Source organism: Vombatus ursinus, unplaced genomic scaffold (genome assembly GCF_900497805.2).
Source record: "Vombatus ursinus unplaced genomic scaffold, bare-nosed wombat genome assembly UNPS02009824.1, whole genome shotgun sequence".
NCBI classification, from domain to species: domain Eukaryota; kingdom Metazoa; phylum Chordata; class Mammalia; order Diprotodontia; family Vombatidae; genus Vombatus; species Vombatus ursinus.
Window position 1 is genome coordinate 10,428,889 of NW_020949602.1, and position 144,179 is coordinate 10,573,067.

Genomic DNA, 144,179 nt, shown 5'->3' on the forward strand with positions numbered 1-144,179 from the left:
TCAGCTATTCCCCCATGGATGGGCACCCAGTTTGCTTCCAGTTTTTTGCTAGTACAAAAAATGCAGCTTCAAACACTATGAACATTTGGGAACTTTCCCTCTGTCCTTGACCTTTGGCAATATGGCTCCTAGTGGGCATTATTGGGTCAAAGGGTATGTATAATTTAGTGAATTTTCTAGCATAGTTCTATATTGTTTTCCAAAATAGCTGGACCAATTACCAGGTCTCCCAATAGTGAACTGGGGTATCTGTCTTCTCTCAATCCCCTTCACTATTTAAGCTTGGATAATTCTTCAGTCTATTATTATTTATTGCTAGTACCATTATGTCCTGCTAAGTATTAATCAGTAAGTCCATCAACAAGCATTTATTAAGCACTTACTGTGGGTAGGTACAATTCTAGGTGTTTCATGTATAGGAAAAGTTAGAAAAAAATTCTCAAGGCTGACTTATAGTCTTCAAATCTTTACATAGGGCAACAGATGGAGAACTGAAAGAATCTGAAGAAAAGTAATGAGTTCCCCATTTCTAAATGTGTTCAAACATAGGATAGTTAATGTAGGAGACATCGTTAGGGGGATTCGTGTATAACACTTATTATGGAGGCTTCAAATTGGGCAGCAGGTCATTTCTGTACCAATGAGTCCCAGAAGCACAGAACTGAATAGCTAAGGGATCAGGGGAGGGTGGCCTAAAGGGCATTTATAAGGAACTCACTAGGTCCAGAACTCTGGTGGGGTCTTTAAAAGAGCGGAGAGGGGTATGGCAGTACATGACTGTAATCCCTGCTATTGAAGAGACTGAGTGAGGCTTGTGGATCATTTGTGTTCTTGAGTTCTAAGCTGCTGCTCTAGGGTTAAAGCCAATTGGGTGTCTTCACTAAGCCCCCAGGAGTGGGGGGCCACTGGGCCCCCTAGGGAAAGACAAAAAGACATAGATCAGAAGAAACAAAATAGGTCTAATCTTCCCTTCTGATCAATACTGGGATTTGGTCTACTACACTTCCGTCCTGGATGAGATTGGGAGGCTCAATCTCAAAAATAAAATAAAACAAAAAAATAAAAGTTGAGGAAATGCTTTGCTTCACTCTGCATTGCTTGGTCTTTAAGAATTCAACTTTGTGACAATGATTCTTAGCTTATTTTCTCTTCCTGATTGTCTAACTCCCAGTGCATGGCTGCAGCTCTGGAAGAAGAGTAGGCATCTGATCACAAGAGCAGCCTGGAGTGGAAAGTTCTTACCGGGTCAAGGAAAAGCCCACCAAGTGACTGACTTATCCTGGGCTGTGTTGAGCATAAGTGGGGAGAAGATGTGGAGAAAGGAGCTAACCTTTGATGGGTTGAGTCTGTGAACTCCTGGGGTCCCAGCCAGCTGACCTATCAGGGGGTAGATTCACTTATCCAGAGGTTAAGAGCTGAATGTTTTTTCTATGAGATAGGGGCAAGCTGGAGCACAGGGGGACAGTTTCCCTGTTCCTTGGTGAATTTGATATGTGGCAGGAGGCTTGAAGGAACTTCCCTGAAAAGGTCTGCGGGTTGTCAGTTTATCTCTTACCTGTGAGAACTAAGAGGCACAACCTGGAATAGGGTGAGGAACATTGAAAATTCAGATTTACAAGAAGCAGCTGGGGCCATTCCCACCACTGAGTGCTCATACTTTATATTTTACTTTAGTTTTCAATGTAGTCAAATAGGTTTTAATCTAAATAACAACTGAGTGAATTCTTTGGGCTCATATTGAGGCAGGGAGAGCAAGACCAGTGAATTAAGTGTGAATGGGGATAATGACCTAAGTAAGTTATGAATTATTACTAGGATATCCATATCCCCAGATTGGAACCTCGGAGCACAAGGGCATAGATGAAGTTTTGGACATCTGGTGCTATCTGTGCATGTGAGCTGGTAGCTAAAGGCTAGGGACTGCCAGGTGCATTCAGACATGCCCATTTGAATAAGCTGGTGCAGCTTGAGCTTGGAGCACCACCTGGTGGCTCACCCAGGTAGGGCACTCTGAACAGGGGCTCCAAGACAGATCCCCTAATAATACCATATGTGTGAAGGCAAGAGTTTCATATACACTTGATAGAAGGTTGGATTAGAGGAATTCTAAATTACCTTCTTATTCTAGAATTCCACAACTCTTTGAAATGTTTAATTAGAGCTGGGATGAGCTGGGTCTCCTAATCAAGGTGATCTCCTAGGCTTTAAGCTTTGCTTCTCCCTTGGAGAGAGTCTCAGTAAACCAACTCAATAAACATTTATTAAGCCCCTGATATGTGCTGGTCACTAGGGATACAAAAATAAAAATAAAACAGTCGCTGCCCTCAAAGAGCTTCAAAATAGGACAGAGAATAAAGTCTGCAAACTGGTGGCCAATGAACTTGACTTCAGTTCTGTTATCAACATATATTGATGAACATATAAATAAAGCAACAGTTACAAAAAGCCAATGAGGCTTTACCAAAAATGAGTCATGCCAAACCAACTCCATTCCCTTTTTTGAAAGGATGATGAAATTGAGAGATAAGATGCTGTAGCAAATCGTAGCAAAGTGTTTGATCAAATATCTCATATTCTTCTTGTAGAGAAGAGAGATGTGGAGCAGAAGAGAATAAAATCAGATGGATTCAGAGTTGGTTGGAACATATGTTCAAAAAGTAATTGTTAATAGTTGTTGATATTAACAAATCTACAGTGGCGAGCCCCAGGGATCTGTGTTGTTTAACCTTTTTGTTAAATATTTTCAGATTACACAAAGGTGAGAGTTACAGCTAAAACAGCAGATGACAGAATTAGGATCCAATATTATCCTAAAAAGTTAGAACACTGAGCTAAAGCTAATAGGATGAAATTTAGTGGAGGTAAATGTAGTCACATTTAGGAACAAAAAGTCAACTTCACAAGTACAGGACGGGGAAGGTATAGTTAGACAGCAGCTGTTCTGAATAAGATCTGGGGGTTTTAGTGGACCACAAGCTCAATCACAGTCAGCAGTGTGATGTGGCAGCCAAAAAAACTAATGCAATCTTGAGCTTCATTGAAACAGGAATAGCTTCCAGGAATGAAGAAATGATAGTCCTACTGTACTCTTCTTCCCTTGTCAGACTTCATCTGGAATATTATGTTTGGTTCTGGGCACCCTGATTTAAGAAGGACATACTTACTGAATATGTTAAGTAAGGATTTTATTTACCTATGTCTTGGATGGAATGGCTGCTGGGGTTATTTCCACCTCTTAAATTCTGTGGAATGATATTCCTATAAACCAGGTACTTGGTGGAATTTAATATTTTAATTTTTTTGGCATTAGAGAACACAGATGTATTCTCACATGATTGCATGGTGATTAGGGATAAACACTAATTTTTCAAGTTCTGTTCATCAATACGCTTTTCCCGAGTCTGCACACACAGCTCTGCATATGTTTTATATTCCGTTGCATATTTATTCCCATTTGAGGTCTTTGAAGGCTCTACTTTCTATGAAATGACTCCCATGACTCCTCTCATCCATCCTTTCACCTAGGCTCATTTTTCTTGCCTTTTGCTTCTCCCCTTTATGTTCTTTTCCCTTCTTCTGCGCCTTCCTGGATCTAACACAGAGTATGGCACCTGAAGGTGGTGAAGGCCAGAGTGGAGGGGGGATAATGGAGGATGGAAGTGGAAAATTATTCATCCAGATTCCCTTTTCTTCACAGATCAAGATTTGGGTCTTTGCACAGAACATAGACATTTGGAAAGGCAGTAGCATTGGGGAGTGGATAAAGAGCTGGCCCTGGATTATAATCCTACCTCTGACTCATACGAGCTGTGCCACCCTACAAAAACCACCTGATCTCTTAGTGCCCTCTGGAAACTCTTTAAAACTATAAGTTGCAGAATGTGCAGACTTGCACTGGTAGAAAGAAGGAAGGGAATAAACAATTACTAAACATTTACTATGTGCCAGGCACTATGCTAAGCTTGTTACTAATTGTATCCTCAAAAAAACACCATGAAGCAGGTACTCTTATTCCCATTTTACAGCTGAGGAAACTGAGGCAGAGAAGTTAAGTGACTTGCCAGGGTCACACAGCTAATAAGTGTCTGAGGCTGGATTTGAACTCAGGTCTTCCTGACTTCAAGTCTAGCTTTCTCTCCCTGTAAAACAGCTACCTAACTTATGGATCATGGACTCATTCAAAGTGTAATGGTTCTTTGAGCTCATCAGTGGGTTCAGATCACAACCCATCCACACCTTCTCACTCAATGAGCTTATCTGTGTTCTACAAATCCTCCAAAGAGGAGGTCTGGCTCTAAGCCTTTTTTTTTTTTTTTGCATTTTGTGGGTTCCAGTGAAGCCCTGAGGCTGCCTATCCACTGGCCATACTTCTTTATCCACTAAAGACTATTCAGATGTCTTACCATGGCATTAGGAGTGTCAAAATTGAAACCATGAAAGTTCTAGCAAACTGAAATGACTTTGAATACACTTGGATGACACACTGCACATAGGTACATTCAGAGAAGCTCATTATGAAAGAGTGGGCAAAAAAAATTTTTTTTTAACTATAGCTACTCATGAAACAAATGTGGAGGAATTTTGATCTACATTGTAGTTAAAATTGATTGGTGCCAAATGAAAATCAAGGAACCATAAGGTATTGAAGAAAAAAGCCCCGTGTGCATTTGTGGTATTGTCATAAAAAGTAAACATTTATTGAGGCCCTTGAGATGCTTAAAATGAAGTGGTTATACTTTTAAAAATGGGTTTTGTATAGATTAAACTAAATGAAGACTAGAGTGTCCTTGATACATCTATAATGCTATTCATCAACTTTTAAAACATACAGTGTAGATGTTTTTACTGATCATGCCATTCATCGAGAGCATAGGATTGCATGAAGTCTCTTGATGGCACAAAAGAGAGTATTGAGAACTGGCCTCTTAACTGTTCTGTATCACAGTCTCTAATTGGTTGGTCCATTCAGCAGTTATCTTTTGGTTTCCCACTACCATTTCCCAAGTATAATAAAAACAAAACCCCAAAAAATATTAAGTAAAAAAGTGCATGTCTAAGTAGAAGCATCTCATGAAGGAAGCCGTTGGTTAAAATTGCAAAGAGATTGAGAAGTAAAACTTCTATTTTCATCTGGCATAGCCCATCCAACCAAAGCAGCCTCAGTGGAGAGCCTATGATCCTGATAGCAAGTTGAGCTGATACAACAATGACATTTTAACTCATCTTGGGTCCTGTATTGGTGTAACTCAGACCTTATTTTCTGAAAGACTTTTTTGATTTTTGGCTTTTTTTTCCAAATCTGGTCACCCATTGTGCACATGTGTTAATGGAGCAAAAGATAGATGGCATCTCGTAAATATGAACATTATATTTTTCTTAAGGGACAACACCTATTCTGGAGACTTTTATTGAGTTACATTTTACTAGTCCTAAAACATTTAGCATTATGTACTTAAAAGATACAGAGCATAGGTATTACACCCACAGAAAGTATTTTAGTCAGTGAATGTTCAATGTAGCAGGTAGAGATGAACTTAGCACGTCTCCTAGACTGAACTGGGAACAGACTCTTCAGCCATAAAATGCACTTAACAGTCTATTTAATAGTGGTGAGGTCCTTGAAAATGCAATATCCATGCTAATCTCGCCTTTTTCTAAATCACAGATGAAAAATAGGTCAGTAACATAGCGCCTTCCCTTTCTATTGGAAGTGTAACATTTAATCTAGTTAAACAACTACCAAAACTTTATTAATTCAATGTGAAGAATGAACTCGGAGGGAGTGGAGAACTTTATTAAGAACACAAACCTTTCCAAAATCTGAGCTGGACAACCTGGATCTCAAGTCTCTGTAAAAGTTCTTGGGATTTCGGCCAAATGGAGAAAAAGGCCCAGAGCGAAGCGGTCCAGAAAGCAATTAAGTCCCACCACAAGGAAAGGCTAAAGGAAATGAGATTTGTACTGAAGAGATGAGCGGGGAAAGATTTGCTGGAAGCTAGCGTTCTACTTCAAGATGCCTTCAGGGGACATTCAGATGAGCAGCGGACATCCTGGCCCTTCTCTGCTTTGTCTAAAACGTCCTGCTGAGAACGAACCCCCAACTGGAGCTGAAGTCTCTTCCCAGCTCTTAGGGCATTTTGGCCAAATCACAATAAATAAGTACCTACTTGAAAGAAATGTCAGAAGTCTGTTAAGTGAATAAATACAATTAAAGAAAAAAGATTGCTTTAGCATTTTCACTTTCTCTTATTTTAAAAGAACTTAATGTTTCCTGATTCTATCTTTCTTTTAAGGATTTCCTAACTTGGGGTCTCTGGGGGTCTGTGAACTTGGACGGGTAAAAATTATATCTATATTTTTACTCTAACTGAAATTTAGCATTTTCTTCTATGATTTAAAAACATGATTCTGAGAAGGGGTCCAGAGGCTTCACCAGACTGCCCAAGGGATCCAGGACACACACAAAAAGGTTATGTCCCTCTGGTATAATGCATAATCAGGTTAGTATAGAGGTGCTTTCTCTGCCCTCAAAAGAGACACCGTGATATGGAGTTAAAAAAAGGACCAGATCATGTTAGACTCAGAGGACCCTGGTTCTTACCTTGCTCTGCTGCCCCTCACTACCTGAGTGACCTTGAGCCAATCATTTTCTTTTTCTAGGCCTCAGTTTCCTTATCAATGAAGAAATCCATGATCCTAAAGAATAGAAAATCATGTAATGGCTGAAAAGCAAATGCAACCTGTTGGTTTTGTTGTTATTCAGTCATTTTTCATTTGTGTCCAACTCCATTTGGAGTTATCTTGGCAAAGATACTGGAGTGGTTTACCATTTCCTTCTCATTTTAAGGATGAGGAAACTGAGGCAGACAGGGTGAAGTGACTTGCCCAGAGTCCCATAGCTAGTAAGTGTCTGAGGCTAGATTTGAACTCAGGAAGATGAATCTTCCTGACTTCAGGCCCAGTACTCTATCCACTGTGCCACCTAGCTGCCCGATCTATCTGCACTATGGCTAAAAGATCTTTTGAATATTTCACTCATTTTCTGTTCTTTATGTCCCTCTTCTCATTCTCAGCACTTTTACTGGTTTCAGTAACTCATCCTTGTGATTATTTTTTTTGTATGTACATGAATGAAGTGACTGAATTAAAAACAACGCTTCCCCACTCCCTCCGCCCTTCCCCTCACCAAAAGGGAAGGATCTCTACTTGAAGAGAATCAGTTACTTTGGGGTTATTTCTCTTATTTACCTGTGCCTCCTGCTAAAATCTGATCTAGAAATGAGCGGCCTCTTCACCCCCACACTCTGCTCTGATGTTCTTTTTCCATTTCAGGAGATTTTTTTCTGTAGTTAGGGGTTTTGTATCATTGGGTATATATTAGTTGCAGGCTTCTAATGGCTAACTTAATTTGGATGTAAAAAAAAAAGATTTGTGAGACTATAGTTCATTCCCCTTTATTATCTGGTCTGCTCCTTCATAGTTAAAAATAAAAGAAAATCATATCTCTCCAATGTGTGCCCCACTGCTTTCCTTAATCAAAGCCCTTTACAATGGGCTGAAAAGAAAAAGAAGAATTCCCACTCTAGGTAATATAATCAGGTATTCAAACTGATTTCCTTGTGAGTGAGGAAAGATTCTGAAATCTATCTATGTGAATTCTGGGAAGTATCATCCCAGAAAGACAGTGTTGTTTCCTCCTTAGCATCTCACCAAGGGAGAAAAATCCTTGTGGGAGTCCGTCTACAGAGAGATTGTAATAACAATCTAATTGATTAGATTGCAAGCTCCTTGTGGGCAGGGGCTATCTTTTGCCACTTTTTATAGTCCCAGAGCTTTAACCGGGTGCTTTGCTCTTAATAAATGTTTGTTGATTGATTGAAATACATAGGTTAGAAGGAGGAAGAGTCAGATCGAATCAGAAGCATGAAGGGCAGTTCGAGTTTGAGCCTGGAGTGGAGGGAGAAGCAGTAATGGTAGCTGGTGAGAGAGAAAGAAGGTCCTGCAGTCATGTGAAGTAAATTTAGAAACTAGAGTCTGCACATTACAGGCTTTGCTCCAGAAGCCAAGACTTCCACTCATTAGAAAACCCACTCCGTTGCGCTTGGGCAGAATGGATTAAGGGTGCTGGTTATTGTTCCTTTTGGAGGTCAATGAAAGGACAGTCACAGTTCAAGTCCTTTCACTCCTTTTTTTCTTGCATTAAGCAGATACTTTTAAAACATTTTTTCCCTTTAAGATGTTTTTAATTTATAATTTGTCTCATATAAAACTATGATTGATCATAATATCTTTGTGATTCATGTCTATTAATTTTGCACAGGGGGATTATGATGGAGGAAGTCAGGGAATAGTTTGTATAGAAATAAAGAGGCATAGAGGACAGATCTTCTCTATCTCACTGTTGGGGGTGGCTGAAAAGGGATTTTCCCTCTCATCCTCTTCTTTAGAGGCTGGGCCAAAGGAAAATTTGTTAATTTATTAATTTTTGGTTAATAAACCAAATTTATTAACTTGATGTGAAGTATGAACTCTGAATGAGTGGGGAACTTTATTAAGAACATAAACCATTCCAAAATCTGAAATAGACACCTTGTATCTCAAGACTCAGTAAAACCTCTTCTTGGGATTTTGGCCAAATGGAGTAAAAAAGGCCAGATCAAAGCAGTCCAGAAAGCAGTTAAGTCCCACAATATGAAAAGATTGGTTCTCTAGGCTAGCCTTTTGGTTCTATATGCTACGCTTATAATCTCTCCGATAGTAGAGACAGACATACCACATGATTAGAACCATTAACTTGGATTTAATGTTTTAGAGTCAGGGATATTTCTGTGAAGTTTTCAGCTTCCAAAGTGAAGGGGAGAGTATAAGATTTGGACCAAGATAAGGTCACCCCTTGGGAGAAGGAAAGTGTGGTCTGGGAGGAATGGTCTCTAGCTAGAATGTAGGACAAGCCTGAAGGCTATCAAGAGAGCTGGGGGATGGAGGATGGGGAGGAAAGGAGGAGTTCCCTAAGTCAACGTCCAAACCTTGCTAGATAGCGCCACCTGCTAGTTACCATAGAAACAAGAGGAAAGACTAGGTCTTTTGTGGGGCTTTGCACTGTGGTCTCTAAAGCTGATTTTCCTCTTTAGCTATAAATAACATGGATCTTGAATACTCAGATGGGTCTGTGATGTTATTGACTCAGGAGTTCCCCCAATGCATATTACAACCTATCCATCCTCCCAGTCTTGCTTGACTCTTGTCCAGGAGGATGCTGAAGTTGGTTTGCTTGAGTGATTGTTAAATTTTCAGTGTGGACATTTACAACTCAGAAATCAGCAAACAAATTAAGACTGCAGGGCTTGAGTGATTGTTTTGTTGATTGTCTAGACTTCAGAAAGTAGTGGAGAAAATGTTGATGTAGCGAAGGTTATCCCCCTTCTGTAGCCTGGGAGTGTCTTGTGGCTCCGAGGGAGGAAGAGTAAGTATTTCCAGCTTCTTGTCTCCCCCCCCAACTTCTCCAAGGAAGACTTTACTTACTGCTGAAAGGGGAAGCAGGAGATTGGGGCCAGAAGCTTGAAGCTGATGGCTCTGCTCAACTCATGGGAGAAACTGGGAAGGGTGCCGAGCTAGAGTTATATCTACCTGATCCCTTAAATATTATTAGTCTGGGGGATGTGATTTTTCAAGTTCAAGCTAAACTCTTGATCACCACTCATTAATGGGAAAATGAGGACTCCAAGCTTTATATCTAATGCTTGACTCCTTTCCCACAAAATAGCATTTCCACAAGGAATACACACATAGCAGGGAACCACGAAACCCATTTATCCAAGTTAGTAGCAAAACAGAAATCAGAGAAAATATACATAGGAGAATGTATACCAGACAATACACAGTGAAGGAACTCTCACATTGGGAGTGAGATAATTTAATGAGAAGGAGAGAGAGAGAGAGACAGAGAGAGACAGAGAGACAGAGAGACAGAGACAGAGAGAGAGAGACAGAGAGAGAGAGAGAGAGACAGAGAGAGACAGAGAGAGACAGAGAGAGAGAGAGAGAGACAGAGAGAGAGAGAGAGAGACAGAGAGAGACAGAGAGAGACAGAGAGAGAGAGAGAGTCCCAGATCTCTCACGCAAAGGGAAGCTCCTCAATGTCTCTAGAGTAGCAAGCTGAGCACAGGAACACGAGGAAGACTGCTAACTCCTCTCATGTTGGCTTCTTCCCAGGCTCTTATTTTCTCCTCAGCAACCTGAAAGGAGGTTGACATCATCCAAATGCCTCCTCAAGCGGGAAGCCAGAAGCACTCGAAGCCTACAAAGGCTCCCAAGAGACTTGAAGAGATTCCCAAGAGAGACAGGAGTTCTCCTGGAGCTCTCAACTCCATCTTGCCCCTCTTGAAGATGCAGGGCACTGATCTCCACCAATGAGGAGAGAGCCCCATACCAATAGTCTGTGGAAGTTGGGTTACATTAATAATGCCGATTAAATTAGAAAGTGTTGGGTACTTCAGAGAGCATTTACCAGTACATCCCCACTCTTGTCCATGTTCTCTCCAAAATTCATTATAGGGAGACCACCCAGTATTCTGAAGGCTTCCTTACTTTCTCCCAACATTGGGATTGTAAAGAGCAGAGCACTCTGGTTATTCACTTGGCATCTTGCATTGTGCCTTGTCCAGCTTCTCCTCCTGTTATACAATTCCTTGATGACATCCCAGTGACAAAAGGGTGTCATCGATGTAGTTAATGGTAAATAACAACCTATATAATCCATAATCTAATAAAATTCTATTTTTATAAAATTAAAATGTAGTTTCCTAGAACAGGAACTGTCCATTGATATAAGAATTCCATAAACATTACGGGGGCCTTTTATATACCAGGAGACAAACCACAGAGTATAGCAGATGGCATGGCAGCCTTTGAGGAAGCAAGATAGCCTTCCAAGTCCTGATAATGATCCACACTCTTTAGGTAACTATGGGCAAGCCCCAATCTTTCAGTAACTTTTTAAACTCTTTAAGAAAAATAACAAATGAGTTGTCAACCTGAATCAGCAGAGGGATTTTGCACATTGGGAGATCCTCACAAAAGCCAAACCAAAACTGAAATGTATAAGGCACAGAGCAAATTACTGCCTCACCCTCAGTCCTAATTCTGTACAAACAATACACAAATGATATTGAATATAGAACCTTTTTTCTGGGTGCTCTGTGAGAGACAGAGAGAGAGAGAGAGTGTGTGTGTTAAATGGAGTTTTGGTCATTTCCTTTGGGAAAAGATTTTGACCACAGAATTGCTCTTATTAGCAGGGTGTTTCCTTTATATTTAAACCAAATACTCATTTTCAAAGACCATTTTCGACAAGTACAGTAATATCACTAAGCCAAAGGATCTGCATGACACAAAATGGAGTGTGACAATCCACTCAATTGTGAAAGACACAGGAGATAAAGTAGGGAAGGCAGCATTTGTGGCATCACATTGATTTTAAGGCTCTTTAGGAAGGAAAGCTGACCTAACAATGCAAACTCTTTGTAAATTACATGTTTAGAAAATTCCCAAACATGCTGTATTAGCTTACAGTAGAAATGACCTATTTAACTTAAAACTCAAAATCTTAAATGGAGAGATATGGATTCGTGGCACTCCCTGAAGGTTTTAAAAGGTCCATGAACCTATGAATAGATTATATTGCTACATTAAAGTAGTCTTTTTTCCCTCTAAAGACATAAGTACCATTCTATATTTTAAATAACTTCGAAAAATATAGCATTAAAGTCTTAGAATTTTATAAGGAACTTGATTCCTTTATCTCACTAAATCTATTGGGTTTTATTAGGGCAACTTTTGGCCTTGTTTATATCTTTCTGAAAATCATTAAAAAGAAAGATGAATACAGTGTGTCAGACCATATTCCAGACTGGGGATTGCTTATTGATGTTGCTAAAATAACAATATTGTAGCATTTCATGGCAGGAACATGTAGTAGTTGGTTTATGGTCCACACCAATGTAATTGTGTGTGTGTGTGTGTGTGTGTTTATTAAGATAGGGATAGTGACCGGACCTGTGATTTAGTTGGTATAGAGAACTCTTAGAACAGGAAAGTCCTTCTACTGGTGAAGATCAGGACTTTTGTTCCTGTAATCTAAAGTCTTGGACAGTTTCATCAAGAGGCTAAGGGTCTTTCAACTAGAATGTGGAGAAAGTGTGATTTAAACCCAGGTCTTTCTGGTTTCACATTCTGTCTTTCAATGAATTGTTTTAAATTTATATTTGGATTAGAAAATATTATCAGAAGAGAAGTATATAACATTAAGAACACTAACACATCACCTCTAGAAGGGCTAGTATCTCAAAATGCTACATAAATAAACTTGGATTAATTGTATTTAACCACAGGAAAATTAAAATACCCTGGTAATTTCCTATAACACTATGGATAGTAGAGAGAAATCAGTATAAGGTGGATTTAATTTGTTTCTCATAGGGGTAGGAGCATATTACTTATTGTAGTTGCAAAAGGGACTTCTCATATTCATAAGGCAAGATCACAGACCCCCTACGCAAAGTCATAGAAATTCCAGTGAACAAAAGAATGATTGTATTGCAAGAGAGAGAATAAGTTTTAACTCAGGACCCCTGCTTCAAGTCTTCTGATCTGAATGTGCAGAGCTCTTACCAGAAAGACTCCATGTTTAATATTTGGTGAAATCAACAAGATAGTTCAGCTAACTTTTTTTTTTTTTTTTTGCTTTTTTTGGTAAGGCAACCGGGTTAAGTGACTTGCCCAGAGTTACACAGCTAGTAAGTGTCATGTGTCTAAGGTCGGATTTGAACTCAGGTTCTCCTGACTCCAAGGCTGGAGCTCTATCCACTGCACCGCCTAGCTGCCCCAAAACTTGGATTTCTTGTTGTTCATCCTTCGTTTTCTTTTTTTTCTTTTTTTTTGGGGGGGGGGAGGTTGGGCAATGGGGTTAAGTGACTTGCTCAGGGTCATACAGCTAGTGTTATGTGTCTGAGGCCGGATTTGAACTCAGTTCCTCCTGAATTCAGGGCCGGTGCTCTATCCACTGCACAACCTAGCTGCCCTCAGTTCAGCTTACTTTTGAAAATGAGTTTGAAAGACAGGTTCTGACACTTACCAGCTGTGAGCCTGGACATGTCCAACCCTATCCATTACTTTCATCTTTTAATACAAAGATGATTTTAGAATTTCTCTACCTTCCTTATAGGCTGCTGTGAGGAACAAACGAAGGTTATTATTGCTCAAGTTCATGGGCTCTTAACCAGAAATCCACAAAGAGGTCTGTGGATGGATTTCATTGGGTCCATGAGCTTGGATAGGAATAAATACATTTTTATTTTCACTAACCTCTAACTGAAATTGAGCATTTTTTTAATTATCCAAAAACATGATTCTGATAAAGTTTCACTAGGTTTTCATCCATCACACACAAAAAGGTTAAGAACTCTCAATTTCTTAACTTGTACAGCTTAGATTCTCCTAGATTGTAAGCTCTTTGAGGCCAGGAATGTGTCTTGTGTTGTTCGCCTCATTCCTTCCCCTTCCCCACCCGTGCCTAGCTCTTAGTGCGGTACATTGCCTGGCTTGGGAGTTCAAAAAATAAATGGTTGAGTGAGAGGAGAATGTAACAACACTAACTTCCAACGAATGCATGTAGAAATGTGCTCTGAGATCACCCCTGAATGTCCCACCATGGATAAAAGCAATCCCAAGCTTTTGAGCCTGGACTGTCCTGATTTTCAGTAAAAGGACTCATTCTGCTCTCACTGAGTGTGGGTAGAAGGCTGGTAAATGTTTAACAACTGGCTCTCTGAGGAAAAATATTCTGAATGACACAAAGACTTTTAATCTGCATCATTAATACTTTCTTAAGTCTAGACAATCCACAAAACAATGGATTGAGCCCCGATTTGTAAAATTTGCCTAAGTCAGAGGTGCAAATCCTCCCATTAACAATTGAAAAATTGGCTCAGTTTGAGCTGGCTTCAGCACACCCCTGGCAAAAGCCAAGGTGCCTGAGGCCTTGAGAGACTAGAGCCCCTGGATCTCCACTTCAACTCCTTCCAAAATCTGCTTATTACTTGTTTTTCGTGAAGCCTTTCCTTCCTCGCTCCACATAGATGTACTCACTCCATTCATCCTAGCCCCACTATCCATCTCTGTAATGCCCTTTTAATATGTCTCCATACATAGCTCTTCTGGAAGCTGGAAGGCACCCTAGAGGTCGATTAGTCTAACAGCCCCTCCCCCCCTTCCATTTTACAGATATTCTTAATAGAGGGGAAAGAGCACCAGATTGGAAGTAAGGAGATCTGGGTTTGAATCTTAGCTTTGCCACTACTTGGTATGGCCTTGGGTAAGTCCCTCCATTTATGTTTTCTCTATTGCTGATCTCACCTGCTTCCATTGGTTCAACTGGCATCTCTATATAGATGATTTCAGTCTATTCTCTCTCCTGAGCTTTAGTCACATATCAGCATCTGCTTCTCGGACATCTCCAAACGGATGTCCCATAGGCAGCCCAAGCTTAGCATGTTCGAAAGAGAGCCCGTTGTCCTTTCCGGCAAACCTTCTCCGCTTCTGAATGGCATCATAATCCTTCCAGTCACTCATGTTTGCAATCTCTACACTTTCTTCTTCTTCATATCTCACATCCAATCAGTTACGAGGTCTTGTTGATTCTACCTCCATAATATGACTCCAATCCACATTTCTTTTTCTCTATTCACACGGCCACCAGCCAAATGCAGGCACTCTTAGCATCTATTACTTGGACTATTATAATAACCACTTAAATGGTCTCCTTGCATCCAGTTTCTCTCATTTCCAATCCATCTCCTCAGAGCTGTCAAATTGGTATTTCTAAAGCACAGTCTGACGATGTCACCTCCCTGCACAAGGAGATACATTGGCCTCTTCTTGCCTCTACAATAAAAAACACATAGTCCTCTATCTTTTAAAGCTCTTCAGTGATGAAGATTTCAAAAGATTTTGTCAGAAATAATAATAACTAGAATTTATAAAGAGCATTAAGGTTTGCAAAGCAATTTACTAATATTATCTTTTTATCCTCAAAACAATCCTACAAGGTTGATGTAATTATTTTCTCCTTTTTACAGATGAGGAAACTGAGGGAGACAGAGATTAAGTGACTTGCCAATGTCACACAGCTGGTAAGTGTCGGAGGCAGGATCACAAGTCTTCCTGGGTATCCCCTGCACCAGCAGCTCCTTGATTCTATGAACATGGAGAGGAGAGCCTCGGGGACTAGGCTTCCATGTGTTAAACCATTAAAAGAAAAAAGTCTATCATTTCCACTTCATTAGAATGCTCTCATAATTTGATACCTTTCTTTAACTTCCAAAGTTCAATATTAACAGAATCTCCAAAGCACAAAATCTGAAAAAAGTGACAGAAGCAATCAGTCCATAATGGTTGTCTGTAACATAAATCTGACTTGTTTGTGAAGGTCATTAAGAGATTGATGGACATGTGATTATATAATTTGAAAGAAGTATCAAGTTTACACTACTGGTCCAGAAGTCTGTAATCAATTAAAAATGTATTGACTATTAATTCCATATTCTGAACTAGCTTGGATGTGTGAGAACAGAGGCAGAAAATGTAGAAGGTGGTAGAAGTCGAAGTACACATATGAGAAGACATCCTAGTGGATGTCTTCAGGCCTTTACAGATAAAACAGTCTTTTTCGGGAGAAGATTTACACATATGAAACAACCAACAAACAGTCAGTGCCAGAATATTAGCTGTTGCTAAAATGTAAAATATGAGAAGTAAGGGCAGTCGGGAAGATATGGATGAATACACACATCTGTATGAGCTGAAAGTATCAGGCAAAGATTTACAGAGGTGCTAGAGGACTCCACAGTGTACAGAGAGTTGACTTGGAGTCAGGAAGACCTGAGTTCAAATCTGGCCCTAGAAACTTACTAGCTGTGTGACCCTGGGCAAGTCACTTAACCCATTTGCCTCAGTCTCCTCATCTGTAAAATGGGGGTCATAACAGCACCTACCTTCCATGGTTGTTATGAGGATCAAATAAGACCATAATTCTAAACTGCTTAGTCCAGTGCATACAGTAGGTTCTTAATAAATGCTTATTCTTTTCCTTCCTATACAGGAGGTGATATTTGAGTTGGGTTGGAATTGAATAGGCATTTTCTGGTTCAGGAAAGACAACAAAAGTGGAAAGGACATTCCAGTGAGGAGAAATAGGCTAAATATAGGGTTGGAGGAGGACTTGTAGGTAAGATATTCATAGAGCAGATAGGGAAGAGATCAGCCTATTTGGAACTGAATATTATAGATGGGAAATGGTGGAATAATTTTATCTTAGATAAGGTTATAGGAAACACCGAAAGCCAGTCTAAAGTTAGGATCTTATCTTATAGCCATTTGTGGACCAGGGGGATGAAATGATTTGGCATAATGAACACAAGACTAGAGTTCTGGGATCCAGGATTTATATGGCCTTATTCTGAGTCCTTTCTTGTATAACTTTAACCAAGTCATCTCATTTCTGTGGGCCTTGATTCAAAGAAGGAATTATGAAAGTGACCTCTCAGAAAAGATAATCTGCCAGGAACATGGAGAATGGCTTAGAATCAGAGAGATGAAACTGTAAAGAATGCTTTGAATAAGAGAAATCAAAGTCAAAGCTACCCTGAGGTTTCACCTCCCACCCAGAGAGTTGGTGAAGATGACAAAACAATAAAAGAGTCAACGTTGGAGGGGCTGCAGAACAGCTGGCACACTAATGCTGGCGGAGATGTGAATGGGCACAACCATTCTGGAAATTATGCAAATGAAGTGATCAAAATGACTTTTGACCCGGAGCTTCCACAGTGAGGCATATGTCCTGGAGTGTGCTGGAGTCAGCTTAAACCAGCTCTTGAGAAGTGATTCTGAGACTATCGACGTGAGCATGGACACCTCAGAAATCAGCAAACCCTACAAGTCAGGGTTTAATTTATTGTTTTGCTGCTCGTTAGACTTAAGAAAATGATGGAGAAAATGTTAATAAGGACCTTAATGTTCCTTAAAACTTAAATTGTCATGCACACAATTTGGCTTTTGTTGTTGTTCTGGAGAGCCCGTTTGAAGCATTAACCAGCATTCTGGTTGTTCAGTCATTTCCACTTGTGTCCAATTCTCTGTGATCCCATCCGGGGTTTTCTTGGCAAAGACACTGGAATGGTTTGCCATTTCCTCCTCTAACATTAACCAGCATACCTCAGCATATATCCCAATAGGGTTATTAACGAAAAGAAAGATTCTATATACACCAAAATATTGATGGCAACACTTTATGTGGTAGGAAGAACTAGAAACAAAGTAGATGCCCATGAGAAAGGGCTAAACAATCTGTGGTACGTGAATGTAAGAGACAGAATATTACTGGGATGTAAGAAACAAACATAAAGAGTCCAGAGACATATGGAAAAATTTACATGAAGTGATTCAAAGGTAAGTAAAAAGGGCCAGAAAGACAACATGCACATTGACTACAACACAAATGGAAAACACAAGCACGAAACAATAGAAAATGAATGTTGCAAGATTATCAAGAACTGGCATGTCCCCAAAGAAAAGATAGGAGAAGGCATCTCCCTCCACTTCTCAGCAGAGGTGTGTGTCTGTTGAGGGGGTGCCTCGAGGGGTCCACAGGTGTGGAGCACTGCACATATTTCTTAAATGTATTGATCAGTTTTACTAATTTTTTCTTCTTCCTTTTTTTCCTTTTTAAAATTATTTGTTATAAGGGGTGATTCTCTGGGAGGGGGAGGACACAGGAGGAAAAATAAACAATGTAAAAAAATAAACAATGTAAAAAAATCAATAAAAATAAGTCTTAGATAAAATAAACACAACATCCCTGCCCGGCTGGGTTTGGTGGTTCTCTGCTCTATGACCTTATGTACATGCAGGGAGACATGACTCCTAATTGGCTGAGAGACTGCTGAGTCCATGACTTTCCATATGGTGTATGGGGGGTGGGGTGGGGGAGAGACATAGGAGAGATGGTGAGAGAGCAGATTTCAAGGGAGATAGGACAAGAGAGAGGGTGCAAATTTTTGAATGTCTCATGGGAGTCCTTAGAGCCATGGGCATGTGGAGAAAGAGGGTCCCCTGATTTCCAGTGACTGCACTCCAGAGATTGCTGGAGAAGTCTAAGCATGGAGTTTTCTTTATTTTTTAAAAAAAATTATTTATTTATTTTTAGTTTTCAACATTCACTTCCATAAGATTTTGAGTTGTAAATTTTCTTCCCCTCCCTCTACTCCCCACTTCCCAAGATGGCATGTAATCTGATATAGGCTCTACTTATACATTCATATTAAGCCTATTTTCACATTAGTCATGATATGAAGAAGATAGTAAAGCGTGGAGTTTTCTAGTGAGACTGATGAGATCATTTTTTCTCTCCCCCTTTCCTTGCTTAAGTTGAGCTGGGTGGTGCAGTGGATACAGTGACAGGTCTGCAGTCTGGGAAGACTCATCTTTCTGAGTTCAAATCCAGCCTCAGACACTTAATAGCTGTGTGATCCTGGGCAAGTCACTTAATCACGCTTGCCTCAGTTTTCTCATTTATAAAATGAGCTGGAGAAGGAAATGGCAAATCACTCCTATCTCTGCCAAGGAAATTCCAAATGGGGTCATAAAGAGTTAGACACAACCGAACAACAACAATTCTATCTTCTACCCCAAGCTATATAACTCCCTCAATTTGTTTTCTTCTTATTTGGATAAGTATATTTGCTCACTATCTTCAACTATCTTTGGTTAAACAAGCATTTATTTGGTGGAAGGGAGCTAAGCTTGCTGAGAGTAACCTGCTACCCTCTCATTTAAAGTGACTAGGAAAATTGTTTTTTATCTTGAACCCCTAAAAAGCATCATATCCTGTAGATTGCAAGTATCTAATATGTAATCTACATGTATATATGTAGATTATGTATGTTGTATGTGTAATAATAGTATATATACACAGTCATACATATGTATACATATATGTAATTCTATCCCAATGCTTCTCTTGAAGATGCTATTGTTTTCCTTCATTCTCAAAGAGGGTCATGACATCAAGGAGGCGATGCCACGACATGCAAGTGAATTGGATTTAACCGAGGGAGGCCTGTGCAAGGTCATCAGCCTCGCTTTCTCCTCCAGATGGCGACATGTACACCTTCTGTTCCCCGCCCAGGTCTGCGATGGATGAGTGGAGGAACATGCACAACAACCCTCCTCCTATTCTACTCCAAAGTGGAAATAGCAGCCTCTCTGGGGGATGTGGAATGGAGATGTTCTAGAACTTACCTCTCTAGATCTAGCCCGCCACCCTGGGCCACCCTGGGCCCCTGAGGCACACTTGAAACTACTACAAAGCTACTCAGGAGCTCCAGGCATCCTCTTTAGCAGCCTTCTTCCCTACTGTCCTTCCCCATGGTCATCTTAAACACTATTTCCAGATCAAAATCATAGAACGTCAAGCAGGAAGGAGTCTGAGAAAGTGCCTATGTGCAATCCCTTGAGTATTTTCTTGATAAATATTCTGCATAGGCCAGGGAGGGGACCCTCTGTTCTTCAAGTCTGAGACAGAGAAGTGGTAGCTTTCGCAGGTCCCACCCACTGGAAAGGCTCCAAGGACACGACGGGTGACTGAGCATATGTCTGCCCAAGGAGTAGCCCAGAAAAGCCTGAAGGGGGCCATCATCAAAAAGCTTTTAGGTTCAGCAACTCAAGAAAACCAGGAGATGGTGACTACACTTGACAATTTACGAAGGGGGTACCCGCCCTGGGAAAATCATAGATCTCTTAAAGAAGTACAGATAGTTCTCTTACGTAAGTTCACATTGTGCAAATTCAACTTTATGTACAGAATTCTGAAAGAAATTCGCATTCCAAAAAACCACCTACGTTAACTTTGCTGCACAGTCTATGCTCTCCCTCTCTCTTGCTCTCCACCAAGGCCTCCCCCTCTAAAAAAACCTAAAAATACCTGGCCCTCCCCCCATACCCCTAGCCAGACCCCTCCCTCCATGGTCATGGCCCACTTCCTGCTCTTCTCTCTTTCCCAGAGCTGCTGGTAAATTCCCATTACCTAAAAATCCACTTCCCTTAGGGATCTGCAAAATGGGCCACTCCTGTAAAGTGAGAAGGTCTGTATCAGTATTTATGGAGCAAGATCATCCAGGGTGCACCATTTCTTTTCAGTTTTCATTCAGGACTCATAATCTGTAACCTGGGGCCCAAACAAACTAGCATCAAATAGAACTTGAAACTAGAGATGTTCCCTGGGCTTATTTAGCACTTTCACGCCCTCTTGTCTTGTAAAATGTTTCCTAGTTTTCTCATTCTTCCCAAGGCCTGTCAACTTTCCCTTGGAAAAGTCCATCCTGTTGGTCCCTCTCTCCTGGCTTTCGTTGCCAGAGCCGAGCTCGGGGCCTCCACCGGCCCAAGCCTAGACCATCGCACTAGTTGGTTACCTGACCTCTCCCCCTCTGATGTCTCCATGATGCCATCCATCCTGCATCCTGCTGCCAAACTGCCTTCCTCCACACAGCATGGGCCACCCTGGGACCCTGTGGCCCTTCTCTGGTCACCCCCCGCCCATTATAAATCAACCACGGCTCCCCACTGCCTACTGAGGGAAGCCTAACTTCCTTAGCCTGGCCTGTTCCAATCTGGTCCAAGCCAACCTTTTCAGCTTTATCTTCCACTAGTTCTCTAAAAGAGTCCCACGCTCCACCCAACTGGATTAATTGCTCTTCTACGTAGGAAGCTTGCCCTTTACTAATTTAATATTTTTTTATAAAACCACATCTGCACAGCTGGGTGGTGCAGTGGGTAGGGCCCCAGATCTGGAGTCAGGAAGGCCTGAGTTCAAATACAGCCTCAGATACTTCCTAGCTGTGTGACTCTGGACAAGTCCCTTCACTCTGTTTGCCTCAGTTTCCTTATCTGTAAAATGGTCTGGAGAAGGAAATGGCAAACCACTCTGGTATCTTTGTCAAGAAAACTTTAAATGGGGTCACAAAGAATCTGACACCTGGAATGACTCAACAACAAAAAAATCCTGGAGAGGAAAAGGAAATGCTCCAGGATATTTGCTCAGGTGGGAATGCTGGGCCTAGAATTCAAGACTCTAGATCAGGAGTGGAGAAACTGGGGCCTCGAGGCCACATGTGGCCTTCTAGGTCCTCAAGAGCAGCCCTTTGACTGAATCTAAACTTCACAGAACAAATCCCTACCCCTACTCTAGGCTCTGCTTACTAAACTTTCCATTCTATCATGCTTGAAGCCTGGAAGCTCACTCCAGCCCACTTCCCCCTTCAGAAGGAGCCTCTCCTCCTGATTTAAGGAGGCTGCCCAGGCCAGCCATCTCTTAATTTCCCACAAGGCTGTGCTCCTCCTGACTTCTCCATCATGCCCCCAAGACATTCTCTCCCCACAAAGAAGGCTCCAGCTTCTTGAATATTTTTCCTGTTCCCCCCAAGAGATCCATGCCTCGGCCCCTACAGAAAATGTAATCTATGCCACCGCTTACTTGGCACCTAGAATGTGCTACCTTCTAGTTTTTACCATCTATTTACGTATGCCTGGATTCCTATGAACCAGCAGAGTGGTTTTCAAACAGTAGAACCGTAGGATGTTACACTGAAATTTGACTCTCGCATTTTATAGATGAGGAAACTGAAATCCAGAAAAACTAAGTGGTTTTGTCCAAAGTGCATACTTCATAGGAGCATAGCTGTAGGGCTAAAAAGGACCTTGTTGTTCAACCCATTTGCAGTTTTCTTGGCAAAGATACGGGAGTGGTTTGCCATTTCTTCCTCCAGCCCATTTTACAGATGAGGAAAACAGAGTTAAGTGACTTGCCCAGAGTCACACAGGAAGGAAGAGTCCGAGAGTGGATTTGAACTCAGGTCTTCCTAACTCCAGGCTTTGCGAGCTATCCCCTGAGCTACCTCCCTGTCTCAAGAAAGGCCCTTAGACATCATCTCGTCCAAACTCCTCATTTTATGGAGGAGGAACTGAGGCCCAGATAGTAAAGAAGTTGCTCCCACCACACTACACACTCCTAGACTGCAGGGACTGTGCTTTGCCTCTCTTTGTATCTGTAACGCTCAGCCCAGGGCCTTGATCAACGTTGATTGACTGACTCTCCCAAGGTTGCTACGATTCAAACCCAAGACCTCTGATGCCAAATCTAGGTCTCCTGACTCTTCATTACAGTAAGGGTCTGACGGTATTTGTTAGCATTTAACGTGGAATACAAGAGTCAGAGTTTTAGAACCGGGAAGGCCTTAGAGATCACCTTGCCCGATCCCATCATTTTACAGACCAGGAAACTGAGGCCTAGAGAAGGTGATGCGACTTTTCCGAAGGCCACAGAGCCAGCGAGTGGCAGAGGCAGCATCTGAACCCAGGTCTCTGGACTCCTGATTCAGAGTTCTTTCCAGTCCAGGAGGCTGACCCGGAAGGAGTAAGGAACAAGGTGGTGGCCTCAAGAATGCTGCGGAGACGCCCGCTCTTAGTCTGTACACGATACAGTGTCTACAAGATGTTTGTAGATACAAAATAACCCGCTGCGCACCTCGAGGCCAGGGACGCGCGGCAGCAGTGCCTGCCCTCCGGAGGCGGACAGTTTAGCCCTGGGAGGTGCGCAGAGGGAGTCTCTAGGCATTGAAGGCCGCGTTCAGCGGCGGGTTCCAGGCCCGCACGGTCGGGCAGCGGCCGCCCTCGGGGCCAGGGGATTCCCGGGTCGCTGCTGGCCAGCCCGGCGCAGGAATGCTAAGCGGCTCCTCAGGCCCTGGCCCGACTCCTAGGAAAGCTGAGCCGGGGGATTTCCACCTGCCCCTGGGCTCACCCCTCCGCCTCCTAGGCCCCGCCCCTCAGCGCGCAGGCCCCGCCCCCCGACCCAAGCTCCGCTCCCCCTCGGCTTCTCTCCTCGCCCCCGCCCGCTCCTGCTCGCTCCTGCGCGTGCGCGCGCTGGGGGCGGGGCCGAGTCCTCGCAGGGCCGGCGCGCAGGCGCACTGGAGGAAGGCGGCGCGGGCGGGAAGCCCGAGGGTCGGCGGGGTCCTTGAGCAGCAGGGTAAGAGTCCGTTCTGGGGAGGAGGGAGGCTGGCCCGTGAGGCCGGCCTGGCCCCTGGCGTCCAAGAAGGGGGAGAAGAGCCGGGGAGCCGGCCTCCTCCGTCTGGCCAGGCACATAGGGCTGTCGTGGCCTCCAGCGCGGCGGGGGCGGGGGAGGCGGGGCCGGTCAGAGCGCATGCGCGGCGCGCATCTTCCCACCTCCGCGCCTCTACTGAGGCGCCCTCCGCACCTTCTGTTCCCCGCCCCGGTCTGCGACCTTCCAGCAGCAGGGGGTCCGACCTGGGAGACCCCGTCCAGAGGAGGACACTGAGGCTCTCCTTTGGGAATGTTACAAACATCCAGCAACGCGAGCATTTCGCTGTGGGAGGAGCTGAAGAGAGGCTAGATCCAGGGAAGGAAGGGGCGTCTTACAGATGAGGAAACTGAGGCCCAGACAACCATCCATGGCCTTTAGTAGCGAGCATTGATAGAGCCACGGTATCCACAACCCTGGGCGGGGGAAGTGCTGTTATTATCCCCATTTTACGTAGAGGGAAACTGAGGCCCTCAGAGATTAAGCGACCTGTTCCCAAGTGACCAGGGGCACACCTGTCATTCATTCCATAAACACTTATTAAGAGCCTACTGTGTGCCAGGTACTGTGCTAGAGGCAATTTGGGAAGTGTTGGAAGCAGGATTTGAACTCAGATCTTCCCCCGTGCCCCTAAATCCTTTTAAATGGCAGCAAGAGCACTGTGGTGCACATGTCACCATCAGTGAGCATGTAGGAGGTGCTCTGTATGCGAAATACGCACAGGGATGCAAAGTCAAAGTGAACCTAGGTTCTGCCCTCAAGGAGCTTACCTTCTGATGGGAGAGGCTGTGGTGTGGAGAGGACAGGCCTTGGCATTAGCACGACCTGGGTTCAACTCCTGCTTCAAAATCATACTGTGTTCCCCTGAGCAAGTCACTTAACCTTGGCCTGAGTTTCTTCATCTGTAAAATGGGTATGATAGTAAGAGGGCCTGCGTCTATCTGAGCATCGAAGGAGGGAGTATACCTAAAGCACCTGAAGGTGCCTTGTGATTATAACGGGACAGCTAGCATTTATAACACTCTCCTTGGGGTCCTTGCTGTCAGTGCTGGCCTGACATTCACGTTGATGGATACAAGACGCACAGACTGTCTGCACGAGGCGTTACAGGAGGAGACACCGGCCGCTCCTGGGAATGGCCCTGGATTCCAAGAGGTGGCGGTGAGAGGGGTCAGCATTCCAGGCGTGGGGCACAGCCCGTGCAAAGGCCGGGGCGCAGGCCGTGGAGCCTTAGATGGAGTCGGCAGCAGCAGGGCTGAACTGTAGTGTGTGTGAAGGGGAGTAGTGGAGGAGTGAAGACCATTCCGTGTCCAGGAACTTCATATTTAGTCCTGGCTGGCTTGGGGAGGGCTGACGGGTCAGACCTGAGCTCTGGGAAGGTCACTGGCAGCCGAGCGGAGGGTGGTCTAAGGTGAGGAGAAACCCGAGGCAGGGAGACACGGGAGGAAGCTGTTTTAGGAAGTGAGAGGCAAGGGCCTGAACTAGGGTGGGGCTCGTGGGGGGAGTGCAGCGAAAGGGATAGAAGGGGCACGGATCCTGTATTTACCGGGGGACAGGTTATATAACATCAGCTCGAGGGCATGCATCCATGGTCTCTTACCTCTTTACCAGAGGAGGGAAGGATGTGCCAGAAATTTATTGTTTTCTTTTTTTAATTTAAAAATTTTTTCAACCCCTCTCCACCTCCAAATCCACCTAAATGAAAAAGGAAAAATATAGGCCCAGTAACAAATAGGTCTAGGCAAGCGGAACAAACGGACACATTCTCCACGTTTCATTCCACGGCTTGGTTTCACCACGTTGTCAGGAGAGGGACAGCGTGGAGCCTTCTGCAGTCCTGGTCGGTAATGGTTCGATCAGAGTTCTTGAGCCTTTCAAAGTTGCTTCTCTCTCCGGTGGTGGTGTTACCGTGTCTGTTGTGCTCCGTGTTCTATCACTTCTGTCTCCATTAGCCCATAGAAGTCATCCTTTTTTTCCTTTATGACACAGTATTTCATTACATTCATATACTACATTTTGTTCAGCCGGTCCCTAATTGATTGGCATCACCTTTGTTTCCATTTCTTTGTTACCACAAAAAGAATGGTTACAAATAGTTTTGGTATATGTGAATGTCTTTCTTTGCTCTTTTTGGGATATAGACCTAATGGTGGAATTAGAGTTTGTTTTCCTTCTAACTTATCCTTCCTTACTTCTACCCTCCCTCTTAAACTCTTCTTCCCTCTCCCTGATCTCATCTGTTTCCCTGTTGAGTTTGATATTTTTCCACACCAGACTTTGTGTATGTGTGTATTCAGCCCTTCTTTCTTCAGTTCAGGGGAAAGTGGGTTCGTGTGACACTTCCTTCATCTCTTCATGTTATGTAGTTTTTTCCTCTTGCACCCCAATTACACGAAAACTTAAGTACTTTCCACTTCCTCCTTTCTTTCCTAGTTTTTCCTTTTCCCTTTGCTTTTCTGTATTTGTTTAAAATCATCAAAACAGAACAAAACCACCCTTAAATTCTTTCTGACCCTAGAAGACACTAGGGTTCTGAAGGGACGCATTTCTTCTTCCTTATTACACCATAGACCTTTCCCCATTCTATGTAGAGCAGTGAGGTGGCTCAGTGGATAAAGTGGCTGGCCTGGAGTCAGGAAGACTCATTTTACTGTGTTCAAATCTGGCCTTAGACACTAGCGGTATGACCCTGGGCAAGTTACTTAACCTTCTCAGTTTCTTATCTGTAAAATTATTTGGAGAAGGAAATGGCAAACCACTCTTGTATGTTTGCCAAGAAACCTCAGATGGGATCATGAAGAGTTGGATATGGTTGAATGACTAAACAGCAAACATTCTTTCAGTGTTGTCCCTTCTATTTGCTCCAATGTATTTACCTTTCTAGGTTTCAGTTGACTCCTTATTTGCATTTCAGAGATTCTGTTCAGCTCTAAGCATTTGTGAAGAATGCTTAGAATTTTTTAAATTTCATTAAAGATCCATTTCTCTCCCATGGGATTATATTCAGTTTTGCCAGGCAAGTTATTCTTGGTTTTAAGCTTTTTTATCTTTTGCCTTTTGGAAGCTCGTATTCCAGGTTCTCCTATTGTTTATTTTGGTAGCTGCCAAGTCTTGTGGGATCCTGACTTTGGCTCTTTAGTTTTTGAACTTTCTTTCTCTTGGCTTGTTGGCTTTTTGTTTAGTTTTGTTTTTTAACCTGGAAACTTTGGATTTAACAGTGACATTCCTGAGAGTTTTCATTTAGAGTTTCTTTCAGGAGATAAGTGATGGATTCTTTCTATTTTCACCTTGCCCTCTGCTTCTAATATGTCTGGGCAGTTTTCAATTATGATTTGTTTTATTATGGCATTGAGGCTTTTTAAAAAAAAAAGTTTTCTGGTAGTGTTAATGATTTTTAGATTATCTCTCCTTCATCCATTTTCTAGATCATTTGTTTTCAACAGGAGATAATTTAACTTTTTTTTTCAGTATTTCAATTTTGTTTTAATATTTCTTGTTACATGGAGTCATATATTTTGTTTGTCCATTATGATTTTCAGGAAGTTGTTTACTTGTGTAAGATTTTACACATTCTATGCCAAACTATTTTTTTAAGTTCTTTTCCCTCAGAATGCTCATTTCATTTATAATATCGTTTTTTATCTCTTCCAGAAATTTTAGTAGGCGTATAATGTCATTCTTTTCCTCTAGGCTTGTGTACTGGACGTCCTTGGATGCGTGACATTTCTTTATCATCAGTGTCTTTTGTTCATCCATATTTCAAGCTTTTCTTCCAGAATTGGGGCTTTTTATTGGGGCCATCAGGCTCCGCCAGCCCCGCTTTGGTCTCTGTTGTCTTGTTGCTGGCCCCCTGGTGTCTGCTCATAGGTGCCGGGCTCGTGGCCATGCTCCTGGTGCACAGTATTGAGCTCTTTGAGGCTGGCAGGGCTGTAGGGCCTGCTGACCGATAAATGTCTTCCCTGTAACAGGTTTGCCACCTTCCCTCCTAGTCTGCCCTGCCTGCGGCCTTATTTGCTCTTGGGTTTACTTAATGGGGCCTCCCTGTCTGGCCACTCCTAGGCTGAGGGAGCTAGAAGGCTGGGCCCCTGCTTAGTGCCTGCAGGCTTAGGGGTATCTCCTTTTGGTGATTTAGGCTGAGTGGAGGTGCTCCCTTTCTTTGCTAATCACTAATTGGTCTGGTCCTCTTTTGTTTTATCTTTTCTGGAGGACCTATGTGGGAACTGGGCTGTTCTGCTGCCATACCCCTGCCATCTTAGCCAGCAAATGTGTTATATCTTAACAGACAGAGGAAAGCTGGTGGCTGATCTGGCAGTTAGGTCAGATCCAGCCATCTACGTACAGTGGAAGATGACCACTGGATAAATAGATGAATGCCGCTTCCCATCTTGGACCAGACATACCTTCAAGGCCCTGTCCAGCTCAGAATCTATGATCCTCCAATGCAAAGCTAAAAATTCTTGTCAAACCAGAAGGAAGGATGAAGATGAGAAGACTGGGAACAGTTTTAACGGCTTTGACCTGACCTGACCTCACTTTTTGACATTCACTTTACTTAGATCAAAGTTTCTCCCATGACTAATGTGTGCGCTGTTTGGCCCTAGCGGGTGAACCTTTCCTTTTGTTCATTTCCTTCCCAAACCCCATTTTGGAGAAGGACTGATGAAGTGGCTTGTCAGCGATGGGTGATATTTCACTGCTCACCCTGGGCTTTCATGACATGGGTTTTTTCTCCCTGGTTGTGGCTCTGTGTTGTTGAAGCATCCTGGGGATGTTTTCTGAGCTGCAGGCTGGACCTTGTCAGCATGAAATAGTGTGAGCCAGCAGACAGAGAAAACCCAAAGTAAAGAAATTACATTTCTGAGGATTTCTCCAAGGAATTTCATAGCTGCAAATCTTCATTTCTTTTTAGTACCAAGGTGTCCTCACCCAGAAGCGAGGCTTTTCCAGCACTGGGGGTTTTAATTCTGCTTGTGTAAAGAAATATCTTTTGTTGCAATTAATGTGCTTTGTTGTTTAGTCGTTTTAATCATGTCTGACTCTTTGTGATGTCATTTGGGGTTTTCTCAGCAAAGATACTGGAGTAGTTTGCCATTTCTTTCTCAGCTTATTTAACTGATGAAGAAACTGAGGCAGACGAGTCTTCCTGACTCCAGGCCCAGCACTCTGTGCTGCCACCTAGCTGCCCTAGTTAATGTTCTTTAGCCTGGATTAATTATCTTTTTATCTACATATTCTCTGATTCTGCTATCAGACATATACCTGGATCGTTCATACTCTTTAACTGCTGGCGTATTCTTGCTCAGTCAGCCATCTCTTCTCTGTTTTGGTTGAAATTCAAGAAGGGAATTGTACTTACAGTTCATATTTATAAATGAGGAAACTGAGGCCCACGTAAGTTAGATGGCTTGCCCGAGGTCACATGGATAATAATTAGTAGAGCTAGGATATCTAAATACTGCACTTTGCACAGTTCCTTTCTCCCACCCCCATTTTTTAAGTCGGTGACTAATCTCATGTTTTAACTCTTGTTACTCAAAACAAATCTTAAAATCTTTGATATTAACAATCATTGGATTTACTTTTTCTTTTTTCTTCTTAGAGTCTTTCTTGCATTGATGTGACAGACAACCGCTTTCTGATTCCACACTTAGAAGCTGCCGTTCCTTGAAATTGGCTGAAATTCCCAGCTGCAGAGAAGTGATAACACCTTGAATATTGACGGTTTTCTCTGATCAGGGAAGGAGTTTGGAGGTGAAGGAAGTGTACCTCTTTGAAAGTACGGAGTAGACATTTTTGAAAGTGGCTGGGGCCTGTTCTTCCCTTGTGGCCCAAGTGAGGAAGAACTATGAAAGAATGGCATTCGATGACCATTGCGGTCCTCGTCGGACTAACAGTCCGCTGGGCTGTCTCTCTGAATTCTTACTCAGGTAAGGTGTGTTTATGACTTTAAAGATGTAAAAATGCTTTCTCCTTAATTTGTTTGGTAACAGTTTGCAATTGTATAATTCAGAAAATGGAGCAAAAAAAAAATTTGGGTGTCACTGATAAAGTAAAAAATAACTTCTAAATTTGCTCAAGATGCACTGTTGAACGGCTTTATTCTTTTCAGTTGAGTAACTGATTGGGTGTAAAGCAGGTCCATGTCGCATGGTGCCCTGGGAGGCGTGGTGGTCTGTGGTGGCGAAGGAGGGACGACCAGATCCTGGCCCTTTGAAGGGTTGATGCGTGAGTGCAGGACGTGGCATCTGAGGACAGGGGGCCATCTATCACCGTGTCACTCGCTGCTCTGGGACTTGGTCTCCTCCTCTGTAACAGGAAATAGCAAACCACTTCAGTATCTTTGCCAAGAAAATTCCAAATGGGGTCACCAAGCGTTGGATGTGACTGAAAGAGCTGAATGACAACACTAATAGGCTGTGTTGAATGTATTTTTTTGACAACTAGGTGGCCCAGTGGATACCGTGCTGGTCCTGGAGTGCGAAAAACTCATTTTCCTGAGTTCAAATCTGGTCTCAGACACGTCCTAGCTGTGTGACCCTGGGCGAGTCACTTAACCCTGTTTGCTTCAATTTCTTCATCTGTAAAATGAGCTGGAGAGAGAACTGGCAAACCCCTCCAGTATCTTTGCTGAGAAAACCCCAGATGGGGTCAGGGACAGTTGGACGTGACGGAAAAGTAACTGAACAACAGATTCCCCTCCTCCATCTGCTTTGTCACTTTTGGTGACACAGCTGTGTTCCGGGCTCTTCTTCCATAGCAAACGAAAAGGAAATTCACCCCAGTCTGAGCCTCTGGGGGGCAGCCGAATCGACCGTTTTTACTAAATTGGCTAAGTCAGACTAGCTCTTGTGGTCTTGCCTTATCACGAGGCCCTGGTGGTACTTAGGAGCTCAGTGCTTGAAAAAGATGCGCGGTGGATCTGTTATACGGAGGCGTGTCCTACATAAAAATAAAAATGCAGCCTCCCAGTGACGGGTAAGTGCCACACTGGACAGGTTTGCGTGCCGCGGGTGATTCTTCCCGCCGGAGTTAGAGGAGTGTCGGAAGGCAGGCTCACAGGACGCTGGCTCTGCTGGGGTTGTAAGGGTTAAGCAAAGCAAGGAGCAGCCACGTGCTGTCGGTGGCTGGGTGGTGCAGTAGGAAGTGGGGCAGGCTGGACCACAAGACCTAGCCGTGGCCGGCTCGGCCCTCAGGGGACCAACTGGAACCAGTCACTGGAATTTTTTCAAAGTTTCCTTTTTCCTTTTTAATTACAGACTTAAAAATCAAGAAGACAGATATTTCAGTAGACAAAGGATACGAAAGGGCCTGGCATATGAAGCTGTGACCTGTCATGCCGAGGTTTTTGAAGTGCATGTTGCGTTTGAGTCCAAGCCAGACAAGGCTCTGTTAGGCCCTCGGAGCGTGCCCGGAGTGTGCCGGGCGCAAACCCAGCAACCCCCGCTTCCCCCGCCTCGAAAGCAGGCCCTTGGGACAGGCAGACAAGGGCTGCCGCCTCTCCCCGCTTCCCGCTGCCCTCAGCCTCTGGAGCCCAGTGCATCCTTGTCTTGGTCCATGCGTTCTGGCCTTTCCAAGGTACTTTTCCGTGCACTGTTGTCATCCTGGTATCAGCTGATCAATTGTTCTCCTGGTCCTGTTCCCTTTACCCGGCGTCCCGTCCTACCAGTCTTACCAGGTTTTACTGAATCTCAGTTAGAAGCTGCTGGGGGTGCAGGGGGTGGAGAGCTGGGCTGGAGTCAGGATGTCATGAGTTCACATCTGGCCTCAGACACTAGCTGAGTGACCCTGGGCAAGTCACTCTGTTGGCCTCAGTTTCCTCCTCTGTAAAATGGAGATAATAGCACCTACCTCCCGGAGTTGTTGTGAGGAGCCATTGAGATAATAAGTGCCTGGCATAGAGCCGGTGCCATGTGCGTGCCCATTTCCTTCTTCTGCCCATCTGTCCCATTTCTGTGGCACAGTAACATGTGATTACATACCTGTGCCGTGATTTGTTCAGCCGTTCTCCAGCTGAAGGGCTTCAGTGGTCACTTTCCGTGCCTTTAAAGTGGAGAGGTTCCTGAGGGCCTTTCCAGGTGTCTAAGAGTACAAAAAGAAGACATCTCACCTCATTTGGGGAGTAGAAACGATGTCACACAGAGCAGCTGCTCGATTCCTGATCTGCGCTGGCGGGGTCGAGGGTATGCAATCACCCGCCTCCCCCACGCTGCTCCCTCTCAGGCCAGCTGTTGGGGGGCGTGTTGAGGTCAGAATCTCTGTGATCTCTCCATCTTCTGGAACATTTTTGAAAGTGCCCTTGACACATCTTTCTTTCAAATACCCTGAGTGGTATTTAATTTTTGTTCTTTGAAGGCACGTTGGATTTTGAGGGAAAAAAAGGAGAAACTTGGAGTCAGGTCTGGTGAATGAGGCCTACGGTCAAGATGCACAAAAAATGAGGTGCTGAATCTACGTTGAAATTACTCTGTGTGTGTGTGTGTGCACACACGCGCGCGCACACGTATGGGCTCTAATGGGGCAGCAAGGTGGGACAGTGGATAGAGCACTGGCCCTGAAGTCAGGAGGACCTGAGTTCAAATCTGGCCTCAGACCAAACACTTGACGCTTACTAGCTGTGTGACCCTGAGCAAGTCACTTAATCCCAAATGCCTGAAAAAAAAAGAAGAAAGAGGGCCTTGAGGGGCAGCTAGGTGGCATAGTGGATAGAGCACCGGCCCTGTAGTTGGGAGGACCCAAGTTCAAATCCGGCCTCAGACCAAACAGTTGACACTTACTAGCTGTGTAACCCTGGGCAAGTCACTTAACCCCGATTGCCTAAAAATAAAAAAAAATAAAATAAAAAAAGAAAGAGGGCTCTAAGTCAGGAGGCTGGCATTTTCCTCCTCCCTTGGCCTTGGCCAAGTCCTTTATCATATCTCAGACTCCGTTTCCTCCTCTTTAAACAATGAGCATGGTGTCTGTTCTGCCTACCTCACAGTTGTGGAAGATCAAGTCAGCTATTATAAGAGAAAGCACTTCCTCAGCTGCATGTGCTATACACATGTACTGTATTAATAGCCACAGTATTAATCACCGTAATAATCATCGGGCTTTGAAGGCAGTTCCTAAAATACTTTGTGCTAAATAGAAGCATAATTGGAATAAGGAATACTGAGAAGGGCAGAACACAGAAGCACTCCTGGTACGGTTTTTAAAAAATTAAACTTTTATTAAAAACACCTCTGAACATCAATATGGTTAAGCTTGCTTAGTAAATCTACATGTAAATTAATTTTGAGTGATTTTTTAAGGCAGTCTCAGTCATCACTAATACTTCCTCATCTGCAGAAGCTGTAAAGCAGACTTTGGGAAGCTCCTGATGAAAGTGCCTTTTCCCAGTACTGGCGAACCCCGGAGCACTTACTTTACAAAGGCCCCGGGCCGCGCCACCTCTGAGGTTCTCCCAGCTCGGGCATTTGGCCAGGGCGTCTTTTTTCCGTCCTTCCAGATTGGATCAGCCTCTGTCCGGGGGGATGGTGTTGTTTCGTAGTGTTGTCTGGTAGTCTCATGGTTTCCTTTCGCCTTCTCAGGTTGTCAGGTGTTTTACTTAGAGCCGAGTATGTTGTGGTGGTGTATTTATAAAGGCCAAGAGTCAGCCTCGGGAGAAGAAGGGTTAACGTTCACGTTGGTGTTTCACTGCGACTCACGGAATGAAGATGAGAGGGAGCTGGCCGTGAGGGGGGCGGGCCGTCTGCCTTTCCCCCGTGTTCTGCGTGTGTTGCTTTCATAGGAAGGACTTCTTTCGCTCTGATCTTCTGTGTTCTTGTGGCAGCTTCTTAGTTACCTTGGGATGCAGGCTCTCTGTAGTTTTTCCACACTCTTTTGCCCATCCCCGCCCCATGAGGAAATGGCTCTGCTGTTCATCTTTCCTCTTGGAGAACTGTCGTGACGATAGGAGCATTTTAATGTGTCCAAGTATTGGTATTTTACTGTCTGGGGCTCTATTGTGCGTTGTGATTCTTACTTCCCAGATAGAGTAACAGAGAACCCAGAGAAAGGAAACAACGGCCCAGTGTTCCACAGTGGTTTTCACCGTCATCGCCTGACGCCTTTTTTACCTCGAGGAAGTTGGGCCATGTGATGGTCTTGTTTCATGTCTCTTTCATTGTATTGACCTGAGCCTACCTGCTTGGCACAGGTGAGCTGATAGAACTTCTTAATTGTGAATGAGCAGTTATGAGATCTGTGATCTTTTTGTTCTGGGTGCTCAGGACACATAGAATGTGAAGATGACTCTTCGCCCGCTATGAATTAAAGCGTACTTTTTTTAAGTTACTATAATGTGTTTTTTTAATGCTTGCTTTGGTTTACCCTTTGTCATATTTTCAGATGATGATTGGGAAGTGCTAAGTGTAATGTAGAGAAAAGAAAACCTCTCATTTTTTACATTTTCCTCATAATTTACTCATTCCATTTCCAATGTCAATATACCATTTGCAGTTTACCCTCTTATTTTCCCTGAATTGTCCGAATTTTTCAGATTGCCGCCCGTTGACTGATCACCTGTTTTGACTCTCGTCACAAATAGCCAGCAGACAAAAGTTCCAAAAGAAGCAGCCGGGAGGGTCCCGGGCATCTCTTAGGGTCATGGAGCCTCAGTGGCAAGGTCACAGGTCCCACCCAAGACTTGTTTGTCTTTGACACTGTTACTGATGCCTTCAGAGCTGGTCCCATAGGTGCGTATTGAAAAGACTTGGTATAATCTCTGCTGGTTCTTTTAGTTCCTGTGAGAAGAAAGGTACATGATGACCACTGCTCATTGAAAAAATATAAGGAAGGCAGGAAACGAGACTAGATTAAGCCACTGCTGTATACCAGACACTGTACTAAGCACTTTAAAAATTTTATTTCATTTGATCCTAATAATAACAACTTTGTGAGGTATAGTTATCCCCATTTTACAGATGCGGAAACTGAGGTAAACAGGTTAAGTGACTTGGCCAGAGTTACGCAGCTAGTTATTGTCTGAGGCTGGAATTGAACTTGGGTTTTCCTGACTCTAGGCCTAGCTCTCTGTCCACTGTGCCTTGTAGCTTCCTTTCGAATAGTTAGTATTAAAGGTATGACAGGCACTGTTTAGTTGATTATTAATTTCCTTCCATTTACATTTTGTGATTTGCAGCATTTCCACTCTCCCTAAAAGTGTTAAGTCAGAGATTTTATCATAGACAATTTTAGCCAAATTCTGGGCTCTGAGAGTATGAAGGTTTTCCATTTTCGGGCATATACAGCCGAAGGAAGTATTTGCCTCTTAAATTTCAGCATAATTCTACATAATACAATAACTAAAATATAAAACGAGTATTAAAGCGTGCAGAATAGAGCCGTTTTCTTGAGAATAAGACTAACCACAAAGTTGAAGCCATATAAATAGACAATGCTGTATTTTCTTTGTCTAATTCTGAATTGAGTGTCAATGAATTTGTGGAATTAATCACAGTGCTAGGAATCCTTTTTGCCCTTCCCAAGTGAAGCTCCCTTAGGTACCGTTGGCTTGTCCTTCTGGGTTGGTTTAAGGGCACTTTAGCCGTTTAAAAAAACTTAAGTACTAATTTCATAGCCAGTGTCAGCTGAATTTATTGAACTAGGTCAGACTCTGGATAGAAACTTGTTCCTCAACCCTAAAGAGAGTCATTATCCATTCTTCTGTTTGGTAGAGAATGGTGATGAATTCCTCCACATTGGCCACAAGTCTGGAGCAATTTGGGAAAATCTGGACAGTTGGATTTTCGGGTATAGGAAATTGTGTGAGATCCGTTTTGACCTTAGGTCTTCAGCAAGCTAAGAACTCTAGAAAGGGGATGTATCCTTTTTAAATGTGGAAAGATTATAGAGGGATCTTGATAACAATGGATGATTTTATTTATGTGAAATATCCAATATAAAATAACATCTGTCAGTTATTTGAGCGATAACGTAATTTGTGAATAGTCCTTTGTTTCTCCTTCAGAACCAGTTTGGTTTTGAAATATTTTTCAGTGCATGAGGCCTTAGCGCTGTGTTTACGAGTGATGGAAAATGCAGAACCGTGAAGAAACTTTGAGTTTTGTTTGGGTGACAAAACTTAAGTGAAATGTCTCAAAGAAAATCCAAAACAACCTAAGGGCCAAAACGTGTGTTAGAAACAGTCAGCACTGTGAGGTGTGAGAAGAGGGGAGAAAGTGGTGTTGGTCACAATCGTCAAGGCTGATTGAATCAGGCTGGTATACATTAGGGAGCCCGTAGAGAGGCCAGAGGAGGGGCGCATTTCCCACTTCCCTATTAAAGAGGGCTTGACTCAAAACTCTTACCTCCATTAAGCCTGTGGCCCATTTCCCCTTCCTGTGGGAGAAGGCTGAGCTCAGGAGATGAAGCTACTACTTCAGCTTCTCCCCACCTTGAAACCCTCCAGAACAGTTCCCCAGGAATAAAAGTTCACATTTTTAGGGAGACAGTGACAGCTAGAGTCTTTTGGCTCCATCGCAGCCCTGGAATCACGCGCCTGGTAGGAGCTGAGCCACTGGGCGCTGTGTTTGCTGGAAGCACACATCCCTCTCGTCACCCTGACCCCATTCTGTCCTGCCGCTTCTGCTGCCGGTACATCTTCCAGACCAGAACACCGGAGTCCAGCCTGGGAGGAGCTGCGCCTCTGGGCCCTGGCTCCAGGAGCCCAGGCTTTGCACCCCTCACTCTGAGAACTGTAGGCAGATAAGCTCTAGCATTGTCTCAGGAACAGGCTGCTATCCTCCCTATGGCTTTCCAGACCAGAACCTCCTTGTGGAGTGGTCACCATTCCCCCTCTGTGTCTTGTTTTCCCCATTAGAATGGAAACTCCTTGAGGGCAGGAACTGTTTCCTTTTTGCACTTGTATAACTGGTGCTTGGCATGTTGAATTGTTTCAGTTGTGTCTGACTCTCCGTGACCCCATTTGGGGTTTTCTTGGCAGAGATACTGGATACTGGTTTGCCATTTCCTTCTCCAGCTCATTTGACAGAACAGGAACTGAGGCAGATAGGGTTAAGTGACTTGCCTAGGGTCATACAGCCCAGATTTGAACTCACAAAGATGAGTCTTCCTGACTCCAGACCCAGGCTGTATTCTGCTGCACCACCCACCTGCCCAGGCTTGGAATAGAGTGAGGGCTTAATGCTGAAAGAAAAAGCATTTAGTAAGCGCCGTAGACCAGGTATTGTGCTGAATGCTGGGAATATAAACCCTGCCCTTGAGGAGCTGGCAGAGGATGAGGAGAAGATGTCACATCTCGGAGGGAGTGGATGTTCAGGGGAGTCACCTGACGTGCTCTTTCTAGAAGCAGCGTCACTGGTAATGTGATTACTGTAGTCAAGGCAAGAGGTGTGGAGGGTGGGGGAAAGGCAGATGACAGGATGGCCTTGGTGGATGGTCGGGTGGCTAGACAGGATGTAAAGGGGAAACTTGGTCTGGTATATGGGGCCTGCTAGTGTGTGCGGTGAGCTCAGTGTGATGGTTTGCACTCCAGGTCACCAATCAGCTGGCTGGGCCCTTAGCTGGAAGCTCCAGAGATGAAGAGGTGACCTTCCCCAGAGACCAGGGGGGCTGATTCTGGAGGTCCACTCGGCACTGTGGGGCCGCTGTGGGGCTCCTGCGGGGACTCAGGACACCTAGCGTTGGCCAAGGCGGACCTGTTGAGCTGCAGATGGACTCCCTGATGAGGACTCCTTGCTGAAAGTGGCCAGAGGGGAGGGGGACAGGATCAGCGGGCTTGACCCACCAAGCGCAGCGCTTCGGAAAGAAGACCTGGGGCCCCAGTTTTCTCTCCCACTGTGAGGACTGTGGCTGTTGACGTGAGTGCTGCATCCCCATGGCCACCAGATGCCTGTTTGCTGCTCACGTGGGCAGGGACATCAAGTTAGCTCTCAGACCCAACCCTGCTTCTACTAATGACCACCATTTATGAAGAGCTTGCTATGTGCCAGGCATGACATCCTGGGCAAGAAACACAAGACCTCAAGAGGAGAGAAGGATTGAGTTTTTACCAGTCCTAACATGTGAATGGAAGGGCTTGAATAGAGAGCCGTATTTGAGGATTCAGCAGCAGCAAATCAGGAAGATGGATTTGGGTTTCTGGAACGTGAATTAAAGTATGGCATTGGCATACTTTTGGCCAGGGACAGAGCGTCCATAAAGACTAGCAGGAGCTGATTTTTCTGAGAGTTGTGCAAATCTGATAAAAAGGATTTAAATTAAAATGGAAAAGCAAGGGAGAAATCTTACCTCTGTATGTGCACCAAGCTCAAGCTAGATTTTGTAAGAAAGAAGAAAGAGCTGCAGTGACAGCAGTAAGGCAGTGGAGACCCCCAGAAGATCATAGGAGACAGAAGACAAGAAAGGCCTCAGGCATCTGTAGACAGCCACGTAAGGTCTGCATAACAAGCAAGTTGAACTAGGGATCCTAGTGCAGGGAGGCCTGGGCTGTGACTGCGGCTCTGAAGAGGAAGGTGGGCCAGATTCCAAAGGAGCAGGGTCCATAGAGAGGGGTCACTGCAGGAGCATCACTGACCTCACCCCTCAACTGAAATGGCTTTTTCCAAAGTTACCACTTACGTCTTAATTGCCCCATGAGTGAGGGGATCCCATCTCAGTGCAATACTGCTTTAGATCCTTCAGCAGATTATGCAGCCCGCCCCCTTGGGACACATTAGGGCAAGCATGAGGGGATGGTGGGGGAAATGGAAGAGTTTTTTGTGGATCGGAATGTTTGTAGGCAGCTAGGTAGGGAAAGATTTGTAGGGGCAGTCTGCTGGAAGAGAGGGAGGAAATGGTGTCAGGGTTATAAGTAGAAGGGGATTGCAAAGTGAAACAATTATATTGAAATACGGTCATCAAGAGAGATTTTTAAATACTTTTTTCCAATTACATGTAAAAACAATTTTTGACATTTGTTTTTTCAAATTTTGAGTTCCAAATTCTCTCACTCTTTCCCTCCCCTCCCCCTCTCATTGAGAAGGCAAGCAATTTGATATAAGTTATACATTTGCAATCACGCAAAACATATTTCCATGTCGGTCAGAGTGTGAAAGAAAACAGACCAAAAAAATTCGGGAAAAATAAAGTAAAAAAAAAAGTGTGCTGTGAGCTACATGTCTCTTTCTCTGGAGGAGGATGGCATTTTTCATCATAGGTCTTTTGGAATTGTCTTGTATCATTGTATTGCTTAGAATAGCTAAGTCATTCACAGTTGATTATCATACAGTATTGCTGTTACTGCGTACTACAGTGTTCTCCTGGTTCTGCTCACTTTACTTTGTATCAGTTCATGTAAGTCTTTCTAGCTTTTTCCGAAAACATCCTGCTAATTATTTCTTTTAGCACAATAGTATTACATCACAATTGTACACTCCATCTTGTTTGGCCGTTCCCCAGTTGATGGAATTCCATCAACTTGCAGTTTGTTGCCTCCACAAGAAGAGGCTCTATAAATATTTTTGTACATGTGGATCCCTTTCCTTTTTTTTTCTTTTTTTAATCTCTTTGGGATACAGATCTAGCAGTGGCATTGCTGAATCAAGGGGTATGCACAGTTTTATAGCCCTTCAGGCATAGTTCCAAATCGCTCTCCAGAATGCTTGGAACAGTTTAAAACCTACCAACAGCGCTTTAGTGTCCCAGCCTTCCCATATCCTCTCCAACATTTGTTATTTTCTTTTTCTCTCATATTACCCAATCTGATAGATGTGAGATACTACCTCAGAGTTGTTCTAATTTGCATTTCTCTAATCAGTAGTGACATAGAGCATTTTTTCATATGACTATTGACAGCTTTGATTTTTGTCTGAAAACTGCCTGTTCATATCCTTTGACCGTTTATTAATTGGAGGATGACTTATATTTTTATAAATTTGACTCAGTTCTCTATGTATTTGAGAAATGAGGCTTTTATCAGAGAAACTTGTAAAATTTTTTTTATTATGATTACAAACTGTATATTTCCTTCCATTCTGTTTTTCCCCCTGTTTATCCTTCTCTCTCTCCTTTTACTCTATCCCTCCTCCATAAAGGTCTCTTCAATGAATTTTTGTATAACTTTTTTCATTTAGTTAAGTATGCTTTTTTAAGGTGTTTTTCTCGTGAGTAGATTTTTGTGTCTCTTTTACCATTTGACCTATTCTGTTTTTTTAAGGTCTTATTTTCTTCATTTATTTGTTCCTCCTTTACCAAGCTGTTGACTCTTTTTTCGTGATTTTCTTTAGTCACTCTCATTTCTTTCCCTAAGTTTTCCTCCACCTCTCTTACTTAAATTTTAAATCCTTTTTGAGCTCTTTCAGGAATTCTTTTGGGGCCTTTGACCAGTTCACATTTTTCTTTGAGATTTTGAGTTTTTGTGGTCTTTCCTGTCACCGTAGTAACTTTCTATGGTCAAGTTCTTTTTGTTGTTTGCTCATTTTCCAGCCTATTTCTTGACTTTTAATTCCATATTAAAATTGGGCTCTGCTCCCAGGATGGAGGGGATACTTTCCCAAGCTTCAGGTTTTTAATGGTACTGTTTTCAGAGCTAGTTCTAGGGGTTGGTAAGTTTTCAATTCTTCCAAGGGGGTATGATCTAAGGAGAGGTGTGGTTACTGATCTCCTGGCCTGTGCTGTAGTCTTTGAGCAACCATAAGCATTTGTTTCTACCCTGAAACTATGACTAGGGTCCCTGTTCCCCTGCTGGTGCGTATTCTAGTGTGCTCGTACTCCTTCTTGCCCTGGGACTGTGACCTAGAATCACATATGAGCAATGCAACCAAGTCTTGCTTCCATTGCCTGCAAAGGGTCCTTTGTAATTTCCTTCTGATCAGTTATCTGACTCACTTACCGTTTGTGGCTTGAGAACTCGGAAAGCCACCCCTGCAGATCCGGTCGCCCCCAAGGCCTTGCAGCTGGTTTGCTGAGGTGTGGCCTGGGCTGGGCTGCGTTCTACTCTTACTCTCACCCCAGTGCGACAGACCTTGCCTGCTGACCTTCTAAATGGTCTTGGGCTGGAAGATGGTTTCACTCCCTCTTTTTGTTGGTTCTTCCACTCCAGAATTCATTTGGGGCATTATTATAAAGTTGTTTGGAGGGGAATTTGGGAGAACTCAGGTGAGTCCCTGCTTTTACTTTGCCATCTTGATTCTATCTCCCAGTTGTCAAAGTATTTTAAAAAATGAACCAACTTCATTGACCCTAGGTTAAGAATGTCTGATCGAGAAGAAGAAATTTCTTGGCCTTTGGAGTAGATCATCTCTGGAGAATTTATGGAAGACATGGAAAAGTATTGTACCGTTTAAGACTTGTGGTCATCACCTATGGGGGCGGTGTTCATATAGATGAGATCTTGGAGCCATGAAAATACCAAAGTAATTATCTTAGTGGCCCCAAAGATAATTCTTTATTGTTCACACATTTTTAAAATTACAAACTTAATAGCCAGCAACAAAAAAACAATCAAATAAGGTACAAAATCTTACCTTAAAAAAGCCCGTCTTTAGCTAGACAGAATCAAAAGATTTAACAAGCATCAAACAAGACACTTTGGCTCTTTGTCTTCTTCTGGACTTGCTGGAAATTCTGCCACCTTTGGCTCTGTTTTCCTTCTCTTCTTCCTGAAGATACTCTATTAGGAAAAGTCGTTTTCTGCTTTAGGGGAGAGAAGTTCCTTAGACTAGTGTTTATTGATAATCCACCCACTTTTAATAACTGGTTGAAGATTCTGGGGGAGAGCATCTGAATAATAACATAGATCAACAGTATCACTGGCAGTTTTGTGGATCAGTTTACCAAAACAGATGATTGCTTCCATGTCACCTGTCATATCTGCCAAGGTTCATTGCTTATGTTAAGGGTTGAGAGTTCCATCTGTCAGAAATCATTAAAACTTACAAAGCAAATAATTAAATTTAAATGAACAATTTCTAACTAGAAAAGTTGAAAAGTGATTGTTTTTCATGGGGAAAAGACTTTCTTTAGCTTTCTCCTGACAGATTAAATTTACCGTTTCCTTTGATGAGGTGTGATGAATTTCATGAGCTGCCTTCTAAGAGTGAAACTTTTTTAGATTATAAAGAAGTGAATATCTTTTTCAAGGATTTGAAAGGAACCAAAGTTCAGAATTTCCTAATTATGATATACATATAACTTATGCCTTAACATAGATTTTTTTCAATCTGATAACATACAAGTCTATGTGCAAAATTATAAAAATTTGATTTCTGTCCCACATCCTATATACAGCTGATTTTTAAAACCTGTGCATAGGATTCTATGTTTCTCCTTTTAAAATTTTATCAAAATTTGGCCCATTATTTTAGCTTAAGATCTTTTTGGATGATGACTCCATCGTTTAGAGTTATGCTTCTCTGTACTTTATGTTATCTAGAAATTTGACAAGCAGGCCATCTAGGTCTTTTTTCCAAGTCATTGAGTTGATCGTAAGCAGTAGTGTCAAAAGTGTAGTCCTTGGTTAGTTCTTTTGGAGTTGATAACAGTTTAGTAATGACTGCTTTTTGACATGGTCTTTCAAGCCATGTCTCTCCAGCTTGTCTACAAGACTAGCATGGGAATGGAATGTTATTGGATCATGATACATGATGAAGGAGAAGATTTCAGAGAATCCTGGGTAGTATGAACTGATGCAAAGGGAAGACAGCAGAACCAAGGCATTAGTTTATTGAAAGACAACAACATTGTAAAGAAAAAAAACTTTGAAAATCTTAAGAGCTCTAGTCAATGCCACCCACCACGTCTCTTAGGATCGATGATGAAGCATGGAACCCACATTCTGACCAAGAGGGGATGGACACGAGGGGCAGAAAGAGAACATTTTTATATGGCCACTGTATGCATTTGTTTTACTTGACAATGCTTATTTATTAATTTTTTTCCTTTCTTTCACTTGGTTTTTAATTGTGAGAGAGGGGGTATTAATAGTCAATAGTGATGCCAAGAAAAGGGACCATTGAAATAATTTTTAATATGCCCAGAAGAGAACAGAAAGAAGCCCCAGCAAGCAGGGCAGTTATGAAAGTAAAGTGAAGATTTTATTATATATTTTTTGTAAAAAGCAAGCGGTATGAAATGAAGATTCATAGTTTCGTTTACCATTCCCTTTTTGTGTTCTGTTTATAGATATGCTGTTTTTGGTGTTTAAGGTCAGAATGAAATGTAAAAAATTTTTAGAAGGATGGCATTAGAGATTTTGTCTAATACCTCACTGAAATCCAGATATGTGAAGTTTGCAATATTTCCTTGAACTGCCTGTTTTTAAAAAAAGACACGTTAGTTTTTGCTGTCCAGCTTTTTTTTATCCAGCATTTCCTTCCTATCCTTTGATTGAGAGCAAAAGAAAAATAAACCACATACCATAACCATGTATAGTCAAGCAAAACAAATTTCTGCCTTGGCCGTGTTAAAAAGACAAAATTAGTACACACATATATGTGTGTGTGTTTTGACATGTATAAGACAAAATAATACACTAACATGTGTATGTATATACATATGTATGTATTATATAAGTGTATGTACAAACCTGCAGTGTATAGTACACACATGTATGTGTATATATGTAGTATGTGTATACATTTGTGTGTCTGTACATGTTCGTGTATTATTTGTGTAGTGTGCACGCATGCGTGTGCACACACACACACACACACACACACAGTATTGGGCCTAGAGTCAGGAATACCTGAGTTCAAATCCAGCCTTAGACATTTTCCAGCTGTATGACCCTGGGAGAGTCATTTAACCTCTGTACTTCAGCTTCTTCTGCTATAAAATGGGGATAATAATAATAATGTTAATAGTAATAATCATAATAGCATTACCTCCTGGGGCTGTTGTGAGGATTCAGTGAGATCATAATTGTAAAGCACTTGGCGCAGTGCCTGGCACACAGTAGAACAATATCCATATTAGCTATTATTATTGTTATTATTTCTTGTTGCATCATGGAGTTGTTGACTTCTCTTTGGGCCATTCTAATTTTCAGGCAGTTTGTGTCTTTGACAAGGTTTTGCACTTTTTGAACCAATTTGTTAATTCCTTTTCTAATTCTATCTTCTATAAGTATCATTTCTTTTCAGTTTTTTTTTCCTTTGGTGCTTTCATTTCATTCACAAAAAAAAAAACTTAAACTCTTTATCTTTTCCAGAAATTCTAGTTGAATTTGTGCCCAACTTGTGCTTTTTGTTGGTGTTTTGCTTGTAGATGTTTTAGATTCAGTCTTCTTCTTGGTTTCTATCTTGATCATCCTTGTAACCGTAGTAACTTTTTCTGGCAGGATTCTTGTTTGTTTTCTCATTCGTCCAGTCTGCATCCTGACTTGATACCAGATTTAGGACCAGGCTCTGTATGCTTCTGAAGGGAAGGTATGGACTGGTCCTATTGCTACTTTCTTGGGATATCAAGCATTACATTATTGCAGGCTCTGAGGGACAGCACAGGCTGGGGACCTGTAGGCTGTTAGTGCTCCCGGAGTGCTCTGATCCAGCGCACAGTCTGATTTCCCCCACCCCCACTCTGAGCTCTACAAATTACAGACCTGGATTTACATCTAAGCAGCCGCAGACTGCTGCTGGATTCGACCACCGTCAGCCAGGTGGGAAGCTTTGCTGCTTCAGAGGGATGGAGTAGCAGACTCGCCTCTCGTCTGGGATTCCTGCTGTGGTTATTTCTCAGGAGGCTTCAGACTGGAATGAAACCCTCTGTACTCCTAGGGTCCAAGGTGCATGGATGCAGCTTGCTTCTTGGTCCACTTCCTAGGACTTGTGATTGACAGCTCCCTATTCCAGAATGCCGTCCTGAGCACAGATACCCTCCTCCATCTGCCATGGATCTGTGACCCAGAATGGGATCGGGGGCACCCTCTGCCAGTTGGCTTCTGTTCTTGCACTCCTGTGGTTCCCTGGGCCGGGGCTGGGATCTTTTCTTGCCCTGGAATGTTCCTTGTTGTGCTCCAGAGCCCATCTCATCTCCACTGTCCAGAGACCACTCTGTCAGTCTCCATATGTCAACCTGGGCTGGGAAAATGGCTCACTGTGCCTTTTTTATTGTGTCCCCAATAGACTGTAAGCTTCTTGAGAATAAAGCATGTTTCGTTGTTGTCTCTTTCCCTAGGGCTTAGCACAGTGCCTAGTGCAATGACCCTTTATACATACTAGTTGATTGATTGATGGAGTAATACTTTTTTTCGCCCTCGAGTGATCCTTTCTTCCACTTACCTTAATGTACCTCAGAAAAGGTCTTTTTTGTTCTTAATATTTACTGCCAGCATGAGCCAACACTAGGCTTTATTTAAACCTTTTTTGTTGTAACCTTTGTGTTTTGTTCTCATAAAATTGGTGTAAGTTCTAGAAGGCTTACTTATCCTATTAAAAGATGACTCAAATTGTGAGGGATCACTAACAGATTGGGTGATAGAGCCAGGTTTAAAAAAAAAAATAACTTGACCAAGGGGCTAGATCTAGGACAATGAAATTAAATAAGATCAGTAATAATAATAATAATAATAATTTTGATAGGATCAACTGATAAACCAAATCTAGTAAGATGCAGTCTGTTATTGATAATTGTGAAGTCACCTCACAGGCTGGGTGACTGCATGGCTAGACACCAGTTTGTATGGACATAGTGGCTGTGAGGCCACGTGAGTCAGTGGCGTGATGTGACAGCAGATCTCTGGTAGCGTCCGGACTGTCCTGACATGGCTATTTCATTCAGCCTTGGGGGTTCACGTTTCTCTCCCTATTTTGTATTACCATATAGAGCAACTGGCTTATTTTAGTTTCAGGGAGATTAGGAGAGGGCTAAGCATGAAGTTGTTTTCTGATGTCTGGGACAATGTGAATTATAAATGTGTTCAGCGAATGTTGGAGATGTTTTGAAGGTAAAACTGACATGACTCAGTAACAGGTGTGGACGATGAGAGATAGTGAGAAGCTGAGGCTAACCCCTAGGTTGTAAGCCTGGGGGACTGGACAGGCAGTTTGGGAGGGGGAAAGTGTAGGGGACAGAGAATGACTTCAGTTTTGGACACGTTGAGTTTAAGATCTCTACTGACATCCATTTCCAAATGTCTGAAAGGCGGTTGGATGTCAGCAGAGAAGTTAGGGCTGGATCTATAGATTTGAGAATCATTAGCATGGCGATGAGCATTGACTTGATGGGAAACGATGAGATCACCAAGTGAAGTTACGTAGAGGGAGAAGAGAAGAGACCTGAAAGGACAACCACAGTTATTACAGGGGATCTTGATGAAGGAACAGTAGAGGAGACAGGAAAGGGCTGGTCAGAGAAGTGGGATGAGAGCCAAGAGAGAGAGTATCCTGAAAACTGAGAGAGACAGAGTGGGCAACAGTGGTGGAGGCTGCAGAGAGAGAGGTCAGGGAGAGTGAGGAGGGGGAAAGGCCATTGGATTTGGCAATTTGGAGGTCTCTAGATAGGGATCAATTGATTGGTCTGTGGTGCTCCAGAAGGATGACACTCAGGTAGTCTGTGGATCATCTAAAATACTCAAAAAAACAAAAGCCCCTGTGGGCCGAAGGCTTGGAAACCACACTTGGAATTGATTGTCTTTGGTGGCAAAAGCTAATGTTTCTACTCAGTGTTTCCTACTGGTATTAAAGTAAAGAAATCAGAGGAGGTTGAAGTGGTAATCAGTGCTGGCATAAGAAGGTCCTATATGTCCTTCTAAGTCAGAGGAAGCTGCTGAGGAAAGTGGAGAATGTTTTATTGAGATCCAGAAAAAGCAACATGCATAGCTGCTTCAGCCTTTCATTTAATCATGAGTTTTGTAGAAATGAAGTCATAACCCTCAGGGTGTCGTGAAGATGAGCATCTGCACGTCAGATTTGTTCTGTTTGGTTCCAGAGGGAAGAACTGCAATGGTGGGTGGCAGTGACAGAGACAGATCTAGGACTGACGGCAAGAACAATGTGTCACCAGTTAGAGCTCTCCCCAGATGGCCTGGGCTCCCTTAGGAGGCCTGCGTCCTACAACTAGAGACCCCCAAGCCAAGGCTCTGTGACCATCAGGGCAAGTTGGTGGGTTGGACAGCTCCGAGGACGCTTCCAACTCTGAAATCCTGGGAGTCTTGAGTTTTAGGAGAAAGAGGCAAATGAGAAGAAATAAATCTGTTAGTTTTTTAATGAAGAAAAGTATGTCTTGAGGGAAGGGATGGTAGAGGGCCCTAACATATCTGTAGGCAGTTACCCACTTTCAAAGTTTGCATTCTAGTTTATAAACTCTTCATAAAAGATGTCATCAAAGAAATGTATGAGTAAAAAAGATGATGGGTGGATCATGTGGTGAGAATGAGGTCTAATAAAATGGTGGCCTGTGTGCCCCATCACTGGTGGTGAACTAGATAGAGCACTGGACCTGCAGTCAGGAAGACCTGAATTCAAATTTGGTCTTAGACACTTACTAGTTGTGTGACCCTGTTTGCCTCAGTTTCTTCAACTGTAAAATGGGGGTGATAACAGTATGTACCCCACAGGATTGCTGTGGGGATCAAATGGAATAATATTTGCAAAGTGTTTAGCATAGCACCTGGCGCATAGTAGGAATTCAGTAAATGCTTGTTCCTTCCTTTCTTCCTTTGGGAGAGGAGTCCTAAAAAGCAAGCTCCTTAGGATGCCTGATTAAAGAAAAGGCCAAGCAAATGAGACGAAATTACTGACATGCTACAATGCCATTTCCTTGCTTTTCTCCCCTTTTTTCTCCAGGTGCTGGAAAACCTCCCATGTTTGGAGATTACGAAGCCCAGAGACACTGGCAAGAAATTACTTTGAATTTACCGGTCCAGGAGTGGTATGGATAATTTACCTTAATCCTGCTGTTTATAGTTCTCTAAGCTTGTAAGCATTTTTAAAATGTGAAACAATAATCAAATAAATGAAAAATATCTGCACCTTTGGAAAAAACTGTCTTCCATTCACCTGAATGGTGAATGATGCCGCCTTCATCCTGCTTTCCATACTGTTATTCCGTTTGTGTTCCCTGGCATGGGGACTTCTCATGAGTGAAGTGCATCCCAAAGACGGGGAAGACTGGAGCGTGTTTGAACTGACAGGAAGGGCCTGCTCAAAAGAAGAGACTGAAGATTAGAGCCCAATGGGGGTGATTGATAGGACCGTCTGCCCTAGAAGCTGGGCGGGGCTGGAATCAAGGGCACATGAAGAGGGATTGGCTTGGCTAGGATGAGGGCCACCTCTTCATCAGAGCCTGCAGGGGCAGGGAGGAAATAGCGGCTGATGCGGTCGAGGGGTTCTGAGGCGAGGTCCTCAGCCGAGCAGGTGGGGGGAGGGTGCTGGGGGAGACGTGAGGAGAGAAGAGAAGGTTTGGGACACAGCTGCTGTGCCGAGCGAGTGGGAGAGCAGATCTGTTAGGGAGGAGGAAAGGGCCTGCTCTGACTCAGTGAGGCCCAAGTGGAGAGGAGAGGAGACCCATGTAGCATGGCTATGGGACTTCCTCCCACTTGCTTCAGCTGCTGAGTGGGGCCAGAGGGGTTGGATGACGGGAGGAATACCAGGCTGAAGCGTGGGGTGCAGGAGCCTGGGATGGAGCAGAGTTGAACCAGTAACTGAGTGGTGGAGACTCGCCAGGGAGGAGGAGTGATAATGGCATGAGGAATGACCGAGGGGTGATGCCGAGGACAAGGATGGTTTAGGAACAGGACGGCCAAGGAAGAGTCAGAACTATACGATGTTATGGTCCAGTAGAGGCACCTCATAGCCCCTTGGAGTCACGGAACCTGAGTTTGAATTCTGGCACTGCTACTTCCCAGTGGGATATAGCTGGCCTCGATTTCTTCCTCTGTAAAATGAGGGGTTGGACTGGATGACCTTCTTGAGCTTTTCCAGTTCCCGGCGGATGATTCCATGAGCCAGCCACTTCTCCTCTTCCAAACTGGACTGCTTTCTGTTTCCTGTTTTTATCCTTCTCCTTCCCATCTCTCTCCCAGAGCTGCCCCTGTCCTGCCATCCCCATGACTGGAATGGTCCCACCACCCTCAGCTTCTGCCCATTGAAGGCCTTCTCTTCTCAGCTGAGCTCGTCTGCCATTTTGCTTGTCCCTGGTGCTTTTCCCTGCGAGTTCCTCAGCTTCCTCCTAGCACTTTGCCTAAACCTCTTCTTTGTCCCCGAGTGTCCCAGCTAACGGCATCTCTCTTCTCTGTTAGACCCTCGGCTTCTTGAGACCAGGGGCTGTGTTATATCCGTCTTTCTCTTCTCAGCGCCCAGCCCCTCTCTCTTGGGCCGTAGCTCAAAGGAGAAGAAGAAGAGGCCAGGCTTATTCCATGCTCCTTCCAGATTTTACAGAGCATTGGGTATGCACTTTGATGTGGTAGGGGCAGAGAGCCAGGGAACCAGAGTCCGAATCCTGCCCCTTGCCAGGCTTTGCTTATCTCAGCTGTCAAAGGAAGGGTGTGGAGGGTGACCCCTCCCCCCTTCAGTGGGCACTTCAGATCCTGGCTCTGTCCCTGCCTGTGTGACCTTGGGCAAGTCACTTCATGTCACAGACTCTCAGGCTTCTTGTCTATAAAATGAGAGTTGGATTAGTCCTCAAAGGCCCGAAAGATTTTGTGTTCTTGTGTTGTTTCCCCCATAGACCCGAATTCCATGCCTGACCCTGTGTGAATCGCCCATTTTAGCTCTCATGTCTAGCACTGTGTGTGGCACATAGTAGGCCCTTCATATGTACTTGGGAATGGGTTTATCCAATTAGTGTTTTCTTTAGGAACATCATCCTGCACGATTTGGTCTCGGCAGTTGGTGAGAGGTGGTCGTGGCAGATGAATGGCTCAGAGTCATTTCTAGTCTTGGCAGACGCCGGCTTTTGAACTTTGAGGCCCTTTCCAGGTCTTTGTGTAGTCTGCATCGTTCAGGGCATTATTTTCTAAGTTACTTTCATCTGCCAGGTGGGCGGAGCAAAAGCTCTCTGAGCAGCCCCAAACCACGTTAGCAGGCTTTTGTCTGGGCCAGTGTTTTCTGTTGGAGTAGGTGAAAACCGCGAGTTTTGGTTAAAACTTAGTGTGAGATGAGGAAGAGCTGGCCTTCCTTCCTCCCTGGAGATCGGGTCAGTGCTTGATCCTCACAGCCGACCCATGAGGGAGGGCGGCACAGCTGCAGTCTTGTGGTGCGTCTCACAAAGGCCCCCCAGTGGTACTGATTGCGGCCCGTGGTGTTTACTTATCTCCTCCTCTGGGCCTCCGATGTGCGGCTCATCAGTGAGATCCTCCATGGAGCTGCGGCATTTTAGAGAGGTTCAGCTCACGCTTGTAGCCCACGTGGCCAGTCCGGCCTTTGCTCCATGAAGGAGACCCACGACCTCTCAGAGCGGCCCCTGTTTGTGCTGCCTCGTTAAGAATTTGTCCTGCTGGTAGCTTCCACCCATTGTTGTTGTTTCCAGGCTCTGCCCTCAGCCTAATGGCCACCAACGGACAGGTAAGCCAGGAGCCCAGAATGGTCCTTTAGAGCAGTGGCCCTGCTCCTCAGCTGGCCTTCCCAGCCCTGATTCTGGGCTGCAGGCCCTTCCTGTTACCACCAGTACCCGTTGCTGACCAGTTACCACAGATGGGGCAGGCCAGCAGCCAAGCGCTCAGGAGACACAGAAGGTGGCATGTGCCGGGCAGGACAGACTGCCGCCATCGCTTTCATCACCCAGGTAGAGACAGTTCAGGTCACAACACCCAGTGATCCCAGATAGGATGGCACCCCCAGATCACAAGCCCTGTTGGCAGCCCCTTCAGTCATCATCAAGGGAGAAAGGGGAATGACATCCTCACCATGGCCGGCTGCCAGGGGTGGGCAGGGAAGCCAGAGCACCACAGGAAGACGGCACCCTCTCCGGCTGCTGGTCTTAGCTTGGCCCGGTCCCCCACGTGCCTCTAAAGATGCCATCATTCCCATGCTGCCAACCCAGCTCCCCAGCAGCCATTGCTGCTGAAGCCCCCCAAAGTCCTTGGCACCAGTCAGTGGTTCAGCAGTGCTGGGATTTTCTCAGTGGAAATGACATTGCAGAAGACGCCTCAGCTTTGGCTTTCCCACGTCGTAGGTCTTTCCATCTTCCTGGCAGCTGAATCCTCCTGGGGTAGAGAGTGAGCTTCCTGAGGCCAGGGACAGTCTTGCCTTCTCTTTGTCTTCCTAGAGCTCCTCCCAGGGCTTGGCCGTAGACAGCACTTAGCTTTTCAGCATCCATTCTTCATCCCGCCATCCCCTGCTGCTTCAAGGGCAGGAGCCCAAAGGAGGTTTGCCTGAGCTATGGCCTCTGTTGCTGTTTAAACTGTGGCCATTCTTATCACTTGATAATTAGCAACTAAAGTGATTGTAATAGAGTAAGAGGAAATCTTACTAGGGATTTGCAGAACATTGAAGTCCATTTAAAAGAGTAAATAGCATCAGCATGAACAGTTTTGAATGGTGAACTCAGGAACAGGGATGCAGCTTAAAGAAATGTGATTTATTATCACTTCATAAGATACTTCAGGCAGCTCATGAGGAATTCAAGAAATATCATTTATTGTAATGAAAGTCACATTTTCTGCATTTGAGTGGATGGCCTGGAAAAGCCAAGAACATGCCTCCTGGCAATTAGGAAAGACTCGTCAGTTTGTTTCAGAGTCATAGTCAAAGGGTCTGATGTCTTTATTTTCTTGAAATAAAGTCTTTCTTTTATCTAGTGGAGATGGCTTTAGTTTAAATGCTCAAAATTATCCTTAGATTCCTTTCCCCTTTATTTTTTGTATTGTGTTTTATGAGGAGATCGTTGGTGCTGTGGATGTGTCTAAAATGTGTCTTACTTTTGTAAACATCAAATTTTGCGGATGCTTCATTTAAAATAGTAAGAGCCATAATGTTTATTCAGTGGTGATGATACATTTGTTAGGGAACAAAAGAGAAAACTCTTTCTAGTCCACTAAACTAGCTTTAATTTTTTTCTTTTTGTGGTAGAACGTACTTACGGTGTACTAAAGCTATCTAGTTTCACTGATGCTTTTCCCCTTGCAACCAAATGTATACAAAGTTTTCTTGCATAGGCAGGATGGTACAATGGATAGAGTGCAGGCTCTGGATTCATATCCTGCCCCAAGCATATACTGTATGTGTGACTTACCTCTCTCTGGACCTCAGTTTCCTCATCTGCAGAACTCTTTAAAAACAAGGTATCTATTTATTATCCACAAATATTTCTAAAGGCTCTATTGTGTGTATTGGGCTAGGCTCTGCTGAAGTATAAAGTTTAAAATAAATAGATTTTTTTTCCCTTGCGGAAGTTTATAATCTAATCAGATCAATAGAGCAATATAACGGAGAATGATAGATGAAGTTAATAATAATAATGATAATGATAGCACTTGTATAGTGCTTTGGGGTTTGCAAAGTGCTTTTCAAATATCTCATGTGATCCTCATGAGAGACAGGTACTATTATTATCCCCATTTTTACAGATGAGGAAACTGAGGCATAGAGCGCTCAGGGACACACAGCCTCAGTATCTAAGTCCAGACTTAAACGCAGGTCTTCTGACTCTGGCCATCGCGTCACCCAGTAGGTATTACTGCGGAGGGCACCGCCTCCTCCCAGTTCCTCAGGCTCCCAACCTCGGAGTCATCCCAGGCTTCTCAGTCTCTCTCACCCCCACATCCAAGCTATTGATAAAAAGCATGTCGATCTCACCTCTGCAGCACCTCCCCAGTATGCCCCCTTCTCTCCTCTGACACAGCCCCCACCCTGGTGCAGACCTGCATCACCTCACACCTGGACTGTGGCAGTAGCTGCTGGGGAGTCTGCTTGTCTCCAGTCTCCCAATTCCAGTCCATCCTGTATCAGCCACCCAAGTGCTTTTCCTAATGCTCAGGTCTGATCGTGTCACCCCCTATTCAGTAAACTGTGGTGGCTCCCTATTGCTTCAGGGATCAAGTCACAAATCCTCACTCTGGCATTCAAAGTCCTTCATCACCTGCCTCCTTCTACTGCTCCAGTCTTCTCCCACCTCACTCCCCACCATGTACTCTTTGACCCTGGGACACCAGCCTCCAGGCTGTTTGACCAATGAGACCTTTCATGTCTCAGCTCTGGGAGTTCTCTCTGGCTGCCCACGTTTCCCCCAAGCCCGTACCTGGTCTGTAACGAAGGCCCGTTGCTAGCGTGTGTTTAAGATGGATTTTATACAGCTTTGGGGAAAAAATAGATATGGGTAGACTCAAATGCTTAGCGACAAACTCATTTTGTGTTGTGTAGCATAATTTAGCAGTTTGCTTTATTTGAAATGAAATAAAATGAGATGAGATACTAAATTCTTTGTAGATTTCTTTTCACAAACATTGGTTAATAAATATGTTTTCTTATTTTTCAGGTACTTCAATAGCAGTGATAACAATTTACAGTACTGGGGTCTAGACTATCCACCTCTTACAGCCTACCACAGTCTTTTATGTGCCTATGTGTAAGTTATTCACCCTGAACATGATACTCACAATAGCTAGCATTTATATAGAGTTTAAGGTTTGCAAAGCCCTTTTCAAATATTTTATCATATGATCTTCACAGCTGTCCAGGGATGTAGGTGCTATTATACACATTTTATAGATGAGGAAACTGAGGCAGACAGCAGTTACGTGACTTGCCCGGGGTCACCCAGCTGGTAAATGTCTGAGGTCAGATTTGATCTCAGGTCTTCCTGACTCCAGGTCCACTGCTCTGGGCACCATGGTGCCCCCCAGCTGCCATAGGCTTCTCACAATGATGCTAAGAAGCCTTTTGTACCACCATTTTGTTGTAGAGAGGGAGAACATTGGGGTGCCTCACTTACAGTTTTGGGAGAGAAGCATGACTAAGTCACATTTTATACAGTGGCTATGCTTCCCATTGTTCCATGTGTATTGGAGGATTGAAGGTCAGGGCGATCAGATTTGGGTGGTTATTTTCTTATCGTTCGTAGAGTATTATACCTATTTAACAAGAGCAGATTGTTGGCAGGACTTTTGGCTTCTTTGGCACGTGTGCTCTGAATAAATATAAGCTAATAATCTAGCTTTTTCCACAAAGCAAAAATGTTGGTTTTCATTCATAATGGTTTCTGGACTACTTATAATATTAAATAGTTTGCATCATTTGTCGGCTAGGAAAGTTTGCTTTGTGGATTTCAGAGTAACAGAAAAATACATATTCAGACAACAATCTAATATGTTTTGATGGAAACCAGAGTTCCTGTAGCATCATGCTCTCTCACTTAGAAGTGGGATTGTAATGACTTCCCTAGTTTACAATTTGAAATGGAGTTCATCAAAGACTTCAAATTTTGGGTTTCAAGGCAGATTTGTTTTAGAATGTAGTAGTGTTCAGTATATTGGGAAAAGTGAAGTCCATGCACAGACAGGTGTCAGTCTTTGTGTTTTGACAGTTTCCTACTTTTGAAAAAATTAGTATATTTTGACTTGCTGTGCTATGCAGAGGGGTGATAATGAGGAAGTAATTCTAGGAGTTCACCGCCTATCTTACATCTTTTCCCCTTTTCTCCGTTCACTTGGCCACAAGTCTAAGCCAGACCCTCATTCGCTGTCACCTGGACTCTTGTGGTAGCCTCCCCAGCACGCACCCAGGTGCCAGAGTAGTCATACCCAAAGGCACACACTGTCGCAGTTTTTGCAACTTACAGTCCTTGAGTCTGACCCTTGGGCATCTTTCCAGACTCATCTTCCGCAACCTTCCCCACCCCCCATACACTCCAGCCAAGAAATGTCTGTGGCATTGAGGCCTCCTGACTCCAGATCCAGCCCTTGCTCTGCAGTGCCTCTCAGGGTGGCTGTTAAGTCTTAAAATATGGTCTTTGATGAACCCCCCATCTATACACCTTGTGGGAGCTCAGTAAGTGGGTGTGATGGCAGCCCAGTCAGGCCCTGCTTTTCAGGCCCATAGGCCACCCGACTTTAAAGCCCAGTTGGTTTCACAGTTGTTACCGTTTGAAGAACTTAAGTCAAAGCAAAATATCTTCAGTGAGCATGTGGCCTTGTGGCAAAAGTGGCTTCTTCTCAGCATAAGCTCAGATGCACTTAGTGTGAAGAGTGATAGAGGAGAAAAGTTCAGCGTACATCTTGGCCTAAGCCCCTCTGTGTTGTCTTTTATAGGGCAGAGTTTATCAATCCAGACTGGGTTGCTCTCCACACATCCCGGGGTTATGAGAGTGATCACCATAAGTTATTCATGCGTTCAACAGGTAGGAAAACATTGTACTTTGAATTTAAGGGGGGAGGGGGAGGGAAGAAGCATTTGTATCACACCTACTGTGTGCTAGACACTGTACCCAGCACTTACAAGTATTGTCTCATTTGATCCTAACAGCAGTCCTTTGGAGTAGGTATTCCTATTATCCCCAGTTTACAGTTGAGGAAACTGAGGCAAACAGAGTTGAAATGACTTGCTCAGGGTCACATAGGTAGTAAATGTCTGAGGCTGGATTTGACTTCAGGTCTTCCTGACTCCAGAACTAGCACTATATTCCTTGTATTACCTAGATGCCACTATAACTCAATATACTTTGTTTTTCTCATTTTGGAAACATTAACAAAGGTAAATTATTTTCTCACATATTTGTGGGTTTTGTTTTTTTTTTGTTATAGTGGAGTCACATCTTATACAGGGGCTAGATTCTGAAGTCAATAGATAAGGAGAAAATCGTGTGTAGTCAAAATTACCTTTGAATATCCCTTCCTTTGCCTACAGACTACAGTACAGTATCTTTAAGCTGTACCTACAACTGAAAGAGGGGGTTAGTGTTTCTTTGAAACAGGGATTCTTGACCTTTTTTGTGTCCTGGACCCCTTTGGCAGGCCGGCCAAGCCTTAGGATGTCCCTCCAGTCGTTCTCCGAGGAATGTTTTTTAATGCATTAAATAAAAACAATATATAGAACTACAAAGGGAACCAATTATATTTAAAATGTTATTAAAATATTTTTTAAAAAGGAACTTATGGACCCAGGTTAAGAATCCCTCCTAAAAGCAGGTGTCTGTGTCAGAGAGCAGTTGAATCTCATGTGATTGTGATGGAAGTCATTGATGTACATTTTATTTTCAATTCTATCCAGCTAAGCTTTTGACCAGGAGAGAGTCAGGACCCAGGACTTCCACTTGAATAGAAGAAAACAGAACAGGTCAGGACAGAGGATTAGGGCGGTCTGTGCTCTCAAAGGGATATCACACAGGTGCTTACATGGCCCCAAAATGCTTCCTTCTTCAGGGAGACCAGCTCAGGCCATGCCTCCCAGTAGCTCTGCCTGCATGAGAGTGACTGGACTGCAGGTGGGGACGCTTCAAGGGTCCCACCCAGGAGATCGATTGAGAAGCTCATGGCATGCAGGGCACCGGGCACCGGGTGGGGCCGAGGCCTGGTCATACCTCCCCGTTGGGGCCTGTAGCGCCTGCATGATTTACGTAATTCTCATTCTTGTAAGTTAAATACAGTGGGAGATAGTGCCACCGAATGGTGATCCCATATTTATTTGTCCTTGACCAATTCTGAATTGGTCTTAAATCAGATATGATGGAATGGAAAGGAAAATGGGAACAAGCCGAAGAGAAGAGGCTGTTCTGTGCAGGTCAGCATTTCAGAATGAAGATGGCAATGTAGATGAATGATGGTTATGTAAACAGAGTTCTCCAGCTGGCTAGGGTAATGCTTCCTATTCTAATTCCACATGATTTTTATTCTGCAAAGCACGACTCTGCGTTCTTTATTTCTTAAAATTAATTAATTTTAAAAACAATTATATATTATTTATTTTACATTTTTTAAAATTTTGAGTTCCTAATTCTCTCCTTGCCTCCAGACCCTCTCCCACCCATTGAGAAGTCAGTTAATATGATACTAGTTTTACATGTGAAATCATACTAAACATATTCTCATATAAGCCATGTTGCAAAAAAAAAAAAACCCGAGAAATTTAAGTAAAAAAAATATGCTTCAATCTACAGATGCATCAGTACTGTCTTGACTCATTGTCTTGATCAGAGTAGCTCAGCCTCCCATGGTTGATCATCGTTATAATATGCCCGTTGCTGTGTACAGCGTTCTCCTGCCTCTATCACTTCACTTCATGTCAGTTCATACAAGTCTTTCCAGGTTTTTCTGAGAGCATCCCGCTTGTCCTTTCTTACAGCACAATAGCATTCCATCATAGGCATATAGCACAACTTGTTCAGCCATTCCTCAGCTGATGGGCATCCCCTCAATTTCCAGTTCTTAGCCACCCCTGTAAGAGCTGCCGTAAGTAGTTTTGTACATGTGGGTCCTTTTCCTTTTGGTTTTTTATCTCTGAGATATAGACCCCTTAGGAGTGGGATTCCTGGGTCAAAGAGTAGGAGCAGTTGGATAGCCCTTTGGGCAGAGTTCCAGATTATTCTCTAGAGTCCAGCCCATCTTTTCAGCTTATTACTTCTCTTTCTGCACTCAGCGGTCTAATCAAAGTGCCTTCTCTCTGTTCCTCACCTGGCATGCCATCATCCTGCTCTCAGTGTGAGATGTTGGTCTCTACCTAGTTTCTGCCAGACTGTTTTTCCGTTTTCCCAGCAGTTTTGGGCAGACTGTGAGTTCTTGCCTCCAAATCTTGAATCTTTGGGTTCATCAAACACTAGATTATAATATCATTTACTATTGTATACCTAATCTGTTCCACCGATCCACCACTCTGTTTCTTAGCCAGGACCAGACTGTTTTGGTGATGACCACTTTGTGATATAGCTTGAGATCTGGTCCTGCTAGGCTGCCTTCCTTAGCATTTTTTTTTTTCATTGATTCTCTTGATGTTCTTTTTTTTTTTTTTTTTGAAGGCAATTGGAATTAAGTGACTTGCCCAGGGTCACAAGTGTCAAGTGTTTGGTCTGAGGCCGGATTTGAACTCAGGTCCTCCTGACTTCAGGGCTGGTATTCTCTCCACTACGCCACCTAGCTGCCCCTTGATATTCTTAACCTTTTGTTTTTCCTACATGAGTTTTGTTGTTATTTTTTCTACTTCTATGAAATAACTATTAGTTTGATTGATCTGGCACTGAATAAGTAATTTAGGGAGAATTGTCATTTTTATTATATTGGCTTGGTCTGCCCTTGAGCAATGAACATTTCTCCAGTTCTCCAGTGTTTAGTCTGTTTTTATTTGTCTGAAAAGTGTTTTATAAATTGTTCATGCAGTTTCTGGGTTTGTCTCGGCAGGTAGACTTCCACATATTTTATATTGTCTGCAGTTATTTTAAGTGGAATTTCTCTTTCTGTCTCTTGCCACTGGGCTTTGTTGGTCAGATTTGGAAATACTGATATTTACAGGTTTATTTTATATTCTGCAACTTTGCTAATGTTGTTCATTGTTTCAGCTAGTTTTTTCTTTGATTTTCTAGGGTTCTCTAAATATACCATCATATCATCTGCAGAGAGTAATCATTTTGTTTCCTCATTGCCTATTCTTATTCTTTCTGTTGATTTTTCTTCTCTGATTGCTGTCACTAGCATTTCTAGTCTAGTATTGAATAGTAGTGGTGATAATGGACATCCTTACTCCATTCCTGACCTTACTGGGAAAACTTCTGGTTTATCTCTATTACAGATAATGCTTGATCTTGGTTTTAGATAGATACTGTTTATCTTTTTAAGAAAAGCTTCATCTGTTCCTATGCTTTCTGGTGTTTGTAATATAAAATGAAATGGGAGCTGTTTTCTGTCAAAAGCTTTCTCTGCATCTGTTGATGTAATCATTTGATTTTTGTTGTTTTTGTTGTTGATATGGTTAGTTATGCTGATAGTTTTCCTAATGTTGAACCAATCCTGCATTGCTGGCATAAATCCCACCTGATCATAGTATATGGTCCTTGTGATATATTGCTGTAATCTCCTTGCTAGTATCTTATTTAAAATTTTGTTTCAATATTCATTAAGGAAATTTGTCTGTAGTTTTATTTCACTGTTTTTTGTTCTCCCTGATTTAGGTATCAAGACCATATTTGTGTCATAGAAGGAATTTGGTAGACTTCTTTATTATTTTTTCAAATAGTTTATGTCACGTTGGAATTAATTGTTTTTTAAATGTTTGGTAGAATTCACTTGTCAATCCATCTGGTCCTGGGGATTTTTTCTTAGAGAGCTCATTTATGGCTTGTTCAATTTCTTTTTCCAAGATAGGGTTATTTAAGTGTCTTATTTCCTCTTCTATTAGCATGGACAATTTATATTTTTGTAAATATTCATCTATTTTACTTAGATTGTCAATTTTATTGGCATGTAATTGGGCAAAATAGCTCCTACTAATTTTTTAAAATTTCATCTTCATTTGTGGTACATTTACATTTTTCATTTTTGATACTGGTAATTTGAGTTTTTTTCTTTCTTTTTAAAAATCAGATTAACCCGGGGGGTGGGGGCAGAGCCAAGATGGCGGAGGGAAAGCAGTGACTTGCTGGAGCTCTCCCTCAAACCCCTCCAAATACCTATAAAAAATGGCTCTAAACAAATTCTAAAGCAGCAGAACCCACAAAAAAACAGTAAAACAAATTTCCAGCCCAAGACAACCTGGATGGCTGATTAGAAAGGTATATTGCGTGGGCTGGGAGAGGAGTGCAATTTGGCATGGGCACGCAGGCCACAGCGAACCTGGAGCAGGCCTCAGAGGACTGAATCGTGGGCAGCTGTGGCGGTTTCCAGACTTTTCAACCCACGAACATCAAAGACAACTTAGAAGGTCAGTGGGAAAAGTCTGTGACTGCAGTGAGAGAAGAAGCTAGATCTCAGCTGCCCCCGGGGCCACGGCTGCCTCCTGAGCTTCTGGCCCACAGACTAAGGGGGAATCAAGTGGCTGATCAGAGGGGGATTGCAAGGATCTCTTTGCGAGTGCTGAGGCAGCAATCTCTTGCTTTGCCCGTGCTTGGATCTGGGTCACAGTTCTGAGGGGCGGTCCTGGGGCGAGGAGGAGTGCTGGCGTGGTGGAGCTTGTTGTAGAGGTGGAGAGGAAACACCTCACCCCTTATCATAGCACCTTGGAAGAACTGAAAATTTTCAGGTCCCTAGAAGTATCTCTGAAAACAGCTGTACAAACCCCCGAAGCTTGGGACAGTACATTCTCCACATTGGAAGCAGACTCTTACCTTCACAAAGAATTTAAAACTCAAGTAATTGGCCGGGATCATGAGCAAGCAGCGCAAAAAGAGTCAGACTGTATTATCTTACTTGGTGACAAAGAAGATCAAAACATACAACCAGAAGACAACAAAGTCAAAGCTCCTACATCCAAAGCCTCCAAGAAAAATATGAATCAGTCCCAGGCCTTGGAAGAGCTCAAAAGGGATTTTGAGAAGCAAGTAGGAGAAGTAGAGGAAAAACTGGGAAGAGAAATGAGAGTAATGCAAGAAAATCATGAAAAGCAAGTTAATAGCTTGCTAAAGGAGACCCAAAAAAATACTGAAGAAAATCATACCTTAAAAAATAGCCTAACCCAAATGGCAAAAGAGGTCCAAAAAGCCAATGAAGAGAAGAATGCCCTAAAAAGCAAAATTGGCCAAATGGAAAAGGAAGTCCAAAAGATTACTGAAGAAAATACTTCCTTAAAAATTAGAATAGAGCAATTGGAAGCTAGTGACTTTATGAGAAATCAAGACACTGTAAAACAAATCCAAAAGAATGAAAAATTAGAAAACAATGTGAAATATCTCATTGGAAAAACAACTGACCTGGAAAATAGATCCAGGAGAGAGAATTTTAAAATTATTGGAGTATCTGAAAGCCATGATCAGAAAAAGAGCCTAGATAATCATCTTTCAGGAAATAATCAAGGAAAACTGCCCTGATATTTTAGAACCAGAGGGCAAAATAGAAATTGAAAGAATCCATCGATCTCCTCCTGAAAGAGATCCCCAAAGGAAAACTCCTAGGAATATTGTAGCCAAATTCCAGAGTTCCCAGGTCAAGGAGAAAATATTACAAGCAGCCAGAAAGAAACAATTCAAGTATTGTGGAAACACAATCAGGATAACACAAGATTTAGCAGCTTCTACATTAAGGGACCGCAGGGCATGGAATATAATATTCCGGAGGGCAAAGGAGATAGGATTACGACCAAGAATCACCTACCCAGCAAAACTGAGTATAATTCTTCAGGGGAAAAAATGGTCATTCAGTGAAATAGAGGACTTTCAAGCATTCTTGATGAAAAGACCAAAGCTGAATAGAAAATTTGACTTTCAAATACAAGACTTGAGTGGAACATGAAGAGGTAAACATTAAAGAGAAATCATAAGAGACTTATTAAGGTTGAACCGTTAACATTCTTCATGGAAAGATGATATTTGTAACTCATGAGACCTTTGTCAGTATTAGGGTAGTTGGAGGGAAAAAATTATATGTATGTATATAGATAGATAGATAGATAGATAGATAGATAGATAGATAGATAGATAGATAGATAGATAGATAGAGGGCACAGGGTGAGTTGAAGATGAAGGGGTCATATCTGGAGAATAAAATTAAGGGGTGAGAGAGGATTATACTAGGAGAAGGAGAAGGGGAAAGGTAGAACGGGTTAAATTATCTCACAAAAAAAAACAGAAAAGAAAAGGCTCTTACAGTGGAGGGGAACCGGGGGAAGGTGAGAGGAAATGAGTGAATCTTATTCTCATAGGATTTGACTTAAGGAGGGAATAACATACACACTCAATTGGGTATGGAAATCTGTCTTACCCTACAGGAAAATGGGGGGGGAAGGGGACAAGAGAGTAGGGGAATGATAGAGAGGAGGGCAGATTGGAAAAGGGGATAATCAGAATCAAATACTTCTGAGGAGGGACAGGGTCAAAAGAAAGAATAGACTAAATGGGGGGGTGGGATAGGATTAAGGGAAATAGAGTTAGTTTTTCACAGCATGTCTACTATGGAAGTGTTTTGCGTGACTACACATGTATAAACTGTATTGAATTGCTTGCCTTTTCAATGAGGGTGGGTGGGGAGGGAGGAAGAGAGAAAATTTGGAACCCAAAGTTTTAAAAACACATGTTTAAAAAAAATGTTTTCACATGCAACTGGGAAATAAGAAATACAGGAAATGGGGTACAGAAATCCATCCTGTCCTACAGGAAAATTGAAGGGGAAGGGGATAAGAGAATGGGGGGGGAGAGTTAGAAGGGAAGGCAGACTGGGGGAAGGGGTATTCAGAATGCATGCCATCTTGGGGTGGGGGGAGGGGCGAGATGGGGTGAAAATTTGGAACTCAAAATCTTGTGGAAGTAAATGTTGAAAACTAAAATAAATTTATTAATTAAAAAGAAAAGCACATAGCATATAATAAACATTCAATAAATGCTTAAAAAATCAGATTAACCAATTGTTTACTTTATTGCTTTTTCTATTAAACCACTTTCTATTTTATTAGTTCAATGGTTTTTTTACTTTCAATTTTATTAATCTCTCCTTTGATTTTCAGGATTTCTATTTTGGTGTTTCATTGAGGATTTTTAATTTGTTCTTTTTCTAGTTTTTTAAATTGCATCCCCAATTCAATGATCTCTCTTTCTTTTATTGATGTAAACATTTAGAGAAATAAATTTTCCCTTCTTCAGAAGTCTTTTTTGCTCGTGACTACTGCCTCCTTTAATCCCCGTTCCTCTTACCAGTGCTCTTGCCCCCTTCTCCCCTGACTTCCCTGAGTGTATGTATGTATCCTTCCCCTCTGAACCAATTCAGATGGTAGGGAGGTTTAAGCATTGCCTGGTTTTCCTCTGCACTGTAAAAGCTCTTCCTTATGTATCTCTTTTATGTGAGATAATTTTCCTCATTCTTCCACCCTCTCCCAGTGCATCCCTTTTTCTCACTTGTCCATTTAAAAAATTTTTTTTTTGAGATCATCTCAACATAACTGAATCACACCCATGCCGCCTGTCTATATATAGGCTCCTTTTAGCTGTCCTCATTATGATAAGTTCTTAGGAATTACTGTGTCATCTTCCCATGTAGGAGTGTAAACAGATTTATCATTATGATTTCTCTTTCAGGCTTACCTATTTATATTTCTTTCGAGTCTTATATTTGAAAGTCAGATTTTCTATTCAGCTCTTGTCTTTTCATTAGGAATGCTCAAAAGTCCTCTCTTTCATTAAATATCCCTTTCCCCCCTCCACCCCTAAAGGATTATACTCGATTTAGCTGGGTAGGTTATTCTTAGTTTTCTTCCTCCTTTATTGTGGTAGCTGCTAAATCTTGTGTTATTCTGATATAGCTCCATGGTATTTCAGTGGTTTCTTTCTGACTGCTTGAAATATTTTTTCTTTATTGTGGGAGCTCTGATATTTGGTTATGATACTCTTGGGAGTTTTCACTTTGGGATCTCTTTCAGGAGATGGTTGGTGGATTCTTTCAGTTTCTAATTTTACCTTCTGGTTCCAGGCTGTCAGGGTGATGTCTAGTGTCTTTCTTTGATGATGACTTTCAAGTTGTCCGATAATTCTTAAATTGTCTCTCCTTGATCTGTTTTCCAGGTCAGATGTTTTATAATTTTTTTTCCGTTCTTTTGACTTTGTTTTATTGTTTCTTGATGTCTCATGGAGTCATTAGCTTTCACTTACTCAATTCTGATTTTAAAAAGAATTATTCTCTTCCGTGATGTTTTGTACCTCTTTTTCACATTTGACCAGGTCGGCTTTATAAGGTGTTATTTTTTCCAGTATTTTTTTTTTTTTGCCTCTTTTACCAAACTATCCATTATTGTTTCATGATTTTCTTCCCTTACTCTCACTTCTTTTCCTAATTTTTCCTTTGCCACCCTTATTTGATTTTTAAAATCATTTTTTGGCTCTTTCCTTAAGCTTCCAGGAATCCTTGTTGGTTTTATTTTTAATTTGCATTTTTCTTTGAGGCTTTGTATGTAGCTATTTTCAAGGAATTGTCTTCTTCTGAGTTTGTGTCTTGATCTTCCCTGTCACCATAGTAGCTTTTTATGGTCAGATTATTTTGTTTGTTTGTTTGCTTGCTTATTTTTCAGCCTATTTCTTTAGTTTGAATTTTATGTTAAAGTTGGACTTTGTGCTCACCGTGGGGTGGGATAGGGGCCTGGCAGGGAGGTGCCCTGTACTAAGCTTCAGGCTTTCTCACTCTGCTGTTTTCACAGCCAGTTCTGGGGAGAGGTATGGTCACTGCTCTCTTGGTCTGCGCTCTGGTCTTTACCCGGGAAGGGCCCTGCTCCCCTGCAGCTGCAGGTGCTAGTGTGCCTTTGTGCTCTAGAACTCTGACCTGGAACTGGGTATGAAGTTAGCTGCCCACGCAGGGCCCTCTGTAATCTCTTTCTGACCAGTTGTCTGACCGTCTGGGCGTCTCTGGGCTGAGAGTGCCCAAAGCTACTGCTGCTGCCGTTACCTCCAAGGTCCACCTGTCATGTTGCTGCCATGTGTGCACCAGGTCAGCCCCCGCCCAGGGACGCAGAATCTGCTTCTCATCTCTGCTGCTTCATAATTTGATTTGAGGTGAGCGGGGAATGTTGGGAGAGCTCAGCAGAGTGTTTCCTCTGTGCCGCCATCTTGGTTTCTCCTGCTGTCCATGTTCTTTGAAGCAGTATAATTGTGCTCTTTTGAGAAGTCTTTCCTGTGGTCATGGGGCAAATAAAAGTCTGTTTCCTCCTCATCACCAAAGGGTGTTTGCTACAAATGCACCTGCAGAACTGTGTTCGCTCATTTTCTGACCTGGTAAAAAGAGGACTCGCTCTGTGATAGCAGCCAGCATTTGAGCTGTGCTGTGGTGTGTGCCTAGACCTGTGCGTGTGTTCTTGCCTGTGATCCTCACAACGTCCCGGCAGTGGATTGTTCTTACCCCATTTGACCAGTAAAGAAGCCTCGTGAGGCCCCCGGTCACACAGCTATTGCAGGGCTAAGGAGGATTCAGATGCGACTCTTCCTCCCTCCAAGTTTAGGGATCTCTTGGCTTTGCCCTGTGTGAGCTGTCCAAAACATTTAAGGAACACCCCCCCCCCCCCCCGCTGGCCTTTGGGGTCTTCATTGCCCACAGAAGCTTGGAGCCCCATACTTGTCACCTTCTAATGTTGTAGCATTGGGTGGGTCATGTGGGCCAGGAAGTTCACACCCTCCATAGTCTGTCGCTCTCCTGCCTTGCCTTTGGACAGCGAAGAAGGCCTGGAGTTTTGGTCTTAATGCTTCAGGTGGAGGTTCTGATGCTTTTGTATTCAGCTAATGGTTATCACGTACCTGCCATGTTCCCCGGGAGACACTGCGCAGATGAGTGTTGTACCTTGTGGGCAGGAGAAGGAGGGCCTCCTGGTGCCATGAAGCGGGAGATAGGGCCGGTGGGGGTGGCCCGGCTGGGAGGCCGCTTCCTCAAGCCTGGAGCTGCAGGTGGGGGCAGCCTTTCTGTCCGTGGCTCTGTCTGCCGCTGACGGATTTACTTGTTCTTGCTACGGGATCCTGTTAGATGTTTTACATTTTCACGTGGTCGTATGTACCATTTCCCATGGCATGCCATGTTGGCATTCCTCTGTCATGCCAGAAGCAGCCAATTACATTAGAAGACAGGGAGATTATTTTTTTCCTCTACTCTTTCTGTGTTGCATTTTAAGGGGAACTTGGAGGAAGTCTGTGCGTCCGTCTGTGTGATCACTCAGGACAACGAGGTGACAAGCAGCAGTGGGGGAGAGAGGCGCCCGTCAGCAGTGGGCAAGAACCCCTTGGTGTACTTCCTGAGGGGATGCAGCTGGGCGGGATCTAGGTTGGCAGGATAGAGAAGGCAAGCGAGGTTATGGACTGCGGACCCAGGAATGATGCTCATGGACTGTTAACCTTTTGTCTTTCAGTTTTTATTGCTGATTTGATGATTTACATACCTGCGGTTGTTTTATATTGTTGTTATTTAAAAGAAACTTCACCCAGAAAGAAGGCAAGTATCCAAATAATTGAGTTCACTTTCATCTTCTTATGGAAATACTTTCCTCATTAGCTTAAGGATGGAGAAGCTGAAGAACAAAGTCATTCACACCACTTGGGATTTAGATAAAATTGCTGGAGGCCGCTCTGTCTCCTATTCAAGACTTTTCAGTCAGAAAACCCTAACTTACTGTACCGCAGTTATCTGAATGTCCTTCGGTAACAGTAACGAGATGAGCTGGATTTTGGGGGCTGTGTGCTCCTGTCACACTTAGTGCTGCGCGAGCACGCCGCACCCAAGGGTGGCCTTTGGGACGCAGGCCTTGTGCAGAGATTTGGAAAGGAGCTGCCAAGGGGACGTGTTCCTGGTGTCCCTTTTCCTTCACCAGGAGGACAGGTGGCCCCGAGGATCTCCCCCATTCTTCTGGGCCCCCGAGCTGGGGGCTGCTCCTTCAGAGCCCTGACCTTTCCATTGGAGGACAGCTTTGAATTCAGGGTTGACAGAAAAGAAGCTTTGGATAGCTAGGGGGGAAAGTAGCCCCTAAGGGCTCAAGACCGCCGTTTATGGGCCGCCCTGCTTCACTTGGTCCGGAGATTCATTTTTGCCTTGTACTGTTTTTCTCTCCAGATTGCGAATGCCTTTTGCATATTGCTGTATCCAGGTCTTCTTCTGATTGACTATGGACATTTTCAGTATCCTTTACAAACTTAGAAGTGAAATCTTTGCTTTGCTTATTCTGAACTTTACACTTAAATAGTGTAGCACTTTGTGTTATCTTCATGCTAGATGAATTTCTGTTTTGATAGTGTTTGGTAGAGTTTTTTGCTTAAAAAAATTTGTCATATTCACCAAGAATGGAGTATTTTCTTGTTGTTCTGGAGTTCGAATGAATTAAAAGGGCTGTGTTTTCATACCTGTCTGGCCTGGGAGGAAAATAGTGGCAGGTTCTTAGCTCCCTCTAAGAAGGGTGTGGTGCCCATACACGTGAATAAGTGGCCGGGTGCTAACAACCAGAGAATCCTCTTGTTTGGGCTTATCAAGCAGGCAGCAGGGTGTGAGAATGAGGCACAGGTCCGTACTGTCTCCTTTGAAGTGCTAAAGGAAAGCCCACAGACAACATGACTAAAATCTCTGCAGACCCGAGTCGCTGTGCTAGTAACCAGAGATGCTTAAACGGAAAACAGCAGAAAGTCCAATTCTAAGGCATGTGTGTGGCTTCTGGTGTATCTAGAGTTCCTGTCCCCATCTGTCCAAAGAAAAAAACCATAATGCACAGCAACCTGATGGCTTAATTAACAGCTTTTCCTTTTGAAGCCAATTTGTTTTAGTTGGAATGAAATTAATATGCGTATCTGTCAAAGGACACTCAAAGATCCTCAGTTGTGTTGTTGGGTTATCCCTGTCTCTGTTGTGTCTGCCTTCCCACTCCAGCTTGGGAAGCTCGTGAAGTCCCTAGCTGCTGCTGAGTGCTGTTAGCACATTTTCTTAAGGATACTGAATTGGGGGGCAGTGGGCAACATTGCGATGGAAGCATTCGCTGACTTTGGAGCTTGGCATCAGGCAGGGAATCCGACCTTCCCCCAGAGAAGTCATTGCTCAGCACCATAGAGGAAGGGAGAGATCCCAGGTCTGGGGAACATAGAGCAGTATGGAAAGAGCTGCTGTTGGAGTAGGGCTGGTAGTGAAGGTCTGAGGGTTCGAGGGGGGGATGGGAAAAGGAAGAGGTGCAGGGTGTTCCAGGCATCGGGAACACATACAAACAGTAGCTGAGCCAGAAGGAGAGGAGGGGGAGGGGACTGTGGTGAGGCTTTCGCTTGTGGAAGGCCTTCAGTGCTGCTGGGGAAGGAGGCAATAGGGAGCCATGGAAAGGTCCGTAGGAGCCGAGAACATGGCCAAGTCTGTACTTGATGAAGGTGAGTCCCATGGAGACTGCAGGGAAGGCGTAGGATGAGGAAAGGGTAGAAGCACTTGTGTAAGGGAGACAGAGTGACCCAGCCTGAGGGCTGGAGGCAGAGTGAAGGGGGCACAGGCCATGGGGGCTGGTGAGAGCAGGGGCATAGTCCAGAATGCGGGGAATTTGGCAGGTGATGGAGTGAAGAGGGGCTTGGTGTTTGTAGGACTGTTGGCTGTCCCCTACCCCCAGCTTCTCTGTCCCCCATGTCTGCTTATTCTCTGTGCCCTGATAGTGTGCGGGGAGTGTTCCCCAGCATGTGTCGTCCAGAGGCGGGAGTGCAGACACCAGCCAGAACGTGGTAGGCGTCCTCTTCTCTCTCCAGATTTTCATTCCTCTTCACTCCAGCTCTGTACCCTGCTATGTCTGTAGAACCCCCATTCCATGGTTAACAAACCGTCACTGATTCATAGCAAACCAAGGAGGATGTAGAGGGAACATGGGAGAGGTGTGAGAAAGCGTCTCAGCCTCCCAGAAAAATTCAGCTACTGATGGCCCCCAGATCCTTCCTGAGCTCCAGGTGGGTCCTCACTGCCACAGGGCACTTCTAATCCTAAATCGATTCTCAGCCCTGTGTCCCACAGCAGCTGTTCTAAGCCTCCTCTTTTTTTCCAGAGGCCCCCCTCCCCCCGATTTGATCTAAGGGTCAGATGAGAGAATGTTTGTAAAGTACTTAGCATTGTGCCTGGAATGTAATAGGTACTTAATAAATGCCTGCTCCTTCCCTCCCTCCCTTCCTTTCTGCACTCCTTCACTTGATCTTATCTGTGGTGTCTTCCCCCTCTAAGCCTTCTGCATCCTTGCTCCCATACGTCAGAACTCTGCCTTCTACAAAAATGTGCTGGCTTGGGTCAGCTGGGCTCTTATTGCTACATGGCAGTTCTTTCATTTATCAGCACACTGAGTAAGTGATAAAGTATTAAGCTCTTCCTGTTTGTTAAGCACTGTGCCATGTGCTAAGTCTACTGGTACAAAAATATAGGCAGTCCTTGCTTCAAGGAGTTTCTAATCTAACTGGGAGATGCTCCATACATGGGAGTGTTGGCCAGGGAGGGGTGCTCTGGTTATGAACTTAGGGATGATGGGCTGATAAGGGAACAGATTGACACACCTCTTCTAGGGAACATGGCAGAGTGCATTTGATTCCAGAGCTCGAGGGGGTAAAAGGCTTGGCCAGGGTGGTGGGAGAGGCTGGCAAGAAGATGGACAGAGATGAGGGAGGATGAGAAGCATGACTGGGGCTTTTTGAAATAGGGGGCCAAGAGAGTCAGTCTTCCTTTAGGACAGTGGGCCCCCAGGGTGGAGTTCTAGAGATGAAAGGTTCTGGACAGCAAAGCAGCTGGCAAAACTATCAGAAGATGGCTGGGACGTCAGGAGGAGCTCCAGAATTGAACCTTCAAGTCCCCCACGTCCTGCTGCCCTCATTTTACAGATAAAACAAATTTGTGGCAGAAAAGTGCCACGAAAATAGGATGCACTTTGATTATGACAATTAGTGGTATTTTAATGCAGCAGCTTTATTGCTGTTAATTGAACGTACATGTTCATTTGTTCTGGGGGATGGCCTTGTAGGGTAAGTCATTGTTTCTTTGTACTTGAAAGTGTGCTTATTTGGTAGACTTTTTTGTTTTCAAGATTTTAACATATTTAATATTCATTGATTCAGTTGTCTCATTGCTATTATCTGAGGAAAAATTTCAGTTTACCAATTGTAGATCTTTTAATCCTGAACAAATCATGTGCTGTAGCAAATTACCACTATTGCTTTAATGATTAGTTTCTGCTTAGGAAGAATTATCTTTTAAAGAATATTTTAATTTTTTTAGAGTATTTTATTATATATGAAAAATTGTCTGTGCAGTTCTCGATATGCTTTTTGGCCTCATGTGGATCTTTTCCTTAATGTGGAAACATATATAATTGTGTGAGTCTCGGCTTGACTCTGTGGGGTGTTCTTGGCCTGTCTTATGACTGGGACATCCTAGGATCGTTGGCATTTTGCCTGGCCTTAAATTACAAACAGATGGAACTTTACCATTCTTTGCCCTTCTTTTGCTTTTTGCTAGGCAAATGTTTGAAGAAGGACCTGAAAGGAAAGGGGTGAGTAGGTTTTGAGTGCTGGAATCCAGAAAATGGCTTCAGGAACACACTTGGTTGACTGTCCGCCAGGCTGACCATCCTGAGCTTCCTGTGATCGTGACTCCACGTGTCCACAGCATCCAGGCTGCCTGCCTGGATTTCTTTCCCTTTGTCGTTGGCCATCTTTCAGTGGAGTGCCCAGATTATCGCACTGATGTGTCCAGTTTGCATTTTCATAGCTTGGTCATTTTGTCCTTCCTGGAATTCAGCAAATATTTCTTGATCTTCCTAAAGCCAGGTGAAATCTGACTGTGTCGACCCTGTCACCCCTCCTCTGTAGATTCCAGCGGCTCCCTATGCCCTCCAGAATCCAGTACAGAGTGCTCAGAGCCCTTCATGAGAGAGCGCCTGCCCCACCTTGGCGGTCTTTCTACACCTCCCCCCCCCCCCGCCTGGTTGTGGCTGTCCCGTGTTCCTGGACGCTGTCCTTCCTCATCTCTGCCGCCTGGCTTCCCCGGCTTTCTTCAGGTCCCAGTTAAAGTCTCACCTTTGCAAGAAATCTTTTCCAATCCCACTTAATTATCTCCAGTTTATCCTGCCTGTAGCGTGTTGGTACGTCATCGTTTGCGTGCTGTCTCCCTCTCCATCAGTGTTTATTGACTGACTAACTGTACTGAGTGAGCACCTATTGCAAGTACACAGTCCTTGGCTAATTGGAACATTAGATTATGCAGTATTGGGAGTAATTGTAAGATAATACAACCTGTATGATCTTTGGAAAAACAGAATCATAGAGTGCTTGCATTGGGAGATACCTCAGGTCCCCTTGGCCAGCCTGCTACTCTGCAGTAATCAGTACCTTTGACAGCATCCCTGACAATCTCTCCTTGACGGCTTCTGTCGACAAGGAGCTCATATACTCATAAGGCAGCTTATTTCCTTCTTACCCCAGATTGTTGGTCATGCCTTCTAGAGAGCTCAATCTGACACCACGTACCTTTTCCCCATCCTACTTTGACCTTTATTTTAGGCACTCTGCACAATGTTTCATTTCTCTTTTCCTATGACAGCTTTTCTACTGTTTTCAGATCTCTTCTATGTTTATTTAGATCTATGTTATTTTGATGACATTAAGCATCCCTTCAGTTCTTTGTCCAGTGGCATGATTCTAAGAATTCTCCCCGTTCTGGTTCCCTCTTAAAATGTAGCTCTAACTCTCATCCTTCTGGTAGAATGCCTCCCTAACCTTCCCATGCATGATCGCCTGGCGTCTTAGATTAACTTAGACTCCACCAAGAGTTATCTGAGTCATTGATGGAATTTGTAAAACTGCAGTCTTGCCGAAAGGTGTAGGCTTGCTACACATGAGTAGTTGAATAGCATCTGGACACAAGCCTGGCTTGGGCCATTCTCTTGTTCCATCCCCATAATGCTCTCAGATGTCTGTCTTTATATTTGCCCTCCTATAACATTTAACACGCACCAGCCTGGCTCGTGCCCCCAAGTCTGACTGAGCAAACGTAGCTTCCTAAGGGTGCTGGCCATCCTTGGATTCACCATTAGTTTTTTCTTTCTTGGCCTTAATAAATGCTGATGTACCAGCTGACTGCCTGTCACTGTAATTCTTCCTCCTTATCCTCGTTTTCCTTTCTCTTCTCTGGTCCAGCCCACGTGACTAGTCACCAAGTCTTAGAGCATTTTGCCATGTTGTCTACACCCAAGGTGGCACAATAGCCTTGGCGGTTTCTCTTTAGCTACCAGGTTCATTATCCAGTTATCAGACTTTTGTTCAGGCAGCTGACTTGGGGCCATTTCTTGCCTCATGTACAAATTAGGCTAGCTTTGAACTAGTTAAATCCTGAGGCTACTGTAACAGAGGGTTTAGAAGAGACAGGGGAACAGGGTTTTCTAGGAATAGAGGACAGGTTTGTAAACTGAGGTTGGGACAGTGGAAAGAGGGAGTTTGGAGTGAATGAATCAGAATGATGGGGGGGGCACTGGAACCTAGCCATGGAAATGGGGGCTGAGGGGAGGGGAATATGCATTTTTTGTGGACCTACCATGTGCCAAATACTGTGCAAAGTTCTTTACAAATATGGTCTCTTTTTGTAGTGGAAGGGGATAAGATCAAAGGTACAGAAGAAGAGATTAGATTGAGGACTTGGGGGGGATTGTAGGAGCTCCCATCAAATGGTCTTAATCTTAGCAAAATTGGAGGCTAAATCTCATTCTGTACCTGTGGTTGGGGGCTTAGGAGAGGGGCTTGGAGCACTTGTTAAAGAGAATGAGATAGGGGAACAAAAGAGAAGAATTTCCAAGCAGCAGCGAGGCCTAGCCCAGGTTCGTAGTGATTGAAGTCATTGTCATTTCATGATATCAGGGAAACTCAGCAGCCTGCAGACAGGAGGGGAGAAGTAAGTGGACTTGTCTCATCGTCTGACAGTGCCCACTGTTCTTATCCTGGACTGATATGCTTTCTAGGTGACTGGGTCACGTTATCTCTTAATTCTGGTGGCTTTCTTTTTATCTGCTCAGTCCTTCCTTTTAGAATGAAGCTCAGAGGGATAGTTTTCCATATTATTTCTTCTCCCTGTTGAGAGAGAATATTGTCCAGATAGCAAAGATTTGCTGCTCCATCTGCAGTTTCAAAGATTAATGGCAGCTGTAGAAAGAGTTGAGTCCCTGTCTCCACTCTAGCTTGCCAGTTTTGTGAGCCACACTGAAAAAGCATCAGTCCTATCCTCCATCTGCCTGGGCTGTCCGTGGCACAGTCCTGCGGTATGCTTCTTTCTGTTTCCTTTCATCAGCACAGGGTGCCCTCACAGGCAGATTTTCATCTGTAATGGGTAGCTCTATTCCCCTACCTTTCTGGGAGATGTTTCCTTTAAACAAGGTATGCCCTTTCTTTGCCATATTTCCATTATGAATTCCATCTCTGAAGTGCCGTTATTTACCTCTGTACTCAACAAAAGTGAGTTTGAAATGTTAGGACACATCTCCTCTGCATCAGCGTGTGGACATCTGAGTCCCTGAGGGCTTGTTCCTGACCTTCCCAGCTATTTTCTTTGGCGAGTTATGGAGCATTGCCTTCACTGTTTGTCTTTCTTTGTTTTATCTATTTTTCTTCCATTTTACTTAGTTTTTTAGTTAGAGCTGGGCCTTATTCTTCCCTGTAGGTTTCCAAGCCATGATCAGAAGAGAACACACTGAATTTTGATGCATTGTTGTATTGATGTATTATTTGAGGGTGAGAGGCAGCGAGCGCTGGTCTCAGAGCCAGGAAGATCCAGTTTCGGTTCCGTCCTTTGACTCCTGGGCTCAGGGCTCTAGCAAGCAGCTTGTGTTGGTTGAGGGAATTTCCTCCTCTGGGAGGGCCCTTTACCAACTAAGGTGCAGGTCCAGTCTCTGGGCCCTGTTATTTGAATCTATGTGATAAATTGTTTTTACATTGGTCGTTGCTGCAATTAGAGTTAAATGTTAGCCAGGGACGGATGTGCCCTTTGTCTCTGGACTGGAAGAGAGTGTGTTTTCATTGGATTGGAAATTGTTTCGGATTCTAACAGGGGTTAGCTCCCCCAGAACCCTTCTCCTCTCGCTCCCCGCCCCCCCCCCAGCCAGTTCCCGCCTACTGTAATAGCATTGATTCAGCATTCCTCCACCATTTACATTTTGTCCCTTGACTTTGCATGTGGAGTAGAGCGGGGAATGAGCAGGAGGCTAATTCCTCCACCCTGCTTGTCTTTCTGCCCCAGGTTGTTGCTGCTCATTAAACTCATCACCACCGTGGTCGCTGCCTTTGCTCTCTGCTGGCTGCCTTTTTTCACACAATTGGAACAGACCATGCAAGTGCTAAGAAGACTCTTCCCAGTTGGCCGGGGACTCTTTGAGGCATGTTTACTGACTTTCCTCCCGGCCCTTCCCTTGAGAAGCCTCCCCCGTGACCTTTAGGGGTTTCATGTGGAAGACATACAAGGGCTGGTAACTCGAAACGGGCCCCTCCTGCACTGCCTCTTTGCCAGTTATTTAATCCAGGATTTAACCCCGAGCTCAGCTGGCATCTTCTAGGACAGTATATGAGAAGGTAATATTGATGCCATCATCAGATCCATATTTCAGGCCTACATTTTTCCGCTGAAATGCATTCCGTAGTAAATGACGGTGTCAGAAGATGCGGCTATAAAGTTAGCTCCTCGGGGGAGAGGTTGGCATTCTTTTTCTTCTTCAGTCTAAGGACGTCACTTGGAAAACCTCAGAAACAATTAGTGGATGGTTTTATTGGCACTAATTTTTACTGAAAACGTTGAACTGTAATTCCAACTTTATCAGTCTTCTTTGATGTAGTATTATGTAAATAGTTCTAAGTGAAACTCAGTAATTAGGTTATACCAAAAACATTTTCCCCAGTGTAAAGGCTTTTAACTAAAGAGAAACCCGGCCAGCACATTCAGAGTCGTTCTCCTAAAACGAGTGCTAGTCAGAAGCCTGGGATGGCGTGTCCCTCAGAGCACTGACCCTGAAAATCTGTCACCTTTTGTAGGAGAAAAAAAGAAGTTTGAAAAGAATGCTATTTAAAGGCCAAAGTTGTATGTTTAGAATTTTAAAAAAAACAGTTTTATCATATTTTAAAATAATTTTTACATGTATCTAACCAGTATTTTTAAGGAACCCAAGAAGGTGGAGTTGGTACGGACACATGTATGCTTGTATGTTATTTTTACCTGTAATTGACTCAGATGGGTTTTAGGTTGAGCAGGAAATTATTTCCTTGGGCATTCATGTAAATAAATCAGATTAACTTTGTCAGCAGAGCCCACCAAGTGGAGGATTGTGTGCCTCTCACACGTTCTCTGACTCAGCTTCCATTTCTGAAATGGTAACAAATGCTGATGGTTAGAACATTTCTTGCTGGCATCTTAAGTGTTTGTTGGCCGGTACTGCCTTGTAATCCTCAGTCAGCAGGAAGACCATCTCCTGTGTGGCCGCGCAGCCTGGCGGGGGGGACGGCGCGCTTGTGGGGCAAGTCGCTTTCTTGATGTCAGGCCTTCACAGCTGTGATTGAAGCAGCTGTGGAGAGGGTGGGTTTCGGGAGCATGAGAGCTGGGTTACAAATTTAATTTTGAAAGTGATCCTAGCACAACTGCTAACGTCTTCAAACTGCTTGATTTATTAGTAGTTAACTCTGGCGTTGCCAGCCGTGAGTTAGGTTATTTTCCGTAATTCGGGTGGATAATAACAGCATTCTGGAAAAATAGCTTTTTCAGAGCATTTCCAAAGAAAATGATTTAAAGTACTCTATTTTAAAATTTTTGGTGACATCAACTGCCTGGAAGGCTGTGTGAGGAATTCTCGGCTATTTTAGGCACATTCGTTCCTAACCTTTCATTATGAACTGTACCTCAAAAGTCTGGACAAAGTTGCCCCCTCTCCCTTACCTTAGGGTAGAATACATGGGAAGATGAGCTTTACTAATTTTTAAAAATTTCTCTCAAATATAACAAAATCTAAAACGAGCAATTCTCTTTTAAGGACAAAGTAGCCAATTTCTGGTGCAGTCTCAATGTCCTTCTGAAGATAAAGAGCCTTCTTTCACCTCACACCCAGCTGATGTTCAGGTAGGAGTTCTTGGAGTAATTGCTCAGTGTCCATGAGTGCCCTGGGGTCGTCATCAGGGAATGACGTATTTTTCAGATAACTGAAGGCCTGACAGTGTTGTGTGTCAGCCATTTGGATGAGAGTATTTCTGAAATGGACTGTTTGCCTTTAAAAAAAAAAAAAGAAAGAAAGAAAGAGCACGACCCGATTTAGCCTCTGGACCGTGTCTTGGGCTCAGAGTGAATGTATCGCCTGGAGCTTGGCCCCAGGAGAGCCAGAGGGAGCTCCCTCCTGTCCGGAGCGACCCGGGTCTGTGCTGACTTTTGTTTCTCCCCCTCTTTCCTCACCACTGGCCAGCATTTCTTACTGCCTTTGATACTGCTCAAAGAGGCAAGGCCTTCTCCCTTCTAACTTGCTACTTGTGACCTGCTGTAGGTTGGGAGAGTGGATAAGCAAGGGGACGGGGAGATCTAATAATAATAATGATGACAACCACAACGACAGCACATAGCGACCATTTCTATGGCACCTTCTGTGTGCCAGGCACCGGGCTAAGCGCTTTATGATTATTACGTCACTTGACCCTTTGAGGTAGGTGCTAGTATTATTTCTATTTTCCGGTTAAGGAAACTGAAGCAGACAGAGATGAAGTGACTTGTCCAGGGTCTCGCATCTAGAAAATGTCTGAGACCGGATTTGAACTCGGACCTCCCTGATTCCAGGCCCAGCATTCTTTTGCCCTATGCCACTAGCTGCCTCTGTTACTGTTGTAGTTGTTGTTGTTATGTCCATAATTTATATATTCGTCTGTCTATAATTTAAAATTTCTTAGGTTGAAAAATATATTTATAATAAAAGTTGCATGGTGGGTTTTTTGGGGGGGGCACTGTGCTCAGTATTGGGGATGCTAACACAGAATGGGGGATAGTTGTGGCGTTAGGGTTCGACACATACATAAATATGTATATGCAGAATAAAGACCGGAAAGGGGCAGGAACAGCGATGCTGACCCGAGGGAGCCTCAGAGAGGAGGTCAGAGGGCGCGTGCCCAGCCCGGGCAGAGGCCATAGGATGGGAGGTGGGGCGCCATTTTGGGAGAATAGAGAATCTGCTCAATGAAACCCTGTAAACTCTTCTAGCTTTGCATTGACGTTCCTGAGCCTGCTTCCTGCGTGCCTAAAGCTCACCCTTCAGCCCAGTCTCAGAGGCTTCAAGTACGCTCTGGTAAGTGTTGTATGCCCTTCTAATAGGAGATTCTCCCTTTTTCACACACTCAGTGCTTTGGACTGGCTCATGGAGCAGACGGGCAGAACCGCTTTCTTCTCTAAGAGTGAATTTGTGCAGCTTGAGGTTTCTTTGGGCCAACTTGGAAAACCACGGGCTCCTGCTCAGTGGTCCTGCTTTGTCTTGAGTGGCTTTTCTCCTTGAAGAGAAAGAAAATGTATTTTATGGAAACAGTGGAGCCTAGTGGAGCTAGATGGGAACTGCAGCATAGAAACTGCCCAATCCCAGGATTCAGGTGCCGGTGCATTGGCAGGCCCCCTGCCCCCCGTCATTTGTTGTGCTTTTTTGGTGCATGGCTGTGTAAAATAGAGTTAGGTGTAGCCTTCCTGTCCCATTATTTTGGGGTTAGATTTTCCTGGGGATTTATTTGGTGGGTGACATTTTGAGTAGTTGTCTTTATAAGTGATAGGCTGTTCTCCGAGAACCTGGGGGCTTTCCAGGAGTGTGGGTCTAACAGGTGCTGGCTTTTGGCTTTAGGAATAGTGGAAAGTATTAAAACTGTTTGCAGGATTAGGGTAATAATTCTGTTCTTTTGAACAGTATGTTCAAATGTAATATATGTAATAATGTAAAAGTATAATAATGAATGTAATAATTCTGTCTTTTGGATAAAGATATGGTAGAAAACATTATTATAGGAGTGTTGGCTATAGTATAATCTTTATCTGTTTAGGTTTTTTGTTTTTCAGTTGTTTTTAGTCATGTCCAACTCTTCATGACCCCATTTGGGGTTTTCTTAGCAAAGATACTGGTTTGCCATTTCTTTCTCTAGCTCATTTTACAGATGAGGAAACTGAGGCAAACAGGTTTAAGTGACTTACCTAGGATCACAAAGCTAGTAAGAGTCTGAGGCCAGATTTGAACTCAGGTCTTTCTGACTCCAGTCCAGTGTACCATCCACTGTAATGCCATCTAGCTACCCAGTTAGGCTTTTAGAAGCACTTATCTCTGCCCTCCCACCCCACAGCCCTTAAATAACTTCTCTGTCTTCTAGTCCTAATTGAGGCTGTGTTGTGAACCCCTAAGTCTTCCCAACTGAACATTCCAAAACCCTCTGAAATTGTCACCATCCTGTCCTTTACTCCAGTGGCCCCTCTCCTGGTGCCTTTTGTACTCATCCCCTCTAGCAATCACTCCATCCGCATATAAGTGACATACAGGAATGATTTCCTTAATTTTGTTCACTCGTTTGAGTACGTATGATCCAGTAAGTTTTTTTAATGTCTCTATGGGTGACTCCTAGTACAGGTAATTTTTGAGCATAAAAATTTATATGCTAAAAACGATTTCTCCAAAATCTGGTTTCTTAAACTTGAAAAATCAAATTATGAATTTAAACATCTTATTCAATTTACAGCCCGCTTTTAGCATTAAGATAGCTTTGAGGAGTTAAGGTATAATTGTGACATTCTTACTCATCCATACTTTTTATTTTGACATCTCCACACTGTGAATGGAAGGTGAAGGTGCAGTTGTTTCTCTCCGAAAGCTGAGGTTTTGCTTTTTATTAAATGAATACATTGTAAGTAGTTGCGTGTAGCTTTTTAATAATAATGTTGCTCATAAGTATTTAGTGCAGATACTAGAATTGATCCGAATGAATTTTATCCCCATAGTATTCTGCATGTCTCACCGAAGCAATCCTGCTTAAATTACTGTGCACATTTTGTGTGTATTGATTTTATGTCCCCTCTTCTTTTTTTGCCTCCTGTACAGGTTAGCTGTGCTTTGTCATTCTTCTTGTTCTCCTTCCAAGTACATGAAAAATCCATCCTTTTGGTCTCCTTGTAAGTAAAATCTTTCGACATGTAATAAATCTGTGCTTTATAGATAGAAATGTGCACTATAATTAGCACACTAGCATGTATTAAGACTACAGCAAATAAGCTACGCCGCTGCACTTGGGCCCCACATAGAGTCAAGCAGGGCTTAATAATGTTTGTAGAATGGAGTGAGCGATGAATGAGGCTTATTAATCTCTTCAGCGGCTCCTGGGGTTCTAGACTCGGAGCCAGAGAGACCTTCGCGACCCCTTCCTGACGTCATTTTGATCCCTTCCCTCCCCGTACTTCTCTCTTCTTCTGGACGCCGAACCCCCAGCTGACTTCAGAAGGAGTACTGTCGTCAGGAGCACGTCCAGTCCCCTGGTGACTGGTGCCCAGGGTACATCACACGAGTCCTGTTTTCACCTGAGGTGACGTTCCTGTGAACCTCAGTTTGAGTATTTTCAGAACAGGGAAAGCCGCAGCTGCTGAAGACCAATTGTTGAGGGAGGGTGAAAGAAAAGGCTTGTTTACTTGTGGCTAATAATGGGAACCCAGCAGGTCTCCTTTCTCCCTTCCTCCCATTCTCAGGGTTTTAGGTGGGGGAGAGGTAGTGGCTCACAAGAGAGTGAGCAGGTGGGTGAGCATTGACACACCTTGGAAATCAGCAAGCTCCCAACAGGGCTTGGCTTACTGTAGTACTGATCTGTGTAGTCACAAGAAAGTGATAGAGAAAGTGTGAACAGTGCGTGTGAAACTTAAAAGCTAAGACACTTAGCACCCCATGCTCCAGGGCCTGACTCTGGGGCTGCCCTGGGGAGGGGAGAAAGTTACCTTACTTAGGCAGAAAAGCATCTCTGCCCCAGTAATGAGAAAGTTCTTGTCAGACTGGCTCTGGGCGAGGTCCCACGCAGAGCTCAGTGAGGAGCTTTTCATCTTTGATGACGTTGGTGGAGGAATGGAAAGAGCACACACAGAGTCCAGACGACCCATCTGGAGAAAAAATGCAGAGATGGCCGGTCCTGGCATTGTCGAGGAGATGCCTTGGATCCTTTGGGGAGCACGAGACAGTTTCATGTTGGCCAGGCTCTTCACCCTGCTCTGATGAGGTCACTGAGCACACGTCTGGTACAGACCTCTCTTTGGTGTCATTTTGTTAGCTTAGCCTTTGGACTCAAGCTCTAGCATGACCCGGCCCCTTATTGCTTCATCCCTCGTCCTCCTTTTGTCCTCTGTACAAACTCTTGGCCTCTCTGCTGTTGTCCTGGCTATTGGTTTTCTTTTCTTTGGGAAATTGGGTGGTATGGATTGTGAAGGCACATTAGGGTGAACAACACTACAAATTGCTGTCTTAAGGATTCATTTTTTCTTCTGGATAGCTCAGGAGGAGAGAATCAAGAGAGCTTCCCTCCTTTCCCTATACGTTTTCATTCTTCTGGTCATCAGAGAGGCCACTCAGTCTATCAGGAAGAGCCTGAAGTGGTCTGGGCCCATCTCTGCCGTCACTAGCCCTGGAATCTCGAGTCACTTGATCTCTCTGGGCCTCAGTTTCCTCATCTGTAAAATGGGAAGGTTGGACCAAACAAGTCCTAAATCCCTCCCAGTTGTACCATTTTGTGGGAGCCTGAGGCCCGTTTGTTGTAGCCTTGCTGGGGTTAGCTGTTTCTAGGAGAGAGGAAAGGTGCCATCCATTGGGCGGGTGAGGGGGTGGGCGATTAGAAGATGTTTTCTATGTAGTGAAGAGATGCCTGCAGCACAGGAGGCTGCCCAGGCAGTCTCTGTGGAGCTGGAGTCTTCCTTAGTTTGGCTTGTTAGAGAAAAGGAACGTGGCGCATTAGCTCCACATACCAGGTTCCATCTCAGCCCAGTAAGAAAACGTCAGGCAGATACAGTATTTTTACATTCTGGCTTAAGAGCAAAAGTCAGAATTACAATTCTGTGTATTAAAATATTTTTCTTTCTCATTTTAGACCAGTCTGCTTAATTCTAAACGAAGTTCCGTTTATGTCAATATGGTTTTTACTTGTGTCAACGTTCAGGTGAGTCAGAGTGGCCTCTGTATACAATCTCTCCTTCTTGGGTGTTCGTCCTCTCTGTGCTCCCCCAGAGGCTCCCTCGTGGAGTTTCACGTGGCTGTGTCTGGCTTGTTTCCCTCCCCAGCATGCTTCCTCTTCTTCTGAAGGACCAGCTAGCGCTGGCCTCCGTTGGAACGACACTAGGCTTTGGGGTAGCCTGTGCATCTTCCTTTTCGATATTTGAGAACATTTCTGAAGAAGAACTGCAATTAAGGTCCTTTTCCGTGTATGTTCGGAGGCATATCCCTGGTTTCAAGGTTCCTGCTAAGATGCTAAAAACTTGGGTAAGTCACGTCATTGTCTAGGAATTGCCCCGTATTGCCCATCTCTCTCTGTCGAGGCAGCAGTGCTTTCCTGATCATTACCAAAGTGTACCTTGCCCGCGACCAGAGGCTTGGAAGTCAAGAAGAAACTGCTTCCCCACTGACCACCGTGGCTCTGCATCTGTCCTGAGGGCCACGAGGTGCCGTTATCAGGGTGTCTGGGGGCAGAGAGTGTTGCGGGAAGCCATGTGGGATGTTAATCTGGTTTTCCCTGGGGTCTTTGATAAAGAATCCAGGAAAGCAGTAGGTTAGGGAGGGTGTGTGAGGCTTCTTGGCTGTAAGTACAGAAGTGCTACGTGAGTAAGCCATTTGCTAGATGCATTTTAAAATGTTTCCTCATCACATGATCGTAGTTTAAAATGAGGGCATTATTTGCATAATATAAAAAATATTGGCATCACATAAGTCATCTGACCAAAACAGACAGGACTATGTCCACGTAGTTTTTGCTCCAGAAAGTTTAAGAGAATATTTTTTCTAGACCAGAATTAATTCTTTTTGTCCTTTCATTTTCCCCCCAAAGGTTAATTCATTTGACAGTAATCTGTAGAGCACCTACTGTTTATTAAGTGTCATTCTGGTGCAGGGGGAGGGAGCATGCAAAGATGAATAAGAGGACCAGCCCTCAGCTAACATACAGTCTAGTAGGGGAGATGAAAAGATGGGCCCACGTGAAGAACCATGACAACAGCACCCATTTAAATCATACTTCTCGCCACCATCTTGGGAGGGAGGTAGTGCAAATTCTATTGTCCCCACTGTACAAATGAAGAAACTGAGGCATATTAGATCTGCCTTTGGCCAGGGGCAAAGCCAGAGTTCCTGACTCCATTCCAGAGAACTTTGTACCACCCCATGGCGCTGTCATAGCCAATAAGAAAGGTCACTTGGGGCTAAGGTCATCATGAACACCTGATGCCTAAGCAATGTGGTTTGTTGAAACTTCCTTAACAGACCCAGAAGGCAGAGCACCCAAAGTCTAGGGGCCCTTCCTCTTGTAAGTAGGTTTTTTTTGGGGGGGGGGAGCCCTTGCTGAACATTCTTTCCATGCCCCTGCCTGACCTGATATTTGTTGCTGGGGGGTCGAAGCCTTGTAGAGAGTGGAGGGACGGGCATTCTGGTCATCGATGTGACACTTCTCAGTGTAGACGCCCCACCAAGTAGTAACTCTACATGAGGCACTGACCTAGTCTCCCCAAGAAGAAGCTCTTCTGGCCACAGTCTCCTTGGGACTGGCCTTGACACCCCATTTATGGCATGTGAAGCTTGGGCTTCTCCATGCTCCGGAGACTGTCGCCATGAAGGGCCCACCCTTCAGGGCTCGGGTTTTCCTCTCCTCAGCATCTTCCTTCTCTAGGAAGTCTCTTGTCTTCCCTCATTTTGGCCCGTTCTCATTCTTTACTTCAGCGATTATGACCAGTGAAGCTCTAAGCTGCTGGTGCTCCAGCAGGGAGGGGCCATATCATTTGCATGTATTTCCTGTAGTACCATAGTAAGTGTTCAAATCTGTATTTGTTGAATTGAATCGATAACTAGCATCCTTAACAGCCTCGCAGTATGAACATGACATCAGACGGCATCTCAGGTGTGCCGCGGTCAGCTTGGATTTTCAGTCACTTAGTCATGGGGGGGGGGGGGGTGTGTGCATGTGTATGTAGAGGAGACGCCAAGAGTGAAATCTAGATTAGATCCAGCTTTTGTCCAAAACCTCTCAGTCCCAAGGGGACTCCTGGGAAAGATGCGTGTGGCGATGTTACTGCTGCTGATGTTGCACGGTGCCTCTACTCAGACCTTTTCTTCTCATTACAGTTTCTAGTCTCTGTGACGATGATGAGCCTTCTGACCCTCACGAGCATCACTGTAGAGCCTCCACACAAGCTGCCCGACCTCTTTCCTGTGCTGGTGTGTCTTGTTTCCTGTTTGCACTTTCTCCTTTTCTTGATCTACTTTAATGTTATAATTCTATGGGATCACAGAAATGGAAGAAGCCAGAAGAAAATCAACTAATTGTCCTCACAAAAACAGCAGAGCCAGATAATTTTCAAAATGTGACTGTTGCTGAAATTTCATTAACTTGTGCTGTCCAAAAGTGAAATTCTGTTGAGAATCGTGTATTTTAAAGCAGAGAGGCTGGGGAGCACGAGAGGCATCGTGGCAGGGTGGGGAAGGGCTGAAATCAGGAAGCCATGTCTGCCGTAGACTTTGGCCAAGTGACCCGGGCACATCAGCAGGGCTGGCGTTTCCACAACTAGAGTTCCTTACCCCAGTGAAGTCACCGGCTTGGGCCCCAAGCCCCCCATACACGGACCAAAGTCCAATTGAAGTTCTTTCTAGTTGTGCTTTAGCTGTGGCAAGGTAGGATCTCATAAATGTTGATAGTGAGAAGGGGGAATAGGTGTTTCTTGATGACCCTGTAAGGGATGTTTCCTAAATTATGCTTTGGGGTTGGTTGTACATACCCTGGAGTTTGATGAGACAACCTGGCCTTCTCTTTTTCAAGAGGGCACTCTTAGGATACTGAAATTCAGATGAAGACTTGCTTTAGGAGTTGTGGCTATCCCAAAAGAGCGTACATGGACTTTTCTACCAGTTTAGTTGGGTTCATCAAGCTAGAGTAGTTTTTAAACAGTCTTGGAAAATCAAACATCAGGTGATTTCTTAAAAAAAAATTTAGACAATATAAAATTGTTTGAAATTTGATGATTACATTCTTTCATTTGGACATATGTGTAATGGGCACATATTTATTTTTATAAGGCTGAAAGACTTAACTACCTAGAGTGCTAATGTACTTTATACAACTAGAAATTAGTTCTTCCCAATTTAAGTCCAAGCTCTCCAAGTTCTTGCCTCTTGTCCATGGTCTGCCCCCTTCTGGGGGGAGTTTCCTTAAGTTTACTTCAGTGGTCATCCACAGTATTTCATGCCTCTGGATCCTTTTCTCATGTGACACAGTGGAGCCTGCCAAGGTCACTCCAGCAATAACTGGGCCTCAGTATCAGACTTCATGTTAACATGACCCCTTAATAAGGTAGAATGAGGCTCCGTTTGCCAAAGCCCATTCCCAGCAAGGAATCTCAGTATGAATGTCATATCTTCTCCATGTCTTAACCTCTGCCATAGTTTCCTGTTGTACCTTGTGATAAAAAGTAAAGCAAATCATGTCACTGGCAATATTTTCTTTTTAAAAATGAATTCCTAGTAATCTAGAAATGAAAACGTGTTAGTAAAGTGCTAAAAGGTCACCCCCTTGATGGCATTTTCAAGGGTGGCCCTGGAGAGTGGCCGGCTTGCGGGTGTGAAGGCCCGGTGTGGGCAAGTCAGAAATCATGAAGTGTTTCTTTCTCAGAGTAAACGTGCACAACGGCACTCAGGGCGAGTCAGCACAGACGAGCAGCCTTGAATCCTTGCCACATCAGCAGGATCCCTGCTGCCCATCCATGGCCACCATCCGTAATCACTGCGCCTGCATGTCAACAGCGGGGCTGGCTGGCGGAGCCTAACGGGGAGGGTTTTTAGCACCATTTTTGTTTTTCGTGCATGACAGGGATTGGAACAAGATTCATGAGACGATGATACAAGTTTTAAGAAATTTCAAGTTTTATTTGTAACTGCTTTAATATAAATTGGAATAGAAAAATACTGAACAAAGCTCCATTATTCCTTAAACGATGAGTGAATCCAAAGCTTTCTGCCTCCCAGAAAGTTTCCTGCATGTCTGCTATGAATTCTTAACACCGTCTAGAATAGTAAACATGAAGGTTTTTACCTGTGAGAACTGAAAAATCAATGTCAATGATCTGAATAATTCAAGAGGAAAGCCGTTTTCCCTTAACCTTCTGGATTTTTCAGATCAAAGTAGTTGAGAGCATTTTGGTTCTCCATGAATTATACTTTTCCCGTATCGACACAGTTACCAAGCACTTCATCAGGCACTGTGCCAGATACAAGGGAGATGCAGACAAAGGCCGCCATCAAACACACAAGCTTGATGACTAAGAACACACTGCTTCTGAGTAGTTCCTGTGAAATGGAGACAAAATGTCCTCACCTTGAATCCTGTCTGAAAGACTTTACTGAAGTACCGTACACAAAGGATCTGCTTAGAAGACGGCATCACTGATACAGTCCCACAGAGTGTGTCACCAGGCCAGAGTTCCTAAGGAATTACTAGTACAGAGACTTTGGTCCCCCTCATAGTAGTTGAACTGCAGAAAAGGTGCGTTTTCTTTCCCTGGTATAAAGTATAACAAATGAATGTTTGCTCTGTCATTTAATGGTCCCTCTTCAGGGAGGGGCCGTTTATGAGAAATGCTGTTCTCTTTCCCTCTAGTAAAGTTAGTTGTGAGCCCCTTAAAACAAGGCAGTGGGCATACTCGCGTCAGATGTAAGCCATGTGTATGAGGTGAAGGGGGAAAAGCTCGATGGTGCATTCCGTCCAAAGACAAACCACAGCTCCGAGGCGGGCTGCGAAAGCCCCGTTGAATGGGATGACGGTGGGAGATGGATGTGGTGTGGCTCGCTAACAATGGTTTCGAATCTCCATCGGTCTTTTCCCCAGAGTCATTTGGAAACCAGGACCACGGGTTTCTCCTCCTTTTGCTTTTGTCCTTCTTGTGGCCTCCAGGGGTGATGAAGTGAAAACCACCCAGTCTACGCTGGGCCAGACTGGGGAACGGTGCACGGGCCAGCTTAGCTCTTCAGAAGCCAAAGCTTGGGATGTGCTCCTGTGTGGAGGTCAAACACACGGGGACTGGCTGAACAGCATTAAGCACATGCCTACACACCTGAGGAGCAAGGTCCTTAACCCCTTGTTTCCTATTCTATGCAAGCAGTCTTGGGTGTTGGGCCTGAGAGGCAAAGGTTGGTCTTAATGCAGAAACTCGCACTCGAGGCCCGTACTAATTTAATATATTATGATCCTGAAATTTGGGAAACTGCCTAAAATTAAGAGAAAAATCATTAGGTGCATAGAGTGGGTACTTGAGGGTAGGTTATCACGTCTTCGTCCCTTGAAGTGAGTCCCCAGCCTGGACCACCATTTCATGAGGGGCCCCAGCTGGGTTCACAGCATTCACGGCTTGACTCTCCGCCTTTTCTTCCTCCTCATCAATAGTCTCGCGACTTCCCCTTTACGCAGTGCACTCTCCCGTTAGAATGTAACCTCCCCGAGGTGAGCGACTCCCTCGTCGGCTTGTATTTGTACCCCTCGTGCCTGGGATGGTGCCTGGCACATAGCTCTGGTGGCCTGGTTAGCCTTCCTTTTTAAGAGGGATTTTATTATTTTTATTAATGGATGTCAAATTTCTCTTCACGGCAGATTTGTTTTGATTTTCGCCCTTTAGGTGTTCCATTCTAGGCACATTTCTCATACTGGCTCGGGTCTCCGACAGTGCTTTATAAAACAAATACGACATGCTTTTATCAGACAGCTCCTGTGTCTAGAGCACTGTCAGGCACCAGGGGAATCCTAGAATTCAGCAGAGTCTGGTAGAGGTTAAGACACCAACTGAGATCATTGTAGCACAGTCCTAGAGGTTGATCGAGGCTGAAAAAACGTACAGTGGGAAGTTGGAGAGCTGAGTGTTAATTTTTTCATGGAAGTGGGCTGGGCTTGGACCGCCAAGGATTGGGGAGTTTAGCTGGCAGAGGGGGAGAGAATGCATTCCAGGCATCAGGCGCAGCCCAGAGCAGAGGCATGAGAGGTTAGGCCTGAACCACAGTGGCCGCTGTTGTGAAATGATAAAGCTCTCTTTCTGTTCACGCAGCTAACATCACATGTGCTTTACTGGAATTCATGTCACACGGCGTCTGTGGCCAATCTAGCAGATGACCCAGGGAGAAGCTCAGGCCAAACAGTCCTTCCAGCCACTGCCTGCAGTGAGGTAGAGCCCACCACCCATTCCCCTTGGGGAGCTGTCATTATTAGGAAGTCTTTCCTGACACAAAGCTTTGCCCACTGCTCCCTTCCATTCGCTGCCGCCTGGGCCCCCAGCCCCTATCCCACACTATAGGCCTTCAGACACTCAAATAAAGCTGTCATGACCCGCCTTGCCCCAGCCTTCTCAAGGCCCTTCTCGTCACTCCAGTTTATCAGCATCCTTAAACTATGTCATGTCCGGAAAGGCAAAGAATACTACAGATGGGGTTTGACCAGGACAGAGATGGAAGACATCACTCCATGTTCCTGGAGGCCATGTCTTGGTGCAGGCCAAGATTGCCTTGGGGTTTTTTTCTTTTTGGTGGTCACAGCACATTGCTGATTCATATGGAGCTTGCAGTTCACTAAAACCCCAAGATCTTTCAGTATCTATCCATATATATTTAACTTTGTGTATGCATTCTATGGATTATATCTAATGAGATAACAATAGTAAATCACTTAGCACAGTGCCTGGCACATAGTAGATACCACAGAAATGCTTATTCCCTTTCTCAAATATGCATTTATACGTACATATACACACACACACACATAAAGATTTAAAAAAAAAACAGAAAACATAACTGGCACCTCTTCCTGACAATAACATGTGGGTTAAGTAAAAAAAATGAGAGGATGGTTTTTGATACATCAAATGGGAAAGTTGATGATCCCCTCCAGCCTTCTTCCCCTCAAAAACACACACGAGTTTGATGTTATCTGTCTCTTAATCTGGGAATCAGATTTAATTTGTGAAATTTAGTGCTTTTCTAAAACTGGGAGGAAAAAAAAAGAATTCCATCAAGTATACCATTATGTGCTTTATTAAACCTCCACATAAGAAACTGTACTTAAAGTATAAAAAATTGTGCTACAGAATAATAAATCAGGATCCTTTTACATACAAGCTTTCATAAAAGAGTCATGAAGAAATGTATTATTTACATTGAGATTATCTGCTGGTGTGTGTAGTAAAGTTTAAATTAGATGCAAGAAATTTTATCTCGATGTGCACCTGCCTAGTTCCGTGAGCCATCCTGAACTGGTATTTGCTAGGCAGATTGGTTTACAAACATTTCTTCTGTCCCTTTAAATATGACCAAACAGATGTCGAATTTGGTGTTCATACTGAATGCATTTCTTCCTAATGCCTGTGGGATATAAAAGATGATGATTAAGTCATCAGGCGTTAGGTTCTAAATTAACATATGCATACCACACTTGAGCTAAGAAATGATCAAGTACCCATTTCCAGATATTAAAAATAGCATTTACAAGCCAGCAAGAGTATTTAAAGGATTGCTTTTGCAACTCAACATTTTTCTCATACCTTTGAAAATTCAATTCTGGCCAGATACTTGCAGCTTCATAGCTGTTTGTTTGCTTATGTTTGAGTTAGCTATGCAAGATCCATGAGCATAATCATAAAATACTTTTACTTAATTAGGCGCAGTCAACATTTTTCTTCTGACATGGCGCTTTTCACCTTATGTCGACTGGACAAAAGCCTGAACAAACACGGATCTTGAAGCAAAGACCTCTGACGGTTTTAAATCCTGGAGTTATCAATTAAAAACACCAACCCAATGAGCCGCTTGAGTGGAAGCAGGGAAACCACCAGCAGGCGCTTTGGCGGACGGCTATCCGGCCACCCCAGTTTATCCGAGTCACTGCGTCCCACTAGGGTCTCCTGGTGGGGAGAGGGCTTCTTGTGGATGGAGCCCGGAGACTAAAGGTGACCTTGAGCAAAAGAGATGGGGTGATGGAATGTGGTCAAAAGAGAGGTACAAACCGTTCTCAGAAGGACGGCAAACTATTAGCCACGTCAAAGACTGCCACAGATTACCAGTAAGGAAAATGCAAAGCAAAACAATGCCGAGGTTCATGTCAGCCTATGGAGGGCTAAAAGAGACGGAAGCATTCTGGAAAGCACTTTCAAGTGATGGTGACCCACAGCGCCTGAAGCGTCTGCAGTCCTTGACCCGGAGATCCTGCCACCAGGCATATGCCCCTCGAGGTCAAAGGCAGAAGAGCCACATATGCACCAAAATGCCCAGTGCAGCACTTTTTGTGGTTGCAAAGAACCGGAAACGAAGTAGGGACCCCCAACTGAGAAACAGCTGAACGAGCTGCGATGCAGAAAGGTAATGGCATCAGGAATGCTGAATCTGAACAATTCAGAGAAACCTCGGTACATTTACATAAAGCAGTGTAGAGGGAAGGCCGTCACCCAGCATTCAGTAAGCCCCTGTGAGGTGCCAGGTACCGTGCTGACCACCAGAGCCAGAAAGAAGGGCTCTTGAGGAATCTAATGGGGCAGACAACATTCCCCCCCCATTATGGACAAACAAGGTATCTAGGAGAAAAGCGGGGGGTGGTCCCAAAAGGAAGGCACTGAGATTAAGGAGGGCTGGGAAAGGCCTCTGGCAGAAGGAGGGAAAAGCCAGGAGGTAGAGATGAGGCGGGACAGTGTTCCAGGCATGGGGGACAACCCGTGGGAAGGTCCAGAATCAAGAAACGGAGGGTCTTGTTTGAGGAACAGCAGGAGGCCAGTGGCGCTGAACTGCAGGGTAGATGGGGGAGACTAAGGTGTGAGACAACCGGGAAGAATAAGAGGCCGGGTTAGGGGCGGCTGTAAAAGCCAAATGCAGGAATTTATATTTGATTATGGAGGCAACTGAAGTGAGCAAAACTGGAACAGAGCCCTGAGCTAAACAGAAGTAATGAAAATTAATCACAGTAATTGTGATGACCAAGACTGGCCCCACAGAAAACAGGGAGAAAATGTACTTCTCTACCTTCACGCCTTGCCTTGGCTGCACTTTTTAAAGCTCCCTGGGTAGAGGAGGAAAGCACATAGAAATCAACGGGACAGGACCCCAAAAGGCATCACATCACGAGCTCCCTCTGTGACACCACGGCTCTGACCACATCTGGCCTACGTCCCCGAGACACTCACTATCAAGAGGTTCCTTGCAAAGGAGCAGAAGCAGGACTGTCCCCTGCCTCCATGGACGGGCGTGAAAACTGGCCACACGATCCGGTGGAGCCAGGAACACACAGGGAGGAGCAAGCAGTGTGTAGGCAGAGCTGCCTGTGTGAGAACACACAAGGGCCAAGCACCTCAGCAGCCCACCCAACTGAGGAAAAGAAGCTGCGTGCTAAGGGGCAGAGATCAAGAAATTTGCTGTCAGTGAGAACCATCCCCCCATTCTGGCTTCACGCATTGTGTGGAGAGGTTCGCTAATAGTGAATGTTACGATTTCCCTTTACTCAGTAACCTCTCTTTGAGGTTCATTCAATCCATATGGACCATGCAATCAAAATCCTGGTAGCTGTTACCCACTGTCCTTCAGGACACCCCCTTCCTTCCAAAGTGAGTTCTGTGCCTGCCTCGCTGTCTTTCCCCCTCAGCTCCTTCCCTCACGTGAGGGGGCTTCCACATAACATACTGAGATTCTCTCCGACACTGTCCTACTTCACCCAACCCTGGCCACACACATAAGATGGTCACATGCCCTTGATGTTGCCATCACTCACAAATGTTCCACTTTCATGAACTCTGAAATGCCCTCATCTGATCACAACTTACCGCATCTTATCGCCCCTTCTGCCTTGCATCCTGTTATCAATCCGCACCATGACCTCCAATCCTTCGACCCTTTGGTTCTCTCCCAGGCCATCACCCCTGCACTAGCTCTTCTCTGCCTTTCCTCGTCTTTACTCCTTGGTGAACCAGTTCAAGTATATACTGTTTTCATCTTGACTCCATATCACTGACCTTCTGCAGCTAAGCTTCTGGATCCCCCCCACCACCATCTGCTACCTTCACTCTTACACATGTGCTGCTGTCATAGCTGGAAAAAATCATGAAACTGGATTGACTAGATCCACTACAGATGTCTTACAGAACCTCAACTGAGCCCTCATTGCTATAAGGCATCTTTTTACACTTCCTTGATCAACTTTCTCTTCCACTCACACCAGCTCTTCCAGACCTTTTTGTCCTTCCTAAAACTTCCCAGAATTCCCTCTCCCCTCCCAACCTCTCAGCTGAAAAAATGGAGGCTGTTGGGGCAGTGAGGTGGCGCAGTGGATAGAGCACCGGTCCTGAAGTCAGGAGGACCTGAGTTCAAATCCGGCCTCAGACCAAACACTTGACACTTACTAGCTATGTGACCCTGGGCAAGTCACTTAACCCTAATTGCCCCCTCCTAAATTGAGGCTGTTCATTAAGAGCTTTCTCCCTTCCCCATTACATATCATCCAGATGCCAGTGTTCTGTCACTATTTTCTTCTTGACTCTGTCTCAAATGAAAAGCTGACCCTCTTCCTTACCTAGGCTAACCCCTCTACATGCACAACGATCTCATTCCATCCCATCTCTTCCAGGAGACTGCCCCTTTTGTTACCCCCCTCAATTATCTTCAATTTCTCTGCCTACTGGCTGCTCACATCCCTAAAAAACAAGAAACTTTCATTTGTTCCCTCCATCCCTACTGGCTATCATCCACCCCACACTGCTCCTTTTTTGTGACTCAACTCCTAGAGAAGGTTTTCTACAACAGATACCTCCTTCACTGCCTTTTCCTTCAGTCTGGCTTCTTACCTCATTATTCTTTCTCCAAAGTTACCAATGATCTTTTAATTGCCAAGTCTAACAGCCTTTTCTCACTCTTCATTCTCCTTGACCTCTCTGCAGCCTCTGACCCTGTCAGTCACCTTCTTCTCGATAGTTCTTCTTTCCAGAGTTTGGTGACACCACTCTATCCTGGTCCTCCTTCTACATATCTTACTGCTCCTTCTCAGTCTCCTTTGCTGGACCTTCTTTCTGGGCCCTCTTTTTTTTATCCCCCATCTATACTATTTCACATGGTAATCTCATCAACTCCTATGGATTCAATCATCATCTCTTTGCTGATGATTCTCTGATCTCTTTATCCAGCCCTAATCTCTAGTCTCTCATCTCCAATTGCCAGTTAGACATTGTGATGATTTCCTATAGACATCCAAAACTGAACGTCTTTCCCCCGACCCCTCTGCTCTTTCCTGATTTCCCTGCCACTGACAAGGGTGTCAGGTTCTCAAAACATGAAATAAAATCAAAGATGGGTTTTATGTCATGCAGGTTAAGATTGTTTTTGAAAAATAAAAATCAACAGTCTAACATGATATGCCTTTAGGGAAGCCATCCGGCACTTTGATGATCACCAATTCCTTTGTATAATACCGTATTCATTCACAAGCCACACGTCCAGAGTTTGGTCACAGAACTGAGGTCACGTACTGGAACATAGTTCTCAGTTCTGTCTCAGGGCCTCCCTATTGCCTCCAGGATCAAACATGACGTCCTACTTGGCTTTTAAATGCCTTCCTAACCTTTGCCATTTTCTTATACCTTACAGATACCCCCCACTACGGCTTCCCCATTGACTGGCCTCTCTGCCATTCCTCCCATCTCCTGGCCCCAGGCCTGGAATGCTCCCCGTCCTCTTCCCTAGCTGTTGGCTCGTCCTGGCTTCGAGTCCCAGTTAAAACCCCACCTTCTCCAAGAAGCTTCTCCCAATTTCTCTTCATGCCAGCATCTTCTTACTGGGGCTAGAGTTTGCATGTTGTCTCCTCCCATGAGACTGTAAGCTGTTTGCCTTTCTTTGCATCCCTCACACTTAGCAGTGTCGGACACACAGCAGGTACTAATAAATGCTTTCTCATTTGGCTAAGGTACTTCTCCCATATTCTTTATTGTTCAAAGACCTGTGACGGTGGATCCAGCAGGCCTCTCTGGATCCTGGCATGTAGCTCATCTGGGTCTGGTAACCTGAATGCATCACGGCAAAACCAGCGTGTTTCATGGTTTCATCAAGAACAGGTCACGCAGACACTATTTGCACAGAATTCAGCACAGTATTGACAAAGATGGGAGGAAGCATGGCATGATGACAGTTTGTGTGAAAAGGATTCGGGGCATGAGCAGACCATGATTTTAAGAGCAGTCAAAAAGTTAATACATTCTTGGGCTGCCTCACAAAAGTTGTGCCACAAATGAAGATCACAGTTCCAAGGAGGCCCTGCCTTGCTCCTGTTGGGAGCACAGTGTTAAGATGTAGGTGTCCCATTTTAGGACGGACATTGAGTGACCAGGATGGGGAGGGAGCCTGGGACCACGTCACACGAGGAATACCCGAAGGAGATGTCCATCATCGGCCTACAGAAGGGATACCAAAGGAGTCCCCAAGTACCTGAAGGGCTGTCCAGAGGAAGAGGGACTGGGCAAGTCTGGTGCCACGTGGCAGGGGTAAAAGCCGCAAAGGCAGGCCTAGGTGCAACAACTTCCAGATCACTAGTGCTAACTAAAAATGGAAGGGGCTGCCTCAGATGACTAGTGGGTGAGCCCAGTTAGGGATGCTGTAAGCCTAATTTCTGGTTCTGGGAAGCGCTGCAGCGGGACTGTTGAGGAAGATTCCAACTTAATTCCATGTGAATTTCCTAGCACAGTAAGACAAGTGATGCAGCATGGTGTAAGGGGGAGAACACTGGCCTCAGGAGATGTGGGTTCAGGTCCTGTCTCTGACATATCCTAGCTGTGACCCTGGTCTAGTGGTCTCACCTCTTAGTTCTGCAGGCAGCTCTGCAGAGAATGACCTGACCTACACCAGTCAAGGTCCTTTCCTTACGGGGAACTTCGTATACCAAGAAGTCACAGGCCCAGGCCCTCTCTCTGTCCTACCGTGATACCATCCTCCCCGAAGACAAGATGGCGACACAAAGCCCTCCACTGGGAATTGAGCCTCAGACTAGAGGAGAGTCCTGGCTGCTCACGACCTGTCCGACGTCACTTCTCTGGCCCCATGAGGAGTCCACTAAGACTGAGATGACAGTCTCCCTGGAACCTGCCCAGTATGGCCCTGATTGGGAATGGGTGCTGCTTGGCTGGGCGCCACACATTAGGGGGGACACCACACACTATCTGATCTTGTCTGGTTTTGCCTTTTCCCCTAGAGTGAGGATTTGGCTAACGTTCCTTTACAATGCATTGAAGTATCTGAAGTTGGCCACATCAGAACTGACATTCATCTGCATCGAGTATTCTTAACCAAGCACCCATGAACTTTTTAGAGAAACATTTTAATATCTATTTCAATGTAACTGTTTTTGTTTGTAATTCTATAGACTGTATTTTGTGCATTTAAAGACAATGTTCTGAGAAGGTGTCCATATACACCACCAAGCTACATACACAGAAAAAAGGGTAAGAACCCCAGTTCAACATGGAAGTCACAGACATTTCTTTCTAAGAAAATTTCCATTTCCCGTAATTTACTTTACGAACATTTTAAATGACATTAACCTTGCTATTTAGAGGCAGATATTTCAATACCACATTAGCAAGTGTTATTGAATTTTGCTTCAAGATTGGACTGTAATGCTATCTCTTTGGGGAGGCCAAAACAGGTCTGTGGTAGGCGGAGCTCAAACCTGCCCCTCACATCATCGTCTCAGTCTAAGAGGTGATACCACCCATATCTTAGCATAGGCTTTATGGTCTGGCAACCTTAGGTAAGAATAAAGCACCATTCAGAGCGGAGCAAAAGAAAGTCAGAAAATTAAATTATACGTCTGAAGCCCAATGAATCACTATTGGGAGCTGAGCTACCACTAACAAGTATGATAAGGCATTAGATGATAGAAGGCTTTGCTTAATCCCCTTGCTATGTTTCTGATACGCCCGCTCCATCAAGAGCTCACACCCAACATGTGACCTGGCACATGGGCAGCTGCTCACAACTCAGACTGCTGTTACCATTCAAGTCCCCCTTTACAATTATTCATGAGAAAGTTGCCATCTCTGAAACTGGTTGGTATTTCTCAAGGATGTTCTTTCTGTCTCTGCTGGACACTTGCTCCTACCATAATTTCTTACATAAAACTCAACAGAACAGCACTAGCTCAATTAAAGGACAATACCTATATTTTCTATTTTCTAACAGAAAATAAAAATAAGTGATAGAAGCAGTTTTCCCATTTAAACCAAAAACAAGGAAATTTTGTAGAATTTAGCCACACAAGCAAAATGTTACCTCAGTTAATAATGGATTTGAGGAACTCATAGCTGTTGAGATGACCAAAATCTGTGGGGAAAAAAAATATTAAGTGATCAAAAACTAGAAGTAAATATTTCCAATTAAATCAAATTACAATTAAAACAAATAAGCATTAATTAAGTGCCTACTAAGTTACAAGCACTGCTAAATGCTGGGGATAATCCTTCCCTTAAGGCGGAGCTCCCAGTGAAATGGGAGAGGCAGCTGCTAACAACTATCTATGCAGACACCCTACAAACAGGACCAATTGGAGAGAACCAAGGGAGGGAAGGAGGAACTAGGATTAAGGGGAATCAGGACAGGCTTCCTGGAGGAGGCAGGACTTTAGCTGGGACTTGGAGGAAGTCAAAGGAGGAGCCAGGAGGGAGCCAGAAACCGGTTACTAACACGATCTTTGTTTCTGAAAACGTGCAGTTGGTTGGCTCACCTGAGCAGGTCTGGGAGGGTCTACCCAAACCCTGCCCACTTTCTTCTATAAATGAGAAGGCGGCTTTCCTTGAGAACATCCATAACCACAAACTCCAGCCCTCCCCCAATCCCCCATCACCACTCTGGTGATTAGCCAGGCTGGCCCATTAATCAGTTAATCGGCGGATCAAAGCAGCATTTATTAACTGCCTACTGTGTGCCTGGTGTACACGACACAAAGATGGGATAATGAGACATTCCTGTAAACTTGCAACCTAAGAGAGGAGGGAAAAAGTGCCCCCAGGTCTAGGTAAAATACAAAAAATAAGGACAGTGTCATATTTGGGGGGAATCAGGACAATTTTATGCAGGTGTCATCTGAGCTGACTTTGAAGGATAAGAGGTGGCAGGAGTGAAGAGAAGGGTGTCCCAGGAATGCTGTGCATGGGCGGCAGCCGGAGGCTTGGCTGCAGTGAGAGGGAGAGGTGAAGACAGGCCAGAATCAGGGGGAGAGTGAAAGGCTCTGCTCACCGCTGATGACCACTAAGGGCATCTAGTGGAGAGGACACATGCTTGGAACGTGGGGCTGGGTTCAGTGCATGGTCGCTGGGGTGTCCAGAGCAGAGAGAATGCCATATGACTGAAGAACATGGAGATGTTGGGGCTGGAGAAGCCTGGGGGAAGATGTGCCGGAGCTTTCGGTTTTGAGGAGGTGTCAAATGGAAGCGGGATGAGCTGTTCCCTTTGGCTACAGGAAAAGACTAGAAGCAATGGGCGGAGTACAAAGAGTGGTCAAGTTAGGTTTGATCTAAGGATCAGGGAAGGGATGGGCACTGGCTCCAGAGAAGGAAACTCCCACACCTGATCCACAGCCCAGAGCACTGAGTGGCTAAGGGACTTAACCAGGGCAGCCTGGCCATCATGCCAGAGACAGGATTTGAATCCAGGTCTTCTTGGCTCTCCATCCACCACACCATGCTGCCTCCTTCCTAATAAAAACCATCACCAGCTGGAGGGGTCAAGGCTCTCCTGGGAGCTCTCCCACCACCGGCCAGATGCTTGTGGCGATGAAGCAAGGACTCTTGGTGAGTTTGGGCTGATGCAGATGGCTGCCAAGGTCACTTCCAAACTCTGATTCTGGACAGCCCAATAAGTCAGTTCAACAGCGCCCCTCCCTGGAGCAGACGCTGCAAAAAGACACCAGGCTGGCCCTGAGCTGAACAGGAAGGACGCAGCAGGGTGGGGGCTTTGGGGAAATTGTGCAGCACTGTCAATGATCCCAAACTGCTCCTTGAAATAAAAACCCATCTTTTAAACCCTGGGGTTCTCCTGGTACTGCTCCAGGGCAGTGAATCACAGAATATCACTCTGTCCAGTGAGGACAAATACAGGTGACTCCCAGGGCAATGGGAGAGGCCTGTCATGAAGCCTAATGATTGCATCCAGGAAGGGAGGCCCGCTGCAGAATGCCAGACAAACAGCCCCGAGCCCAGACTGGTACCTGCCCCCTGACCGGATCATCTCTGGAGGGCAAGAACAAGACTCCCAGGGCATGGGAAGGCCTGGATGGGTGGGATTTCCACGGAAAGAAAAGAGACCCCACTTTGAGGAGCTCCCAGATTCGTGAATTGTCTGGAGTGATCCACACTTACACTTCCATAGAGTTAATGAAGTAAGGAGGACAGGCATGTACATTATTTTAGACGTTAAGGACAAGCGCAGGCCTAGAGTAAGAAGGCATCAAAGGCCAGGAAGCTAATATTAGACCAGATCCTAATGCACCTCGGAGGAGAGTACCTTAAATGCAATCAGCAGCACTAAGGTCATAAGCTGTTGGCACATACAGATGCTCCTTGAAACGAAATAAATTATTTTTATCACACTGGCGAAGAAAGGAAGTGCTGGTGAGAATTTCTGCAAACTCATACTTTTTTTTTTTTAACTCATGACGTTGTTTTAAATACAAAACACCAACTGAAATGGGTTGTTTACGTTTCAGATTATATAACAGAACCCTACTGCTTAAGGCAGCTTCTGTTACACAGAAGATTCTCCATAATCACTTAAAAATATAAGTCAATGTTATGATTAGTCTTTCACCTTTTGGGGGTTAGATGTCAGTCCACACTTGAAATGAGAAAATATGCCTTTTTAGCTAGAGTTCAGAAACAACTTTTGGGCCGACTGAGCCTCCTTGAGAAAAGAGGATTTAATAAATCTTGTCTCAGCTTACTTGCTAATTAAACCACGGGTGGAGTGACTGACTGGCATGGTGAAGCCTTGCCTGGACCGAGCTTTGGAATGGGACTGATGGCTAGCTAAAAATGGTTCTGCATATTACCGTGAAGGTAGACGATGCCTCCGGAAAACTAGGCTCACCAATGACAAAAACACAGCCGCTCTCAGAGTTGTGTCTCTACTTTCTATTACATCACGGCTGAATTTAATCAACGTAACTCATGTGAAAATTCTCATTTTCCTCTGGATTGGTCTCCCTCCTTTATGGTTTGAATAAAAACAAAATTTTTTCTTCAGTGTGAGGCCTGAAATCAATCCAATGTCTTCTCCATTCCCCTCCCTACTATTAATTACTATGCAACCCACCAGTTTAATGATGTACCTTTCATAAATATGTAAGCTGCCAATTCCACCAGAACTTGTCTAACCTTTCAAAGTTTTCTTTTTTTTTTTTTTTGGTGGGGGGGAGGAAGGGGAGGACAGAGGGAGGACAAGTTCTAGTACTCTATAACATTTACAGAGCTAAAACAGGAAAAAAAATGTTCACCTGTCGGGTAATATAAAACCAATCTTCTCCTAAATGTAGCAGAATAATTTTCTCCACCTCAAGCACAGTTAAAGCCTTCAGTCTATTCATTACTGTCTTTTTATAGTATTTTTATTTAATAAAACCTATTAAGACTACCATACAAATCTCTTTACTTATGCTTTTATCTTTTAACTGATCAATTTTTATATTGCTGACATCCCTTCTTGCCCATCTGCTCATTTAAACATTCATAGTATCTGAGATATGTCTCTGGAGAAAATGTCGGTAAAATTTGTTAGAGCTGGCAAATGTGTGCGAGTCAGTGATAGCACATGACGAAATGCTTCTCACAGAATCAAATTTGTTTCTGTAGTAAGCAGAACTGTTTAAATGTTATTTATTTTTATGTTTCAAAGAAAATATATTGTGAAGTGCTGCATTGATTTAATACGCACCAATGTCTGTGTACACGCTGGAGAAGGAGAATTTATGAAAGCTTTGCACAAGCCCTTTAATTGAATTTTCCAAATCTCTCACCACACACAAATAATCAATACCTTCTGCAGAGAAAACCAGTCAGAATTATTACGGTCTTTCTTTTTCATTTTGCTGTCATCAGCACACCCCCAGCACCTGGGTAGCTGCAATGCCTGCGGAGCACTTTGTTTAGGCCTCTCCTACACATAATTGTTGCTAAGTGGGTCCAACCCGACAGTACTTCTCAGAATTATTTACTCATTATTTAAATGATCAAATGATGTTCCTTTTTAGAAAAAGAAACTGAATATGGCAGAAATTACTGAGTAGCCCCTGAATATTAATGGACCAGTTTAAGTATTTCATTAAACCCGTGGGCAAATTAAAGTAGTCATTTTTAAATAATCTGTACAACTGTTACAAAAACATTGGTAAACCGAGTGCCAGAATCAGAAGCCTGCCAGTCGTCTCTCTGGGCTCTGGCCGAGGCCAGCAGACAGACGTGAACGTACACTGAAGGGTCAGAAAAAGAAGACTTTCATTTCTCTTCTCCAAGAACATGGAATGTAAGGACATTAGAGCAGGATCTTTTTTGTTGTTTTTCCCCAAAAATTCATCTTTAAAACTTCAAAACAAGGCTTTTTTCAACTGAAACACATCTTTGGGACAAGACTGTAGACTAATGTACACATAAAAAAGAAACAAAGAGTCATCTTATGGGAATAAAAGTGTGTAGCTTGGAGGCTGGATTTTTTCCTCCAAGGAAGGCTCTGAGTGGGAGAGAGAGTCACACATTTTTAAGTTAAAGGGGAAAAAACCCTACTCTATTGGGTGGTGGAAAGAAAAGGCGATATTCAATCCACAATATCGTCTGAGAATAATGGAAGAATTTGGTCATTTAAAAATCCTTCCACCAAGCCTCCCTTTGCAACATAAAAAGAACACAGCAGACTGTGAAAACATAGACATTTTGGTTCCGACAAATTTTTGTCAAGCCTAGACCTAGAAATTCTGCAATATTTTCTATAGTAAACAGCTGAAACAGTCAGGCTTTCTTTCTTTTTTTTTCTTTTTCTTCTGGAATACTGTTTGCTATCAGCACACAAAGTTCAGCCTTACATTTTCATTTAAAATATGCATAACCTAACCTACACATATCTTCTCAGAACAGAATAAAATGTGTTTTGGACTGAAGCTCATGGTCTAGATTTCATCTCTTGGCAAATGCTGTGCAGTCTGCTTACACTCTAATCAAAAACATTTTGTTTATTCTAAGTGCTAGTCACGGACAAACAATGAAGCTACTTTTTTATGTCCCTAACAAAAACTGAATGCGCCAGATGCTGAAGAATGCTGCCCATTGACCAAGGAATGTTTTGTATCGAGTTGTTTTAAGTAGAGGCTGTTTATGTAAAGTAAATAAATTTCATGCCTTACCATGTGATGATAATGTGACATTCCATCTGTCTCAACCCACAGAATGGGCCTGGGTTTTAAATCTTCAGCATAACTAATTAAAAATAATTATGAAAATCCACATCCAAATCCAAAAGTCAAAGAACCTTTCATTCCACTGTTGGCCAAATGGCCACAAAGTTAACATTCTTGGGGAACATGGAGTCAGGAGTACTTCCTACTGTACTTTATTAAAACAAAGAAAGGACCCTTCTTTGAAGCAAGTTTCTATTTGGAAGTGAAATCCCTTCTATTCTGGGCACTCCACATGCATCCCCAATCCTCACAAAATTGAATTCATTCCATTGTATTTCTTCACTCCGGTAAGAAGATTCACATTCCCTCTAGCCAATGTACACACTTCATTCGAATGAACTGGGAAGTATCTACTTATCTGAAACAATAGTCTCATTTTCCTCATTTTCTTCTTATTGATGATATGAGAAATGCGACTCCCACTGAGCAAAATAAGATCAGTAATGAAATGGACATAAAATCCTAAAGTCGAGGGCCAGGGGTAGGAACTCTCCTGATGCTGCTGATTCCATAAATATTTTACAAGTGCCCTCCATAAGCCCATGAAAATTCTAACCTCGCTGGATAATCTTTGAACAGTGAAAACAATCATGTATTTATTTGGGGCTTCACAATTACGTTAAATGGCAAAACCCAATATATCTTGCTAAGGCTGTCTAATTTTTATAATTCTCAGTACTATCAAAATTCCTGGAATCCGAAAAATTAGCCGGTATTTCCCCGTGTTAACTCTTGAAACCTTTAATGGTACAGTAGAGAAAAGAGATATCAAAGGAAAATGTAAAAAAAGAAAAAGCTGGAAGCAAGCACCAACATGAGATTAGGTCAAAGCTGATCCTTTCCGAATCTGGGTTAAAATTCACTTAAAAGAAACCTTGCCTACATTTACCTTCTTCAGATCTGCTGATGTCTGACACTGAGAGCACAGGTCAGCGACAACCAAAATGGCAGACCCGCTACCCCTTCACTACCAACAATACACAAAGTTGGGCAAAAGAAGCAGTGAGTTCAGAAAGGCAGAGACTTCTTGTGCTGCCTCTGACCAGGGCACCACCCAAGAACAAGGCAGAGAGTCATGAGAAATATTTAACCGTATTAGCTCAGAGACGGGAAAAACAAGCTTTAACCCACCTCTTCGGGGGCATCGATTTTCAAAAAATATCTGAAAATTGAGAGGCTGCATACATCAACCCGGGGAAAAGGAGGAGCTGTTCTCTCAGAAACCCAAGGGGAGGCCTTCAGAACGATGTGTGGATACAGTTTTTCTTTGCTTGTTGTTAACTTCAGCCATCATGTGCCACACAATGAATCCATGCTGAGAAGTTTTTAATCACAACTCAGATCACCAGATCTTCGTAATGTTTTAGGGATGGAAGAGGGGGAGGGGGAGTTATTTATACATGTGAAAATGCCCTCCGCAGATGTAGAAGCTGATCAACAACTTGGAGACTTAAAACAGGTCCTCAGGGGAGTTAAGTAACTCGCCTCCTGTCACAAAATGGGCACGAACCAGGTGGGATCTGAACCCAGGACTTCCTGGCTCAAAGACCAGCATGCTGACAAATAAACAAACAGCGCAGCTCTGTCTCACAGAAAGAAACCACTAAGTTTAAGCGAGGGCCATCCGCACTTAACACACTGGCACAGGCTCAAGCTAACTTCATCAAAGACACTAAGCCACAAAGGATAAAGCCAAGAAAAATCACTGGAGATTTCTGAGGTAGCAGGAACCGTGTAGACACAAGCTGAGAAAACTCAACTTTGTGTCTCAGAGTGGGAAACACTCATGGGCAAGAGAGCGGTTGACGGAACGGCGTTAATGACTTTTAAATCTCCCCAACGCTGGTTACAGGTGACTTTCCTGGCCTTTGTGGGTGACGAGCACCAAACCCCAACAAACGGGGGCCCTGGGGGCTCTGATCATCTGTCTGCTGGGTGACCAGTTCTGCCTGTTTCTCAAAAGAAAAAGGCTCAATTAACGCCACAAACTCAAAGTTGTGCTCAAATGACATAAGAGTGTTGTCCAAGGGGGAGGTCTCAGGCCTCAGCTTCTCTCCAGTTTCTCACAGGAAGTTCACAGCCTTTCCCAGGACACGTGGCTCCGAAGGACTCAGTGGGGATGGATCGGAGGCGCTACCATACACAAGAGAGGACAACAAGACACCCTTACCTCTTGGGAAATGTTTCAGTGTTTCCTTTTTCAGCTGTTCCTGTTTTCTTACTTTCATCACTGAAAAATAAAAATCATCTTTCAAAGTTAACATTCACCAGCTCTCCGGTAACCCTAAACATAAAGAGCAGCTTTTTCAGGAAAAGAAAGAGAAATCACACAGAATTGCAGGCCTAAGACCCATAACCTTAATACACATCCCTTCAGGGTTTCCTAAACCAAGTTAGGCCTGGGACCTCTGGGGCTTGGGAGAAGGCCAGACACAGGAGACATGGTCTGGGGGACTGGTGGTCTTGGAATCCTCGTTGGATCAAGAGGAGCTGGGAAGCCTTGGGCATAAAAAGAGGAAATTAAAACTGTTTGCATCCTGAAAAAATTTGCATGAAATAAGTATTTTTAATAACTGCATATGTGATATTTTAGATGGAAAAATATCACCAGCACTGAAATTCTTTCATGGAACCCAATTCACAGGATGATGATATTAACCTACTAAGCACCTTAAGGTGTGCAATTTGTTTTCCATTCATTATCTTCCTTGATCCTCAGAACGACCTGTGAGATGGCTGTCACTTTCCCAATTTCTCAGACAGGAAAACTGAGGTTTCCAGATCTTCCATGACCCAAGGGCAGGAGGCGGGGCAGCATCAAGGGCTCCTCTAGTGCTCTTCCCAAGCACTTTAGTAAACACCCACCACACAAGAAATGGCCTTCACTATATATAAAAACCTACGGCAAGTTTTTCAGTCTCACTCTTTGGAAATGCCACGGCTCTACTGAGGAGCAGCTAAGTGGCTCTCTCTCATTTTACCTGGAGTCACAGCATCCCTGCCACCACTGAGGAGTACAGTAGTGGCATCAATCATGTTTGACTTATTTAAGAATTTTAGCAAACCAGAAAATATTAAATCCTTCCCCAAATGGCTAATTATAGAAGGACCATCTTCTTTTGCACAAACTGCAAAGCTTAGGAAACAATTTGGAAAAGTGCAGAAAGTGTATCTGCTCCACTTCTGCTCATGAAAACTCCCCAGTGATCATTACTCAGTTCTCTGGTCTTCCGCACTTGGCTTCTCAAATCCAGTGACGTACACGAAACACCGATGAGATTTTCCAGCTCTGGCCGGCCCAACAAGGCCTGAAACAAAGGGGGAGGATGTTAAAATTCTGCGTTAAGCCTGTGTGCTGGACATTTTATACAGTGTTCTGCTTGGCCAAACAAAAAATCCTGTTGCCGTTTTCTTCCTTTGAAATTGTAAGCTCTTCATTGTTAAGGAAGGAACTGCCCAAAGGGCCGACATATCCCAAGCACAGCAATGCTTCAGGGGAATTCACTGACCACTCATGAAAGGCCTCTGCTGTGGGGAAGGCAGGCCTTCCTGGAGCTCACAGCACTGACAGGATCACAAAGCTGCTTTAAAAAGCACTGAACGCTGCTAATACAACGGGACGTATAAACTGTGTTATGATGGTGCTTACAAGACGCGTACAAGTAACTACTGGAAAATGTATCACTATCAATGAATAAAAGAAGGACAAACTACTTATTATGTGAGGTCAGGAGAAGGAAAGATCTGAAAATCTACAACTAGTTAAATGTCCTCAAATTTCTCTTAAGTTTTCAAAAAGTCAATTTTATTGGGGAAAAAACCCCAGGAAATAAAAATGGTAAGTTTCACAGAATTGTTTAAAAATCAAGTGAAAAAAATAAAGTTGTCATTATCAAATGTAATGAAACATAAGCAGTGGGCTGAACTCTCATTCCCAAAACTCTGCTAGATTTAGTTCTCTTTTGATAACACGCAGGAAATTTTTTTTTGCTCCTAGTATCATGATCAAATTAAAATGTCAGAAAATAATAACCAATAAAAAGACACACCTGTAAACGTTTTAAACTTTTCCATGTTTCTGTGAATTTTTCTAAGGAGCTGTCAATTTTATAGAGTAATATCATGATGCTAGAAAAGGGAAAAAAAAAACACAAAAATTACACGGAGCAGGATTATATACTTAAACATCTTAAGTCATTTTCACAACTTTTAATAATCCTTCCTCTTTAGAAATGATATTAGATGTAGCCTCCTAGGGTTTTTTGCACAAATACGAGTTTCTTCACTTCTCAGCACCCATCCTTTTTGTATGACCTAGTTAAGATGCTGGTAGTTTGCAATCTACCAACTGCATCTGGTGGCACAGTGGGGTAGAGCACTGGGCCTGGAGGAAGGCTTGAGTACAAATCCAGCCTCAAACACTTACTAGCTGTGTGATCCTGGGCAAGTCATTGAAGCATTGTTTGCCTCAGTTTCCCCAAATGTAAAATGTGGATAATGAGTGCACATTGCAGGTTGTTGTGAGGATCTAAAGAGATACTTGTAAATCACTTAGCATAGCGCCTGGTACACAGTCATCACTATAGAAATGCTTATGATTCCCTTCCCTCTACTGACCCCAGGACAACGCCTCCTTCCTCCTCTCATCTCAGTGACACTTCCCAGTCCCCTAACTACTCAATTCCCTGACTTACTACCCCATTCTGTCTTCGCTGCACATAGACACTGCCATGCCTGGATCCTGCCTTCACACACGGGTGTTCATGAACCCCAAAATTTCTTTATCTGATCATAACCTTTTATCATTACATCTTTCCTCCTGGCTTACGACCCCTAACTGTTCTTCATCCTCCCTGTGACCTCAGATCCCTCCACAGTTCAGTTCAATTTTTAGCGCATGGCCTCCCCTATTAGAATGTAAGCTCCTTGAGGGCAGGAACTTGTTTTGGCCTTTCTTGGCTGCTGACTGCTGGCACACTGGCTCAGCGGTGAAAGTGACCTTGCTAGCCATTTTCTCATAGATACACCTTCTCGCCCTCCCTCTGTCTCACTCAGTAGGACAGGTGAAGGCCAGCCTGTCCTCATTCCTCTGAAGTCCATGCCTCCATGCTGATACCCATCGATCTTTTGTGGATCCTCTAACAGTCCTACCATGGCCATTGCACCTTAGGTCACCCTAAAGCCTCCAATCCTCAGCAGAGGGCTGAGGCGCCTGAGCCGGAGGCTGAGGATCCAGAACGCTGGCATCAGGCCGGCCGCAGCGAATGCCTTTCTGAATTGTCCTGGGGGCCCACTCCACTCAACTTGTATTCACCAAAGTCACCACACACCTTCGTCATTGTGTATGTGAGTGTGTGTACAAGCCAAATTTATGGCTGAAGGCTATTCCTGAGAGATCTGGAGAGATCTCATTAAAAACTTCAAGACCCCAGCGGCTTCTGGGGAACTTCCGAATCACAGTTAGAAGTCTGCTTCTGGTTCCTGAATCATGGCTTCTGATAAGAGCGCCACGAGGGCAAGGGAAGCCCCCTCGTGTGGTCACTGTTCCTCGGCTCCTTCATCCCACACGTCCCGCACCTTAACCCTGCATCTGTCCCAAGCTTCAGCTCCATCTAATGAAGGCGACAACAAGCAACACCTACGTGCACACAAGCTCCTACAGAGAGAATAAGAAGGAAGGACCTACCCGACACAGGGAAGGCACTGGAAGGAAGAGGGCTTGGGAAAGGCTTCCTCGAGAAGCTGGCACACAGGAAGCGTGTGATGAATGCTTGTAGTTAGACTGAAACGGACATTTTCTGGTGATGCAACAGAAGCATCACCCTCTTTTAGAGACATAAAAGATTGAGTACTTGTACCTTTTAAAACGCTGCTGAGCATCCCAGGGTGCAAAAGGCCGTCCCTTTTTGAGGTATGATTTTGTGATCTAGAATGTTAGCAAGGGCACAAGGGGGGCCTTCCAGTGACCTCACTGCGTGGCCTCCCACCAGGCACCACCCCCTGCTCGGCCCCTAGGTCAACCTCCTTCCTGAAGGGATCTTTCCAACCTAACCATTATAACTCGACACATTTTGTCTGTTAAAGTACACAACTGAGACAAATCTTGGCTGTGATGACATAGTTGCCGTAAGTGTATTACGTAACACATGCCTACCAAGGTGGTTTACGTGTTTTTTGGTCAGAAAAATACCATCTCTTTCCACATCCAGAGAAAGAACTACGGAGTTTGAATGCAGACTGAAGCATACTATTTGCTATTTTTTTTCTTCTGTTTTGTTTTGTTTCCTCTTTCTTGTGGTTCCTCCTATTGGTTCTAATTCTTATTTACAACATCACTAATGTGAAAAATATGTTTAATAGGAATGTATACGTATAGCCTATATCAGATTGCGCGCTGTCTTGGGGAAGAAGGCAGGGAGAGAGGAGGAGAAAAATTTAAAACTCAAAAGCTTATGGAAGTGATTGTTGATAAATCAAAATAAATTAATAAAAAAAAAGAAAAGAAAAAAAAAAGAAAAATACTATCTCTGGACATTGGTGAAATATACCTTTTTCAGACTCCAAAAGGACCTTGACCTCACCAGAAATCAGCTTTTAAAATGATGCTTATGGAAAATGCAAAGTCACTATGATTATGTTTTCTGCAGCAGCAGATGGTACCAACGGACGAAATGCCAATGGTAGTGTATTATACAGTTTCCTCTTAGAACATAAAGTGTATGGAAGATCACATAAAATATTAGTGTGTAGGTGTTTGTTTATAAATGTGCTTTATTGGCGTGAAACTAAAGGCTTCCCTTTGAACAATTTTTTAAAAATCCAATGCAAAGTAGTAGATTTCTGTGTTAAGAGAATTCTGACAATCCTGTTCCTCTTTAGATTGTTACTCACTTAAAAAAGAATGCCACACGTTTAGTACGCAAGCACAGCTTCAAAGGACAATAGGACTGTTTTTTGTTTACAGTCAAGCAAGAATCATTCCACTTTTCTATGATGACATGGAGATTTGAGAATCTGAAAATTCAAGTATTAAAAAAGGCTGCATTGTTAGATAGCTCAGGAGAAAGTATGTTTATATTTTGACTGGATTAGTTAGATAAATTTATTTGAAATAAGTGAATGCATCTCTGCAATGGAGCCATTACTGGTCATGTGGCCAGGAGCCAGTTAAACACCCTCAGGCCTTCATTTTCTCACGTACAAAATGGGGATAAAAATGTTTTCACCTTCTACCTACTTACATGTCTTTGGTCAACTACAGAGTGCTACACAGGTGGGGCATAATGCTTCCCTAGGAACTATCCTTAAGAAGAAACACATTTTGGATTTATTTGAATCGATCAATAGCAACAAATCTCCTCTCATCATTGACCCTCTGTGAACTTATATTCGAAATCTGATTTCTATTTCTCAAACTGCAGCTCCATGAAATAACAATCATGCACCACCTCAGTCCCACTGTCTATCTGGTCATTCTAACCTGGCAAGGATAACCTGAGGTTATCTGGCCCCATTTCCCCACCTCTGGACTAGAGTCTAATAAAAGCAGCAGTTCTTAGCCTTTTGTGTCCTGGACTGTTTGGGCATCTGGTGAAGCCTCAGGACCACTTCTCAGAATCATGTTTTTAAAGGTCTGAAGTTTATGTCTTTGAAGGAGTCTCAGGTAATTTTGATATATGGATAAGAGACACCTTATTGAAGAAAATCCTTTTAAAAAAACAGTGCTGTACTCTGTTGCCTGGATGCTTAACCCTCCTGAGTGTCCTGGAGCTCTCAGTACAGTCTTGTGAAGCTTATGGACCCCTGCCCAGAATCATGTTTTTAAATGAATAAAATAAAATACCCAGGATTGGAAAGGAAAACACAGATTAGTGAAAATACAGATGAGATTTTCCCCCCATCCAATCAGTCAGTTAATAAGCATTTATTAAGTGCTTCTTATGTGCCAGGCTGGCATGGGGTAGAGGTAATATTGCAGGACTCTTCAGTCTTTTTTATTTTAAATCTTATGACCTATAAGTAGAGGGATAATAGGTCACTGGTTGTGACATGGATAGAAATCCTGGCTGGACCACCTGCTACCCGTTTAACCCCAACAGTAACTGAGCCTCGATTTCCTTTTCTAGAAAGATAATTTTGGGAGCAACAATGACAGTACCTTCCATACCACTAGTCTTACTTTCAGCCACTGCTTCTGGGGAGAAAGGTCCAGCCTTCCCCACCAATTGCCAATGACTGCCACTCACAGGGCAGGCCAACCTAGATGAAGCAGCCAGGCATCCTGAAGGATAGACAGGAGGTAGCATGTGCCAGGCATAGTCCACCATCACAATCCTCTTGGCCACCGTCTCCCTTTAGATCCTGACATAATGAACCCAGGACCCTGAACCCTAGGGCCTTGGGAACACCAATGCTTCCAGCCCAGGGCCCCCAGCCATCATCCTGGGAAGCATAGAGATGCAGCCTGGTCACTGCTCCTGCAGAGGCTGCAGCCCCGGCTACTGGAGACCCTCAACAGAAAGTTCTTGCCACTGATGTCCCTGGTTCTGTTCACTGGTTTAACATCAGAAGCTCACGTGATTTTGTCAGAGGAAATGACATGAAACAAGAGGCTGGACCATCTGCCTTGCTACAGTACCCTAAGGACCATGGAACCTTCCTTTCCACTGGACCCGCAGCTGTTGTTTCGACCATCACCTCCCACAAGAGCCCCTTGAGAGCACAGACTGTCTTTACTTTTCTACTTGTCTCCCCAGCACTTGGCATACACACAGGAAGAGCTTCATTCATTCATCCATTATCTCCTTCATTTATAATATCTGTCTTCTTGCCTTGTGGAAGGAGGAGGAGATTCAAAACATCAAACAAGAAAATGAATGTTAAAGTACTTTACAACTATAAGAAATGGGAGCTATTATTTACTGAGGAGAGTTATCACTTATATATCATTTACTCAGAAACCAAGGTTTTTTTACATTGAACCAAAACTCTACTTCATTATAGCTCCTCCTTCTCCTCATGGTTAACTGGTTTCGCCCTCAGTCGATAACAGCTCATCTTAGTTTTAAACTTCTGGTTTTACTGGAAGTACGTTAATGCATCACTTCTCCAGGCAACACATTGTGAGATTTTCTGCAGTCAGTGCCTTACTCCAAAAATAGCACAGGAAGGGCAGCAGTGGTGAAGATGCTGGGTTTGCAGAGGCCTTTCAGCTTCCTCACAGGGCCCTCTTTGCTGTCCTGGATGCACTGGGAGCTCTCTCTTAAAGCCCCTCGGCTGCATCTTAACATTTCTGCAATGTAGAGCACATGCCTTCCCCTCCAAGTAAGCCTCCAGAGAAGGCTCTTCCTCAGGAAACCTATGCGAGCCACAGGATTGAGATCTGGGACTAGTGAATCTCAAAATTGTAGTAGCTATAACCTAGGAGGTGAGCACATCAAAATAGAATACAATCATGGTATTTTTCTTTTCTAATGGTTAAATTTTATTAAGAAGATAGACACTGTTATTTTAACAAGGCTTAATAGTACCTAGCCCTATGAGGAAATTATTTCTGTTACGTTATCATTTCCACAACAACATCAAGTCTTCCCAGAGAGAGAGAGAGATGGCGCCGTTTCTAGCAGACTTACTCATCTTTGTCCTCTGCTCGAGGCTGCCCTCTTCTGGAGAACGCGTGAGGCTGATCAAGTTCCATTTGCCCTGTGAGACAATGTAGAAATAGAAAGGACACACATTCAAAGGAAACCCGTAAGATCAAATGAAGTTTCCAAACTGCTCATAAAGCTGCTGGATTTCCTAAGGGAAGAAGGAGAACTTTTCTCACAGGCACCGATAAATGTCAGCAACTCGCCTGACTGTCCTTTTCCTTTCACTCCTGCTCCAAATGGATTTGTTCTTTTAAACAGATACCAAGGATCTTCCCTATGGCATTTCCACTGGAATATTCATTAAAGAGAAAGCTATTTTGGAACACACTTAGACTGACCAGGACCCTGCAAACATTAATTTTCCAAAACAGGAAGATCTCAGAATTAGCCCTAGACAGGGCCTTAAGACATCCTCAAGCCAGCCTTTCCCTTCATTTTTACAAACAAGACCCAGCAAGGTCCAAAGATTTACCCAAGATCAGATAAGAAATAGATAGTCCAGCTGGGGCCTTATACTCTCTCACTGAAGCAAAAGTCACACTAAGCCTACTTATAAAATTCATTAATCCCTCTGGTATACCTTTTCTTTCAAATACTATTTTTCTCTTAAAGAACAACATGATTTTGGTGGGACTATTTTTAATTTTTAATTAAGTAAAAGAGACACATAATAGATGATTGTCAAGACTAACCATGGTAAAATAATAGCGACAGAAGTCAAGCTGCCTGCTTCTGAAAGTATTTATTTACTGTGTTTTGAAAATCATGACTTTTTTCTTTTTAAAAAAGGCCTTAGGATATCCATATATTTATGAAAGTATTTCTTGTCAGGTAATAATACCTGTAACAGCAAAAAAATCACTTTAACTTCATTTCAGAAAGGAAAACAAGTCTCTCCAGCTCTTCTAAGTAGTGCAAATGAATGCCACAGACAAAGGCCCTCTGTAGAAAGGGCCCCAATTCCTAATTCACCAAATAGTAAGGAGGAAGCCATCGTTAGGGATGTGCCAGGCCATCTTAACTGCTCTGAGGATGACTCCCTAGGGGAACTTGGACTCGCACCAAGCCTAGGGGGTCCGTGGTGCTTTTTCTGGAGAGACCACCCTTGGACGGCACCAATGGCCACTGTTACCACCACAAACATGCCATTAGGCAATGGCACAAGCCCCTGTCCACCTAACAAAGGAGCTACCAGCTTTGAATCAACTGGGGGCTGATAACGCTCCTTAAAAATGAATGTTAATCAAACCTGCCCAGGGAACATCCTCCTTTCATGATAAAAAGAATCTCGTAACAGTTAGAAATCCTGCTAAACCACAGGAGTCAGAAAATCAAGTCGATGGGTTCATTCCCCACTCCAACACTTACCTGCCATGCCCCTGGGCAAGTCACCGAATAACAAGCAATTTCACACACACACACACACACACATCTCATACACAGCCTTCTCTGGACCTCAGTTTTCCTGGCTACAAAGTGAAGATGATAATGCATGAAGTGCCCACCCTACACAGAGCAGCAGTCCAGCTGTGTGGAAGTGCAGATGGTCTGGAAGGTGGCAAGCCCAGCCTCAAGGCTGGCCACTGACACATCTGGCCTGGGTGGCCCTGGACCTCACTAAGGCTCTCAGATGCAAAGGCCAATCTGCACTGGTAAAGGGCATTTCTCACAAGGAGCTCCTTTCAGAACAAGGATAAGGCTCTGATTTGACAGATCAGTCACAGATAATGATCACTGACTGTTTATAAGTTTGGGTCACTCAGTTTCTCTGCATCCTAAAATTAAGAGCCAAACAGAGTATAATGATGTGATCTAAAGCACATTTCATGGAAAATGGGGAAAGGAAAGGAGAAACATTCTAGTGACTAATTTCAGGAAAAAAGACTAGCAGCTAAAAACCTGTCATTTCTGCCTCTACCCACAGCCCGTCTCTGACCCTCCATGCACACGGCAGCCATCTTAGTGCAGGCCCTCACTGCCTCTCCCTACACTATTACAGGGCTCCCCAGCCTGCACATGGCTGCTGAGGGTGATTTTTCCTTAATTGGAGATGTGACGAGGTCACTCTCCTACTTAATAAACCCCAGTGGCTGCCTCCATGGCAATATATAAACAGACTGGCTTCTAAACCTCTTTAGAACCTGGCTCTAACTTACCCTTCCAATATCATTACCAACACGGATGGACGTTCCAGCTCCCTTCAGGACTCAGCCCAGCCCCACCTTCTGCATGAAGCCTTTCTGGACAGCCTCCCTCCCCGCCAGCAGTGGTCCCCTTATCAATACACCTTACATTGATTATTTTGGCCTAACAATTAACACCAAGAAAATACAGGTGCTCCATCAGCCACCACCACACCATCCATACATGGAGCCATCAGTTATAACAAATGGAAAAGTTTTGAATGCTGTAAGTTCACTTACTTTGGCAGTATGCTTTCTAGGGGTGTGCACAATGAAAATGATGTTGATGCACTCATTGCCAGAGCTAGCTCAGTGTTTGGGAAGCTCCGAAGGACAGTGTGGGAGAGAAGAGGTATTAGACTGACTACCAAACTGAAGGTTTACAGAGCCATTGTGCTGACCTCATTGTTGTATGCCTGTGAAACCCGGACAGTGTATCAGTGCCATGCCAGGAAACTGAATCACTTCCATCTGAATTGTCTCAGGAAGATTCTGACGATCACCTGGTAGGATAAAATACCAGATACTGAGGTCCTTTCTCGAACTAAACTGCCACGCATTCAAACCCTCCTGCAGAGAGTGCAACTCCAATGGACTGGCCACGTTGTTTGAACACAAAATGTATGCTCGCCAAAAAGATTATTTTATGGAGAACTCACACAGGGCAAGCCCTCCCATGGTGGTCAGAAGAAGCCACACTGGTTGGGGCAGCTAGGTGGCACAGTGGATAGAGCACTGGCCCTGAAGTCAGGAGGAGCTGAGTTCAAATCCGGCCTCAGACCAACCACTTGACACTTACCAGCTGTGTGACCCTGGGCAAGTCACTTAACCCCAATTGCCAAAAAAAAAAAAAAAAAAAAAAAAAAAAAAAGAAGCCACACTGGCACAGGACCACCCAGCATGACGTTCCCTCATCAGAGAAGGTGCTGCGCTCTGTCAGCAAAGCAGAATTGAAGTAGCTCAAAGAAACGTGAGATGCACAAATTTGGAGAGTGCACCTCAAACGTCCACGTGGACTATTTGTGCCCGAGCCATGGGACAGCCTTCTGAGCTCACACTGCTCTGATCAGCCACGGTCGGACGCGCTGAAACTCCAGCATAGTGCCGTCACGCTAGTCCTCTCTGAGACAAAAGACAACGACCAGTCATTTATTCCGTGCGCCCCTGTGAGGACACGTGCGGTTTCCCCTCAAAGGCCACCAGTCTTTGAGGGCAGGGACTTTTCCCATCCCCAGTGCCTGGCACAATGACGGCACGGAGCATGTGCTGGATAAACGTTTGCTGAGTGGTTGGAAACTGGCTATACAAGAAGGCAACAGGAGAAAATCTATCTGCTTTTCTTTCTCCCTCCAAAAACAGAACAAAACTAATGATGTCAGGAAAATACACATACAAACAGCCAACTTCAATGAGAGCAGCCACGAACAGAAACGAACCTCTGTGCCTTACCAAAACCTAAGAATCTGTTTACATATTTTGTGTTTCAAATGGACTGCCAGTCATTCCTACGAGATAACAGTATGATGGAGTGGAAAGGGCACAGGACTAGGAGTCAGGCAAGACTTGGATTCAAATTCCACCATCAACATTTATTAACTGTGTAGGCAAGTCCTTCCAGCTCTCTGAGACTCAGTTTCACCATCTGTAACATGTGGATAATAATCCCTGTGCTACTGCGCTCCCAGGGCTGTGGTGAGGACCGGAATGTTGGCTTTTCCCAAGATACTCAAGGGTCTCCCATCTTATCCATTCATTGTTCCCTCCACCCACTGTCCACGACCCGTCCGCGCCCGCACACCATGGGCATCTCTCATCACAACATGGCCAGGGGCCCCGTGGCCGCCCCTGATGTTCAAGGACATCAGCAGAGCATCCAGCTGTCTACCTTCGCTTCCTTACCCTCGCCACACGGCCAGCACATCCCCTTTTGCTATGATACAGTGTCCTGAGGCCTTCCTTCACTCCTGTTCTTCAAAATACCTCATTTGTTAGATACGGGCGCCGTGCACACCCAACACACACTGTTCCCCGGCTCTCTGGGTGACATTCATTCTTACTTCTTTGCACGGTGTTACACACACTCCATGACCCGGAGGCACACACCACCAGCAGCATATTGGCATTACAAGGATGGCCCTTTGTTTCTGGGTCACTAGAGAAGCCCTGTCATTGCTCAAAAGCGTCCCCTCTACTTCCCGTCTGTTTGATAACGGGTCTGACGTGTCCGTCTTCCAAGGCGTCCATTACACAGTGAGAGCCAAGCTCCATCAGCAGGCACTCTGCCCACCCGAATGCCAAAATCTGGGCAGTGGGCATTCTCTATCCGCTAGGTTTTCTCGTGCGGTGACTTCCCGAGTGCCCGACACACCTCTTCCTGGGGAGACTGCAGTGTTCCAGGCTTGATGTGATTAGCCCGAGCACATCCTCAAGAGCAGCCTCTGGAGGGCCTTGTCCTGAACAGAGAACAGCTCTTCCATGTAGACCTTTGCTGTCCCAGCGTATAAAACCCCTCTGCCAAGAGCACATTCCCTTCTCGTCTCCCCTGAGATGAGATTAGCACACTCCTGAACAAGGTTCTCTCTAATGACTGTGAGGCGTGGGTGCCTGTGGGAGCACTCCCACACCTGTGGGAGTGGGTGACTGTGAGAGCCTGGTGAAAGAAAGCCTTCTGAGGCAGCGGTGCTTTCCCAGGTAGCCCCGTGGGTGCCACCACCTACAAGACAGTAAAGGTGTGTCCACAGTGGAATGTGGCTTGTGCCCTCCTCATGCTCTCGATGTGAGTGGGGATGCTCCCAGAGATGGGCTGGGCATGTCGGGCTGCACTCAGGGCCCTTTTATGGTACTAAGAAGGTCTATGAGTTTTTCCACGCCTTTGACGTCTTCCCCTCTCCCCCCACCCTTATTACTACTATCCTAATAACCCACAAAGTCAGCTTTCCAAAATAAGCCTAATTATTAACGTAGCAAGACCCATTCTTCCAAACGTTCTTCAGACTTCTCAGTGAAGATTATTATCTGGAAAAGCATTTTCACTACTTCTTTACAAAGACTATTCGTTCCAGAACAGGAGCTTTTAACCTTTTTTGTGGGTCACGGCCCCTCTTTACAGGCTGGTGAAGCCTAAGGACCCCTACTCTTCTAAATACATGAATTAAACTATGCAAGATTACAAAGGAATCCAATTACACTGAAATGTAGCTATCCAAATATTTTAAAAACAAGATCATGGACCCCAGGATAAGACCCCCTGGCTCCTCAGATCCATTGGCTGGTGTTTTTCCCTTCATTTCATCATTCTGCCTTGCTCTTTCTGTAAGAAAACCAAACCAAACACTGCTTTTCAGGAGCAACCACCATCCACTTGTATGGTTTGCCTTTGTTTAATCAAGCTCCGTGAACATCAGCAGTAACAGAAATGCCCTTCTTGCAGGCTGTGAAAAGCGACAGCCTACATCGGCTTCTGTCCTCGATTAAATTCAGTCTGTATTTAAACTTTCTGGCAGGACTCCAAGACTACAGTCTTGGTTCTCACTGTCAACTGAATGCAGAGGTGCAACCAGGGGTCAGTTTAATCCATCGGTCAACAAGCTTGTTGGTACCTTTTCCTAGCTTGTGGTCTCCTCCGTCAGACCCCTAGAAGGAGGGTCTTTTGCTTCTTTTTTGTACCTTCCAACAGCTTAGCACGATGCCTGGCACCTAGTAGGTGTTTAATAAATGTTTACTAAGTGGAGATGTAAACATGTGCAGATTACTTTTTTTTTTCTTTTTAGGCAATTGGGGGTAAGTGACTTGCCCAGGATCACACAGCTAGTAAGTGTCAAGTGTTTGGTCTGAGGCCGGATTTGAACTCAGGTCCTCCCGACTTCAGGGCCACCTAGCTGCCCCTCGATTACATCTTAATGTTGTAAGTGGAGCCCAATACGTGAATTAAGCTCTAGGCTATGAAAACAATTACAGACTTGAGACGACTCTTCTCCTAAGAGGCCATCCTACCTCTTCCAAGGTGAATCCATTAAAGCACTGGAGACAATCCACTCTGCTTTCAGACAGCTCAGTTATACAATTCTTTCTTCTCCTTCCTAAGTCTCTCTACCATTTCCCTGCTGGAGCCAAGAACAAGCTTACTCCCTCTTCCATATGCTAGTCTTTCAAATGTGCCAACAAAATACCATCACGGTTTTAAAACGCAAACAAGTGCTTCTTGCTCACTTCAACAGACTATTTCTGTTCTCTCTTCCATGATGTTAAAAGCAGACTCTTGAGACATTCATCTTCACTGCTCAGTACCAAGCCTGATTTAGAAGGAAGGCAGGAGAAGATTTCACCCTTCCTCTAAGGCAGAGAGACGGTGAGGTGGCACACACTAAAACCTAACCCTATGCTACCTCGTAGAGAATGCACGTAAAACTGCTTGAGTTGGCAGTCTTCGCTAGGTCAGGGATCCCTGGCCCACACTGAATCTGAGCAGAGACTAATGGAAGGGGTTGGAAAGTTCTTCTTCCTTCTGTAACCAGGGAAAGCAGGATGTAATTGGGTTTAAGATTAAGTGTTCTATTTATATTCAAGTTACACACAAAGAAAGCCATAAGCTTTTAGTAGATTAACAAACCATAAATAATCAAACCATTAATGTTTGTCTAATTTGTAAAAATTAACAGAAGTAAAATTAAGTGAATTAAAATTCTATTTTCCTAGTTAATAGGTTTTCTAGTTAATAGGTTTAGAATGTTAAACGATATTAAAATCATAAGTTTTAGAATGTAAGCTCGTTTCTTAAATGTTCAGTGCCTTAGCCATGGTAGATACTCAACATATGTTTACACATGCCAAGATAAAAATATCGCTATTTCTTATTAGCATTTACCTAATGATGAGGGATAAAAATAATCAACTTTTCCAAAGTGCTGTGCTTGTCTCATCTTAAAGAAAACATAATCAGTATCAATTTGTGATGATTGGAGTGTTCAATAAGGGCCCACTCTATGTAGAGCGTACTGCTGATATCCAAATGTTGAACATTGGCAGTCTGAAAGTACAGTCTCTAACTGCCTGGTACAAATGGTGTTTCTTACACATCTGGGTCCCCAGGTCCAGAAGGAGAAGGAGTAAACAGATGAGCCTTCTCGAATCCCTTTATCTTCACCATCATTCAAAGACACGGGGATCCGAAACGAGGCTCAAACTCAAGTTTCTCGACTACATTCATCACTCTTCCACTAACCATACTGCATCTCAATTCTTCGTGTTAAATGAACTCTGACTAATTACGCTTAAATGTTGATCTGAGACCTGTCCCTCTTCCCCCTAGATCAGAACTTAGGTTCTTGTGCTACAAATAAGAACCCAAACCAGCCTCATGACTGGACAGCACTTTAATGCTCCATGTTTGCCTGGTCCATGGTCTCACGTGACCGGCCTTCATCCAAGCAGGGGGATTCACAATCATCAATCCAGAAGCAGGCGGTGACAACAAAGGGCCAATTCCATGGAAAATGGGGGTCTGCGGCTCTCCTCTGATCCTCTAAGAAATAGTGTACTATAGTGGCAAGAACACTGGCTTTCCTACTTCCCAGCTCTATGGTCTTAGGGGTCCCTCAACATCCTCTTTTAAGCCTCAGCCTCTCCTCTCTAAATGGGGATGATAATGCTTTCACCATTCCACACAGCTGGTGTGAGAAAAGCACTTTATAAACAGTCAAGTCCCTATCCATGTGAGATGCTATCATTCCAAGAAGCCCAGACAGTGATTAGGGCTCACGGGGTACCTGCAAGGTGTCTGACTTCCATTCTGGGACGCCCACAATCTCCCTAACCAGGGCGGGTTAGTAAAGACAAGATGAGACAAAGTCTGAAAGGTTCTCTATATGCGAAAGAGAGAGGCACATTGGGGCAGCTGCTGTCCCCATGGAGCTACCCAGCAGGTGAGGAGAAGCAGCTCCTGTCCTGGCACAGTCTGGAAGTGAGGCTACGTGAACCAATGAGAACGTCTTCCTTCAGCTCTTCCCGTGTCCCCAGCTCTCAGGATTTATCCTATTCATCCTCAATAGCGTGCAGGTCCACAGCTGCTGGCTTGTCGTTGGCCCCATTGGACTGTGAGACTCTTCAGGCCACAGACCGTCTTTCCCCCTTTTTTGTGTCCCCAGTGCTTAGCAGAGTGCCCAGCACATAGTAGGCACTTAATAAATGTGGACTGACTGAGTGCTGGGGATTCACAGACTTTAAAAAGCTAGAGTTGATGCTCTCAAGAAGCTCATATTCACACTGGGAGAGGCCACACAGACATCCTGGGGGTCAGCTGCTGGGCACATGGGCAGCCCCTGCCACTGTAGGCAGGGCAGAGGAAGACACATGGTCCTGAAGACGTACTCCCAGGACAGTCAGCAAGGCCCTGGGGTCCTCCATCGTGATTCCTCTCTCTTCACAAAGGTGAGGTGAGCCGCCACGTTGGACCAGTAGTAGCAGCTGTGACAGCGGTGGCTGTGGGCATGATCCCGGGAAGGGGATGTCCTCAGTGGGATATGGCCTTGAGGACACACATAAACATCATGTTCTTTGTAAGAATAGTTTAATTTTTGCTCTGTAAAGAAGTTTTTAACCTCAATTGACTGAAAAAAGGACAGGGCAGCAAAAATTAGATGAACCTCTTTTACAATAGTTATTCATGATGAAGAAGGAATTCTTTAAAAACATTTTTATTTGGAAATTAAAGTGGTACCGTCTTGAAAACACCGTGATTCATCAGGATTTGTGTGGCTATCATTTTACTGCTCAGGGAACTTTGGACCCTGGAGGGACGATGCTCTGCCCGGGGATGTGCCAAATGAGGGTCACTAATATTGCAACCCAAGAGCTCCCAGAGGAACCTCTGTGACCAAGAGTCCAGACTCCTCCTGTGTATGGCCCTCTGGGGGCAGCAGCCTAAACAAAGCTTGTATTCCTCCCTTCTCTTTAAAATCTCCTACAAAGTGGCAACATCAAATAAGCTTAGGCACTTGTAAGCAAATCACTCTTAAGCTGGATGCAACATAAGACAGTCTCCACTGACTGATAAATATGAATTCTACTCTAACCACAAGTCTGCTGACAATGAAGTAGACATAATAAGGATTCTTTTTGGTCCAACAGAGGAATCATTGTCAGATATACAACACATATCAAATCAGTTCAAACAGAACTACTGTGGAACAATTAATATTTCTAAATCACCTTGTTATACAAAGTACTTTCCTGACAACAGTTCCATGACTTAGGTCCTGCAAATATTAATATTGCCACCTTATTGATGAGAAAACTGCAACCTGTATTGTAAAGCAGATCCGCCCAAGGTCATAAGGTAAATAAGTAGCAAAGTAAATTTGAACATAGGTCCTCCTGATTTCAAGTTCAAAGATTAAAAAAAAATTCTGGTTAATATGACAGAAAAGGAAAATGACAAATGATGGAAGGGATGTGGGAAAACTGGGACACTAATGCGCTGTTGGTGGAGATGTGAACTTGTCCAACCATTCTGGAGAGCAATTTGGAACAATGCCTGACGGGCTGCAAAACTGTGCTCACCCTCTGACTCAGCAATACCACCACTAGGTCTGAATCCCAGAGATTAAAAAAAAGAAAGAAAAGGAAAATGACCTATATGTATAAAAATATTTATAACAGCTCTTTTTGTGGTGGCAAAATATTAGAATTTGAGGGGATGCCCATCAACTGGGGAATGGCTAAAGAAATTGTGGAATGTGATTGTGATGGAATATTATTGTGCTGTAAGAAATGACAAGCAGGATGATTTCAGAAAGATGTAGATGAACTGATGCAAAGTGAAGTGAACAGAACCAAGAGAACACTGTACACAGTAACAGCAACATGGTACAATGACCAATTGTGAATGACTTAGCTATTCTCAGCAATACAATAATCCAAAACAATTTTGAAGGACGTATGATGAAAAATGCTATCGGCCTCCAGAGAAAGAATAGAGGAATCTGAATGCAGATTGAAGCATACTTTTTTTTTACTTTATTTTTTGTGGGTGTTTTTGGCCTGTGTTTTCTTTCACAACATGACTAATATGGAAATATATTTTGCAAGACTGCACATGTACAACCTATATCAAATTGCTTGCCTTCTCAGTGACAGGGGAGTAAAGTGAGGGAAGAAGAGAATTTGGAACTTGAAATTAAAAAAAAAAGTTAAAATTTTATTTTTAAATGTAATTGGAAAAAATATTTAAAAACAAAAACAAAATCTCTTTAAAATCATGAATTAACAAGTAACAAAAAACAGCAAACACTTCCATATACAAAGTAGAACAGAAAAGAAGAATATAATGAAATTATGAATTTCTATTACAAGATCCTATTTTGTAAAGAATATATTAAAAAACACAACACTGTTACTTTCCAAGTTACCATGCTTATGTATTTTCCTTGCCATTTCCTTCCAGAGCTTCTCCCACTTTGCCACACAAAACTGAGAACTACTTATTCTGCCTTAAGTATGATTTGCATTCTGAAAAACTACACTGAACCCTAGCAACTTTGACTATTTATCTGTAGATCATACAAATGCAAATGCACTTCAGAATTAAATAAAAGAAACAGAGCCTACTTTTTAAAACGCTGTTTCTTAAGATCTTTTAAGACTTTCTGGGGAAGGTTTTGTGCAATATTATTTTTTTTTAATTTTTTTTGTTTTTAGGCAGTTGGGGTTAAGTGACTTGCCCAGGGTCACACTGCTAGTAAGCGTCAAGGGTTTGTCTCAGGCCAGATTTGAACTCAGGTCCTCCTGACTTCGAGGCCAGTGCTCTATCCACTACACCACCTAGCTGCCCCTGTTTTGTGCAATATTAAAAAGGGAGAAATGTTCACCCAGGTGATAGGTTTATGGACAATTCAAATGGTTGAGTTTTTTTTACCTTTTGTCATGAACAGAATTAGAAATTAGGAAAAGTTGAGGACTGGTGGGTTACAAAGATCAAAACTGTGGTCTACCAGAGAACCTAAGCCACCATTTTGTTTCCATATAACTCTAGGAAAAGAGCTCATCACTACATGTTGGAATAATTATCTACCTAAATGTCAAATGTGAGCATGGGACCAGTCTTTTTATACTAAAAAGAATATTCCCTTCAATCCATACACAGCACATATGCCCTTCAAAGCCGTTCCCAATTCAGCGTGTGGATATGTTCAGTCTATTTTCATGTTTATTTTTTAACTTGATTATCATATGCACACATAATCCCATAGAACTGTAAGTCTTTAAAAATGTATAATTCATTCCGTGCTTTTGGGACTATAATCCTAATCAAAGTAGCTATAGGATAAAAATGACGTCGGGCTAGAATCAAACCAGAAAATCCTCCATGAGTTTAAGTGCTCATTTGTCTCATATCTAAGAAGCTCATGTAAAAGCACAGCCACCGTGGATGGTCCTGCTTTTTTGTGTCATTTCTTGTGAATGTTTACAGTATAAGAAATGCTAAACAAAAGAATATGAATCAGGCTTATCATATCTAAAAGATATTTTATTAAATGGGCTTATTTAACATTTTATATTATAAAAACTGGACAGCTACGTGGATCAGTGGATACAGTACCAGGACTGGAGTCAGAAAGACTCATCTTCATGAGTTCAAATCTGGCCTCAGACTCTTACTAGTAGTTTGTGATCCTGGGCAAATCACTTAACCCTGGTGGCCTCAGTTTCCTCATCTTTAAAATGAACTAGAAGGGGCAATGAGGTGGTGCAGTGGATAGAGCTCTAGACTTGGAGTCAGGAGGACCTGAGTTCAAATCTGACCTCAGTCTTGACACTTACTAGTTGTGTGACCCTGGGCAAGTCACTTAACCCCGACTGCCTCACCAAAAAGAAAAAAAAAGTTGCCCTAAAATGAACTAGAGAAGGAAATGGCCTAATACTACTGAACAACAATTATAAAAACTATCAGATATATCACTGACTCACAGTCATTAAAAAGTGTTACTATTTAAACAATCCACGCAATCTATAGCACTGCATCTTTCTAAATATATTAACAATATATTATAAGGGAACAATAAAAACTATGAGTAATCTAGCTGTACCAGATCTCAAACTATATTATAAAGTGGTAACTATCAAAATAATCTGGTATTGGCTAAGAAATAGAGTGGCGAATCAGTAAAATAGATTAGGTACAAATTATGTTATAGTAATTGACCATAGTAATCTGGCATAGAATAAATCCAAAGATCCAAGTTTTTGGAACAAAAACTCATTATTTCACAAAAACTGCTGGGAAAACTGTGAAACAGAATGGAAGAAACTAGGTATAAACCAACATCTCACACCATATACCAAGATAAGGCCAAAATGAGTGCATGATTTACACATTAAGAGTGATACCATAAGCAAATCAGGAGAGGAAGGAATAGTTTATCTGTCAGATCTATGGCTAAGGGAAGAATTTATGACCAAAAAAAGACATAGAGAGCTTTACAAAATGCAAAATAGCTAATTTTGATTATCTAATTAGTTTGATTTTTTAAAAATAAATTTGATTATCTATTATCATTGATTTTCTTTTTTATTATTTTTGATATTTTTTATCATTGATTATCTATTAAAAACTTTTAGCACAAAAAAACCCAATGCAACCAAAATTATAAGAAAAGCAGAAAACCGGGGGAAAATTTTTGCAACTAGTATATCTGATAAAGGCCTCATTTCTCAAATATATAGAGAACTGAGTCTAATTTATAAAAATACAAGTCATTCCCCAATTGATAAATGGTCAAAGGATATGAACAGGCAGTTTTCAGATAAAGAAATCAAAGCTATCTATAGTCATGTGAAAAAATGCTCTAAATCACTATTGATTAGAGAAATGCAAATTAAAACAACTCTGAGGTACCACCTCACACCTATCAGATTGGCTAATATGGCAAAAGAAGGAAAATGATAAATGTTGGAGAAGATGTGAGAAAACTGGGACACTAATGCATTGTTAGTGGAGTTGTGAACTGATCCAAGCATTCTGGAGAGCAATTTGGAACTATGCCCAAAGGGCTATAAAAATGTGCATACCCTTTGACCCAGTAATATCCTTCTAGGTCTATATCCCAAAGATATAAAAAAGAGAAAAGAATCTATTTGTATGAAAATATTTACAGCAGCTTTTTTTGTGGTGGCTAAGAATTGGAAATTGAAGGGATGCCCATCAATTGGGGAATGGCTAAACAAGCTGTGGTATATGATTGTGATGGAATATTATTGTGCTGTAAGAAATGACAAGCAGAATGATTTCAGAAAAACCTGGAAAGATTTACATGAACTGATGCAAAGTGAAGTGAACAGAACTAGGAGAACATTATACACAGTGACAGCAATACTGTTTGACGAAGAACTGTGAATGACTTAGCTATTCTCAGCAACACAATGATCCAAGAAAATCCTAAAGGACTAATGATAAAGCATACTATTTACCTCCAGAGAAAGAACTGATATTGTTCGAATACAGACTGAAGTGTGCAATTTTTCACTTTCTTCCATTCCTTTTTTTTTTTATTCGAGTCTTCCTGTACAAAGTGAGTAATATGGAAATGTTTTACGTGACTGCACATGTATAACCTATATCTCTCTAGAGGAGAGAGAAAGGGAGAGAGGGATGGAATTTGGAACTCAAAAATTAAAAAAATGTTTAAAAGAATTGTTTTAACATGTAATTGGGGGAAAAATAAAATACATTTTAAAAAAACTATATATAAGCAAAATCAAGCTCAAAGTATTAAAAATAAAAGATTTTCATATAGACACACAAGTCTTTCTCTGGTAAAGATGTAAGCCAATTTAAAACTGCTTTCAGAATTGTGTGAACATACTACAGGGTCAGAAGTTAATTTGTCAGTGGGTTTTGCTTACATTTTTCTTTGTTACAAAGGAGGATTTACAAGGAAAAAGTGAATATTGGAGGTTGATCTGACCATTCAAAAAAGGCATGAGTTATAAAATGGAAAAAAAAATTTAAATGTGAAAAAGGTATGATTTTGAGGCAATAACAATAATAGCTAGCATCTATATAGCCGATGCTATGTGCCAGACACTGCACTGTGCTAAGTACTTTAGAGAGATTATCTGATTTGATCCTTACAACAACCCTGGGAGATAAGTGTTATTATCATCCCCATTTTACAGATGGGAAAACTGAGTCAAATAGTGGTTAAGTGATTTGCCCCAGGTTGCAGAGCTAAGTTAAGTGTCTGAGGCTGGATTTGAATTCAGGCCTTCTTGATTTCGGCAATGTACACGCTACTAAATAGATGACAGGTAAAAGAAACAAACATTTAGAAATATTTCAAAACTCTAGGAGCAACAGCGATAGAATCTAGGCTTCCTTCAGTGTGTGACTAGTAGCTTGTTAACGTAAGCACCCTCATCGGTTATAATCAGCAGTTGGTAGCTGAAAGCAAGCAAAGCACAATTTCTACTTAATAAATGTAATGGTATAGGAAGAAATTTTGCAATAGTATCTTAAGATAAGAGTTCTGAACGTTTATGTTGATGTCAAAACTGTCTTAACGCTGTTTCTCCATGTCTAAATTCTTTCAGTGATGGGGAGGAGAGAAAATCAGAGACAATGTGACCCATATATCATATATTCAAATCCTTGATTTAACCAATAACTAGCAAAATTTTACAGTAAATGGAAAAGAATGCTCAACTAACCATTTGATGGTCCATTTCTGAGCTCTCGTCCATGATGACGTCTGGGAGGTGAATATGGGCTGATCTGGCGAGTTCCTGTTGTCGGTGAGTAAGATGCCATTAACTGTCCTCTGGTTTGCCGAGATTTAGGGGACTAGTACAAATAATAATTTTCAGAGAAATATTGAGATAAGGTTTAAGGATCTTTACGTATCTTCCATCACGCAGTACAAATCCATCCCAAGTTCCTTCTCAACGCAAATCCTACTTTGCTCATTTTCCAATTTCACACACTCCTCCACTCCCTTCGAAGCTAACAAAGCCATTTTTACAGACATTTCAGATCAGCTCAATGATTTTTAAGATCCTCAGTCTAGATATGTGAACTCTTACCCAATGCAGTCATTCCTTTTCAGCAGGTCATCCCCAAATGGGATGGAATGGGCAAGTAAATAGCAAGCTCAGATTTTGGTTTGGGCTGAACACAAAATGTGAATTCAGGAAACTAATCCTAGAAACTGGACCACTTCTTCTGTAAACTTAAAATGCTCCGTGGGAACAGGACAGAATGTCTACTTCTAACTGCCCGGGTTCCTCCTGAATTTAATAGAAAAGAAATATGGGGACAGGGATCTATAACACCTAGGCAAAGAAGAACAGGACCCAGGGATTGCACTACCACTGGAACCAATCAAGCAAGCAACAGGCATTCATTAAGTGCCTGCTGTGTGCCAGATGCTGTAAAGAGAAAGACAAGGAAATTAAACAATCCCTACACTCAAGGAGATTAAATTTTGGTGAGGCAGACCAGAAGTACAATTACAAATATATTCAGACAAAATGTGAAGAGAATACAAATACATGGGAAGTAGTGAAATTCCAAGTATTTAGCTTTTGGAAATTGTGAGCTGTAAGAATGGAGCAGCTTGGGAGCCAACTTGGAGAGATTGTTGAAGGTCAAAGGAATGTCTTTTAGCAAAAGACATCCACAATTAGAATGTTCTGCTTTAATAGGTAGTGAGCTCTCTGTCACTGAATGTCTTCCAAAAGAAGCTGGAAGACCAATGGTTGGGAATCATAGCATCTACATATTAGAAGGGATCTCAGAGGCCGTTAACTAGGTTCAATCCATCCCTGAGCAACAGCTCCCTCTGGTGGTCACTGACAAGCAGCCATCCAGCCTCTGCCCATCGCCTGTTGGAGAAATCTAAGGAAGGTTTCTTTACTGCCATCTCCCATCTCCCTCTAAAGCCTCCACCCCCCAAATGCCAAAGCCAGGCATGGACTGGCCCAGCCATCCTCTGAGCTTCCTTCCAAATACACGGTTGTCTCACTCTAGGCTTGTACTGCACAGAAAACAGCCACGACATATTTCCCTATGACCAAAAATGAGCCTTCTTGGTAGAGGGGTGTGTGTGTGGTGGGGGCCTACAGGTGGGGAGCACCATTTGTGGTAACTGTCCACTTGGCACGCCCATTCCTTTTGCTCACCTGCTCTTTTCCTTCTCTCCTTTTCTACGTGCGCTGGGGGTTTGCCAGCCTGGCGCACACCCGCACCACTGCCATAGCTGCTGGTTGGTCTCCCTGACACAAGTCTCTCTCCACTCCAGTCCACCCTGCGTGCCGCTGTCAAAGTGATTTTTCTAAAGTGCAGGTCTGACCAGATCACCACTTCCTCAATCTCAAACTCCAGTGGCTCCCTATTATCTCCAGGGGCATTCTCTGTGTCCGGCAAAGCCCTTCCTAACCTGCTTCTGACCCCAACCTAGTCTCCTTACACCTTTACACGTGTCCCCCCATTTTCTCTTCAGTCCAGTGACTCTGGCCTTGCTGCCTCTCTAATAAGACACCGCCTCACCTGACTCCAGGTGTTTTTACTGGCCTCCTTTCTTCTTTCAAGTTCCAACTAAAACCCCACCTTTTACAAGAAGTTTTCCCTAACCCCACGAATTCTAATGCCTTTCCTTTGTGAATTATTTCCAATTTATCTCGTACATATTTTATCTGTACATCCCAGAAAGCAGGGGCTGTCTTCAGCCTTCTTTGTATCCCCTGGACTTAGCAAGTATGTGCCTGGCACACAGTAGGACCTTAATAAATGTTTATTGACTGCCATGATACTGCAATAGCCACCGCATGACATAATACGGGCCCAGTAGAGAAGATGGAAATGAGGAAAATCACTAAGCACTTATTATGCGCCAGTCAAGCTTTGTGCTGGGAGCCAGGGACACAATGATGAACAATGAAACCATTCTTCCTCTCAGGGACCTTAAGAAAGAAGAATGAAATGCAACGGAGCGACTAAATGGATATGGACCCAGCAGTGAGAGGTGTCCAGGGGGACTGGGCAGGGGCAGAAGCGCTCCATGACAAACCTAGGGAAAGCCCAGTGATGCACTGGCCAAGCAACTGCCTGAAAACTGGGCGCGGCACGGGCTGGAGGCCGATGTCCAAAAGGCGCCGCCAGCCAGGCTGTCATGAGGATCTACAGAGCACGCATGTGCAGGCCAGCGAAGGTTCTCATCATCATCTTCACTAAAGGAACGTGAAAGTAACCCAACGTGGCTGAGAAGAAAAGAAATCGACCTGGTGGGATTCTGGTGAAAGAGGGAAGAGACGGCAAACCCCCAGGAAGAGGGGCGTGCCAGTCAGGATCCCTTAGCGCTGAATCACTCTGACATCTCAGAAAATTCAAAAACCAGATCACTTTTCCACTAATCTTCGTATCAATGCCAGACTCTACATAGCACCAAATGCACTGCAGTAAAGTCCTTCTCACAGTCATGATTTTAAAATGTAAAAATACTGGAGAACATAGAGAATTCTGCGCTGAGATCTGATCGCTGGGTTCCCTTATCACATCTGCCAACAGTAAGTAACCTTGACCTCAGCCCATATCTGAAAAGACTCTGTCTGGTGGGGTGAGCAGGTTCTGAGTACCCTTATCATGCGGCTGTCACTATCTCTGCATCTTGAGTGCCTGTGTTCATACGTATTCAGTCATAACCTCTGACATTTGCCCAATCCCTACCTTACTTGTCCAGGAATTTATTGCCCAGAACTATTTCACAGTGTATGTACAAGAAATGAAAGTCACTACCCTAATGTACGTTTGTGTTGATGTTTTCCTATTTGCACCAAAAAATCACTTTATCCAATTGCCAAGCGTCTAAACACTTCCACTGTATATCACACATTTCTCCTTGAAAACAAATATCTACTTTTCAGAAAATATCTTTTTTATATTTATTTTTTTGGCCCCTTAAACAAAAAACTAACCTGAATCTTTGTTCCGTTTGAGTTTGAAAATAAACCATCATTGTATAACTACTAAAGGTTAGAAATGAAAACCAGCTTTTCCTTCTGTTCCACTAAGAATTCTCTTAACAAGAATTTAATGTTTTAGATCTTCATAATGACATGTATACATAAAGAAGTAAGCTTTCTTATCTGTGCTAAGTCCTTTTACCTTCAGGTTCAGTAACTCCTAGTAGCTATTAACCTATGCAGCTGGTGGGGCTGTGGGTAGAGCGCCAGGCCCGAAGTCAGAAAGACCTGAGTTTAAATCCAGCCTCAGACACTTACTAGCAGTTCGACTCTGGACAAGTCATTTAATCTCCATTTGCCTTAGTTTCCTCAATTACAAAATGGGGATCATAATAGCAGCTACTTCGCCAGGCTGTTTTGAAGATGAAATGAGATAATAATTGTAAAAGTGCTCACCACAGTGACTGGCACATAGTAGGCATTTAATAAATGCTTTTGCCCAACCACTTTTTAGCCCTGAAGATGCCTATCAAGCACTCTAAACTGTAGCTAGCGCTCAACTAAAGATGTGCTACTTACAGACCCTCCAGCTCAAAGCGGTCTCCCTGGGGCCTGGGCTGTGTCACTAGGCGTGTGTGCTAGGGACAGAGCATAACACTCGGGGGCTGCCACAGGAGGATTAGGGGACAGCCTCCACACTCAGGGAGAACACAGACAGCCCTGTCCCTCCCTTGCAGGAGCAGCAGTGGAAAGAAGTGACACGAGGTATGGGTGGAGGAAGGAAATGATCTGGATGCCTCACTCCTGGCAGACACTCATTAATAAACAGAACGGTCTCATGTTTTGGGGGCTCTGAGGTTCTGACTGCTCGGGGCTAGCCAGATCCCTCTATACTTTTGAGAAGCAGGTTAAGCCTAGTGTGTTAGCCAAACTGAAATTTAACCATTGATTTCCTGCCTGAAAATTCCACTCTTCCTATAATTTCAAATAGACGTGACTTTTTGCTTCAATACCTATCACAAACTGTGATATGATCTTGTACTATTTAAAGCATCTTCTACAAAAATACTTTACTGAACATCGCCTATTAAAATAATCTCTAAGGATTAGGTGTTCCAAAAGATGAAATGTAGTACATAAATGTATTATTATTATTATGAACCACCAGACTCTACTGTCATTAGGATATTTAAAACCCAGATACCATGGGTGTTTGGACAATCAAGAATAACCAAAAAACATGGGATGGGAGGGTAATGATATCACTAATAACAATGTAACACTGGTCCCCAAATAAGCAAACAGGAAGAATCATCTAAGCAGGGGTGGGGAACCTGCAGGCATGAGGCCACGTGTGGCCCTCTAGATCCTCAAGTGCGTGCGGCCCTTTGACTGAATCCAAAAATCTAAAATCCAAAAACTTTGTTTTGTGAAATTTGGATTCAGTTCTTGGGAACATGGTGATAGCAGAGGGAACAACCCAAGCCAGAGAGCGGTGGGTAACTGAAATCATGATAAACTCAATTAGGGAAATTCAGGGAGTGGGTGTCCAGAAACATCTCATTATGGATAGTAACAGAATTATGGCATTAATAAGGATCTGAAAATTCATCCCGTCAACACTACACTGCACGTGGCCTGGTCTGTGCCAAGGTGGAGGTGACGGGCTGGCTGCACCTCTCTCCCGCATGGGGCTCGTCCCAGCCAGCCCTGGCGGTCTCCCCATGGGGGCTCCCCACAGGGACCCACGCAGACAGAGAAACGCCTGTGCAGACAGCCTGCGCACACGCGCACACACACACACACCACACATACACACACTCACACACACACACACACCCCGATAAACAGAAGGAGGCTTTTCACCTCCCTTGCTCGGACCCATTCAGTCTCACAGGAATTTCCTTCCGGCCTCCGCAAGCAGCTGGCTACAACTACCTCCTGATATAACAACGAACACTTGTGTTGCTCATTTAGACTTGCACAGCACTCGACAATTATTATGACATTTGATACTCACAAAAACCCCAGGAGGTAGGTGCTATGTGTTATTGTTTTCTGAGGTCACTGGGTGGTGCCACAGGGAACAGAGTGCTGGACCTAGAGTCCAGAGGAAGACCTGAGTTCAAATCCAGCCTCAGACACTCAGCCAGGGTGACCCTGGGCAAGTCACTTCACCTCTGTCTCAGTTTCCTCATCTGTAAACTGGGGATAGTAAAAGCATCTGTTCCCCAGGGTTGTTGTGAGGGTCAACTGAGATAATAATTGTAAAGCACTTGGTACAGCGCCTGGCACGTAGCAGTACTACATAAACGCTGGCTGTCATTGTCGTTATTATTGTTACCATTGTTACTATTTCACAAAAGGCCTCACTGGATACTGGGGCCTTTCTGCTTTAGGCAGAACAAAGTAAACAAGATGATTCCATCTCCTGCTTGATTCATTTGTACTTGCAAACTAACTGTCCTTCCCCACCTTCGGTGAAGATTTCCTGCTTCTTTCCTCATCACCTTTCCCTCATTATCATGAAATCCTCAAGGCTGCTTTTTAGAACTGTCATTTGCAAGACTCTTATTCTGCCTGAGTTGTTTTCCCTCCATACTTCTGCTGTTCCTAGGAACAGGTGAGATGATTTCCACTTTAAGCATTAAGAAATGTTTAATCAATGAAGTCACTACCTAAAAAAACCCAGACCAAATATTTTACAAAGAGAGAGTCCCCAGCTATTCCAACGATTGAACTGAAGGGTCACATCTATTTTTCCAACAAAGCACATTGGTCGTGGCAACGGGCATTCTGGCCAGCAAGTTCACCCCTGTGACCACTATACCGCACAGAAAGAATGAACTCTAAAAAGCAGTTCTCTTCAGTTCAAATCATTTTGTTCCTATCTCCCAAAGAACAGCCTTGGGGCAGAAAAGAACTGCACTGAATTTCTGGCTGGACTCCTCATCTCCCAAATCCTACTCTGACTCAAGAAACAGATGCAGAATTACAGTCACAGCTGCATGCTGAACCCAACAAGTTGGATAATGGTCCACTAAACTGCTAATTAAACTGCTAATGATTTTTTTAGTGCCATTGCAGTATTTTGCCACCTTTGTTTAAATAAAAGAAAAGTATCTCGGAGATTTTAAAAATTTCAAGTTTCTGTTTTGCTAAATACCACAGAGACATCCAAAGAGGAATTATACATAAACATATTTCTCTAAAATGACATTGCCATATGGGAAAGAGGGGAAGCTCGTTTACTGACCAGACTTTTGTTTTAATTTACTTTCACATGAACTGACTTCCCTCTCATCTTACTATCTCTATGAATGTCCCAGTATCAGGGTTTGAAGCAACACCCACTGTCGGTATGAGAACATCATAAACTGACATACGTCCTGACACGCTAGCACCAAGAATGTACTGACCCGGTTTACAAAAAGGGATTGCAACCTCACAATTCTAGTGTATTGTGACAATGGGAGTGAAATTTATTAGAGTGCTGCTACTGTTTTGTTCAATCAAACCAGTTCAGCTGACAGAGGTAAATATAACTCTGACCTAAAGCTGTTAATGTTCATGTTTCTGTTCTGTTTTTGTACAATAATCTACACAACGTGTACGTGAAAGTTCTCATAATTCCAGAGTTATTTATGCTTTTTTGCGTCAGAACATTTGCTCCTACAATTAAGACACTAATTTCTAACACACTGTTTCATAAAAGTTTGTCATTCACGTTTGCCTCCTAACCAGTAAATATTAAGAAGACTGATCATTAATTCTTTATTTGTAAAAAATTAACATTATAAAAAGTAACAACCAACATGAGATAAGGACTTATCAAAAATAACAGCTCATTTTAGTAAATTATTTCCCTTGCTTAGTGATAAAGCTTTTAAATAAATAAATGGAATTTTAAAAGGTCTAATAATCCACATAATTTTCCTGCATATAATCAGAACATAGAATTAGATACTTACATTTTCCTGTAATAAGACATCCAACTCCAGAGATCTTTTCACACTGTAAACAAAATATTTAAAGAGATCTCAAATTTTACAAGCCTCAAGTAACCACATTTTCATAGGCACTATGCACAAGCAAAGTTTTTAAGAGTCAATTTTGCAACTCAATTTCATCTATTTTACAAAACTGGAAAATGGCATATACTAGGAAAAGCAACTCTCAAGAGGCAGTTTATTGTACCTTGTTTTGTGTTTTAATACTATGCAAGATAGTACACCTTCAGAAATGATATTATGTCTATAAATATTTCTATTTTCAAAACACATTTATAGATTCGCGGCATGCCATCCTAATCACACAAGTATTAAGATTACATTATTGAATGCACCCAGCTTCAAAACATCCCTCTCCTTGTTGCCTTCCCAGAAAATTATCCCCAACAAACCCAACTCTTTACAAGAGTCCAATCACTTACATACCGTTCGTGTGGGTATTGAAAGTAACTTGTCATTAATAGGGGAGACTCAAGGTGAAACAAAGTTGTTCATCCCATCCTCTGAGCTCTTAACATGATTCAGTGCTACCAGAGTATGGCTTAACTGGGGAACAGATGCTCCATGTCTTTACAAGTCCCCAACCCATAAGAAACTATTTTTTTTGTCTTCTTTACTAAACTGAATCAGGCACATACCCAGCTTTCCATGTACAAAATCTGTTCTGATGAACTGGATGCCCAGCTGTTCATGAAAATACTCAGAAAGGAAAAGCGGAATATTTATAAGACTTTATTTCGTGCAGCTGTCTTCTAAAGAGCAGTCATCAAAATTTTATTGAATGCAGACTAAATACTCCAAGGAGAAAAAGGTCAACATAAATTTGGTCTAGTTTTCTCAGTGACAAATGCAGCTTTAGAAGCACCTTCTTGGTCCTTGCAAAATAGAAACTAAACTAATTACATAAAAATTAAAGCAGAAAACAGGTCAGGAACATGGTGATAGTTCAGAGAGTGGAGTTTTAGAAAAATCTCCATTTCAAACCAAAAAAGAAAAACACTGAAAAATGCATCTTTGTTTGGTGATGGTCTTATCTAGCATTTGTTGGCAACCACCAGAGAGGGATCCAAGACCAGGAGGGTTTGGACCAAAACATATTCCTTAATAATCAACAGAGATACAAAATTGAAGATATATCAAACTACATACAAGATGACTGCCATTATCAATAGTCCACAAAATTATTTCTAAGAAGTATCTAAAGTCATTTAAAATAAACCTTAAAAAAAAAGATCTTTCAGAAATCTATTTAAAATCAAATGACAATATACTCTCAATCAAACATGGACAGCTTCACATTTGAACAGCTCAAAATGGGAAATGATAAAAAGAAACTATTTACATTTGGTTTAAAATAAATATTACTCTACATTGTACATGTTCTAAAAGTTCATAACTCTTAAAAACACCTTCAATTAAGTTCAATTAATCAGAGTTCTTGATGCCTGCTATACGCAAGACACAATTCTAGGCCAAGATGACAGTCAATGGAAATGGGGTACAGATACTGGCCTCGAGGAATGAACACTCTAACAAGGGAAAGGTGGAATATGATGATTGCAAAGAAGAGTCCCAGAGTCTATGAGAGAGGAAGAGGAGATTCCACACAGCTACAAGGGTCTGGGAAGGGTTTGTGAGGAAGGCGACACCTGAGGCCGGTCCTTAAGGAAGAGAAGAATTTAACAGGTGGAGATGGAGGAAGGCAGGGGGACATCCAGCTTGCAGCAAATGGGAACAAGGGCACCGAATGTACAGGACGAGGCCGAGGGGCGCGGGCCACACTCCAGAGGAACAAGGAGAAAAGGGTTTCAGTTTCCCTCACGTTTACTGAAGTCGGAGGGTTAGGGAGGGGAGATACTAGAGGTTAAAACAAGGTCACAGGCCACAGGGTAAACTCTAACACAGAGCTCGATCCCACAACGTCCACGGCAGTCTCCTGCAAGCTCAAAGAGTGAGACTGTACAAAGTGTTTGTTACAGGGGGTCAGAGAAGGCCCTGGAAGCAGAAAAGGCCAAATGAGGGCCAAAGGTCTTCAGGTGGACTGAGCTGGTTGGTCAAAGGGAAGGGCTCTAGGAGGACGTGCCTAAAGGACAGGCGCAGGGACAGAAGGCTTGTTATGTGATAGGGAGGGCCCAGTCTTAAAGACATGAAAGAGTCCTATTAGGAAGCAGTGGGAAGTGATGTCAGACAGGTAAATGGGGTGGGATTATGGAATTCTTTGAAGGAGGGAGGATTTAAAGTTCATGATGCTCGAGGGCCTTAACAGCAACAGTTTTGCCCTTAAGCAGCACCTGGTATGTAGGAGGCGCTTAATAAGCATTAATTGATATTCTCAATAATAATATTCTCTTACTGTCACATTCTGACTTATTTTGTTTGAAACCTGATTCATCAGATCACAAAAATTAGGTGAGGTTTAATTACATATCGCTGAATGAGATCAGTACTGAAAAACTTCAATTAGTTATCTCCAAACAAATAAAATTAATGGTGGTCTTGGCTTGAGCTCTCCTCCCTACTTCCTGAATATTTCCAAAGCTACACAACGTGGGGGTATGAATGCCACACAGAGGTTTAGGAAAATAATGTGAATCGTGGCTAATTAGGGTAGAAGCCTGACCAGTATTCTAAACAGGTAAAAACTAAAGGCTCTGTCATGGGATTTCTAAAAACAGGGATTGAACACGGAATGGCTATCAGGGGTGATGGTGGCAAGAAGAAGAAATGCAGTCACGTGGATACAACTTTGGGAGCCCTGATGCCATGCCAAATTCTTCCCTGAAGGTTGGGCAAATCACATAATCTCACTAAGCTTCATAGAGTTGATAATAACACTGGCCTGTAAAGTACTGTGAAATCTCTGAATGGAAGATAAAAATATCACTGAGTATCTCTCTGCTTCCATTTACTCTCCACTATAATGGAGATGATAATATTGCCAGCCACCGACTGCACTGGGGTGTTTAGAGGATTACTGAGTGTGCTTGTGAGATGATCAGAAATCCTCTGATGAAAGGCAATGACCAAATTCATATCCCATGTGACTCCTTGTACGTAAATCGAGATATTAAATATGATTTATTTTCCATCCTATACTGGGGAATGAGTGAAGAAGGTAGGAGGGGCTCTATCGACCCTTTTGTCCTTTCATACGCTCCTTTGACATGAGCTGGGTGATGAACAAGCATGAAACACACACAGGTGGGAGGTGGAAGGGAGACACACACCCCTCTCGTCATTCCATGAAAGATCTGATAGCTCTCTCATCATGCAGTGAGACTGCTCTTCTCCAGTTCATGATGGCAAAACCAACAACAAATACTTACCATTACTGTGAGATGTGGTTTCAAAAATTTGTCCAAAGGTTACCAGAGAAGCAAACTTTGCAAAAGACATGTTTAAGTATACACATTTTAAGGGATAGGAGATTTAAGTGAAATACTCAAAAGACAAGTAAAATAATTACTATAAAATTGTTTCAAGCTTAAAGTATACTCCCAGTTGCAAATATTAAAAAATTCCTAATTGGCATCATGACAACTGTCATTTATCCGTATCCCTTTTTCTTTTTTCTTCTCTTGGCCACTCCTCACCTTCATCCAGAGAAGAAAGCGGTGAGAAGGGAAGTGATCAACACCGGTAATCTGTAATTGAAGTGATCTGCTCCCACGGCACTGCACCGCCTCTCTACCTTCCCCCACACCACATTCCTGGTTCTTACACTTTCTCCTTTGCTTTTAATCCTCCATATTCTCTTCCTAACTCTATCCTCATCTTAAACTGTATCCCCTTTCCCTAATCTGACTGTTTCCCTGTTAAGTTTAAAGTCTTACTCTACCAAATGCTGTGTGTGTTCATACAGGTGTATGTGCCATGTGTACCTGAGTCCTTTCAATCCTTTGTGGTTCGGATGAGAGCAAGCATTCAGATGGTGCCTGGTGCCCTCATCCCTCGCCTCCATTTTTGCACTCCCTTCTTCTCATGTACTCCAGTGAAAATAAATAGGAAGTTCTTTCCTAATATATTTCTTTTTGATTCCTCTCAAGACCATCAAAACAGAATAAATCCACCCTCAGTCCTTTTGTCTCATTCAATTCCTTCTGTAACCCTTGAAGTCATGAGATTCTGAAGGGAAACTTAGCTCTTCCCCTACTGTATTCACCTTTCCAGGATTCCCTTGACTCATGTGTTTGCATTTCAAGCTATCTAATAAGCTGTGGTCTTTTCATAAAAAACGCCTGAAAGCCCCCTATTCCACTAAAAGTTCTTTTATTTCCCTATATGTCTTTCAGCATACTTTATTCTAGTTGTCAGATTTTGTTTTTGAAATACTGTATTCTCAGATTATGTCTCTTTTGAGGTGGCAGTTGCCAGGTCTTGTGTGAAACTGATCGTGGTTCCTTAGTACATGAGCCTTTTCTTTCTAGCTGTTTCGAGTATTTTTCTTTGATCTGTAAACTCTGGATTTTGGCTATGCTATTCCTGGGTATTTTTAATTCATGGTTGCTTTCAGGAAGTGATTAGTGGATTTTATTTTCACTTGGTCCTCTGAGAAATTTTATTATTTCTTGAAACGTGGCTGTTCTGGGGAGTGTGGAGGGTCATAGTTTTTATTAAAGATTCTCTCTTCTGGGCTTGTTTTCCCTATCAATTGTTTTTAAAAGGAGATACCTGACATTTTCTTCAATTTTTTTAATATTTGAATTTTGTTCCAACATTTCTTATTGTCTCTTTAAGTTGCTGAGTTCTGTCTGAGCTATTCTGACATCCAGGGTAAGGGATCCCACTTTCTGTTCTAAGCTATTTATTCTCCCAATATTCTCCAGAGGACTTGAACAATTTTTATCCTTTTCTTCATTGATTTTAAGTGTTCTTAAAGACCTTTTTCCCGAATCTGTTTGTTGACTTTTCCTCTGAAGCTCTGCTTGTGGCTATGGAGTTATTTCTTTTTGGGATTTCCTCTTAAGTGATTCTTGACCCATTTTTCTTCATAAAATGCTTAGCATTTTATTTTATTTACTCTTACCTCTCATTTCTGTTCCTGGTCAAGGACCCTGTGCCAGATCAAGTCTCTGAGTCATTCCACACACCCTTGAATGGGTTGGTCCTGACCTCACTTTCCTGAACTCCTATCACAGCTGGCCTCCAATTCCATTGTGTTTCTGGGCTCAGAGAACTAGGAAGTTTCAATGTCTCTTTAACAGAGCTTTGCAATTGAGTGTCCTCAGTAAGGGTGATGCCATAGTCTTCAATCCCTGCTGGGGCTTATCCTCGTCCAGGCTTTACCATTTTTGTCCCTCTCTCTCACTCCTTGATTTTCCCAATCAGGGCACAGCTGGGGCCTTCTGTCCTAACTGGGGCTTCCCTGATCAGGTGTTTCTCCTATTTATCTGGTGCATAAGGTCAGCTTAAGCAGGAGTGTCATACACATGGCCTACAACATTCCTGAATGCAGCCCAAACCAGATTCGGTGAATCTTTAACAAATATTTATTTGTTTAATACGTAACAGTATTTAACAAAATAAATAAAAATATAATGCTAATATGTGTTTTTTTTTTCAGTCAATACACACCCACAAGGAGTCTAATGTATGGTTCAGCAGCCCCATAACTAATTGAGTTTGACACCACTGAGCTTGAGTACATCAGATTATCAAACTCAACATGCCCAAACAGACCTCATTATCTTTCCCCCCAAACCCATCAATTACTGTTGAGGGTACCACCATCCCTCCAGCCACACAGGTTTGCAACCACTCACTGTTACATCCAATCAAATGCCAGATCTTATTGCTGCTATTTTCTAAACGCCTCTCCCACTCACACAACCACCACCCTAGTTTGGGGCTTTATCACCTTTCATCTAAACTATTATAATAGCCTCCTTTTTGGTGTCCCTGTCTCAAGCACCTTCCTTTCCCATCCATCCATCACCAAAATCTCATTTGGAACAGGTGGAGGGACGCCTGCCCCCCACACCTTCTCTTTGTCACTCCCCCTCTGGCTACTTAGGGCCTTTTAGATCAGCAGCCAAAAAGAGTGACATCACTGTTCAAACTGACTGGACTGATGTGGGACTCATCATCTCTAAACCTTCTGGTGAAAGAGAGGACCACTAGGCTTCACTATAACCCCTGCCAGTACGCCGTCCAGACTCCTACCCCGGGATCAAACCAGTTGATACAACTTATAAAGTTACGGACGTGGTCATCTACCCTGCAGCTAAAACACTCTTATGTATCCACCCAATTAAAACAGAAGTCCTTTAAGATCAGGGACCCTCTTGATATTTCTATATATATCCTCATTGTTAAACATAGTGCTTGGCTCACACTAAGTGCTTAATAAATGTTTTTCATCCATCCATCTACAAAGCTGCCAAAGTGATTTTCCTGAAGCACAGGCCAGATCATGCCAGGGCCTATTCCACAGACTCCGCTGGCTCCCCACGTGAGCCTTAGGATCAAATATAAACTCCCCTGTTTGTCATCTGAAACTTTTCAGAGCCTGGCCTCTCTCTACCGGCCCGCTGGCAGTTACGGCACGTGACGCTCCCTTTACCCATCCCCACGCCTCAGCCCTTCACATCTGCCCCTTGGGATGCCTGGTTCCCTTCAAGGCAGATAAAGCACTGCCCTTTTCAAGAAGCTCTGACTGGTCCTCTTGGCTGCTAAGGCTCCTATGGCCAAAACCACTTTTTTCCACTTTGAGATTCTGCACGAACACCTGTGTCGATGTTGTCTCCCCAGTAAGAAGTAACCTCCTTGAGAGCAGGGACTGATCCACTTCGGTCTTTTATCTCTAGCACTTATCACTGTACCTTATACATACTAAGTGCTTAATCAATAATTAGATTATTTGGACTGTCTAGGTCAGTATCCTGCTTTAAAATCCTGTCTCTGTTACATCATTCTAGGAAGTTTAGTTATGGGTTTCAAAAAGACCTCGTGAGGCGTCTCCTCTTAAAAGGCAGACCTTTGGTCTACAACTCCAACAAGTAATATGTCCTTTTCTTATGGCCTGCTGGATTTGGTGGAAGCTGCAAAGAAAGGAGAACTGTCCAAAGGGGGAATCAGCTGCCTTCTCAGAGGTCCCCTTGGAGAGGCTAGAACATCAACTGTCAAGTATGTTTTAGTAGGAGCTCCTTTCAGGTTCAGGTTGGACTAGATTCCCGCTTAAAACCAATAATCTCTATTATTTTGGCTAAGTGGAAAATACCACATTATTGGCAGAATACTTTGAGATGCACCCTATACCATCTATATGTAGACCTTTAAATACTAGCCAATTACAATCCATAACTCCCTCTCCTGGATTCTAACTGTCCTTACGGGCCTAGCTCTTATCTCAACTCCTCCACGAACCTTTCCCTGACAATGTCCATCCATTATTTTTGAGTCTAGACAACTCGAAACGCCTGAAGGGAATGTCTAATCTGCCCAGTTAGAGGTTTTATTATTGTTTAGTCTTTTTTTCAGCTGTGCTTGACTCTGCGTGACCCCATCTGAGGTTTTCTTGGCAGAAATACTGCAGTGGTTTGTCATTTCCTTCTCCAGCTCATTTTACAGATGAGGAAACTGAGGCAAACAGAGGTTAAATGACTCGCCCAGGGTCACACAGCTAGTAAATGTCTGAGGCTGGATTTGAACTCAGGAAAACCAGTCTTTCTGACTCCAGGCCTGGTGCTCTATGCACTATGGTGGCCCCTTGCCGCCCAGTCAGAGCTTCCGATCCTTAAGAGCAGATACTTTGTAGCTTCCACAGCTTCTCCGGAGTCACCTTTCAAACTGCAGGTGCTTGACAGATACTTGTTACTTGATCCCAGACACAGAAGGCCTGGACTTTGAATTCTCTTGTCAATGGGAGTAGATTTCTTCCCATCTATGATCTACCCTTCCCTCATCATCCGTGGTCAACAAGAGTAATCGTTTCCAAGAGGGCTGGATGGCACTAGGGTGCGACACAGAAAAAGGTTCCAGGAGTTACTCGAGGGCAGGAGCTATGGTCTCCTAGAGCGCCAAGCCCTAGGTAAAAGCTGCTGTGCAGTCACTGCTGGTGAGACCTCTGGGATGAAGGGGGCACCCCAGAGCAAAGTTGGGGGGAAGGAGTACAGAGCAATCTGTCGAGGCAGCCATCCACAGCCAAAGCTGGGAAATGGAAATCTAAGGTTAAAAAAAAACCAAGAAAACAAAGAAAAACAGCACAAAGAAATGAACAGAAGCATGGGGGCAGAGTGTCGGTGACAACCACATTTTAACCCACGATGCCCTAAATCTAAAGAACATGGCTGAAATAGCGTCATGACGAGCAAAGCGACTGCACGGAGTCTGCGTGCGGTAAACATGTCTGGAGGATGTCAAAAAATTCCCAGCATGACAGGAGGCAGCATCCTTAATCAATCAAATTCGAATCCAATCAACTCAATCCAACCCTAATTAAGGATGGGCAGCCTTTGTTGTTTCCAGATCTCTTTAGGTCACATTTGTTTCCAAAATCACTACATTTTACAGATTTGGGAGTTCTCCCCTAAGCGAGGTCCAGGACTAAAAGCAGAAATAGGACAGGAGCAGTCTTACGAAAGGTCAGAACAAGAGCTGGATTATGACGACCCATAATTCATCTGTATCACACGTTCACTATCTCAAGTTACACCTCAACCATTTTTTAACTGGCGAATTCTCATGAGGATTTTTATCTTATGTGAGGTGGGAGAACAAGGTGGGCAGAAAAGCTGAGATCTGCAGTGAGAGGCCACAGAACGACCAAGGGGGCAGAGCTCTCTGCAGCAGGTGCTCCACAAGGATCGGAAAACCCTTCCACCTGAGTCCTCATCAAGGACTTACCAAGCCCAGGTTAGCACAGGGAGACAGACGAGAAGATCTTTGGACACTGGGACCCGGGCAGGAAAAGGTTCCAGATGTGCCACAGGGGCCCGACCTTGTGGGGGGTGTAGGAAGCGATGCCACGTGGCTGCTCACCACCAATGCTGGCTCACATGTCCAATTTAGGCAGGACAGGAGACCTGTGGCTGGGCCGGCAGCCCAGGAAAGGAGCAGCAGCATAAGCTGTGTAGTGTGGAAGGAGCCATTATGATGACAAGGACTTTCAAGACACAAATACAGAAAAAAATGACTCCAAAGCGTTTAAGTAAAGTCTCAAAGAAAAACACAGATTTAGCACAAGTTCCTGAAAGAGATGAAGCAAGAGTTAAAAATATAAAGAACATTAAAAAGATTTCATAAATGAAATAAGTGAACTAGAGGAAAAAACTGAAAACGAAATAAGGGAACTGTGGGAAAGTTGGAGAAGAAATGAAGAGTTATGGAAGGAAAAGCTAGAAAGAGAATTAACAGCTTGGCATAAAACTTTACCCATGCAGAAGACTCCTTGAAAAGTAGCATGGACCAGGGGCAGCTAGGTGGCGTAGTGGATAGAGCACCAGCCCTTAAGTCAGGAGGACCCGAGTTCAAATCCAGCCTCAGGCCAAACACTTGACACTTACTAGTGTGACCCTGGGCAAGTCACTTAACCCCAACTGCCTAAAAAGGAAAAAAAAAGAAAAAAGAAAAGTAGCATGGACCAATTAGAAGTCAATGACTCCATGAAATATGAAGAAACATTAAAAGAAAGTCAAAAGACTGAGGAAAAAAAAAGTGCAAGGTATCATATCAAAAAAAAAACAAAAACAAACTGACCTAGAAAGGAGTCAGGAAGACCTAAATTCAAATCTGTCCTCAAACACTATTTCCCTCAGTTTCCTCATCTATAAAACAGGATAGAGAAGGGAATAACAAACCACTCCAGTATCTTTGCTAAGAAAACTCCAAATGGGGTCAAGAACAGTTGGACACAACTGAAAAACAACAACTGCCCAACTCCAGGCCTAGCACTCTATTTATTTTGACACGGAGCTGCTCTAGATCAGAGTGAAAGAATCCACCAGTCATCTTCTGAAAGAAACCTCAACATGAAAACTCCCATGAACATGATAGCTGAACCCAGAGCTTCCAAGTCAAAGAAAAACATATAGCAAGGAACTAAAAAATAAGACTTGAAGCACTGGGGAGCCATGTCAGCATCAAGATGTAGCAGCCACCGCTAGAATGGAGTAAGAGAGCTTAAAATACAATTCTTCACAAGGCAAAGGATACCGGTGTACAACCAAGAGTAACTTACCCAGCAAAACTGAATATAATCCTACATAAGTGAAAATAAAAATAGACCTTTAATGAAATAAGAGGACTTTGTAAGCATTCCTCATAAAGACCAGAGCTACAAAGAAATTTTGAAATACAAACTCAGGAGGCGAGAGAAACACAAAAAGGTAAGTACCAATGAGTAATGAAAAGAGACTAAAAAAAAGAAATGCTATGTATTCATTTGTTATCTAACTAGTATAGTGTCCAATTCATAGATTCCAGTCAAATCTTTCTCCCTGAAACATGCTCTTCTTCTTAAGTAATTCTATACTGGCATTAATATTTTTTTCCTTAGTTCTATCCAGTGCTTCTTAAACTCTAGAATGGAGACCCAAAGTTTAAGAAGTGCTGAAGGAGCCGAGAGTGAAAAGTTTAAGAAGCCCTGCAATGGACTAACTCAATGTATTATGTCTCTTAGCAATATCCATGGCTTCAATTTGATGTGATGAATACCAAATCTATTATCTCCATACACTCTTCAAAGCCCAACTCAAATGTTACTGCCTTATGGAGTTTTTTTTTTCTGATTCTCCTCTTTCTGCATTCCAGCCAACCTGGACTAATGGCTCCTCCCTGAGGTAGCATCACAGTGGAAAGGACAATGAACTTGGAAGCAAATTGACTGGTTTTACACACCGCTTTACTTAGCACTTGTGTGACTGTGGGTAATTCAATTCCTCAAACATTTAATGCCTACTAAATGCAGTTAGATAGTGTATGAGATAGAGAGCCCCAGATCTGGAGTCAGGAAAACTGGAGTTCAAACCTCACCTCAGATACCTGTTAGTTGTGTGATTTTAGGCAAGTCATTTAACCTCTGCCTCAGTATTCCCATTATGTAAAATGGAGATGATAATAATAGTATCTACCTCCCAGGATTACGAGGATCCAATAAGAGAGTATCTGTCAAGTGCTCTACATAGATGTTAGTGATGATGATGATAATGATGTTAACATAAGGCTCTATGCTAGGCACTGGAGATATTAAACCAAAAATGAAAGAGACCTTACCCTCAAGGAGCCGCCTTTCCACTGGGGGAAGAGGGCACATACACAGGTAAGCAAGGCAAACACAAAACTGAAGAAAGTAATGGGGGAAATCGGTAAAGGCTTCATGGAGGAGCTAGCATCTGAGTGGGTCCTTTAAGGAAGAAAACGATTCTGGGAGATGAAGAGAGCTTGCGTGCCAGGCTTGGTGAATGGCCCCAATGGACAATTTAAGTTGGCAGAAAATCTAATGTTCATTTGATGGAATGGCTGGTTATCAATCTGGTTTGATTTAAATATAAGAATGTGTTAACAGGAAGAGTGTAAAATATGGTCAAAATGTCAGGTGGGAGCCAGCCTGTGGAAGGCCTTAATTGCCAGGCTAAGAAGCTTTTATTTTATCCTATAAGCAATGGAGAACCACTGGAGGTTTTGAGTCACGTCAACAAGCACCCTGACTCCAGATCCAGCGCTCTCCAAACAGGCTACGCCTCTCCACCAAGCCTTTATTAAGCACCTACTTACAAGGTGAAAGGCATAGCGCCGGTACGAGCTGTTCCACGTGAGGAACCGCTAAGTCGGTCTAGGAGATGCCCAAAGTCTCTGCGGATGGGCACGTTCCTCGGACAGCGGGGCAGAGTGGGCCGGGATGACGTCGGAGCGCCGAGGGGCCGCCTACCCCGGGCTGAAAGCACGGGCTCTGGGGGCAGCGTCCATCCCAGCGTGGGCGGGGCGAGCCTCGCGCTCTGCAGAAGCACAGCTGGCCCCCCCGACCCCCCAACCTGTCGGGGCCGCGGCCCTCGAAGGGCCTGGTCTGCCTCCTCCGTAAAGGAGAAAGCTGGGCTGACAAGGTGACCTCCCAGGCGCTTCTTCCTCTGGGCCTCAGTTTCCACATCTGTAAAAGGGGATGGGATGGGGGTGCTCTAAATGGCTTCCGAGGTGCCCTAGTCTACCCCGGCCTCTGAAGCTTACAAATTGGATGACTGTGGGCCTCAGTTTCCCCTTCAGTAACATGGGGGGAGAGGGCCTGGGACGAGGTATAGCGCTCGTAAACCGTATCCGACCAACCCCGCAACGCCGCGCCCTCCCCGCCCCAGGCCCCGCCCGGGATACGTACGGCATCTCGCACTACCGGAACCGGAATGGCTTCCACCTCCTCCGAGGCGCTCCCGCTCCGCCCCACGCTGGGGCGCTGTTCCGCGAATCCCCGCTGGCCGGAAACTGGGGCCTCTCCGCGAGGGCCAGGCGCACGCGCATGCGCATGCGGCCCCCTACGTCTCCGACGTTAAAGCCGCCTGCGCGAGCCCACGCTTGTGCCGCCACACCCCGCCCACCGCCCTCTCGCCACTTCCGACTTCCGGTGGCGGTCGTTGCCAGGGTAACGAGAAGACGGCGAAGGTGTTCAGGATCCGGGACCGAGGGGGAAGCTCGAGACCCTGAAGTGAAGAGGGTCGGCGGCGGCGCCTTTGCCTCGTTCGTGACCCAGAGCTAGGTAAGAAGCCGGCCACGGCGCCCGCCGCTCGCCCTGCTTCGGGGTCCTCCTCGGGGGCTTCTTCGGCGTGAGGGAGGGGCCGGCTGGGAGGCCCCCAGGGGGAGGGGTTCGGGGAGGGCCCCCCAAGAGTGACCCTGATGACCCCACCTGCGGCGGGGACCTCCGGCCCCTGGGGCCGCCGGGATGGGGGCTGCAAACTCCCCCCCCCTTACACAGACACACGTCCATCACCTGGCTCGGATCCAGCGCCTGCTGTGTGCGGGCCTACTGTGTGCGGGCCGGACCCGGCCTGCCTGGGGTGTCCTGGTGGCCAGAGCCCCGGGGATGCTCGGCAGCGTCACTGAGCATCGTCGTCGTGAT

General features: G+C 43.7%; 3 protein-coding genes across 5 annotated transcripts in view; 2 read left to right on the top strand and 1 right to left on the bottom strand.

Moving 5' to 3' along the window:
- The first annotated feature begins 23,058 nt into the window (after window positions 1–23,058).
- Window positions 23,059–83,340, top strand: ALG6 (ALG6 alpha-1,3-glucosyltransferase). 3 transcript variants are annotated; one of them, XM_027852811.1, is made up of 15 exons: window positions 23,059–23,131; window positions 28,803–29,130; window positions 46,948–47,032; window positions 52,577–52,666; window positions 54,348–54,436; window positions 65,041–65,123; window positions 65,739–65,803; window positions 68,977–69,162; window positions 72,894–73,029; window positions 74,668–74,753; window positions 75,873–75,957; window positions 77,734–77,804; window positions 79,751–79,819; window positions 79,941–80,139; window positions 81,988–83,340. In XM_027852811.1, exons 2-15 carry the CDS (start codon window positions 29,049–29,051, stop codon window positions 82,183–82,185), a joined length of 1,524 nt encoding a protein of 507 aa, XP_027708612.1. In that variant the 5' UTR covers window positions 23,059–23,131; window positions 28,803–29,048; the 3' UTR covers window positions 82,186–83,340. The 3 variants fall into 3 exon arrangements, with proteins under 3 accessions (XP_027708612.1, XP_027708613.1, XP_027708614.1); XM_027852812.1 differs by lacking the exon at window positions 23,059–23,131 and adding an exon at window positions 33,723–33,918 and having other exon boundaries at window positions 29,051–29,130; XM_027852813.1 differs by lacking the exons at window positions 23,059–23,131; window positions 28,803–29,130 and adding exons at window positions 32,829–33,380; window positions 33,723–33,918.
- Window positions 83,341–86,917: 3,577 nt separating this feature from the next.
- ITGB3BP (integrin subunit beta 3 binding protein) lies at window positions 86,918–143,558 on the bottom strand. The gene is made up of 8 exons (XM_027852853.1): window positions 143,445–143,558; window positions 131,102–131,144; window positions 108,979–109,048; window positions 103,396–103,474; window positions 102,561–102,654; window positions 101,517–101,576; window positions 94,180–94,230; window positions 86,918–87,252 (listed from the first exon to the last, which is right to left on the bottom strand). The coding sequence occupies exons 3-7, from the start codon at window positions 109,041–109,043 to the stop codon at window positions 94,181–94,183; spliced, it is 348 nt and encodes a 115-aa protein (XP_027708654.1). The 5' UTR covers window positions 109,044–109,048; window positions 131,102–131,144; window positions 143,445–143,558; the 3' UTR covers window positions 86,918–87,252; window position 94,180.
- A 134-nt stretch (window positions 143,559–143,692) lies between these two features.
- EFCAB7 (EF-hand calcium binding domain 7) overlaps window positions 143,693–144,179 on the top strand; it is a 60,193-nt gene continuing 59,706 nt past the window's right edge. The window contains exon 1 of the mRNA XM_027852833.1: window positions 143,693–143,819. The gene's annotated coding sequence lies outside the window, so the exon portion shown is untranslated. The remainder of the gene's footprint in view (window positions 143,820–144,179) is intronic.

Bases quoted from the DNA above. Each gene is read 5' to 3' on its own strand.
- ALG6 (XM_027852811.1), top strand. From the start codon at position 29,049: ATGAAAGAATGGCATTCGATGACCATTGCGGTCCTCGTCGGACTAACA. The intron at 54,437-65,040 runs GTAGGAAAACAT...TTTGTCTTTCAG, and splicing joins GTTATTCATGCGTTCAACAG to TTTTTATTGCTGATTTGATG. The intron at 80,140-81,987 runs GTAAGTCACGTC...TTCTCATTACAG, and splicing joins CTAAGATGCTAAAAACTTGG to TTTCTAGTCTCTGTGACGAT.
- ITGB3BP (XM_027852853.1), bottom strand. From the start codon at position 109,043: ATGGAACTTGATCAGCCTCACGCGTTCTCCAGAAGAGGGCAGCCTCGA. The intron at 101,577-102,560 runs GTAATGATCACT...TTTATTTTTCAG, and splicing joins GCGGAAGACCAGAGAACTGA to TGATGAAAGTAAGAAAACAG. The intron at 94,231-101,516 runs GTAAGGGTGTCT...TTTTCCCCACAG, and splicing joins ACTGAAACATTTCCCAAGAG to ATTTTGGTCATCTCAACAGC.